The 144179-nt window shown below is 43.4% G+C and overlaps 4 protein-coding genes across 5 annotated transcripts; 2 read left to right on the top strand and 2 right to left on the bottom strand.

Annotated features, from left to right (window-relative positions):
* Positions 1 to 14991: 14991 nt before the first annotated feature.
* On the top strand, positions 14992 to 58898 carry LOC149303560 (kremen protein 2-like). The gene is made up of 8 exons (XM_089480074.1): positions 14992 to 15908; positions 35624 to 35890; positions 37456 to 37580; positions 41114 to 41267; positions 44452 to 44784; positions 49670 to 49798; positions 53474 to 53546; positions 56510 to 58898. The coding sequence occupies exons 1-8, from the start codon at positions 15842 to 15844 to the stop codon at positions 56802 to 56804; spliced, it is 1443 nt and encodes a 480-aa protein (XP_089336200.1). The 5' UTR covers positions 14992 to 15841; the 3' UTR covers positions 56805 to 58898.
* Positions 58899 to 68690: 9792 nt separating this feature from the next.
* Positions 68691 to 99625, top strand: LOC149303559 (progestin and adipoQ receptor family member 4-like). Its single transcript, XM_089480075.1, has 3 exons — positions 68691 to 68877; positions 92782 to 93000; positions 95275 to 99625. Exons 1-3 carry the CDS (start codon positions 68712 to 68714, stop codon positions 95706 to 95708), a joined length of 819 nt encoding a protein of 272 aa, XP_089336201.1. The 5' UTR covers positions 68691 to 68711; the 3' UTR covers positions 95709 to 99625.
* A 7-nt stretch (positions 99626 to 99632) lies between these two features.
* LOC149303558 (membrane-associated tyrosine- and threonine-specific cdc2-inhibitory kinase-like) lies at positions 99633 to 111191 on the bottom strand. 2 transcript variants are annotated; one of them, XM_089480073.1, is made up of 8 exons: positions 111099 to 111191; positions 104553 to 104936; positions 103348 to 103838; positions 103091 to 103197; positions 102761 to 102933; positions 102100 to 102362; positions 100610 to 100708; positions 99633 to 100363 (listed from the first exon to the last, which is right to left on the bottom strand). In XM_089480073.1, the coding sequence occupies exons 2-8, from the start codon at positions 104919 to 104921 to the stop codon at positions 100111 to 100113; spliced, it is 1755 nt and encodes a 584-aa protein (XP_089336199.1). In that variant the 5' UTR covers positions 104922 to 104936; positions 111099 to 111191; the 3' UTR covers positions 99633 to 100110. The 2 variants fall into 2 exon arrangements, with proteins under 2 accessions (XP_089336199.1, XP_089336198.1); XM_089480072.1 differs by having other exon boundaries at positions 99634 to 100363; positions 104553 to 104923; positions 111099 to 111190.
* A 2956-nt stretch (positions 111192 to 114147) lies between these two features.
* LOC149303557 (uncharacterized) lies at positions 114148 to 142562 on the bottom strand. Its single transcript, XM_089480787.1, has 17 exons — positions 142493 to 142562; positions 133728 to 133784; positions 131573 to 131626; positions 130294 to 130338; positions 128959 to 129024; positions 127565 to 127594; positions 126789 to 126833; positions 125784 to 125816; positions 124471 to 124527; positions 123282 to 123347; positions 121675 to 121731; positions 120005 to 120073; positions 119024 to 119107; positions 116544 to 116600; positions 116276 to 116359; positions 115526 to 115579; positions 114148 to 114526 (listed from the first exon to the last, which is right to left on the bottom strand). The coding sequence occupies exons 1-17, from the start codon at positions 142560 to 142562 to the stop codon at positions 114501 to 114503; spliced, it is 954 nt and encodes a 317-aa protein (XP_089336913.1). The 3' UTR covers positions 114148 to 114500.
* Positions 142563 to 144179: the final 1617 nt, after the last annotated feature.

Raw genomic sequence — 144179 nt, 5'->3', positions numbered from 1 at the left:
AATTCCTCCTCCCCATCTCTCCTGCTGTTCTACTGTGAACTGTCCCCCTTCTCTGTCATGACTAGTAGCCATGCTCATTTCTCCATGGATTTGCCTGATCCTTCTTAAAAGCCACAAGGCAGTGGACATGGCCACATCCTGTGTAGCAAATTCCATAAATTAATGATGCGTTGTGTGAAAAGAAATACTTTCCTTTGTGTCCAATCTCTTGCCAAACAGTTTCACTAAATTATCCCAAGTTCCTACTTTTGTGGCAGAGGGAGAAAACAAACCATATTTGTTTATCCTCGTTCTCCACAACAGACATAATTTTTAAAAAACCTCTTTCTCTCCCCCCTCTCCCTCCTCCCACCATTTCCTGGTTTTGTATTCCAGAATCAGCTGTATTAAAAGGTTCTTGGACTCCCTGTATCTTTTATAAGGAAGTCTTTCTTCAAAGCTGTGTACAGAACGTCCCACAAGAAACACAATTTGAATGGCTTTCATAAAAGATTAGACAAATCCATGATGGGGGCACATTTGCTGACAACAACTAACAGTTGTGCCAGCAGCTAAATGAAAACTGAACATCCAGGGGCAGTTTATCTTTCTCAATATAACATAATAGGTTTACATGGGAGAAGGCCACCAGATTCATATCACACTCCTGACGCCATACCCTCCAATATTTCACAGATGCAAACCAGGATACATGTGGCCCAGCGACATCAGCATGTCGTTAAGATGGCAAATATTATTAATAAGGAAGGACACAAAAACTAGGAGAGCCTGCAGCAGTTTGTTTTTGCCCAAGAAGGGCAAGATTCTGCCCCTTCTCTCTTTCCTCCTGCTAAGTTGGTTGAGTGCAAACTATTTTTGCACTTTGAACTCAGTTTTCAGCAACTGGAGTAAGCTGCAGATAAAGGGGGATGGTGGGTAGAGGAGAGAGAAAGTGGGCCATTTTCAAAGCAGCTGAAAAAGTGAGATGACAGTGAGTTAATCAGGACTACCTCAGCCAAACTGGGACAATTACAGAGAGGCAGGTTGGCATAGTGGTTTGAGTGTTAGACTACAACGTCAGAAACCAGGGTTTGAATCCCAGCTTGGGATTGAAACCCACCGGTTGATCTTGACCGAGTCACACTCTCTCAGCCTCGGGAGAAGGTATTGACAAACCTCCTCTGAACAAATCTTGCAGAGAAAACCTGATGATAGAGTCGCCATAATTCAGAAATGACCTGAAGGCACACAACAACATCAAAGAAGGAGTGCAACCTTCCAAAAGCATCTCTCAGTCCCACCACCATCACAGGCTGTCTGGTGAGGATACAGGAAAAAGGCTTCCCAGGATGGCTGCTCCCAGGATGTGGAGTTCCACTACATGGAAGGCTAGGTTGGGCCTCTCTCTGTTCTCCTTCCACTGGCAAACAAAGGCCATGTCTGCATTGGCCAGGATAGTTCATGGGCAGCCTGGAGTATCTACCCCGTTACCTTGGCCTCCATCCCTGTGCTGCAGTGGCTGTCTACACGGCATCCTCTGGCATGTCTGCCACAGCAGCTGATTATTTGCTTTTGAGATCAGCATGAGGTGCTCAGTGATCACACTGCTGATCACTTCATTCTGACCTCAGAACAGGTGGCCTGAGGCAACTGCAGATGTGTTGGGTGGCCCAGTGCAACACCTGTGAAGATATCCGCTGTGATAAAGGGGTGGAAGGCTCCAGATATACAGGAAGATCTGGAGCAACAGGTAAGGTTTTTATTTTTACTCTGTTGTGTGTCATTCCCCAGTTCTTTGTGTGGGATATTCTGGATGCAATCAAGACTGCCCACACCTGAACCAGAGTATGGACTGTATTATCCAGATAGCCAGCCCGTGTTATTCTTGTTGTGTATCTTCAAGTCATTTCCAATTTATGGCAACCCTATGGTTTTCTAGGGCTTAAAGTATTTCACTAACCCAAGGATGTATGGTTTTAATCTGTATTTTGAAATGTTTTTATTCAAGTTTTATTTATGTATTGCAATTTTTATCCTGTATTTTGTATTTGATATTGTAATTTTTACCTATGATCAACATGGAATAGCGGTTTATAAATAAAACTTATTATTATTATTATTAAGGTTACCCAGTAGGTTTCCATGGCTGAACAGGGAATCAAACTCTGGTCTCCAGAGTTGTAGTACCAAGCTCTCTCTGTCTCCTATCCACATTTAGCACCTGGACAGCACAAGTTACATAAACATAATTCTCCACTATGATGAGATGCATTGTTTCCTTGTTGAAATCCATATTTTTTTTCAAATTTCCAACCATACATCTCAGTTAACATATGCAAATGTTATGCAAAGTTGACTTCTCCTGCTGTGCTTTTAGGTTATGTATTAGCGGGCACCCTAGAGCCAAGACATTGGGTTTGCATCTTGTGGTAGCTATACAATGCAAAGGAACAGGTAGCCCATGTAGCCCTGGTTGGGAACTGATAGCCCATGGGTGAAATCAGGCCTACAGTTTATGGCAATGCCCAATCCTTCTCTTTGTCATACATGTGGCCAAAGGAGTGTTTTTGCATCAGCTAGCCTCCTTAAATGCTCATTTTTAAATGCTTCCACTTGGCAAATTTACTGCATGAAATACAAATTCCAGAATCCCCCAGAAAAATTGGAGAGGAAATCTTCATAGTGTTTCCACAATGTTTTCAGTAGGGATGGCTGATTGCTAAAGCCAAAAGGCACAAAGCGGGAACAAAGAGAAACCCTTTCTGTTTTTAACAAGTTCATCTCGTGTACACTTGTACTAAACAAAGCTTGGAAGAGTAACTTTTTTGGATTACAATTCTCAGAATGGATGTGCTAGGTGTTTGTTTTTTTTAGGAATCATAATCCAAAAAAAATGTAACTTTTCCAGTTACTGTCTTTTGCAGGCTTTGATCTTTAGAAAAACTGATCTGAGGCACTTCATTTCAGGCAGCTCAAGAGTTATTCTGGAATGAGCAAGAGAGCTGAAGACGGAAGAGGTTTGGCTCCGTGCCACTGTTCTGTCCTAAACTGGTAATTGCATTGCCGACCACTGTGGTACATGCCTTAGGGGGAATGGGAAATTTCTTCACTGTTGGGCCCCCAAGCAAATATGAACTGTTTTGTTGATGTTGTATATACATTAAAAGATGCAAAACTGGGCTTGCCTTGAATTGAGTCTTGCTCCAGGGTCCCTGGCTCATGAAAGGAAAAAGAATCCTAGCTACCCCAGGGCCTACTCAGTAGTGGTTTGGCAGAGAATGGGAAAACCCTTGCTAGGTCCTCAGCGCAAAGGAATCAGTCCCCTATCCCGCAAAACTAATCCTCCTTTCCATTCCCCAGGTCCTGATTGCTGGAATTACATGAAGGATGGAGGGCAGTTGCACATGAGATACTACCCTTCTGCACAAGTAATACTCAGATGAAGAATTCACTTCTGGATATAGAATCCCTTGAGAAACATTTAGGTTTGCCTTTTCACCCTGCACTGGATGTCACTTCACCTGCTGTGGTTGCACCTTAGATAATTTTCACATTACACAATTATAACACTTTGACACCACTATAATGGCCATGGTTGTGTCCTACTGATTTGCAGTTAAGTGGAGGACTCGTTGTTTTGTGTAACACCTCTTAGAGCACAAGAGCTTTTGGGCAGAGAATTCAAAATACTTCACAAAACTACAGATCCTGGGATTCCATAAAAGGGAGCTATGGCAGTGAATGTGGTATCAGTGTTATAACTGTGTAGGGTGGGAGAGAATTAAATTTCAAGTTCTCATTGCCCTTGAAAGCCTCTGGTATTCATGAGCTATGTAGGGCATCATATGCCCACCAACTGTCCTGATTTGACAGGGATAATCCTGATTAATTCTCTGTTGTCCCTTTTTTCAGCTGCTTTTAAAATGTCCCAGTTTCTCTCTCCTCACTCTTTTCCCAGTTTGGTCTCCGTTTACTTCAGTTGCTGCAATCTGAGATCAAAGTGCAAAAGAAGCAATGTGGAGAGGAAAGAAAGGGATGGATATCAGGCCCTGCCCAATTGGCTCCGGCAAAAGCAAACTGCTGCAGCCTCTCTTAGCTTGTGTGTTTTCCTCATTAATAATTTTTGCCATCTTGGCCACCTGGTGGCATTTTTTGACCACTGATACCCTGGTTTTAATCTCTGCAGTGTTGGAGGGTGTGGCATTGGAGTTTAGGCTCTGCCTATTTAGCCCTTCGTGCTTGGCTTCTGAGATCTCAGCAAAAAACGCTCACATATTTTGAAGCTTTATTGTGTGGCCCTAAATACTAGAAATTTGCAGGATTTTTTAATATATATATGCCAGAGACAAATTTTTATATATATTAGAGACAATAACATTACAGGCAGAGCTCATTTTGCACATCTGGGGTTTAATCTTTAGTTTTGGAGGACTTGTGTAGTGGGTGATAAGAAAGAGCTGTGCCAGTAAAACCAGTGAACCTCTGGCAATCAGAACAGGCAATACTGGGCTAAATGGATCAAAGTCACTCCCCATGGTCCTTTGGAATTCTCAGGATGCAGGGCATGACAGCTATTATGGTGCAATACTTTGGATATTGAACTAGAATTCTGAAGAGCAGGGTTCAAATTCCCTCTTGGCCACGGGAACCCAGTGAGTGACCTTGGGCATGTCATACTCTCTCAGTCTCAGAGGAAGGTAAAGGCAAACCCATTCTGAACAAATGTTACCAAGAAAAGCCTGTGATGGGTTCGTCTTAGGGTTGCCATAAGTCAGGAATGACGTGAAGGTACAGAACAACAACAGTGGGAATTATGGGCTGAACTACAACTTTCATAATCCATACTGACTGGGGAATCTTGGCAGCTCTAGTTCAAAAAAGCAATTGGCTAGGTTTTGTGTTCTGTGCCCACCAAAGTTGCCAATATATATTACATGCACAAGCCAATAGGAGTTCAACATGTGAATCTTCATCATCCACTATAGCTGTGTTTCAGCCCCACCTGTTGAATTTTTGCTTGGCATTGTGTTTCTTCAAGTTGTTTCCAGTTTATGGCGACCCTATCACTGGGTTTTCTTGGCAAGATTTGCCTTTGCCTTCCACTGAGTCTCAGATTGTCATAGAATCATAGAGTTGGAAGAGACCCTAAGGGCCATCCAGTCCAACCCCTGCCATGCAGGAACTCACAATCAAAGAACCCCCGAGAGATGGCCATCCAGCCTCTGTTTAAATGTATGACTTCCTAAGGTCACCCAATGGGTTTCCATGGCTGAGTGGGGATTCGAACCCTGGTTTCCAGAGTTGTAATCTAACACTCAAACCACTACACATGATGCCTGTCTGTCAATTTGGCTACTAAATCGAAAGAATCCTCCTCTTTCTTTAATCATTGTGTATGTGGAAGAAGGAATTTCAGTAGGTGTTGCCTCTTATCTGGTTGTATGACAAACAACACCTGCTAAAATTCCTACTTCTATGGACACTTAGGGGTCCTAAATACCCCAAAGGAACCAGATGCCATCTGATCTTGGAAGTTTAGCAGGATCAGATCTGGTTAGTACTTGGATGGGAGACTGCCAACAAATATCAAGTGCTAGAAGCTACTATTCATTTTGGAGGAAAGAACTGGTAAAAACACCTCTGAGTATTCCTTGCTTAAGAAAATCCTATGAAATTGATGGAGTCGCCATAAATCAACAGGTGACTTGAAGGGACATACACAGAGTTGCAAACCTATTAAAGGTGCAGTCCTATCCACTTTTCAATCTGGGAATCCAACTCTGATTATGTGCTTAAAAAAGGATATTATGGAGAGCAGCACACCTATTCCAAGATGGGAGGACGCGTATATATCCTTCAGATCTGTAGGCAGTCCTCCTGTGATGAGAAGATCTAAGCATCTTCACGCCGGGTGTGTGAAGGGTGTGTGTGAAAAAACACAGAAAACAAGCAGAACTTAAACAGGGGCAGGCAGATACCTTTTAAGTTATGAAATTGTATTTAATATCACTACAATAAAGATTTTCAAAGGGAATGCTGTGTTAGTTTGTTTTAGTATAAACAGAAGTGAGGTGGGGGTGGAGATTTGGCACCTTTAACACTAACTAATCTATGTCAGCATAAACTTTTATGGACTGCAGCCCACTTCTTCAGATGTATGCAAGTGTCTGGGGAAGCTTGTGCTGAAATAAATTAAAGAAACTACAAGATTCCCTTTTCCCCTCTTCCCCTTTTTCTAATAGAATCAACTGTGATGTTAGAAATATTTTTAGAGTTCCCGGAGCTAATCAGTTTGTCTTTTCTGTACAGTTAGCTACAACACTACTTAGGGCTTGTCTACAGGGTTTAAATACTCTTCATTCTGTTTGAATAGACTACAGTCCAGCCACACACGACTGGGAGGAATTCAGCCTTTTTACAGGGGAAGGGAGAACACCATAAATTCAGTTGAAAAGGCATTTGTGGTTTTTACCAAAGTGTCCACAAGGATGCACATTATTGACTGTATGACCATCACTTCGCATTGATTTGCATGGATTCTAATATCTGCACATTTTTGGCAGAGGGATGACAAATGTATGTGTTTGCACAGCAAAGTCAAGACAATTAAGTGTTGATGTGAATATGCATTAATCCACAACCATTTGCATAATACAGTGGCGCCTTGCTATCCGCTGGGTTTCAGTTCCAGGATTCCCCATGGATACCAAAATCCATGGATGCTCAAATCCCATTACATACAATGTCGTAGTGAGATGGTATCTCTTATATAAAATGGCAAACTCATAGTGAAGATTTGGTTAAAATATGATTTTTAAAGAAAATTTTTAAAGAATTTTAAATTTTTTAATTTAAAAATAATTTTTTAAAATTTAAAATTTTAATTTTGGGAGGCTCCTCTTTCTACTCCCACTGAACTTCACCCCACTCCTGCCATCTCTTAAAGCATTTTAAAGGGAAGTAGATTAATGCCACAACCCATTTCTGCCAAAAGGTAGATGTTTGAGGACCATTGGTGTCACACACCCCTTAGAGTGTCACCTGGCATGATCCTCACCCCCTGCAACCCCTAGTGACACCACTTGGCCTGTTGCCTTCTGTTAAGCTTCTATAAAACACATGGTTGGTCACTGTTAGAAACAGGATGCCAGACAAAATGGATACCTGGGCTGATCCAAGAAGACCTTACTTAGGTTTGTACAAAGCTTGAGTAAAAATGACTACAACTGCCGGAATCCCACAGCCAGCATGGCAGGTGGTCATGGTCTGAGGTCTAAATTTACGCATACAATTCCCGAAAGGGCCAAGTTTCCAGTATTCCCACACCCCATGGCTATAGTTCTGACTTCCATCAAGTTAAATGAAGTTTATGTCTATCAGAACATTTTAATGTATCCGTCATGATGTGTTTTGCTCATGCTGTTGATTCCATGGGGTGTTGCACTACAGTCAAAAGCACTCAAGAGCCTAATCCTCTTCATCGCCAAGGTATGGGAAGTGGATTTTAGAGATTGAAGGAAGTACGCTCTGTTCATGCACAGAAACACTTTCATACTTTCTCTGAACTCATCGTATCTGTTTACCTTTCAAAGCTTCCCAGAAGTAAAAAGGAAACCCTGGCCTAGGGGGACTTGACTTTTCAGTGTGCGCAGGCAGTACTTCTTGCAAGGAATGTGAGAATTGAGAGTGTGTGGCTATGAGGGTGAGGTTTTGATGCCCGCCTCAGCACTTCAGAGAGTTGGTTGTGTTTCAAACCCTGGATTCTTCTATGCTTCAGTGTTCACAGAAGCTTTTGTAGTCAGGGTGTGATTGATTGATGCATGCATGATCTCTCTCTCTGATCCCCCCCTCCAATGTGCACCACTATTTTAGCTCCCACCTGGGCCACTCCTCTCCCCTCCTCTCCATTCTGCAAGCCTGGGGGAGATTCCAAGCCCCCTTCAAAGGGGGCAGGTTTCTGCAGGCCCCAAATCCCAGCTGGTTTCTTCTTCATTAGTTTCTCCCCCTTTCATGGAAACCCCCTCAGCTAGCATCAGTGGCTGCCAAGAGACACTGCAACAAGCCACATCACAACTAATCCCTCCTGCTTGATCCCCAAGAAAATACTTCCCCCAAGTTTCTCTCCCGCCTCCTCCAGGAGAGCTTTGAACCTGAAAGCAAAGAAGAGTTGAAAGAAGAAGACAGTGAAGGTGTGGTCCTTTCGGACTAAGATCCATCTCCTGGCTATTCCACTGTTAGCCACACATTATGGACTTTGTCCCAGGGTTGGCCCTACTGTTTGGCAGTGGGAGGTGATGGCCTCAGGCAACAGATGAAGGGGATCCATGGTGGTAGCTTCCTTGCTGTCTCCTCATCTTCTCATCTATTCTCCTCTGTTGAAAGACTCTACTATGAATATCCTACAGTTGTAAAGATCTTGTCCCTCTCTTCAGGTATGGTGGAGGATGTTATCACATGTACTAGTGAGGAAGTAAGATTCAAATACCAATCCATTCAGCTTACATGAAGTAGAGGTGGGTTGCCATCTAGCATGCCTTCCAACTGTCCTGCTTTGGCAGAGTCAGTCCCGATTAATCCTCTGTCTACACACTTTTTCAGTTGCTTTTGAAATGTCCCAGTTTCTCTCTCCTCTGCCCACCTTTATCCTCAGCTTATGTCAGTTGCTGCAAAGTGCAAAAGTAGTTTACACTCAGTTAACTCAATATGAGGGGAGGGGGCAGAATCTTGCCCTTTCTAGTGTGTGTTGCGTGCCTTCAAGTCATTTCCGATTTGTGGAGACCTTAACGCGAATACACAGTGAGGTTTTCTTGACATGATTTGTTCAAATGAGGTTTGCCATTGCCTTTGCCTTCCCCTGATGCCTGAGAGCATGTGATTTGACCATGATCACCCAGTAGGTTTCATGACCTGTGGAGTATATGCAACTTGTCCTTTGCCTCAGGCTGATAAATGTCATGGACCTAACATCTGCATTAAGAATGATGTTCCTTTATCCTTGCCATTCCCATGCTCCTCCCACCTCACCTGGTGATCCCCACATTGGCACATTTTTCTGAAGAACTGTGGTGATCTTTTATCTCAAGAGTGGGCAACATGCGACTTATGGATGCTTGTGGCCCCTTGTGGGTTTATTTTCAAACCCTGTAGTTCCCACATCTCATTGCACCCATTGCATTTTGGTGGTTGTCAGCAGCAAAAAAAAATCTATTTTCATAGTTTCAGAGAGGAATCATGTGCCCATAATTCTCTGGGAAGCAGAATTTTGCCCAGAAACAAAGTAGACAGTTCCTGCATGACATGTTTTACAACTAATGAATAGGACTGCCAGATATTAGGCCCTAGAACTGAGTCTCCAGTTTTCGTGGGACATCACAGTAGGAGATGATGGAGCAAATTCTGCAGTTTTGTGGGGATCAGCTCCTGGCAAAGGGAGAGGGCTGTGTGCAAATCTCTAGCTCACCTTGTAGAGCAGCAGCTTGTTACAGTTTGCAAGGCTGTACCCTAATAGAAGAGAAGGAATTACAATACCATTTCACCTTGATCTAGGGACAACTCCTTTAGCTAGGATTGCTGTCTTTCAGACAGGAAAATATTCTCTCTCTTTCTGAGTGTGTTTGAATTACAAGCTGTGAGCAACTGTGGTTGGTACTTAATGCACAATGTTTAATGACATCACCAGTGGCTGTCCTTTGGTCTCAGGTTTTGGCCTGGAAATCTCAGCAGCTGGGATGATTTTGGACTGGCAAACCTACAAGATGATGTTTTCCCAACCAAAAACCAGAAGTGGGTTGTTGCTATGTTACTGAATTTTAGTGGTGCACCATATCTGCAAGGGCAAGTGATGTTAGCCACACTGGTGATCTAGAGAGATAAACTTGGTCCCTGGACCTGCCAAAGTTGCCCATCCCTAATGTATCTATAATAATATTGGCACATTTCAAGAGAAGACAGCTAATGCTGGATCCAAGACTTCCAGAATCCTTACTTAGCCAAGGAGAGTGTGGTTTGGCTCTCTCTCTGTGGTGGCCCATCCCACCTCTCCAAGACACCACATCCCTGCTCACTTGCGTACTCCCTTTGGGCCCCAGTCTACACATCTGCCCAGAAGAAGAATGAGAGGAAAAGAGGATGATGGATGGTGTGCCTTATGCTTAACCTTATCCTGTGTACTGACAGAGGGCTGGAATAGCAGGCCTCAGAGCTTGTCAAGGGGTTCTCCTTGTGAAGATATGGGTCTTGGTGGGTGCCCAATGGTGTCCACACTGATAACAGCTCAGAAATAATTCACACATTGGTTGGGTGTACTCCGAGTTCAAGAGGCAACCTCTCAATCATTGATGTTATGATGTTGAATTGACTGTCATAGGATTTTCTAGGCAAGATGTATTCAGAAGAAGTCTGGCATTGCTATCAAATATGTTGTGGTGGTGTTATCTGCTAGTAAGTCAACTTCGACTTATGACTATCCTATGAATGATTGACTTCAAAGAGCCTGGTCATCAACTGGTCATTTCTTAGCAAGTCAGACACTGACCAGGATACTTTTCAGTAGAGAGGTGTATTTTAAAGCTTGCTTTGTCAATGAGACACCAGGGTTCAGGAACTCTGTATGAACTTGGGATGCCTCCAAGCTACCATAGCTAGGCTTAACTAGGTGTCATTTTATCAGCCATGTTTGCATTAGTCCTTACAGTCTTGTCTCTATCATTCCTCTTGCTGCATTCTTCTATCTTAACTGCTACCACTCAGGTCTTTGAGGGAGAGAAGAACCGTCCGTATCAGATGGACTTGATCCCCTTCCCCACCACCATTAATTTTTCCTTTTGTGTCATTTTTTTAATATTATAAACCTGAGGTCAGGGAACTATCGAATTAACAATCTGTAAACTGCTCCGAGAGCCTTTGTGACTGAAGAGCAAGGGTATACATACTCTAAATAAATAAATTAAAAAATAAATTGTCCTGCTCAGATCTTGCAAATTCAGGGTAGTGGCATCCTTGACTGAAACAATCCATTTGTAGTACAGTCTTCTTTTGCTACTGCCTTCCACTTTACCAAGAATTATATTTTCCAGTGACTCACATTGTCTCATGATACAGTACAGTATATCTAAAGAAGGATGGACTCAGTTTAAGACCATTTGAAGATGATTCATTCATAGCTGCCCTTCCAAATCTTAGTCTTCTTTGGATTCCTTGGCTACAATTTTGATTATTGATTCCTCTAGGGCAGGGTTTCTTGCATTTTGGTCTTTCATAGAATCATAGAGTTGGAAGAGACCACAAGGGCCATCCAGTCCAACACCCTGCCATGCAGGAACTCTCAATCAAAGCATCCCTGACAGATGGCCATCCAGCCTCTGTTTCAGTTGTTTAGGACTTCAACTCAGAATTCCTGAGCACTGGGCTGGCCGCCATACTGGCTGGGATGTCTAGGTGATGAAATCCAGAACATCTGGCAGACCAAAGGTTGAGAACCACTGCTCTAGGGAATATTAATTCTTCTGGTCACTTCACCCTGCCAGATGGTAGGGCCAGCCTTGCGATAAGGGCCATATTGTGTGGCTGGCAACAGGAGGGCAAGGCGATGTCCAGTGAAATCTAGACCTAGGAGTCACAATAACACAATGAAGTATCCAACTTGATTGACAAGGCCTCAAGTTGCCACTTCTGATATAGATATGTGTTTTATATAGTTTTAGTGCAGATTTGCATCCTTTGGACCTGAGCCGCAGATCTTCAAGGTTGTGTGCCTTCAAGTTGTTTCCAACTTATGGCAACACTAAGGCAACCCAATCATTGGATTTTCTTGGTAAGTTTTCTTCAGAGGGAATTCTTTAGAGGGGGTTTGAGTGCTGGACTACGATTATGGAGACCAGGTTCGATTCCCAACTCAGCCATGAAACCCACTGGGTGTCTTTGGGCAAATCATTAGCTCTCAGACTCAGGGGAGGGCAATTCCCTTGAGGTTGAGAACATGTGACTTGCCCAAAGTCACCCAGTGGGTTTCATGGCTGAGCTGGGAATCAAACCCTGTTCTCCAGAATCGTAGTCCAACACTCAAACCATTATGCCACGCTTGCTCCATTCAGCTATTCTTAAATCCATCCTTCATGAATTTGGCTTGCCTTTGTAAAAAACAAACAAACCCAAACCCTTTCTCAGTTCAAGCCCATGGCCTGCATCCAGTGTTTGATCTACAAACATCTACACTCATTGCAACAGGTTTCCAAGTCTATTTAGATGCCACAGCCTCCCAAGTAAGGAATCCTGAGAATTACAGGACTACAAAGGTGTTTTTAATTTAGTTAACTTGCACAGAGTAATTTTCACCAAGATTATAGTTCCTGAGAACCTTTGAAGGAAACCTCAATAGTTAAACTGGTTTCTTGAACCAGTTTAAATTTTGTAATGTCAACATTTCTTAAACCACACTGGCTGGTTAGTTGATGTTCAACACTTATTACCAACCTCCCATCCCACCCCACCCCACCCCACCCCACCCTACCCCATCCCATCCTCTTTATAAAATCTGGGGAGCTTTATTTATTCATTCCAATTTTAATTCTGTTCTTCCTCCAAAGAATAATATAAAGGAATACAAAGTTCCCAACTTTTTAGCATAGCCTCACAACCAGCCTATGAGGAGTGATCAGACCAAAATCAACCATCAGCTTTATGACAGGTCTCCTCCGATGTAATGCAATCCTCTAACCACTATAGTAGCTTTCATCAGTGTCTTCCAGATGTGTCAGATGGACCAAATCTTCATTGTCCCCATCCGTCTTTGTGCTACACCACAAAGATGGATTTGCATCCCTCTTTGAGATGGATATTCTAAATCCATAAGGCAAACGCCAGAGAAGGACAGAGGAAGACAGACAGGAGTACACACATTTTCCCCCATTGGTTTTAGCACAATGGACAAATGAAAGCAATAAAAATTTAAATGTAGATTCAGGGCCCATACAGACAGGCCGAAATAAAGCTGCTTCGGGTCACTTTGGAGGTATGCTATTTAAATGATGCATGCGTCCTAAGAGACCAGAAGCCACACCAAAGCCACACTCCAGTCCTAAGGATTGAAGTGCAGCTTTGGTGCATCTTCTGGCCTCCTAAGATGCTTTGGAGGTATGCATTTAAACAGCAGTCAAAGGTTTGTGGCTAGTAAAGTACAATTTTAAGCACTGGTCTTACTTGGAGTTCTATAAATATGTTGCAAGCCAAGAGGGCATTCTAATGAAGATCAATTCATGAGAACAATACAGTTGAGTACAAAATAAAATACAGTATAGAAATAAAGATTCCCTATACCTTGGATCAAACTTTGATCAGAATGGAGACTGCTGTCAAGAAAGAAGAGGAAGACTAGGAACGGGAAGGGTAGCAATGAAAAAACAACTAGATAAGAACCAAAAGAGTAAAAATATACAACTGAGCACCAAAGTTAGAATAAGCCAAACCATTATATTCTCCATCGCCATGTAAGGATATGAGAGACGGACAGTGAAGAAAGGGAATAAAAAGAGAATCAACTAATTTGAGATGTGGTGCTGGAGAAGAGTGCTGAGGATACTGAGGATGGTCAAGAAGACAAACAAATGGGTCCTTGAACAGATATGCCTGAACTCTTCCTGGAAACCAACTTCACACTGAGGCTGTTGTACTTTGGCCACACCATGAGAAGGCATGACTTCTTAGAAAAGACCATAAAGCTAGAAAAGGTGGAAGGCAGCAGAAAGAGAGGAAGACCACATGCCAGATGGATAGAATCTGCAAGACCTGAGCAGAGCAGTGGAGGGCCTGGGCCTTAGAGGTGCCCCATCCATAGGGCTGATATGGGTCGCGGTTGACTTGAGGGCAGCTAACAACAACAACAACATGCAATATAGCTGTAAATAAAACATATGAAATTAATTTATATTCATATTAGTGATATCAGCTTTTGTTTTGTAACATCCTACATTTTTTCTTGAATGCCCAACATTTTATGATGCCTTGCCCTCCTTTGCAGTTATGCCGCCTGGTCACCCAAGAGGGCCAGGGTGGCGTAGTGCTTTGAGTATTGGACTATGGCTCCAGAGACCATGGTTCGAATCCCCACCAGGTCATAAAAACCCACTGGGTGACCTTGGGCAAGTCACACACTCTCGGCCTCAGAGAAGGATAATGGCGAACTTCCTTTGATGAAACTTGCCAAGGAAACCCAGTGATAACTCTGGAGACCAGGGTTTGATTCTCAGCACGGCCATGGAAACCCAGTGAGTTACCTTGGGCAAGTCACACTTTCTCAGCCTCAGAGGAGAGGAATGGCAAAAGCCCCGCTGAAGGAAGTTGCCAGTTCCTTGTGGCACCAGAGCTCCCTGACAAATGGCTGAAGGCCTCCTCACACAAGCACTCTTCCCTGCTTTCCCTAGCCTTAAGCCAGGGCAGTTCAAGCGGTCTGAAACTGGATGATTTCTGCCCTGTGTTTTGGAGGGGGCCTATTAAAGAAAGGACAGGCCTTGCCCATTGGGAAGCCATAATGGCCCAAGGAGAATCATGGATGGGTTCCTTTTTGGGTGTGGAATGCTTTAGAAGCCCAGCTTCTTCTATCTTCTGTATGGGCAACTGGTCTCCAATGATCCTCTATGGGAAAATATTCTCCAATGATTCCCTAGGGAGAAGTATTCCCCAATGATCTTCTATGGGCAAAGATTCTCCAATGCGGATCCTTTCTGGAGTGAGTCTTGGAGCGGAGCTGCACTGCTTCCTCCTCCTCCTCTTCTTCTTCTTGCGGCGTCTCAGATTTCAAGGCTGGGCGTCGAGGAAAGAGGGAACGCGAGAGACAGCTTAGAGGAAGGGAGAGAGAGCGCGCCTCCTTCTCCTCCCCTGATCCGGGCCCTCCTCTCCTCCTCCTCCTCCGGGAAGAAGGGAGGTCCCAGGGGCGGCCGTCGGTGGGTCTGGGCGGGGAGTGGGCTGGGGATGTCTGGGGAGCCGCCTTCCAGCCCTTCTGCCTCCGGAGGGAGAACCCAGAGCAGAAGAGCCCAGAAAGCACAGCAGCCCCAGCCGCCAGGACCGGCCCCGTCGAGGCAGCCTCGCTTGGCCCTGGGAGCCCTCCGCTTCTCCTCCTCCTGGGAGGGATCGGGGGCCTTACTTCCCCCCCTCCTGCCCCCTCCCCGGGTTTTGCTTTCTCCCCTCGACGGCAATCCCTGAAGTCGGGGCTGTCCGCTCCAGAGCCAGGGAAGAAGAGCCGCTCCTCCTCCAGCTCCAGCCAGGCTTCTTCTCCCTCCGACGGACCCCTCTGGCCATGGCTTTTCCCTCGGGGCAGGCTCCGGAGTGACTCCAAGAGAGGCGGAGATCCGTCCAGGAAGAGAGAGAGAGAGAGATCCCTAAGCATCCTTCTTCTCCTTTTTGTAAGCCGTCGGGGCTCCCCGAAGACCAAGCAAACCCCTTCTTCCATCTGGGGAGATGATCGCCTCCTCCGCCCCAAAGATCCCTCTGGATCCCAGCCTTTTGGGGGAAAGAGATTGCTTTCCGCGGCCTCAAGGGATCCAGTGAGCTCCAGTCCAGAGGGAAGGCTTTGAGATCTGTCTGTCAGAGAGAGAGCATTGACTGTGGCAGCTCCAATGACAGCCCCTTCTCTGGATCGGAGGAGGAACCGGGGGAGAGGGCCCCCCGACGGCATGGCTCAGGCTCAGGCTCAGGCTCAGAGGAGCCCCCTCCGCTGAGGCCGCCCTCCAGGGCTCCTTCCTGGGCTCCTGCCAAGACTAGACAGGAGTGCTTTTCTCCCTCACTTTCTCCAACTCGAGGGGGGCCCTGGCTGTTTGGGGGCCCCACCGGTGGCCTCGGGGTCCCTGGCAGGAGGGGACCCCTTCCAGAGATGCCCTGGGTGGTCTTTGGCCTCCTGCTGGTGCTCCTTCGAGGGTCCCGGGCTCTGCAAAGGGCAGGTGAGTCCAGCCAGACAGGGTTGGGGGGGGGCTACATCTCCAAAGGGGAGGGTAACTACTGTCGAGGTTTTTTGCCTCCTTTCCATGGTGTAGTGGTTTTGAGGACTCTAGAGACCAAGGTTCGAATCCTGGCTCAGCCCCAGAAACCCATTGGGTGACCTTGGGTTCAAGGCACACTCTCTCAGCCTCAGGAGATTGCAGTGGCAAACCCCTCATTGAAGAGACATGCCACCAAAACCCCAGTCAGAAAGGACCTGAAGAAGGCATGGGACAAGAAACTCGCAGGGAAGAGATCAGGACCCCTGGACCTTTTGGAGGCAGCATCTGCACTGCAGAAGTCATAGCAATAGCAAGTACATTTCTTTAATACTTATCAGTGCACTTCAGCACTGCCTAAGCGGTTTACAAAGTGCCACCCAATTGCCCCCCAACAAGCTGGGTATTCATTTTAGCGACCTAAGGAAGGATGCAAGCCTGAGTCAAGCCTGAGCCCCTGGCTGGGATTGAACTCGCAACCTTGTGGTTTGGGAGTAAGTGGCTGCACTACAGGCATTTCATGCAGATGGAGACCACTTTAAAGGCCGTGGCTCCCTCCTGTTGCAAATCCTGGGATGTGTTGTTTGCTGGAGGGGGGATGACTACGGTGAAATGGCCCACCAAACTACACATCCCAGAATTCCACAGCATTGAACCATGGCAGTCAAAACGGTGTCAAGCGACATTCTTTCTGCAGTGCAGATGCAACCTTGAGAACAGAGGAAAGGAGAGAGAATATTAAGGGAAGGGGTTGTAATAGTCCTGGTTTTTCCCCATCCAAGGAAGAGACTCTCTTAAGGGACAGGTGAGACCCTTGGGTACTCCCCGGAGTGGTTGCTTTGGCATTTTGGGGGGCAGAGAAGCAAGGTACCCAGGTGATCTTGTGCACTGTACCCCTTCCACCACTGAATGTATTATTGTTCAGCCATGTAGGTCATTGTCAAGAATAATGAATGCATGCTGGGGAGGGCTAGTTTAACTATTAATGCCTCTCACCTTGGCACTAGTTTGTGGGTTGGCTTCATCCTGGGTGGGTGGCTGGTGGCTTTCCAAAAAATGGTGAGGAAGAGGCAGGGGACTCTCCAACGGTTGAGGCACAGCAGGAATTTCCCTTGCCCATCACTTGGCACAAGATTATGCTCTCCTTCTCCTTCCCTTCTGCCCTCTTGGCCCGACAAGCCCTCTGCCCCGAAATAAAAAGCCCACATCCGACCCACCCCACAGTTATGACCCCAGAGTTATCTGGCCACTTGTCCCATCCAATGGTAGACAGACGGAGCCTGGCTGATTTTGCATGGGATGCTTGTGAGACAGCTGCTGGGCTCAGGCAACCCTTGGAGTAGTAACAGCAAGGGAAGGAAACAGAGATGCTCCCACCCCATCCACTTTCACCCTCACTTTCACCCCCAAGTTCTGGCCCAGACGGCTTCTGTCTCCCCAGACGCCTCTGGCTGCCACCCAGGATCCCTGTCAGATGGGAGTCCCAAGCGCCAAGAACTGGATCTACAGGGTTGGGCTGGGTTATAATTGGGGAGGGAGGGAGGCTGCAATCTGCAAAGTTGCTGATGCCAGTGAGTGGTAGCCCTGGTGGGGAGAGGAACACCCTGCCCTTCCAGCAAGAGAGGCTCCCACAGAATGGGTCCTTCCTGTCCCCACCCCACCAATTCAATTCATTTCCAAAGATAGGCATCAGCTTGGCAAATTATGCCAAGGTTTGGGCCACTGGGAAGGGAGGAGGAGAGTGGCTCACGAGATGTGATTCCCCCCCCCCCCATTGGCATTGTATAGGACTCCTGGGTTTTGGTGGGAAGAGGAATCATCATCATCATCATCATCATCATCATCATCATCATCATCATCATGGCAGGGAATAACAACAATTAAAAGATGAGATGTGATTTCCCCCTCCCATTGGGTTTTGGTGAGGGGATTGATTATTATTATTATTATTGCAAGGAACAACAACAATTAACAGACAAACATTAGCTTGGCAAATTACACCAAGGGTTAGGCCCCTGGGAAGGGAGGAGGAGAGCGTCTCATGAGAAGTGATTTCCCCCCACCATTGGCATCATATCGGATGGTTTTGGTGGGAGGAGTAATAATAATAATAATAATAATAATAATAATAATAATAATAATAATTCTTAAGGCGAGGAGCAACAATAATTAACAGACAAACATTATCTTGGCAAATTATGCCAAGGTTTAGGCCACTGGGAAGGGAGAAGGAGAGACTCTCATGAGATGATTCTCCCCCCAATTGGCATCGTTGCTGGGGTTTGCTGGGAGGGATGATGATGATGATGGTGATGATGATGATGATAATGATGTATTTATTTATTTATTTATTACCCATCCCTACCCATGGATTGAGGCACGGAAGAACAACAATTAACAGACAAACATTAGTTAAAAAGACATTGGTTAAAATACACATCAGTTAAAAGAACAAACAAGATGTATACATATTAAAACAATCTACAGGGTGCTTGGGGAATTTGTGTTGATTATTATTGAGCGAGTGTGATATAGGGCTTTGGATGTTGGACTATGACTTTGGCAACCAGGGCTCAAATTCCACACTGGCTGAGATAGGTTTTCCTTTGGGTCGCCATAAGATGGAAACGACTTGAAGTCATACAACAACAATTCTTAATATTCTTTTGTTGTTGTTATATCACTGTTGACTACAGTTAACAGCTATCAGATAATTCTGACAGTTGTAGTCTAAAAAAACCTAGCCTCTGATTCAATGTAGACTGATGACATAAGAGAACAGTAATCATAATAGAAACAGTAGTTTCTTTACCCAAGAGGGCTTCTGTGATCCAAAAAGGTAACTTCCCCAAATTCTGCATGTAACTTTAGGAAGAATGAAAAGACTGGTCCCTACCCCATAGAGGAATTCAGTGTAAAAATAGTCAGAAGAAGAGAATAGTGGAAGGATAAAAATGTGGCGGTCGGAGCAAATGGGACAAATAACACAATCCTTTCCATGTACATGCAATAATTCAATTCTTTTTTAATATGTCACTTTCCCATGTTTTTAATTGTATTGTTCTTTTAATATTGTGAGCCATTCTGGATCCCAGTTCTGTGAAAAGAGCGGGATGATGATAATAATAATAATAATAATAATAATAATAATATGATGTTACAACAGGGCAGCCACCACTCCAATGTGGTGCCTTCCAGATGTGTTGGACTATAACCCATGTCATCCCCAGGTAGTGGAACACATGTTTTCCATGCAGAAGGTCCCAGGTTCAATTCCTGGCATGGCCAGTGAAGAGGAATCAGTAACCAGGTGGTGAGAAGAAACTCTGTCTGAAACCCTGGAGAGGTGCTGTCAGTCAAAGCAAACAATGTTAGGCCAAATGGACCAGTGGTCTGACTCAGTTTAAGACAGCTGTGTGTGTTCATGCGCCAGCCAGTGTGGATATGCTCTGGGCTGAAGACCAAGTTACAAAATGCTCTCCAGGTATACGGAAAGAATCCATCCATATTCCACACCTCCCTTTCAGTGCCTCTCCCAGGAAAAGAGAAAGGGGCCTGGTTGCTTTCCCAGACCAGCGGGGACCTTAGATGGTCTGTGGATTGTTCAGATGACATGCCGACCACAGTTGCCAAATCGCCCATCCCTTAACTGTGCTTCTGTCCTTTTTCACAGAGTAATTTCTGGACTTGCTTTTGTGTCTATACTGTGGCTCCACTAGATTTCAGCAGATGGCAATGGTACACCCCCTCTGAAGAAACTTGCCAAGAAAACCTTGTGATAGGTTCGCCTTAGGGTTGCCATGGCACACAACAACAAATTTAGAGACTAGGCAGTGTGCTGTAGTGGTGGTCTGAGCTATGAGGTGAGCTATGTGGTGTAGTGGTTTGACACTGGAGTTTATCACATGAAGGAGACCGGGAATTTATCCTGTGAATATCCCAGAAAAATCATGTAATTATGCAAAACAATTTCACACGACATCACACAAAACCTGCCATTAAAGTGGTCACAAAGAAGCATTAACACATGTCTTTTTACTTCTGGGATTTCAGCGACAATGCATGTCTGATATCACTTTATTTGCACAATTGTGTGTGATAATCATTTGCTCAATTACTCACCATTTGTGCTTTATTTGTGGGATGCTTTAAATGCACTTTAATTTCTCGTTAATGCCGAAATTAGCCCCAATGTGATAAACTCCTATGACTCTAAAGACCAGGGTTTGAATTTCGACTCAGCCACAAACACCCACTGGGTGACCTTTGGCAAATCACACTCTCTCAGCCTCTGGGTATGGTAACAGCAAAGCCCCTTTGAATACTTGCCATAAAAACCCCATGATAGCTTTGCTCTGGTGCCACAACCAATTGCAGTTCCCAGAATTCCATAGCATTGAGCCACGGCAGTTCAAGTGGTGCAAAATCAGATTATTTCTGCAATGTGGATGCAGCCTAAGTTATGAAACACATTGGGTCACCCAGGGCCAGTTACACAATAGCTCTCTTTCTTTTAGTTTCATTTAATCTATCCAACAAGGCTTTCGGGTGATGTTAAAAGCGGTGGAGGTGGTGTTTAAAGGAAAACCATGGAGATTTGCTTGAGTTTCTTGGAAGGAAGATGGAATAAAATTAAATACAAGAAAGTGAATGAGTGAATGTGAATGGCCTTTGCCCAGGAGACAGTCAATACACTCAGATCTTGTCTGGTGGAAAAAGGAAGGCTGTTATTTGCCCTCTCTTTCCTGGAGCACCATATCCCCCGTTCTCTGAAAATAAATCCCTTTCTGCTGTTTGAGAATAGTGAGAGCCAGCATGGTCTAATGGTTTGAGCTTTGGATTCCAGCTTTGAGGACCAGGGTTCAAATCCCTACTCAGCCATGGAAACCCACTGGGTGCCCTTGGGCAAGTCACACTCTCTCAGCCTCAGAGGAAAGCAAAGGCAAACCAATAAATCTTGCCAAGAAAAACTTGTGACGGGGCAGAAATTCAATAGGTGAGGCTGGCACACCACTAGAGCAGATGGTAAAGATTCACATGTTGAACTTCTATTGTCTTGTGCATGTAATGTATATTGGCAGTGGAGGGGAAAATATTGGCAGCTACGGTGGGTACAGAACACAAAGCCTAGCCAGTTGCCTCTTAGTTATTTTACGAGGACTGATCACAGCTTTTTTCCATTTCCTTTTCAATTTCAGAAAATGCTGGCCAGCCCCTTTTAATGTAGTTTCTTTCTATTTTCCCACGTTTGGAACTTTAGAAACAGAAAAGGCCAGCTGCAATGCTTCAGATTGCCATAAGGAGGCACTGTAATTCAACAGGGAGTTGAACCTATTTCTTCCTTGATTTTGTTAATTCCATCCCTATAAGGGTCACTTAAAGCCTTTTCTCCGCTGCAGGGCTTTTCACCAGGAAAGCTTCATGTAACCCTCACTGGTCCCTGATAAATCAAGGATTTCCCTACCACAAGCTTGTATGTTAATACAAGGATGAAAGGCAACTCAGTCTCGTAATGTTAAATGTTGTAGTACAACAACATCTGGAGGGTCTCATACTCTCACATGCACCTCTGTTTCATTTATGATTCTAAGGTTTGTTGTTGTCTGCTTTCAAATCATTTCTCACTTATGGCAACCCTATCATGGGTTCTTCTTGGCAATACTTGTTCATGGAGGATGTTGCCTTCCCCTGAGGCTGAGAGAATGTGACTGGTCCAAGATCACCCAGTGGGTTTCCATGGCTAAGCAGGGATTCAAACCCAGTCTCCAGTGTCATAGTCCAATGCTCAAACCGCTACACCACATTGGCTCTATTAAGGCATTTGTTCATTACTTAACTCTTTAACTATCTTTAACTATCTTGTGATTTGTAAAGAGAACATGTGGTTTTTTGAAAGGTAGATGATTTAATACTTTGATGAGAATGATAAGCATTAGGGATTGTGAGCCCCGAAGAACTATGGTTCTGCTATCAGCCCCCCTCCTCAGTCATCTACCAAATGAGATACAATGTCTGGGAATGATGGGTGTTGTAGTCAAGATATCTAGAGAGCCCTGGGTTAAGGGAGGCTGTTAGATTTACTCATGCGGATGTGTGATCTTAGTACTTCTAATCCATGATGTGATTTCAAACATGGAACCAGAAGAGTTGCAGGTAGGGAGAGAGAAGGGTAGTTTTTAAGATTCCTTAAAATCAAGTGTTTGGCAAATGGAGTGTATTGATCACCCTTTTGTGTAATCTTTTGAATGATTCAGACTCTTGCAAAAAAAACCAAACCCTCAAACTGATCTATTGCAAAACATTTAAGTATGGGGAGGGGGAAAAAAGCAAAATCTAACAATCACAAGTCTTCAGATTGGCCAAACTGATTGTGGTCCTTTTGTGTGACAAACCAGATTCTCTGTACATAATGAAATCAACTGTGCTCATCTATTTTTCTGTTGTCAATTACAATTTGCCTCAGAAATCAGCTGCACCTCATGGGTCTTCTTACCTCTTGTATTTTACACAGGGCCTTAGTTTTTTCTTCTCCTCTCAGTTCACCCTGAGCTCACCATCACATGGTCCTGCCTTTGGGCCATTGCAATCAAAGAATCATAGAACTGGAGGAGACCACAAAGGTCATCCAGTCCAACCCTTGCCATGCAGGAAGACACAATTAAGTCACAGCCAGACACCCTTGCAGAGCAGTTACTGGAATCAGTATCTTGGAGAAATGACCTTTTGGGGCTATTGTTCCCAGAATCCTTTAGCCAGAATGACTGCTTGCACTAGGGATTCTGGGAGGAGTAATCCAAAAGTCGCTTTTGGGGGGCTTTGTTTTTTTCCTCCCCCACCTTCCTGAAAACCCTGGAGGCCTTTTCCTCCTACACTAGAAAGCAACCGGTGACCAGCAGTCCTCCTTTTCCAGAACATGCCCTACATTTCAACCTTCTGTCCAGGAGGAATTTCAAAGTGTCCTCCATTTTGAGCATGGCTAAAAAGCATGAATTTACATTTAGGCAGTCAGCCTTCTTTATCCACGGATTTTTTATCCACGGATCCAAGCATCCACAGCTTGAAAATGGTTTTAAAATATGCATATTCCAAAAACCAAACCTTGATTTTGTCATTTCATATAAAGAACACCATTTTACTATGCCATTGCATTTAATGGGACTTGAGCGTCCACAAATATTGCTATCCACCGAGGGTTTTGGAACCAAACCCTAGCAGATACCAAAGGTCCACTGTATTAGTCCTTTTAGGTTTTATTTGGCAATGTCCTACAGCTTTCTTGAATGTCCTACATTTTGTTATAGCAAATGACATCTGGTCACCCTCCTGGAGATGAATCATAGGTAAATTCTCTGCCTGCAACCCTGCAGAGCCACTGCCAGTCAGAATGCATGATGCTGCATATCGATCCATGTAGGTGGATAAATTGTCTGACCTAGTATAAGGCCGCTTCCTGTATTCTTGTGTTTCTAAAGCACCACCAGCTGCTTCCAGCTGCCAGCTAGGAATCAGAGCATTTTATTACTATATAACCACAGAGATGAGTGAAGGGCAGGATCTGGAGAATGGGAACGGCGTCCCTTTTTCTTCCCTCCCTCATAAACCAGAACTGGAGAACCTGTGTGATTGTTCAGACGGAGATGGATTAAGACATGCTGAGGCCCTAAACGGTGTCATATTTAAGAGAAGCCAAATAATTATTTTCCCCCTCTCCAACTTTGTTTTTAAATATTCAGTCTCCTCAAAAATTGAGGCTCTGAATGGTGGCATACTTTGTTTGAGCCAGATGTGGTTGGATTGCACTTCCTGTCATTCCCAACCCCTCTGGTCAGTGGTGATGATGGGCATAATAGTTTATTGGCTTTTAGAATGGGCACAGATTCCCTGCCCCTGTCTTAAAGCTTTACTACACATTGCAGATAACTCTGATCCCTTCCTTGCTACTGATCCTTACCATGAGTAGTCAGGTGCTTGAACAAGCCAATTCTCTCATCTTTCTCTTGCACCAGTGTATCCTCAGTCTTCTCCATCACTCCCATTTATGGTTGAAGATCCTATGCATTCTTGGAATGAGACTTGAATATCAGGTTCAAATCTAGTGCACTAGCTATTAGAAGTATGCTGGCTCTGTATTGTTGTTGTTTTTACTGACAATGAGTTTGACACAGGCTGGTCTGTGGTATTTTGCTGTGTCTAGGTACAGAAGAATGGCAGGACTGGCAGTTGAAGCTTGGAAACTATCCTCCAAGTCATGCAGTAGCATAATATTTGTGTGGCATACACAGCTCTGGAAATTTTAGTATTGGTTGTTGTTGTTGTTAACCGCCTTTGAGTTGATCCTATAGATGAGACATCACCAAGACTCCCTTTCCTCCACTGCTTTGCTTAGATTCTGTAAATTCATACTCATGACCTCCCTAATAGAGCCTATCCATCTAGTATGCAGTCTTCCTCTCTTTCTACACCCTTTCACCCTTCCTAACATTATTGTCTATTCCAGTGATTTGTGCCTTCTCATGATGTGGCCAAAGTGCACAGACTCAGATCATCTTGGCTTCCAGGGGGATTTCAGGCTTGATCTATTCAAGGACCCATTTCTTTGCTTTTTGGCTGTCCATGGTATCCTCAGCATTCATCTCCACCCATTAATATCCAGTCATTCAGTTCTTTAAAAGAATGGAAATATTTCAAAATCCAAAAATATCCAAAATCCCAAACACCTCTGATCCCAAGCATTTTGAATAAAGGAGTCATCATCTGCACTGTAGAAATAATGTAGTTTGACACCACTTTCACTACCATGACTCAATGGTATGGAATAGTCAGAGTTGTAGTTTTGCAGGATATTTAGCTTTCTATGTCAGAGAGCTCTTTTGCCACTACAGACTACACATCCCAGGATTCCATAACATTGTGCCATGACAATTAAAGTGGTGTCAAGCTGCATTACTTCTGCAGCACAGATTAGACTGGAAACTCAACCCATATAAGAGTCAAAATCTTTATACCCTGAATTTTCCCTTTACACCTCAATTGTTTCTTATCTGCATTCCTAAGAAGTAGCATCCTTTACTATCAGAAGGGCCTTCCATTCACTTTCTGGACCTTGGAAATGTTATACTTTGGACTACTGCTGCCAGAATTTTTCAGATTTGGTCGATGGCCAATGCTAGCTGTGAAACTTTACTTTTCTTTCCTCCTTTTTTCTGGGCTAGATTTTGCTTTTGGAGAACAGTAGGCAGGCAGGATCACAGAACTTAAATTCTCCAAGTGTTTCTTTGGTACTTTGCTTCCCAGTTTTCAAACTTTTAGGGAGTAGTGCCTTTTGACATCAACCAAGGAAGCCCTGAATGGACTGCCACAGACTTTGTGTTCATTGGCACTAGATTCTGGGATAGGCCCCATTACTAGGCAGAGGTGACTAATGGAACATGGAGGTTGTAGTCCCTCAAAAGGTCATTTTTCCAAGCTTTGTACACACAGCCCTTTCAAAGGTATGAAAACACTCTTGATATATATATTTCTAAAGAGAGGCATTACAGAAATGCTTGGAATTCTTATCTATTCCATTCCTGGTCCTGCTCTGCAGCCTGTTGGCCTTCCGACAGCTGCAGCTCCCAGCGGGAGGAAGCCCTCCACAATAGTACCGAAATAGCTAATCCCGGGTTTGTTGGAAGAAAGCTGTTCGGTGGCATTCATGTAGCCTTTCTTCTGCAATTCTGTGGCATACAGAGTCCTGAACCATTTGTCCCTCTGATGTCCCACTCCTCATTTTTATTAGTATTTTTCTCCCCTTCTCTCCCTCTCTCAAGGCCATCTCACATTCATGCCTTTATCCCTCCCGTTGCACCCTTAAGATAGGCCATTTCTAGGCCAAAGCGAGTCTGTAGTAGACTCAGCTGCCAACAAGCACCACCTGCTAGACATCCTGGCTCCAGCCTCCATAGGCTTCCACATCCCCCTACAAAGAACTCCCCCCAAACCCTCCTTCCCCCCTACCCTTGCCCACTCCATTTTGCTTTATATCAACCACCTGTTTATTATGTTCTCAGCTATTTCCATCCCCAACAACAGGTGGGGTCTGTCCCCCTGGGGGTTCGTGTCTGCTAGGTTGGAAAGGCATCTAGTTACATGGCGAGAGCTTGGGTTTGGAAAAGCAGGAGTGGCAAGGGATGGGGAGCGAGGAGAGACTCGCGGGGGTCTATATTCCCAGCTGTGGAAGGACATTAATATGTCTGGGATACAAAACAAGGGCAGGCGAGCGGCCAGGATGCCTGGGTTCTCTTGGAGGCATGGAGCCGATAGGCCTGTTCTTTCACCAGCTTCAGTGCTCAGCATTATTGAATCCAAAATCATGCCTGCCAGAGCTGTGCCTTTTCTACAGTTCTTTTTAAAAACAAAGGATCAAGATTTTCCAGCAAGGAGATTTACTGTATATACTCATGTATAGGTCTAGAAATTTAGGTTAAAAAATTAACCCTCCAAAAAACCTGAGTCGACTTATCCATGGGTCAATGTAAGTACTGTATTTTAACACCTATATATATTTATGGTGAAAGGGAAGAGTTTAATGTGCCCTGGAAGCACTGACCCCTTCTACTCTCTCAGCCATCCATCCTTTAGTATGTGCACAAATAGTTATGCCTGCTGGAATTTTGTAAGTTCTTTGGCATTGTTTTCCTTTACTTCATCCTTTACATCCTTCATTACATGCACCTATGTTTTACCCTTGACTTATCCACGGGTCATATCAAAATCCAGAATTTTTGCCCCAAAACTTGTCCTCAACTTATATAGGAGGTTGACTTATAGTTAGGGTTGCCATATCCCGCCCCCCGGCGGGACAATCCCGGTTTGGGCGGTGCCATCCCGGTCCCGGTCCGGTTTGGCGCCCAAACCGGGACGGCCCCGCCCACCGCGGCTACCTCCGCTGCCGCGGCGGCTCCAAGGCCTTTCTGAGGCCTGGGGCGAGGCCGGGGCGATCGCCGCCGGCCTCCTCCCCTCCTTCATGGTCCCAGCCGGGGCCAGGAAGGAGGAGAGGCCGGGGCGATCGCCGCCGGCCTCGTCCCCTCCTTCATGGTCCCAGCCGGGGCCAGGAAGGAGGAGAGGCCGGGGCGATCGCCGCCGGCCTCCTCCCCTCCTTCATGGTCCCAGCCGGGGCCAGGAAGGAGGAGAGGCCGGGGCGATCGCCGCCGGCCTCGTCCCCTCCTTCATGGTCCCAGCCGGGGCCAGGAAGGAGGAGAGGCCGCGGCGATCGCCGCAGGCCTCCTCCCCTCCTTCATGGTCCCTGAGGGTCCCAGGAACGAGGCGAGGCCCCGATCCTGGCCTCCGATCGTGGCGGGGCCCAGGTGGGGAGGGAAAGCCTCCTTAAGTGGAGGCTTTCCCTTGCCGCTTGGCCTCCGCTGCGATCGCGGTAAAATGTAGGACAGAATTTTCAAATGTAGGACACACTTTTTTGTGTCCTACATTTGAAAATTTTGTCCTACATTTTTCCCGGTTTCGAGGTCCGGCACTATGGCAACCCTACTTATAGTCAAGTATATACTGTGCGTTCTACAACTTGTATTTGTTGTTGCCGTTGTGCAGTGGTGTCACCAAGAGGGTGTGGGGGGTTCAGACCGCACCAGGTGGCATCCTAAGCGGGGGTGATACCACTGCTCCTCAGACATCTGCTTTTTGGCAGAAATGCCCAGTGGCATTCACCTGTGTCTCTTGAAAACGCTGAAGGGATGGTGTGAGTGGGGTGAGGCTAAGTGGGAGGAGAAAGGAGGGGCCCCAGGTTTCTTCTTCTTCTTCGTATTATTATTATTAAATTTAAAATATGTAAAAAAATTAAATTTTATTCTTTTAATATTTTCTTTAAAAACGTCACCTTTTACCAAATTTTCATTTCAGTCACATGAAACTATGTACATATAAATACATTTAGGCAGTGCATATGCTATTGTAATTGAAAGGTATAATTTTAATTTTGCTAGTTGTTTTATGTCAGAACTATTACCTCTACAGTCAGTGGTCTGCAGGAATTAAGATTAATGATTAACGTTAGTACAAAAAACATTGCTAAAGTTTCTGTATGATGTGGGATGGGAGGAGGTCAATGCAGGGTGTGTGTGACACCATGAGTTACCGCACTCGGTGACGCCAACCCTAATGACACCACTGTTGTTGTGTACCTTCAAGTCGTTTCTAACTCATGGCAACCCTAAGGCAAACCTATTGTGGCATTTTCTTGCCAGTACTTGTTCAGAGGGAGTTTGCTTTTGCCTTTGTCTGAGACTGAGAGAGTGTGACTTGTCCAAGATCACCCAGTGGGTTTCCATAGCCAAGCGGTAATTTGAACCCTGGTCTCCAGAGTTGTAATCCAATCTCAAACCATTACACCATGCTGGCTCTCGCAATTGTGTAGAAGGACATAAACCCTGCCCTTTTACATAGAGTTGCTTTTGCAGTGTACTGTATTTTTTCTTCCACACTTCACAAGGAGAGAGTGAGACTTGCAACATAATGCACAGATTTCCCACTTGTTGATTGCTAAATCACTGCTTAGAAAATTTACTTACTTATCATATCCTGCCGCTTAATTCTGTTGGCTTTTCTAGCTCTTTTTAAAATGCCCCTTGTTTTTCACTCTTCCTATCACTTTCCCCCTTTGTCCCCAACTTACTTCAATTGCTGCAAATTAAATTTAAAGTGCAAATGTGGTTTGCACTCACTTAACCCAGCAGCAGGGGAAGCACAGGAGGTGACAGAATCTTTTCCAGTAGGTTTAGGCAAATGCAAACTGCTGCAGCCTTGCCTAGCCTGTGTGTTCTTCCTCATTAATAGTTTTTGGCATCTTGACCACACTCTGATGTGGTTTGGCCTCGTGTGTCTCACTTTTCATCTCTGAAATGCTGGCGGGTACAATTTATACTGTTGCCTGTCGACTTATGGCGGCCCATAAATTTCATAGGGTTTCTTAGGCAAGGAATTTTATAGTTTTCTTAGGCAAGAAATACTCAGAGATGGCTTTGCTAGTTCCTGCAGCATCCAAAATCTGCCAGCTAATATAGCTATGGCTGAAATGCTGAGAAGTTGTCCAGAAAACTATATTGTTTCTGTTTTGTGCTAAAAACCCTGCTGCTATTATTATCCAGACTTCTTTGCATTCCCAAACCACACTACTACTACTACTACTACTACTACTGTACTACTACCTCCTCCTCCTCCTTCAAAAATCTCAGCCCTCAGATCCAACCCAATGCACTGCTGGCTGTTCAATATGTTTTGAAAGTCCCAGTCTTTTCTAGTGGTCATGCTTTCTCATACAGATTCCCCACCATCTTGGTCTATAGTGGAATGAGACAATAGAAGCTTGATATGGTGAAATACTGGGCTAACTTTAATTACTTCAGACTATGCAGCAGCAATCACAGTTTTGCAAATGTTACTTTTGGGGTCTTATTACAACTTCTAGAATCCCCTGATGAGTGGGCTGAAAACATAAATCTAACAGATTTGTTCCATTCTGCTAGTTTCCCGTTTATAGGGATTTTGTTTATATTTGCAAGGAACATTTAAAAAATTCAGAAGTTACAACTCCCAGAATCCCCCAGTGACTCGGTTGAGGATCCTGGGAGTTGTAAGCTGTAAACATTTGAATGTTCCTTACAAACATAAACAAAATATCTGGACATGGAAAACTAGCAGAATGGGAGTTAGTTGGCTAGGATGAGCATGATAGATTTTTACTTTTAAGGAAATCAATGTAATCCATTGGTTTTATTGTACATGCATTCAGAGTTATACTCTGAAATCTGTTTCAATTTTACAGTCCATTTCATTTCTTCTGTGTCCTACCAGCTTATTCTACTGTTGCCTATATAGACTAAGCCTTCAATCTGGAATTACAGGCTAACACTGTATATGTTCAGAGGCTCTCTTGTCTGTCTTGTTATTAGGCTATCCATGCCCTTGGGCTGGTCCAGTGTTAAAAATGAGTTCTTTTGGTGGTATGGGGAGACCTAGAACCCAACTCTTTCCCTCTTGGGGTGAAGAGAGCACATTCTTGACCTTGCTGGAGGTCAAAGAGAGAGATGGGTAGGTTCTTGTCCATCTTATCCCCCTCCTTCTTCCTCCTTTGTGCTTTGCCTGCACTTGACTGTCTTGGCATGGCCGATTAAATGCGCCTTTGAACTCTTTGATCCTCCTCCATTCCCTCCTCTCCCAAATATAAGATCTAAAAGGGTCTCCTGTGTTTCTCTTGCCTCCAGCCAAGGCTCACGCGACACCCTCCACACCGATTCCCCTTTGAATCTTCAAAGCCTTTGCATGCTTTAACTGATTACACATTTAGCATCTCTAATCTCTTTTTGGCCCCCACCCTGGAGGCAGCCTTGGGACGTGTCCCTCTTCTTTCAAGCTTGTCTTGTCACGCTTGCTCTGATGTTCCTCCAGCTCCACATTTCAGCGATTGGGGGTGGGGGGAGGCAGCTGGAGGTCTCTTTGTGAACTTCCAGAAAAGACAAGACCCTTCCTCTTTCTGCCGGTCTTCTCAGATCTTGTCCTTCCTCTAAAACTCTTGGCCAAAGCAATGCGCTCGGAATATGTGCCAGAGATGTACACATAAGCCTTCCCGTCGCAGAGACAAATGCTGTACTTGGTTAATCTGAGAAACGAAAGTGTTTCTGAGCAGGCACAGAATACTGTTTCCTTGCCATTCATTATTTAAAACATGTCCTCACCACTTGGGAAAAGTGACATTTTTGGGGCCGCAAGTTCTGGAAAACGTAACCTTACAAAGATCTGGAAATCAGGCCATGGCTCTTCCTGAAAAACCACAGATTTCTTTTTGTTGTTGTTAATTGCTTTTTCTGTATTGTTTAGGAATTAAAAAGCAGAAGCTAGTGGTGCAGCTAGGTCACTGTAGACCTTGGACATGATATTCTTATGGAGTCATCCCCCTCAGCCCCTATTCACTCAACTTTGTGCATTGCTTCAGTTATGACGCACACAACTTTCTGAGCATCTCAGCTGCTGTTCTTTGCTTCTACACAGTGGCATCCCTAGGGTTGGTGTCACCTGGTGTGGTAACACATAGTGTCATTCCCCCCCCCCCAATTAACATCCTCCCATTTCACATCATACTTAGTAATGTGTTGGGGTTTTTTTTTTTTTTTTTGCATTGTTACTCATAAATCGTAATTCCCATATACCACTGAATGTAATGCTAAGAGCTGTGGCATGAACAACTAGCAAAATTAAAATTATACCTTCAAATTACATTATCATACACACAACCTAAATGTATTTACATATACATAGTGACAATTTGGTTAATTAAGTACCATCAGGGGCTAGCCTGAAGAAAGAGGCTCCTCCCTCCCTAACTGTCATCTTTCGGCCTCTGAGGGGGAGAGGAGGCTGGCCCAGTTCCATCAGGGCTAGCCTGAAGAAGAAGAGCCCTCCCTCCGGTCCATCTGCCTTGGTCCAGGCCTCAGAGGAAGAGAAGAATGCTGGACCTGATCCCCTCCCTCCCTCACCATTCCCTTCTCCTTTTGTGTCGTGTCTTTTAGATTGTAAGCCTGTGGGCAGGGAACTGTCTGTTATCCCCTCTATTGTAAACCGCTCAGATTCCCAGTGATTGGGCGGTATATAAACAAAACCTATTATTATTATTATTATTATTATTATTATTATTATTATTAAAATGTGATGTTTTAAAGAAAATTTTAAAAGAATTTTTAAAATTAAAAATTTCATTTTTTTAAATTTATTTTTAATTAAAATTTTCATTTTAAAAAAATTTAAAATGTTGAAATTTGAAATTTTAATTTTTTTTAATTAGAGGGCTCTCTTTTCTCCTCCCACTGTGCTTCACCTCACTCCCACCATCTCTTAAAGAATTTTAAAGGGTAGCAGGTGAATGCCATAGCCTGTTTCTGCCAAAGGAGCAGTGGTGTCACCTGCCTTTGTGTGTCACCTTGTGTGATCTAACACCCCCCCCCCCCGTATCCCTCTAGTAATGCCACTGCTTCTACATTCCTACATTCTACATTCCTTTCATATTAGAACAGTGGTGGGCTATATGGCCTATGGGCTGCAGGTGGTGCAGGGAGCCCATTTAAGCCTTACCTGCCACTTCCCCATCTATGTTGTTATATGACAGGGCAGGTACACCAAGGTTTCTTCATGTGCCATTTTCTCAGATGGCAGGCTCCTGACCAGGGTGGCCAGCTGTCATAACCACAAAGTAGGACAAGGCACCGCAAAATGTAGGATGTTCAAGAAAAGTGTAGGACATTACAAAATACCATGGGCCCATGGTATCCACTGTGGTTTGGTTCTAGGACCCCCTGTGGATACCAAAATCCATGGATGCTCAAGTCCCATTATTTATTTTATTTTATTTTATTTTTATTTATTTAATTTCTATGCTTCCTTTCTCCCAGAAAGGGACCCAAGGCAGCTCACAAATGAAAACGCTTTAAAAACTTATTACAGTGAAACAATGCAAATATCACATAAAAACAATATAAAATGACAAACATTAAAACCACAATGAAGCCACAAAGCATTAAACACAGTGGCATAGTAGAATGTCATCCTCTGAGCCTGAGGGAGTGTGACTCGTCCATCGACACCCAGTGGGTTTCCAGGGCTTAGATGGGATTTGAACCCTGATCTCCAAATTCATAGTCCAGTGCTGAAACTACACCATTCTGACCCTTTATTCTGCTGACCCATTCTCCAGTTTTATGGCCTTCCAGGCTGGGGGATTCTGGGTGCGAAGCTTTCACAACTTTTCAGTTTTGGCCCCAGACAGCAGCTCTATGGGCCTGCGCACTTGCACCCATCCACAAAGAATTGCCCATCCTAGTGTTAGCGACACACACACACACACACATCTTTTTGTCCATTCTGATTTGTTTGTTTTTAAAGATGGAAATATTTTGAACATGGCCAGTTTAAGCTTGCTTACATCGCTGGGTTTTGCTGCTAAAGAGGTTAATAGCAGAATTGGCACCACTTTGTTGTAGAGCAAAGGTGTGAGGTTTTCAAAGTACCAATAATAACATGAGAGAATCTGCAACCATGTACTTACTTGGCTGGTCACTTCCTGCCTATAAAACCTTTGAAATAAGGAAAGGAAGGATTCTGTGGCCAAGTGCATCTCCATTAGTAGGCCCCGGCATGCCCAAGCCAGTCCAGATACCGATGCTGGGGCTCTTTTCCCTCTGCTCTCTTTACTGTCTGCTCCCAGGATGTTCCTCTGGGAACCTCCTGGCTTGTGAAACCCTGGATGTTGGCCCAGCTGCATCACTTAGCTGATGTAATGTCATTGTAAACAATGTGACCTTAGACATTAATTTACTTAGAAGTAACCACTATTGAACACAACAGAACTTTCTTCTGCTTAAAGATCCCAGAAACATTGTAAGACTGAGTTTCTAGCAGAGAACCCATTGATTCGCATCTCTGCATCAGCCACCAATTTGCCAGAAGTAACTTGTGAAGTTATGTCTAAGAAGTAATTATGTACAGTTATAGACCCAGGTTTCTCACTCCTCCCCTAGAGAGTTGGTTACTGTTACAGATACATTTTAAAAAACAGTTCTTTATTGGATCTCATAAGCAACTATGTGTGGTTCAAAGATATAGCCGTGTTAGTCTATAGAATCAGTATGTAGAGAGATCTTGTAGCACCCTTGAGACTAACTGAAAGAAAGAAGTTGGCAGCATGAGCTTTTGTGGACTTCAGTCTACTTCCTCAGATGTTATTTTTAAAAAATGAATGTACGGATTCTGCATCCATGGACACACCCATCCATGGCTTGAAAATATATATATTTTAAAAATCCAAAAAGCAAACCTTAATTTTGCCATTTTATATAAGGAACACTATTTTATTATACCATTGTAGATCATGAGACCTGAGCATCTATGAATTTTGGTATCCACAGGGGGTCCTGGAACCAAAGCTCAGTAAGGGTCCACTTTACTGACCTACTTTACAGTATTATTGAGAGATCCTTTATTGTTGTTTTTATAATGTTGACCCCATTTTTAGGCCAGTTTGGTGGCTATGGCTGCTTGCAGCATGGCATAGTGACAAGCTAGTGGTGGAAGCAGAATCTCTAGACTGGAATGTGAAAATCTGTCAATCTCATCCGTTTCTCAATATCCCACTGGCATTCTTGCTGTGCCTCGCTTCTGTATCAGGTTACGAGATTTGTCCTTTGCTTCTTGCATAGACATTCTTACTTAGGTTTGTGTTTCTTTATTCTGAATGTAGGCATTTTATACACTTTTTTTTAAGTATCTGTTTTTGTATGCAGTTTGTCCATTGACAGAAGTGAGTTTGTGCTCATTTATTTCAATTTTTATCATGTGGTTTTTTGAAACATATACATGGTTTTGTGTGCATTCTCCTCTTCTGAAACACATATACAAGCCTGGAAAATTAATAACCTTCCTAGATAAGATAAACACTATTCTATGGCTGGTCTTTGGAGATTCAACACATTTCCATTTTATTCTGGAGATCCAGATTTACATCCCCATTTAGTGATGAAACTCACTCAGTGTCCTGGGGCCAGTCACCAACCCATAGCTGGTGGAGAAAAGAATGGGGGTTCTCTATTTGCCTATTGATCTCTTTATCCACTATGTCAGTGATGGTGAACCTTTTAGAGGCCGAGTGCCCAAAGCGCAACCCAAAACCCACTTATGTATTGCAAAGTGCTATGTCCCTCTGGCTTTCTAGTAGCAAACTCTGGGCTGGAGTGACGGCACATGTGCCCACAGAGAGGGCTCTAAGTGCCACCTCTGGCACGCGTGCCACAGGTTCGCCATCACTGCATTATGTAGTTTAGTTTACTTACTATACTGTTGATGCTTTGTTGTTGTTCTTGTCATTGTATGCTTTCAAATTGTTTCTGACTAATGGTGACCTTTAGGTGAAATATTTACAGGGCTCTTTGGGCAGGATTTGTTCAGATTGGGTTTGCCATTGCCTTTCTCTGAGGTTGAGAGAGTGTGACTTGCCCAAGGTCACCCAGTGGGTTTTCATGGCTCAGGAGGAATTTGAACTAGTCTCCCAGAGTCCTTGTCTGGCACTCAAACTGATATTCCACTGGCTCTCTTGGCGCTTTAGCTTCTGTTAAACTTCTGTGAGGACAAAGGTGTATCTTTGCATGGATGCATAATGTGCAACCCTGAGTTATTTAGAGAAAGGATTGTGCATAATGTATCTGCTGGGGTTTGGTTCCAGGACTTCCCATTGATACCAAAATTCATGGATGCTCCAGTCCCATCAAATACAGTAGCACAGTGAAATGGTGTCCCTTATATAAAATAGCAAAATCAAGGTTCACTTTGGAATTTACATCTTTTTAAAAAATGAATAAATAACATTCAGATTCCCAATTTGGCCATGAAACCTGCTGGGTGACTTTGGCAGGTCACATGCTCTCAACCTCAGGAAAAAACAATGGCAAACCTCCTCTGAACAAATTTTGCCAAGAAAACCACAGGATAGGCTTGCCTTAGGGGTCACCATAAGTTGGAAACGACTTGAAGGCACACAACAACAACAACAGCAAACTATTAGTACTGTTTCAAATGGGAAGGCTCAAGTGTGTACATCAGGAAATGCTGACCATCCCCATCTCCCCTTTTCTCTCTTTTGTTGCCCCCAGAGTTATCTGAATGTTTTATGGTGAATGGGGCTGATTATCGGGGTTCACAGAACAGGACTTCACTTGGGAGCACTGGGCGTGCCTGCCTCTACTGGAATCAGACTCGCGAGCATGCCTACAACACAGCCAAGTACCCCAATGGCGAGTGGGGCCTCGGCAGTCACAACTATTGCCGGAATCCAGACGGTGATGTGCAGCCCTGGTGCTACATCTCAGAGAATGAGGAAGGCATCTACTGGAAGTACTGCGACATCCCGACTTGCCACAGTGAGTGTGGGACCCAGGGCAGGCTTTGTGTGCGTAGCCTGGAAAGTTGTCTCTTTCTACTATTATTTCCAGAATTCCCCAGCCAGTGTGTGTGTGTGTGGGGGGGATTCTGGAAGTTTTGGACCCCCCAAATTATGACATTTTCCAGCTCTGATTTGATTTTCTCAATGGTGCTGTTGGACAGCTCAATTTAGGACAGCAGCCAACAAACACACTACTGCTGAAAAGCTGGCTCGGGAGGACAGACATGGCTGGGAGGCTGCCGCCACTCCTGCACTTATTGCCTGAGGCAGCCATCTCACATGCCTTATGGTAGAACATGTGATTAAAGTGCAGCCTTTCCTATGAAGATTTGGCTAGTCGTTCCTTTATAGCCAAGCAATCTCTGCTTCTCACACTGAGACGCTTCCAACATGCTGTGGCAGATGAACAGGAATTGGGGGAAAGATTGGGAAAGCTAACACATGTGCATCAGAGAGGTGTGTGGGTGTTTCGCCAAGAATTGCTTCACTTAGTCCTAGATGTTTCTGACAGGCTCTGTGCAGCCATAAAATAACCCATCTGTGTGAATTACAAAGACGACGAAGAACTGCACATTCTTGTCCCATTCATCCAATCCATTTCTACTTTCCTCCTCTTCACCTGTTGTCTCCCCTGTGACAAATTTTAAATTTAATTCCCTGGAGTAAGAATCTGTCCTCAATTATATTGTAAATATATTGCATAAATTAAACAAAACAGCCACAATGCAGTAGCACCATTTGCTGCTGGTACATTTCCAGCACAATTCAGAGTGTTGGTTATGACCTATAAAATTCCTTATGGCTCAGGTCCTGGCTAGTTGAAGGGATATATCTCCCTGTATGAGTCTAAGATCTTCAGGAGACACCCTTCTCTCTGACCCAGTAACTTCTCAGACATTTTTGGTGGGAGCAAGGGAGACATTCCCCCATTCCCCCATTCGCCCAACACCTCTCAATTTTTGGGAGGTGCCAAATGGCCAAAATAAATTCCAGGGGCACAATAACGTATTTTGGCCCATTCCTTCACAACCTGATCTGGGCCTGAATGATCATAAAGCTGGCCTGAGAGGATAGACATAGGATGAAATGCCCTAGTGGGTTAGAGTGTTCCATTGGTTGTTTTCAGCCAGAATTGTTTTTGCATGGGAGAGTCCCATGTAGGGATGCATGCAGCCCATAGTTCATCTTTTTCCTGCATCTGAAAGTGATAGGTAGAAATCAAATTCTATACATAAGATATTAAACTGGTCTCGCTTCTTAGTGTTGAGGCCAGTGAATGTATCAAAGAATGGCGATGAATGTCAAGCACGTGTTGTTACATAGCATTTTTATTTCTTTAGTTATACTAATAATACGGGGTTTTTGACTTCTATGGATTCAGTGTCTTGAATCATTATTGCCAGTTTGCACTGAGGCTCTAGTGGTTATGCTGCCCCCCCCCCCCCCATCTTAAAAGGACACAAATAATAATATTTCTATTGGCCTGACTTTGATATAGAATAGATGATAGTATAACTGGAATCTTTTGTTGTATTTTTCCAGTGCCTGGCTATGTTGGTTGCTTCCTGGACTCTGGGACACCTCCAGCATTGAGCGGAAGCAGCGGCACTTCCACCAAACTCACAGTGCAAGTTTGCCTCAGTTTCTGCCGCAAGCGAGGTTACAAGGTAAATCTCTCTCTGTTGTGGGCATCATAATGGGCTTATTTATTTTATTATTAGCAATGTTTTATGTTCTCCCCCCCCCCCCCCAGATCAGTGTTGATACTACAGACTGAACATTTCCCTTCCCACAAGAACAATGGAAGTTGTTGTTCTGTGAGAAAAACTTTATCATTCCAAATTACTGTTCACAAGATTTGTTGACAGTAACCTTCTTACTTTGTTTGCTTACTTGTATAAGAGCTTTGTTTTCTGACTTTGAAGAAGTGTCCTCAAGACAGCAAGACAGTTCAGTATAAAACCTTTTGGTAAAGGACTCTAAGTACAGTATTGATACATGGCCATTTGGTTGTCGAGCATCTATATTGTTTAACAGGTCTTTGCTTCTGTGTCTTTAACCATTGGTATCTGCTGTTAAAGGCACAAAAACAGACTTTTTTTAGTCATTTGACAAGTCTTGGGGTGACAGTTGTTTGCTCTCTCTTCTGTTTCAAGTCTCCTCCTATCTGTCCTCCTATCATTTCTGATACACAACATGTGCACCCAAACTCCAAATCAAATTGGAGAAGGGAGGTTATCTGAGGCGAGGTGGGTTTCTATGCAAAGCCAGTTGGTTGCTCAGGGAGTCACAAATCCCACATATTTTCACTACACTGCAAAGGTTGGGCCAGGACATTTTGCTGTCTGAAAAGGAGAAGGTCCCATCCTCACCACCTTCTATTTAATGTCTGAGTCAGCAACCTACTCTGCCTAATGGTAGGGCTGGCTCTGCACACTCAGGGTAAAACCTTTGTTGGCTCATGTAATTTCAATAGCATAGGTGATGGGCTCAACAGTGGCTGGAGTAAAATGAAGTGTGTCAGTGCTAGAGAGAAGGCAGACAAAGTTGTCTTTTGTCTTCCAACCAGACACAAAACTGGAACCTCCAAAGTAAGCTATCAAGAGCCATTATATTCCTCATTCTGGATGGCAACAAGATAAAGATGCTAATTTTTTACCTGCCTCTCCCTATGGATTGCTGTAGGGACCAACAACAGAAAACATAACTATAAGTTAAAGGATTGTATAAAACCAATACATATTAAAATAAATCAATACTTTGAAATTCATCATGTAAAAATAATCCAGATAGGCCTGATGGAAGAGACTTGTCTTTATAGCTGTTTTAAATTCAGAGAGATATCCTGCTGATGTATCTCTTCTGACAGGTCATTCCACAATCTAGGGACGGCTGAACAAAATTTCGTTTGGGTAATAGTCAGACTAGTTTTGGCTGACTGAAGCAGATGACCTCCCAAAAGGACCTGAGTGTATGGGGCAGGCTATATGGGAGAAAGTGATCATGTAGGTAACTTGGACCCAGACTATGTAGGCTTCCTCTGCCCTACGCTTGTGTAGTTTTTTTGGGGGGGGGTAAGTGCACTACACCAGCATAGCAGACTGTTCTGCTATGTCGCTGTGCTCATGTAGCTATGTATTGGCCATGCTGGCTGGGGAACTGCAGTCCAAAATAACTTTTCCAACTTCTGTGTTTCTTGCTAATCCGAGAACCAGAAATTACCCCAGCTCTCTCTTCTTGATCAACTCTTCCCCCTTCCATGCCTTCCTCCAACTGATAAGCCTGAAGAGCATCAAACACACACTTTCCCACTTTTCTATTTCCAGCCCATCAGCCTGATCCTTAGGTCTGAGTGGGACAGAGCTCTGTCATCTGAACAGCAAATTTGTTTTTCTCGTTCTGGGAGATCAGGTTTTTATGAGCGCAGCAAATCCATAGCTGTTACCCATTTGTTGCACTCAGTTCGGACGTCTGCCTTTATGGTTGTGCTCCTGTTCTGGGGATTCTGCATTTTATGTCATGACACACACTTTTTAAAGGGTTTAAATATTTTTAGCATATGGGATAATGATGCTCAGTTTGTCCAATCCCCTTCCTCCGCCATTATGTGGTTTCCATTTAGTCTTTTTCTCAGTCTTTCTTAGACGCAGAAGTCAGGGGCTCTTTCCCTGCTCTTCAGCTAAATTCAGTTAAGATAAAATCTCCAAATTCTCCAGTAGCACTACTGGAATGTCCTATTCACTCCCAGGGCCTGCAAAAGTTACTTTGGGGGATTATTACTTGCAAAAGTTCCCACCTAACACAAACGCTGGTGGGGAAATTCTGGGACTGATCGTCCAAAAAAGTATTGCTTACACACTTTGCCCATGACAGTAAAGAATTTAAGAAGAATGTAAATCAGTTTATTGAAATCTGGTATCCATTCTCCTTTTACAAACAAACCTCTCCCAAGCCATAAAACCAGCACATGACCGAAAATTCTTCTGGAAAGATATGACGAAATAATGAGAGACAGTGACAGTGAGAAGTTAATGAATTTAATGCTAAGCTCTGATAAGATTTATGGTGGGATGGGAGAAGACCCCCATTTGTGTAGTTTTAATGACTATCATATGTTATTGTTGATGATTTTGTAATATAATGTGTGTGTGTGAGGTATTTTCCAATAATTATAAGTAAATCCAGCCTTGGCTTCTGCTAACCAATTAGTACAAGGACACATAAGGTCACCCACAGCTTCTCGGGATGAATGTCCTGTGCTAGGCACCTTTTTTCCTCCAATTTTCTAAAGACAGTACTTATTTTATTAAAATTATTAAGTTAATAAAATGCCTTTCATTGCAACATATTTGATTATATACATGGATGACTGTTTTGCAATAATTTGTGCTCCATCTCCTAAATTCATTTAGCTAGCCAACCTCAAATGTTCAGTTATGGGCTAGTAAGCAGTTATTGGCCATTACCGGTGCCATGAATGGGAATGCAGCTCCCACACACTCAAGCCACTGCATGATTTTTCTTTTGAAATGTTACTTTTGATTTACAATTAATTTTTAAGTGCTTTGCCTAAGGTGAGTCCTTCCACACTCCACCAGTCCAGACCTGTAATATTCATTAGCCATTAAAAGAAGCATTGATGGAGCAACCTTAAAATTCTCCCCTAAGGCTTAATTGAAATATTGGCCCTAATCCAGAGAAAGTTTCCAAAGACATAGCTATGTTAGCCCAGAGAAAGTTTGGCACAGCTTAATTCCCATTGATTTCAAAACTATTTGTTGTTGTTTTCAAATAGCTGAATTCAGATTTAAAAGAGATATCCATACTGCTTATGGTGTGAATGTATAGTTTGACCTCAGGCAAATAGGTCTGTTTGGTTTTGTATTCTCTCAAAACCTGTTTGACCTGAAATAAAAAGACATATGAGTAAGCCACTACTCAAGTACATAGTTGAGATCAGGGTTCAATTCCCGCTTGGCCATGAAACACACTGGGTGACCTTGGGCAAACCTCCTTTGAACAAATCTTGCCAAGAAAATCCCATGCTAAGGTGGCAAAGGACTTGGAAGCACACAATGCACACCCAAAAAGACATCTATATCTGTACCACAGGAAGTGAAGATTCTTTTAAACCATTATCATATTTTATTCACCTTCCATACAAACACATTACCCTGACATCTTTCTTTCTCTCCTAAAGTTTGCTGGTGTGGAAGCTGGGTATGCCTGTTTCTGTGGCCATGAAGGGGATGTCCGGCGTAGCCAGCCAGTGAGTGCTGTGGAATGTGACCAAGTTTGCTTTGGAAAGTCCAGTGAGCTGTGCGGAGGGGATGGCCGGGTAGGCATATACAATGGTAAGGATGTGAAGACACAGAAATATCTTCATGCAACTTGTCCTTTTAAATAAAAAATAATGCAAAGATTTATGATATAGGTCTATCCATGGAGTTTGAGATAATTCCTTTTCTCTTCACATAATACTAAAACTTGGATATTACCCAATCAAATAAGCGGACGGTAGGTTTAAGATTACCTTCAGGATAGTAATTCAGAGACAAAATTCAGGATATCTCTCTTTCCAGGGTTCACTACAGTGTGATGCAATAGTATGAGCATTGGACTAGGACACTGGGAGACCAGGGTCCAGGACACACTGCAAAAATAATCTGGTTTGAGACCACTTTAACTGCCCTGGCTGAGTGCTAGGGAATCCTAGAAATTGTAGTTTATTGTGGTGCCAGAGCTCTCTGACAGAGAAGGCTAAATGTCTCACTAAATTACAGTTCCTAGGATTCCATAGCATTGAGCCAGGGTAGTTAAAGTGGTCTAAAACCAGATTATTTATACAGTGTGTTTTGAACCCAGGTTTTGAATCCTGGCTCTGCCATGGAAACCCACTGGGTGACCTTGGGCAAGTCACATTCTCTCAGCCTCAGAGGATAGCAATGATAAACCCTCTCTGAAGAAACTTGCCAAGAAAACCCCATGATAGGTTCGCCTTAGGGTCCCCATAAATAACAAATAACTTGAAGAAACACCACAAGAAGGCTTTTCAGAGTTCTTTTCAGGAGTGTGAAATCCCAGACACTCTAGGGAACAGTGATGAGCTACATTAGAATACAGAAGTTTAGCCCAAGAACAGGTAAATGAAAGTGCATTTCCCCATATTATTCCCAATTAAGACTAAAATCCTACATACTGTACATACGTATTGGGGAGAAAATTCCATTGAACTTAATGTGGCTTAGATCTGAGTAGATATGCTTTGTTGTGCATTTGCCTAAGTTCAAATTTGTCACATGAGAGGACACTGAACATTGAACAGTGCCAAAAGGGATGGTCTGATTTAGGAATAGGAAGAACGCATTGCAAATGGGCGTGTGCACATTTTGGGGTTTGGAAAAGGAAAACTTTCCCAAGCTGCCTTCAAAGTGGATATCATTTTGCTCCTGTCCTTCCAGTTCCATGTTCTCAACATCTGGATTACATATATTTGTTTATTTTTAACCAACTGGTTTTTCAGATTTATTTTTTCAAATTCTTTTTGTTCCCCAGACATTGTTGGGCTATCCCCCCCCCCCACCCCCCGTTGTTATTTTCAGAGATGTCAAAGCATGGTGTGTCAGACTCACAGATTAGTTTTAATTTCTTTTATATATTGTCTTATAAGAACAAAACAACAATCAGCAACAAAACTTGGCAGTTATTCATATAGTGATTTTCACAGACCACATACAATAATTTTAATCCAATTGTTAGTCCCAAGTGGAGTAGAACCATAGAATCAATGAGAACTTTATAATTTAATACTTATGTAAGTTCCATTTATTCAATGGGTCTACTTATTAGAGACTAACAATTAGATTTAGGGTATTGTTGCAGTCATATTTACAGTGCAGTGAGTTATGTGGGAGGCTGAGTAGACAGAGCCAAGCTCTGATCAAGGACTCATTTGGAGTTTCAACAAGCATCTCCAATGAAATTGGTACTTTGAGTCCACAACAATATGTCTTGCCTTTCTCACAGCATTCTTACAGCACACCAGTATAGCCTGGCACACAGTTTTATAATGACTCCATTAGGTATCATCAACCTGATTGTATAGCCCAATTTCTCAAACCATGGCTCCCTGGAGGCAGGTCACCAGCCAGGCCAGCCCATGCCATTTTGCTGCCCAAGGAAAAGGATAAAATGACACCCACTCCATTCCACATTCAGAAGCTGATTGGACTGGCAGTTGAAACCTGTTTTATCATTGATAGCACAGCGTTTTGTTAAATAGAGCTTGGAAGTGACTCATTACAATGAATTAGCTGTTTGCATTTAATTGCTTTTTGAAATGAGGGACAACTAAAGCTATATTATAACTAGTAATGAGGGATCACTTCACTCCTTTTAAGTTATAGTCATAACTGTGTTAGTTGATTTATTAAGGTGTGTGGTCCCACAATATGTGTGTTTTGTAGCCCCAGGAAGCATTCTGATTTAAGAGGAAAGTAAATTCAGATTTATCATCATGACCCACTTTTTTTTTTTTTTTTTTTGCACTTTGCACAGGTAGGATATTCCTAGGATCCCACAAGGAGCTACTTTGTAGGTCCAACCTAGACATGTAGACTATGGAGTCTGGCAAACTTGATGACTGAATTCAGCCCTGCTTGGGTCTTCCCAACAGTATTTGGTTGAACATAATTCTTGGTTTGTTGTTAATGGTTTTGATCCACCATAGCTCATCTTATGTTCTTATGACTTTAAAACCCATGACTGTAACTTTTAATAACATGTTTTACTTGGATAACCCTACAATACTGTATACTGTATAATGCTTTCTTTGAACAAATTTATAGTAATGTTATACAACATTGGGTGAGTGGGAGAGATATCACTGCCCTCCCTAGATCTATTGTGAGCTACCTCCTACTTCTGCCACATTGCTGAAATAGAACAAGGTGCAGGGGGAGTGTGTGCTGGTCTTTAAACCAATTTACACTTCCAGGAGGTTCCTTTTCATGAGCGAGTTCAATTCAGCTTGAAAACAAGGTGAACGAATGCACTGCACTCCTTTTTTGCTTTGTTTTAAAAGGAAATGTACAGGGTGTTCCACTGTTGTGGTGGCAAGTTGACAGTGGCAAGGGAACCATGGAGACTACAAAAAATTAAATTAAATTAAAAAATAAGTGGGGGCATATGTATGCTCACCTTTTCACCCAATTAAATATTTGTTTATATGAGCAATTGATTTTTAAAAAGTGCTTCTAAAGGGGTGGGGGGATGTGTGTTTTAATGAAAGAAACATTTCCACCATTTATAGATGAGGTATATATTCATCCCAGCAAGACTTTCCATGAGTGAGGCATCCCCTCTTTCACCCCAGAGGAGAACTTCTTCTCAGACAGCACTCGCCTAATTAAACAGAGCACTTTTTTATTGCTCAAACTGTTTTAAACTCTCAAACCTGATCTATTAAACATCACAGCTCTCATAGTGATTGCATTATTATTTTGCTGCTTTCTCCTCTCCTGCCCCCCAATCCCACAGTCTCCCTAGGTGCCTGCCAGGGAAACTTCAGTGAATCGTCTGGAGTGATCTACTCTCCACAGTTTCCAGATGACTATGAGGCTGACAGCAACTGCAGTTGGGCCCTGCATCCCGTGGGCTATGATTCCGTGGAGCTCACTTTCCGGATCTTTGATGTACATGACCCCAATGACCACCTGGAGCTGCGGGATGGACACAGCAATGTGTTGTTGGCCCAGTTTGATGGGCGCTGGAGGCCAGGGACTCCGCTGCTCTTTCCCACTGACTATCTGCTCCTCTCCTTCCAGTCAGACCAGCTTTTGCAAGCTCAGGGCTTTGCCATCTTGTACAGAGGTAGGCACCCAGACCTGACCCTGACACCCCAATACATCTGTCTTCAGGTAGAGAAGCTGAACTAAAGCTTTTCCACGTGTGTTGAGTAAGACTGTGGTCATTCTCTCCATGGGAGAGGGCATTCTCTGGCCTCTGAAAGGGATATGAGAGAAGGCAGAGAGTGACAGCAATAAGGTAGACGATGGTATCCTAAATAACACGGTATCCAAAATAACAGCTGCTGTCAAGTTGATGTCCCTAAAGGGCAGTGAAGGGAATCCTGTGGCCCCCCAGATGGTGTCAGACTGCATCTCTCAGCATTCTTCACCATTGGTTGTCATAGGGCTGCTGAGAGTTGCAGTCTAACAACATCTGGAGAGCCAAACTATTCCCTCCCCTGCTAAACAGTGACAGGAGGACTGTGAGAGATGTGTGAGAGATGAGAGCAGAGCATAGAAAAACTTCCTTTGGGGGGGGATTACAGCTCTCTGTCTGGGGGATTCTGGGAGATTAATTCCACTGAAATGGAACTTTCCCAGGCTGTGGCTCAGAGTAGGGCCGTCTTTGAACTCCTGGACTCAGCCCAGTGCTTGCCAACTCTTCCCTGGGGCTCAGAGCATCGGAGTCTCTAATTATAAGCCTCTGGTTCCACACCTGCAAGGGGAGGCAGATGAAGGAAGACTGACTGTCCCTTTGAACTGGGGCCCTGGGAATGGGGAAGGTTTCGCTTGTCAGCTGTTGTGAAGCCTGCTGTGTTACTCACACTGACTCGCCCTCACCCCCCACTCCCAAGCCTGTAGGTGCAGCACCTTTGAAATCACAACCCCATGCCCTCCGCGCAACCCAACCAGGTAATTATGGGTAGGTTTCTTTTGACGCGTCCCTTAGAATCCCTCAGGCCCAGAGCCAAAAATGTTTGCGATGCAGCTGAGGTGGGTAAGGGTGCATGGAGCAAACTGTGGAGGGAAGGAAGATACAATGCAGGGTAAAGAGCAAGAAGTTAAACGCCAATGTCTTGGTACTTTGTTGTATAACAGAAGCAAATGTTAACATTGCTTGTTGGGTCTTTGGTTCTCTGGTGCTTCTGGATTTGGGGGCCAGAAACTTGGCAGATTTTCTTCTTATTAAACCATGTAGCTAGTAATGCCTAAGCTGCCACCATAATCTTCCTTTTCTTCTTCCTCCTCCTCATTTGCTCACTTCTTTGCCAAATGAGGGTCTTAGGTTGGTTTATAGCAATGAAAACAAGTACATATAAACCACATGTAGATAAAATCATTCAAAAATAATTGTTAAAAAGCAATTGAGCTATTGTTGTTAACTACCCTTGAGTCAACCTCGACTCATGGCAACCCTGTGGATGAGAGATCTCCAAGCCCTTGGTATCCTCCACTACTCTGCTTAGGTCTTGTAGATTCAGGACCATGGCCTCCCTGATTGAGTCTATCCATCTTGCATTCAGTCTTCCTTTTTCTACTACCCTCTACCTTTCCTAGCATTATTGTTTTTGAGTCATGCCTTCTCATGATGTGTCCAAAGTACAACAGCTTCTATATAATCACCTTGGCGTCTTTCATGCCTGCCAAAACTAGCAACCTGAGGCTGCCAAAGAGTAGGGCCCTCCCACCTGTTTCCCACTTGGTAACTGATACATTTGATGGGGTGATGCATATGTGACTGCCCTATTATGAATCACCAGACAAGACCAAAGAAGGTGTAGAATTACATGAATATTTCTGCATCTTTATTTGTAAGTATATTTAGAAATAATGACTGTAATTGAAATAGAAACACATTCTTTCTCACCGTTGTGGGAAAGGTGTAGACCAGCTCACCTGTATCCCTGCTTAGGGTTTTCCTTAGTTACTACCTGATAGGCAATTTCAGGTTCTCTTCTCTTCATCTTCATTTTGCGTTGTTTTTAAACTGGGCTTAGAACAAACAGCTCTGCAAATAGAAGGTACTTTCAGAAAGAGCACAATCCTCTCACAGCTCTTCGAATAAAGGACTTCTGTAAAAGAGGCTCGGTTACTCTAACTATGACTGACAGCAGTTTTTTAGGGACCAGGCTGAAAAGAGTCTTTCCTAGATCTGCTTGAGTTTTGTCAGCTTGGAAAGATTAGATTTGGGGGCTACAGTCATTGGAATCTCCCATGACTAGGGCCTGAAGAATTCTGGGAATTATAATCCAAAAAGTAGAATCATAGAATCATAGAATAATAGAGTTGGAAGAGACCGCAAGGGCCATCCAGTCCAACCCCCTGCCATGCAGGAAATCCAAATCAAAGCATCCCCGACAGATGACCATCCAGCCTCTGTTTAAAGACCTCCAAGGAGGGAGATTCCACTACACTCTGAGGGAGTGTGTTCCATTGTTGGACAGCCCTTACTGTCAGGAAGTTCTTCCTAATGTTGAGGTGGAAGTAACTTTTCTACAGACTCTTTTTTATAGACTCCTCATCAAAAGTGCTCTCTTGTATAATCCCGATCCTCCTTTGCATGGGTGAACAACTCATGGATTTACTTTGTGGGAACTGACATTTTAATTTCTCACAATATTCTGGAGTTATGCTACTTCTGGAGCAAAAGCAGCTGGTGGCTTCTGTGTCAATGGAGCAATGTACCTGCTCTGCATTTTATGTTCAGCCTCAGGGGAAGGCAATGGCAAACCTCCTCTGAACAAATCTTGCCAAGAAGACCCCATGGTAGGTTCACCTTAGGGTCACCATAAATTGGAAACAACTTGAAGGCACACAACACACACACACACAAGCTGTTTAATTCTATTCCCCAAAATAGGTTCAGCACCTTGGCTAGCTCCTTTAAAATTCAGATAAATCCCAGAACAAATGTATTCCTCCTACTGAGCCACCAACCAGCATTGGCTGCAGGGGAAGGGATTTGGGGGAAACTGCCTGCCAGATTGAGTTGCAGCCCCCGTGTGCTGATCAGGGTGCTAGATTTATTTAATTTCAAATGAGATGCAAGGTCAGCCCTGAGTGGCAGACCCTGATAGACTCCTAGTAGCTATATGATGCTGCAGACCTGGCCCTGCAGTGTGAAATTCTTTTAACTGGTAGCACTGATAGCTGAATTGGGAAACTTATGGATGCAAAACTGATTGTAGATACTTCCTTGTTTTAATCACCCTTCCTTCAGCAAACCTTGCATGGTCCTCCCTCTGCCCCTTTGATCCTCAGAACATAATCCTGTGAGAGAGATGGCCGAGATGTTGTAAGGTGATACACTGAATGTTGCAACCTAGCCAAAATATGAACCCAGGTCATATTAGACACATTTTTCATTGCATTACCTTGTCCCTGCTCCTAAATGACAGGGTTTTTTTTAAATCTAACTAGACTAGATGTTAAATTAGACCAGTGAAGTGTTTTCAGTTAATATCAACAGTAGTGGTTGGGAAGAGCACTTGGAGAAAAACACATTTAATGGGTTGTTGAAAATTAAGTCAGCATTCATCAGCGCGTAACCCCAGAATCATCATTGAGATATATTGCACTGAAGTACATGAGAAGAAAGTTAAACAATATGGAAGAAGACTGCAGAAATAGGCTTTATGGCTGGATGTGGCCTAAATACCCCAAAGGCACCAGATCCCATATGCTCTTGAAAGCTAAGCAGGGCCAGCCATGGTTAGTACTTAGATGGGAGACCACCAATGAATACCAGATACTGTAGACTCTGTTTCAAAGAAAGGAACTGATAAAATCATCTCTGAGGTATTTATTGCCTAAGAAAACCCTATGAAATTCATGGGGTCACCATAAGTTGACAGGAGACTTGAAGACACATATACATACACTCATATGTGACTGGATTGGCTTTCTGAGATCATTTTGATACCCAGGACCAGAGATATCATGGATTGTGGTGCTAGACTACAATGCCATTGTGATGCAGTGGCTTGAGTGTTGGACTAGGTTACGAGGAAACCAGTGTCTGACTCCCTGATCAGCAATGGAATCATACACACACTCTCAGCCTTAAAGAAAGGCAGTGACAGGATCACCATAGATTGTAGTTGACCTATAGGCATGTAACAACAACAACAAAGCACTGGACTCTTGGTCAAACTTTCCTTCTCTTCTCTGATTAGTGGTTTTGGAGGCACAAGAAGTGTAGGAAATCAACGTCTCTTCTTCAAGGTTTCATGTTTAAATGCTTCACCACACAAGACAGTTATGAAATTTGTGTAAGAAGCCTAAGGAAGGAATCCAGTCTGCATTCCACATATGCCTTTGGGAGTATGCTCTGTAATCAGATCTGGAGTCCTTGTGTAATGAAAAGTAACCCATGAGAAGTGTGTCTGTATCCTCACTGATAAACAATAGCCATCACTGTGTCAAGAGTGCATTGCAGCGTGTCTGCTATGCCAAACTGATGCAGTAAATATCAAATGGCTGGTGTTACCATTTGAAATGCCTTCTCTACAACTGTTCTGATTTGGCAGGTACAGTCCTAATTTATTCTCTGTTGCCCCATTTTTCAGATGCATTTAAAATGTTCTGGTTTCTTTTCTCTCCCTCCTACTTTCTCTCTTTGTCCTAAGTTTATTTCAATGGCTACAAACTCTGTTCAAACTGCAAAAGTAGTTTAAACTTCATTAACTCAGCACTGAGAGATGAGAGGAGGACCAGAGTCTTGCTCTTCCCAGTAGTCCCAGGCAAAAGCAAACTTCTGCAGCCTCTGCTAGCCTGTGTATTCTTCCTCATCAATAATGTTTGCCATCTTGACCACACTCTGATGTTTGGCCGCCTGTGTCCTGGTTTTCAGCTGAGAAAATCTGGAAGTTACGATGTCATCTAAAAGTGACAGAGAGAAAATAAAGCATTGGCAACAAGATGGATTCAAAATCCATTGTAAAGTCAATCTGTGATTTTCATTACAGGGGTGAAGGGTTCCTCAGTGAATTTGCGAACCCTTCCAGGTGATGGGTCCCGTCTTGCTCCGACCTCTTCAGATTGGCTGAATTCCACCTGGACCTACAGTGCCAGTGACCCTGCCATTGGAGTAGGAGGTAAAGAGCAAGACTTTTGGTATTCTTGTTTCCTTGACGCTAATCCAGTGGCTGGCTCAGGGTAAAACCCAGTCTCTGACAGATCCCTTTTCCTCCAGGGTGACGAACCTGTGGAGCTGGTGACATATTAGATGCTACAGAATGCTGACACCATTCTTTTTTTTTAAGTGAGATCTTATTTTGGGAGAGGAGGATTTAGAGGCAAGAAAGGCAGAACCTGTGTGTGGATGTGCTTAATCTCAGTTTCCACCTGTCATTTTTTTTCTTATTCTAAACAACTCTGAACAGCGGTTTTCTGCCACACATTCAGAAGGTTCAACTTGCATGTTTTCAACAGTTAGTATGTGACTGGCACCTTGTGGTCAAGGGGAAATTGATAATTAAAGGAGTCATTTAGAACGGAGTAAGGCAGCAATGAGAGCCAGGATGGTGTAGTAGTTTGAACATTGGTCTATGACTCTGGAGATCAGGGTTCGATTTCCCCACTTGGACATAGAAACACATACTCTCAGCCTCAGAAAACCTGGTGATAGGGTCACCTTAGGGCCACCATAAGTTGGACTGGAAGGCACACAGCAACAACAACAGCAAGGCACCATATCTCATCTGGTCTTGGAAGCTAAACTGGGTCAGTTCTGGTTGGCACTTGGATAGGAGACTGCCATACAGGTGCTGTATGCTAGAGAAAGGAACTGGCAAGATCATCTAAGAGTATTTCTTGCCTAAGAAAAGTCTATGAAATTCATGGGGTCACCAGTAAGATAACAGGTGATTTGAAGGCACATACACACACATTGCGGAGGGGAAACGGCACAGCCATCTTCATTCTAGTTCATTATTCTAAAATGCCTTCCTTCCCAAAACCACTTCACTTAAAAAAAAAGCATTTGGACTCCTAAGCATATATTTGCATGTAAGCAAAGTAGGAACACTTGAGGAATGCAGTTTTTGCAAATTCCAGTATAAACTGACCAGAGCTGTAACTCCCAGACTAATGTGTGAACTAGTTACCCACCTGCTTTTACAGTGCCCAATTGTTTCAATGCAATTTTGTAAAAAAGTATCAGACTATTCCTAAAATGTGCATTAGGAGAGGAAATAGATTTAGGAATGCATATTTTTATAGACAATGTTTTTTACATACATTTTAGCACTGGGGAGATAAAATTAGCAGATTAAGTGGAAACGATTTATATGTGAATGCATACAAATCTGATATGGAAAACAGAAAAAACTTATTTGCAGATTACTATTAAGTAGCCAGTGCAGTGTAGTGTTGGACCAGGACTCTGGAGATCAGGGTTCAAATCCTTGCTTGGCATGGAAACCCACTGGGTGACTTTGGGCAAGTCACACTCTCTCAGCCTCATAGGAAGGCAAAGGCAAACCCCCTCTTAACAAACCTTGCCAAGAAAACCACACGATAGGTTCACCTTAGTGTCACCATAAGTTAGAAATTACTTGAGGGCACACACCAACAACAGCAACAATGACAACAAAGTAGTTTCCATTCTCTTCTTTTAAAAGTGGCAGCAGTGCAGTTCTGTCACCAACCAGCAGAGGTCGCCACTTTCTGCCTTTCCAATATAGTGTTTTATTGTAGTCAGAGTTTGGCAAAAGAATGTAAGGATCCTAAACACAGCCTTATATTCTAGACAAGATTTTGTAACCCAGGGATGAAAGTCAGACTTTTCATACAGAAAAACAGAATTTGGTGGCAAAAATTACAATACTCAATTGTATCACAACTTACACGATCCCTATAGAATTCCTGCCCATGAAATTTTGGCAGTTTCAGTTCAAAGTTTCCCCATGCTTTGCCTGTAACTATATCATATCATATCATATATACAAGAATGCATCTGAGGAAGTAGACTTAAGTCTATGTAAGCTCATGCTGCCAATTTCTTTCTTTCAGTTAGTCACAAAGGTGCTACAAGATCTCTCCACATATATCTTATACAAGTGAAGCAAGTTTGTGGCTCTCTATTTATTTTGCATTTTCTCCACTTTAGCCCAGTATAATCTGAGAGACCTGGCAGGGCACTGAAACCTCACCTACTTTTGGTTTCTGCCAGAATGGCTGCTCATCCCTTATGCTACTTGGCTCCTGCAACTTTGCTGGGCTATATAGATTAAAACCAATTTGGGCAGCAACAGTCACTAGGTGCATTTTAAAAAGTAGGGTTTTTCAGATTGTGGAGTGTATTTTCACTATACAGTCAGCTGCATGCATGCCACCTATATCATGCTGCCTACTTTGCTAAGATTTCTCACCTGTCAACATTCAAAGTGTTCAAAGATAGAGAAAGAGAAAAGGGGAAGAGAGAGGTAAGGACTCTCAAACAAAACACCTAGTTGTAAAGAGTTTACAGAATGACCAAATTTTTGTTTTAAATTACTCCTTTGGACCAATGCTGTATGTCTCCATTTTTTTTAATGCGACAACAGGGGCAATTCAGATTCCATGTGTAAATTATCCTTTCCTGCCTCTTCCTGCTGCCCTGAAGCTTTTTCTTGGGCCTGTTAGGAAAAACTAAGAAGTGATTGAAATATTTCCCAAAGGGGTGAAATAGCAGCTTCAAGGGGTTGATTTAGATCTGAACATCCTGGAATGGGGGAGTGTTAGCTCTCTTTCAGTGGTGCAATCTTAATCCAAATTACTCAAACAGACTGACCCTGCCCAAAGAATTGCTAAAAAAATCATCAAAGGAGATGGGAGAGGTGGGCTTAGATTTATAACCTCTCATCTATTTTGGCCCAAAGACTGGAAGAGATTGTCTCTTTGCCTTTTTGGACTCTCCCTGAGACAGTAAATACAGTAAAACTTTGCATGAAACACACAGGATGTCTCTCTCACTCTTTACTGAGTAGGTATGGGGCAGTGCTTTCCAAAGAAAACATACAATAATGTAAGCTGAATGTGACAACATCTTTATAGTTCTTGCAATGTTTGAAAAAAAGAAGGCAGGTTTCTTGCAAGTGGAATAAATCTTGATCATATCTTGATTAAAATTTGGTGGGGACACTCATAGGAAGCAGCAGCAGCAGATAAAATTGCTTCATAATTCCAGCCTCTGTGGCTGTTGCCAGCAACTCTAGCCATGCCTGAATTAAACCAGAGCTTCCTTTTCTGGAACACAGCTCCTCAGATTCCCTAGCCAGCATGGGAAGTTACAGTTCCAAGAAAGAAAGAAAGAAAGAAAGAAAGAAAGAAAGAAAGAAAGAGAAACCAAGAAAAAACATCCCACACACTTTTCCAACCTTTGATTTAAAATGCTGTCCTATTGGGAACAGAACAATGGCTTCCATTTCCTACTTATAACTCTTATTTATAATATAAATCAATATATTTGTTGGAACTGGTGCAGGATTTTTTGAAAGGAACCCAGTGCTGGGAATGAGTATGTTCTTTTGGCTGCACAGCAAATGTAGTAAGAAGAGGTGAGCAGCTTTTTGCAATCCAGCACTCTATCAGTGTGTTGGATTGCAACTCCAATAATCCCCAGCAGCCAGATCAAGAAAGGTGGGGGGTGAAGTCCACCAAATGGGGGCAGGTTGCTGAGTCAGTCAAGGCTGTTGTAGAGTAGATAGTATTGATGGCTGTTTTCTGCAAGATTTTTTGGTTGAAGGTTCTAGTAAACCAATGCTACCTTCTCTTCCTTTGTAACACAGCTTGGGTGATGTACACGGCAACGGGGACCTTCATCCTAGCCATTATCCTCATCTCATACCATCTGCGCAAGAGGTAGGTTTGTGGGTGAAACACTAAAAGATAGGCACCATTTTGGGTCCCATTCCCATTTCTTGCAGAGTTGCAAGGCTCCAATAGACTTGGAAGAAGGAGAACAAGGAGGCCTGGTAGATTATGTTGCTCATTTCCAGCAGGATAATGACTTCTTAGGAGAAAGAAATGAGAAACGTTTGGCATAGCCAGCAGCACAATAAAGTAGACAGGAGGGACACAGAACTGCAAGAACACACTTGAAAGAAAGACCATTTGGCAATCCTAGGAAGATTTTCCTGGGTTTCTTGGGACTGTATCACACAAGGCTAAAAAGCAGAATTTTAACAGTATAAACGCATCTGTGACTGGTACTTATTACATGGTGTCGTGTCCATCCTGTTGATGCTTTGCAATCCATTTGTTACTGTACTCAACTTTTTCATTGATGGGTAAAACACATCAATAGGCTCTCAGTCTTGCTGCTGTTCTGTTACTGCCTTTGTGCAATAGGTTCCTTCCGCTGCAGTTCCACTTTTCAAGCAATTACATGTATGAGTGGGGATAATTCTGCTCCTCTCTCCCTCTCTCCTTTGCCATTCACAGCAATCACGGCTGTCAGCAGCTTTCCAAAACCAGCTGCTGTGTGTACATTCGCCCAGTAGCAGCTTCAGGAGGCGATTGGCAGCCATGATCGCTCATTCGCTTCTTTCCTCCTGGAGAATGTTGTTTGACAGTATGGAAAACAGATCACATAACCATGAATTGCCAAAACACTATCACAATGAAAAAATGTGATAAGAAATTATGCCAAACTGGTATGCTTCCATTCTTAAACTATCATAATTGTGGCAGGACAGAAGGCTGGTGAACAGAAAATTAAGCAGAGCTTGGAAAACTAATTGTTTGGGACAGTAACTCCCTCAAATCACCAGCCTATATAGCCATGCAATTTGGGAGATTCTGGAACTTGTAGTTTTTAAAAAAGCAATGTTTCCCAACCTGTTCATAAACTGAGTGTGGAGACCTAGTGCAAGGCAGCTGGTTCAGGCAACAGATGCTCTGGAGATCTGGGGAGGAATGGAGGACAGATCTGTGCATACTCCATCATGTTCCCTGGAACCTCTAATCTAGTCTGCTGTCCTCCAGTGAAGTGGAAGATGTGGTCATATCATCAGAAGTGTTGAAATCAGAGTCTGTTTCCATGTTGGTTAACTTCAGCATATGAAACATATATGCTGGTAGGGATATTGTGGGATTTGTAGTTTTTAAAAAGCAACTTTGCCAAGATCTGGGATTAAGCATATTCAAAAAGTGACTCAGAGGCAACTGAGTTCATAGTACAGTAGTAGCAGGAGGAGGAGGAGGAAAAGTAGAAAGATATCTATACAGAGGATGATTTGTGAATGGACAAAGAAGGAAAGAGGATAAATATTAGGATGGTAATTGCTCTGGATTTAACCATTCAGTCTTACAATTGCAGATAGATACAGTTTTTCATGTAAAATGCTACAGCCCTTTTAGTGCTGTAGTTGTGATGACAATGATGGGTTGGCTCCAGATCTAAGTACTTCCAGATGAGGTTTTTACTGTACAATTATCCTCCTTCATTTGAGGGATTTTATGGGGAGGTCCAGATGTTGTCCATAATCATTCTATCTTTCTCTACTGCTTCTTCCATCTTTTTTCTTGTTTTGCCACAACAAATCTATTCAGGAGGAAACGATGAAATAAGTGCACAACGGCTTAGATCCACCCTTAGTCAGACTTACAGCAACTAGTCCCAGCCTAGAACAACCTGAGTGTTCCAGTTCAGTCAGGATGAAAAAGGAGAGCAATGAGGTGAAAGAAGCTTAAAAACTGAAGGGCTGATTTCATCTGGCAGTGAAGTGATAGCCTCAGACAGCAGATTCTGTGTGGCAGCCTCCTGGCTGATTCCCCTGAACTTCCTAGCAATTTCCTTTATTTTGAGGGCATAACCAACCCTCCACATTTGTGGCTTTGACTTTTGCAGATTTTATTGTTAACAGATTTGATGAATATGTTCTCTCTGGGAATTTTTAGGTCTTCCAGTGTGACTCTGTGGCAAACTTTCACCAGAAGTTGGACAGGAGGACCTAGAGATTCCTAAAGACAACACTTCTCTAGATCCTCCAGCACAATTCTGTGATCAACTTCTGGCTCATGTTGATCATAGAATTGTGCTGGATACCCGAGAGAATCCTAGAGAGGTGTTTCTCTGTTAAAAAAATAAAATAGTGTTATTTTATTTGTGGCTTTTCCACTTTTGCAGGGATCCTGCATCCTTAACTCCAGCAAATGTGGAGGGCCCACTATATGCCACACAACATGTCTTGAAGCCTCTAAAACATTTTGCTGTATAAAGTCTGGTGAATATTATCCCACTGAAAGTTTCGTCTGCTAGTCCAGCTAGTTTTTGTACTTCGGATGGAAAGAGGATTACCAGGTGAACAACAAGACAGGGCTTCTCTGACTTTAATGATTGGGTAAAATAGGGAATTTCAGCAGGTGGAACATGCGTGACAAATCCTGCTGAATTTCCCTCATCTGCCCAATTACAAAGAACAAGAGCCGTGACTTGTTTTTCACCTGGCAACCCTCAGGTAGGAGGGAGATGCCATCTTGTCTTTCTCCTCAAGCACCAAATGTCTTGGGCCAGCTTTGCTGTCAGGACAGTTTCCTCATCATAAAGGGGAATTTTGAATGTACAAAAAGGCTTCAGCCAACACAGCCCATGCCTTTAAAAGCTCCTAGCCAAGAAATTGCCAATGGGCAATAATCCAAAGAACAGAAACTTTTCTCCCACAGTCAACATCTTGGTGGGACTTGGTGTGTTTTCATCTAATTTAATTGTGAAGGATAGGCCTGAAAGGACTCTTGCAAGCGATCGTCATATGTTCAGGATGTTATTGCTGGGCATACATTAATCACTCACTTGATTATGTTTCTTTTGCCTTCTTTTCCAGGACTTGCCTTTTTGTGCAGAAGAAGACGGGCAGTTCTCTAGTCCCTTTCTCCTCCAAAGGTCCACGGAGCCGCTGCCAGTGCCTTGGGGGTGAGGCATGGGCTGTGGCCTACCGACATACCCGTGTGGTGATCTGCACCACGCGTGGTGCCCCGCACCATCGCCCTTTGCACAACAGTGGTGGGGGTGCTGGGGATGACGAAGCCTCTTCAGACTGCTCCTGCCTGTGCCACAGTTATGAGAACCTTTCTTCCACCAACCAATCCTCACTCAAATCTCTCATCTCCACCATATGAGGCAAGGCATGACTGTTCTCAACTCCCACCATCACCTCCACAGTTGCCAGCTCCCGCTTTTATTTGCCAAGCCCATAAGGTGGAACATCATCAGATCACAAGGGACCCAGGGACTGGGACCTTAATAACTGGATCCACTCTTGGTGAAATGCAAGGGAGCTGATCCATAACGGAAGGCAGTGCCCATTGTGGCATTCATAACAACATTCCAGAGGAATGGAAGCTCACTTTTCCACAGCCATGCATAGCAATAATCCCTACAGACCGAACTGGCTTCTATTGGTGGGTTTCTGTGGGGCAGGAGAAGACAGAGGTGATGGGGACCATATTGCCACATCCTTTGGACGGGACAGTTCAATTGAAAGAAAAAAGGTGCTGGAATTTTGTAAAGATTCCCTGTGGGACAAAGAAGGTTGGTAGTCATTCTGGAATCAATTTAGTACTGTGTGACATACGAGGCACATACTCTGTAATGCATGGTGTTAATACCTCACAAAATAAGATTTTGTGAGATACAAAGGCCTGAGAATGGTGAAACCACATCTCCAAAGTGATAGTTGGCACCAGAAAAAGAGTGATTAATCTACAGATACTAAAAGGGGGGGCAGGAAATGGTGCTTTTATGCTGAACCCGTCACAAGTATCTTTTTAGGGATGTTTGGGTACAAAGATTGCCTGAAAGCCATGGGACACTTGGAAGGGTTAATCACTTGGCTCTCATGGGGGCTCTGTAAGCACATCACAGAAGAAGAAGGAGAGGTAATGAAAACCAGCCTCTTCTCTTCTGAGTCCCACAGGCTAAACATTCATTTTGGAACATTAAACCTTCATTAAATTATTTTCATATCAGTGAAGATGCTTCTCTGTTATTGTCTCTACTACTCAGTAGTGCTAGGCTGGGATGCAGATACCAAAATGTCAAAGCTTTCTTACTTTTCTGGATCAGATAGAAATGGAACATCCTTTCATTCCCAAGGCAGAGACATATACGGGATTGTTTGGCCTCAATTGAGGTTTCCCATTGTGGATGAATTCCGGGTGTTCCCTTCCAAAACAGGTGTAGAAAGGGACAAGCCAAAATGATGAGGGAGTGGGATTAACTCCCCAGTTTTAAGGCTTGATGAAATGACAGGCAGGAGTGAAACAACAGAAGTGGATAAAATTCTGCATGGAGTAGGAAAAGCAATGCTGTCATAATACTAAGACCTGGGATTGTGCAATGAAACTGAATGGTGGAAGTTTCAGGGAAGTACTTTTTCACACAGTGCTTATTTAGGTCTAACTACTCACAATATGTTAGCCAATTATTTAGACTTTGTAAAAGTTAAGTACCAGGTTCAAGAGGGGGGCACTGCAGTCATTATTAGTGGAACTGCTGCATGCAGAGAATCGGGTTTAAAGCCTTCTTCCCTGGCAGTGATTTTATTGAATTCCTAGCCACCCCTTCACAAAGCAATTACTATTAGGAAGAAAACTCCCATTGGCACCTCTGGGAGGCCTCTTCCTAATGTGAGCCCCTATGGCAGTGGAGAGAAGCACTTAAACTGCCCCATACCTGTCTCACTTTAATTTTTACTCCCATTAATTTTTACAAACCATGTTGTAGTTGGTAATAATGTCATTAATGCTGTGTGTAATTAAAGTCCTTAAACAGTCGAATTTTCTACAAGATGTAGGCTGCTGCCACACTGAGGATTTCATGCAGTTTGACACTGCTTTAACTGTCATCACTCCATCTGATGGAATTTTGGAATTTGTAGTTTGTTGTAACACCAGAACTCTCTGGAAGAGATGGTTAAATATCTCACAAACCTTAGAATTCCTTAGCAATTAGCCATGGAGTTAAAGCAGTGTCAAACTGCACTGATTCTGCAGTGTAGATGCAGCCTTAGTGTAGACAGTTGTGAAAGTGGTTTAGATACTGTATATAAAAATTGACCCTCAAAATCAGCCGAAATCCACAGGTCAATGTAACTACTGTACTGTACTTTCACACTTATATAAAAAAGGAACCATCCCCTGGTAAAGGCAAGAGTGAAGTCTGTCCTGGAAGCATTGACTGCCCTCTATTCTCTCATCCATCCAGCCTTTAGTGTGAGCATAAACAGTTATGCCTATTGGAATTTTGTATGCTCTTTGTCATTATTTCACTTTGCTTCACCCTTTAGATTCTTTGTTGCATGCCCCTAAGTTTTACCCTTGACTTTTCCATGGGTCATAGTAAAATCCATAATTTTGTACTGTATCTTCAGTCAAAGGAGTAACACAAATCATACACACACACACACACACACACACACGGGGGGGATGCAAATACAGTATATACACACAAACACACATGCTATTACAGGTTGAGTCTCTCTTATCTGAAATACTTGGGATCAGAGGTGTCTTCGATTTAGGATGCATTTGCATACACATGACATTTTGGAGATGGGACCAAAGTCTAAACATGGCATTCATTTATGCTTCATATACACCTTATATACATAGCCTGAAGGTAATTTTTCACACAATAGTTTAAGGCAAAAATGAAGTTGAACCATCAGAAAGCAAAATTGTCACTATTTCAGCCACCCATGAAAAAGTTTTGGATTTTGGAGTATTTTGGATTTCAGAATTCTGGATAAGGCAGACTCAACCTGTATCTGGGAATTTCTTATAACTCCTTTCCAAGATACTGGTTTTTATTTCCTGAAAGCACCAAGCTATATATAAGTTTTATGAAGGAGGGGATGAGGAAGCTTCATAAATGATTCCTTTTTGCCATATTGTGGTTTTAAGACTGGAAAACTGAGACAATTTGGAAACCTCAGTTACTTCAGAGCCCAACCCAGCATAATATTCCTGGAGCTGCTTCATTAATCATTTTCTGACTGTATTGAGGCTCAGTAGCTGTAAGTGCCAAAGAATCAAAACCAAATTTCCTGAAGATTAATTCACAAATCTCCCCCCCCCCCCCCCCCCGTTCTGTTCAGCGTTTTCTCCCATCTCCTCGGTTGCACATCCTATAACCAATTCCTTTAGCACATAGTCCAGTTTTTAAAAATAGAAAGAGATAGTTTATATGATAAAATCAACTGGCTGCAAGCCAACCTCTGCCCAAATATACAAAGCCAAGGTACACGAGAGCAAGCTCAATAGCATACGCACGCATTTATCCTGAATTGATTCAAGATGACTTAACTCCACCATATGCCAAATCTTGGTCCCATAAATTATCTGAGCTATATTTGTGGCAAAAAATCATACAGCAGGCATAACCAAGTTTCCATCTTCAGCCCTGGCCAATTTTAATGTTCCATGCATAGAACTTTAGACTTTTAATTTAACAATCAACCAGTGGCTATTCTATTTTGAGGGGGGAAAACATCCTATATTCCTCTTGATCAGGACCACAACACCTCATTTCCATCCCTGAAAAATCTGCCATATGAATAAACATAGCCATTACACCCAAGGCTGCTGCCACACTGCAGAATTAATGCAGTTTGACATCACTTTAACTGGTATGACTCCATCCTATGGAATTCTGGGATGTGTAGTTTGTTGTGGCACCAGAGAAGGCTAAATATCCCACAAAACTACAAACATTAGAATTCCATAGCATTGCGCCATGGCAATTAAAACAGTGCCAAAGTGCATTAATTCTGCAGTGTAGATGCAGCCCAAGTGAGAAGGTACATACACAGACTCACAACCAGTCACTTCACTTGGATACAGCAGGCCCAGCATTGGTTTCCGCAATATCAGATAACAGAATTATTGGGAAAGTTCTCATACGTCATCCTGGACTAGTATTCAGATTATAAACTTGGTAAAAATGGGTCCGAAGTCTTGGGCACAAGATAGATGCAAAGTAGTGTGGAGGGTGTGCCCTAATGCCACAAGAATTGGGCAGTGAGGTGTAGGGGAGGAAGCTAAATAAATCTATAGAACCACTGTAGAGTTTTGGCAAGTTGCAGCAAGAAATCAATGAAGCCTTACAAATTATAGCAAGCTGCTGGTTTCCTTGCTGAACTGGAGATTTACAGTCAACCCTTTTCCTCTTACCTTGAGCTGAGCCTAACAAAACTGGAGATTGCACACCCTTGTTTCCAAACTGGAGATAAACTATAAAGAATGGAAATGTAGGGCCAGGCCCTGGGATCTGGCAACCCTGTTGTTGTTGTTGTTGTTGTCGTTGTGTGCCTTTGACTCTATGGCAAACCTATCATAGGGGTTTTTTTTAGCAAGTTTCTTCAGAATGGGTTTGCCATTGCCATCCTCTAAGGCTGAGAGAGGGTGACTTGCCCATAGTTACCCAGTGGGTTTCCACGTCTGAGCCAGGATTTGAATCCTGGTCTCCCGGTGTCCCAGTCCAGTGCTCAAACCACTACACAACCTGAATATCTACCAAGTTGAGGGCATAGAGAATCTACTGATGTAAAACCTGAGTTAGGGACACATAGTGAGGTGGTCATGTTTGTGGACAACAGAAAACGAGTGTGGTGAGAACAAATAGTTTGTAAAGAGTTCCAAACGTATCTCCCTAGACTGGGAAAAGTGGCAGAAAATGGTAAGTGGAAACTGAATGGAAATGAGTGTAAAGTGATGGCTACTGGAGCACAGAATCCCAACTCCATATATACACTGATGAGATGTGAGCTGGCAGCAACTGGCCAAAGGGTCTGGAAGTCATGATGCCATTAAGCCTACAAGACAGCCATTGCCAGAATTTCACTGATCTATGAACATTCTAGATCTGGTTATATTTGTGGGTACATAGAAGGAAGCTCACTTTTGTTGCAGTTGTATGAATGACACTGCAGGGTGATCAGTGCAGGGTTAGTATACCAATGTTTGGCTTACATACTCAGAGAGGTGAGGACCTGTTTTGCTTGTCTCCATTTGAAAATGAACCAGCTCAACGAATGGGGCATGGATCTACTGGAACATATAGTTCCTAAATGCCTTATAATGGCATGGCAACTGGGATGGGGATGATGGGTATCTGCCCCCAAAAGGGCCGACTCTCAGACTCTCAATTGTATATCTTTACATTTTAGGATATTTTCTAGTTCTTTCATAGCCGTTCTCCACATTTTTAGTCTTCTTATGATTTCTTGACTTCAGTCCCCACTCTGATCAATGTTTGATCCCATGTATGAGAATTATTTTACTATTTCTATTTCCTCATTGTCTAGGTTGAACTTGTGTAAATTCTCTAGTCATTATTTTTCTTTTGTTCAACAATAAGCCTGGCTTTGCACTTTCCTCCTTGATTTTCCTTAGTAGTTGTTCCAAGTCTGTGATGTCTTCAGCTAGTAGTATGGTGTTGTCTGCGTATCTTAGATTGTTGATATTCCTTCCTCCTATTTTCCTTCCTCCTTCTTCTGTGTCCAGTCCTGCTTTTCATATAATATGTTCTGCATACAAGTTAAACAGATTGGGTGAGAGGATGCAGCCTTGTCTGACCCCTTTGCCAGCTGGAAACCATTCTGTTTCTGCAAGTTCTATCCTGACAGTAGCCTCTTGTCCTAAGTATCCTTTTTATCTTAAGCCTTTCCTCTTAAATAAGCCTATTTTTTTTTCTTGACAGAAAATAGAAGTGGGTACGGGAGAAATAGAGTCTGCTTTATCAAAACCAGAACAGAGTCCCTGAAGACTTTTAACTTTGACCTCATCTGCTGTTATTTCATACTCTCCAGCTTTGCCAGTTTGGGAGGGACAGTCCTGGTTAATCCTTGGTTGTCCCACTTTTTAAGCTGTTTTTTAAATGTCCCAGTTATTCTCTCCTCCTCAGACTTTCCCCTTCCATCCTCAGCTTACTTCAATTGCTGCAAACTGAAGTGTGAAAAAGTAGTTTGCACTCAAGGTAACTCAGCAGGACGGAGAAGCAAGGAAGGAGCCAAAAATTGCCCTTCCCAGGAGCCTCAAGCAAAAGCAGTCTGCTGCACCTCTCTTAACTTATGTATTCTTCTCCATTATAAACTTTTCCTATCTTGACCACACTCTGATGTTGCTTGGCCACACCTGTCCCAGTTTTAATACGTGAAATGTTGGAGGCTATATTATTTGGGGTGTAGGATACCAAAGAAACAGCTTTTGGTTGTGGTTAGTGCAAGCCTTCGCTAAAACCTTGCTTTTTCAATGGGATTTTCAAAAGCATGATTGCAAAGAAAAATAGGGTGAGGTGGAGACAAAGACAAAAGGGAGAAGGAGGATGTAGGATACTAAGGTGGGTTAGCAATATGCATCAATATGACCATATTTCATTGATGTTGAGATCTATAAAGTACTCATTCAGCAATAGAAAACAGTGAGATCTTCTGACTGTGGAACAACAGATGGTGAATATTTATCTTTCCAACCTTGGTGTAGACATCCCACCAAAGCCTTGTGTTCTGTGACAAAAGGGCTCCCTGAACCCAATTCATTAAAAAAAAAAAAGGACTACTAAGACTTCTCAAATAGACTGAGTTACAGGTAAGGTCAATTTTCTGAAGAACTGGTTTGAAAAGCAATCAGATAACTTTATCATCCGGCACACTTGTAACTGATATTGTGAGCTAAGAAACCCCAACTCTGAACTCCTTTGGTCTCTTTCACACTACACAGTTATTCCACTTTGATGCCACTTTAACTGATTGGCTCTATAGTCGGGAATCCTAGGATTTATAATGTCATAAGTAATTTAGAATTCTTGCCTACAATACTAAAGCGCTCCAGTGCTTCAGGAAACCACAAATCCCAAGGTTCCATAAGATGAAACCACTGCAGTTAAAGTATCAAACAACATTATTTGTGCTGTGTGAAAGGGTCCACATCGATTCCAGTTTAAGTGCCTGTAGAAACCTGGGATTTGTAGTTTGGAGAGGGATGTTTCAAATTCTCAGCCCGTGAACTCTAGTGCCTTGCCAAACTATAAATCCTAGGATTCCATAGGATGCAGCCGTGACAGTTACAGTGGAATCACAGTGCTATAATTATGTAATACACAAAGGCCCTAATTGTACCAGGAAGCTTGCTATATGGAGTGTCTTTCTTCAGTCTGATGCCTTTTTAACTGATGTTATTTGTTAATTGTTGTTCCTTGCTTTGATCCATGGGAAGATGCAAGTAAGATATTTATTATTGTTATTTTTGTTGTTGTTAAATACCTTATCAGTCAAAGAAATGGGAACACTTTATTTTATCCAGTCCTGAGCATTAAAAACAAAAACTTTCCAGCAAAGGCCCCGCTGCCCACAGTGAAAAATAAAATTAACACAAAGTTTAGCTGTATCCAGAGATAACTGAAAGGTCCCCAAAGCGACTTGCAACCAGGAAAATCCACATGCCAGGCAGAGGCAGTCAGACCGATGAACGATAAGTGTTCTTTCCCAACCTGGTTGTCAATAGGCTTCTTCTGTGTCACATACATGGCTTTTTTCAGAGTCTGGGCTAATGGGCTTATCTCTCTCAGGCCAAGAAAGTTACTCCTTTAGTAACACCTGCTGGGACCAAAGATCCAAAGAGCCTTGCAAGATAGCTGTGAAGGAATAGCAAGAACACTGGCTATCTCACCTGTCTGTTGCAGTCAAGCAGATAAGACTCTGGCAGAGTAAAACACCTACAGTTTTAAAGAAAGAAAGAAAGAAAGATATCTCTCTCTCTCTCTCTCTCTCTCTCTCTCTCTCTCTCTCTCTCTCTCTCTGCAGTCCTGATACTAAAATGCTAGGTGAGATCCATTAAATAAAAATATTAAACATTAAAAAAACACTCCATCCAGAGCCCAGAAGCGTGCCAGATTTCACACCACTTTTTCTGCATCTATGAGCATCTGTGTATTATGAGCAACCTGCTTAACACCAAGTTCAACTCCTGGCTTGGCCATGGAAACCCATTGGGTGAGCTTGGGCAAGTCACACTCTCTCAGCCTCAGAGAATGGCAAGGGCAAACCCCTCTGAAGAAATGTGCCAGGAAAGCTCCCATTATGGGTTCACCTTATGTAGGATCACCATAAGTCGGAAATGACTTGAAGGCACAACAACAACAACAATTGTTAGCTAGTACAATTTGGGCATTGTACTATGAGTCTGGAGGTCAGGATTCGATTTCCCACTCAGCCAAGGAAACCTACTGGGTGACCTTGGGCATGTCACATACTCTCAGCCCCAGAAAATCCCATGATAGGATCGCCTTAGGGTCGTCATTAGTTGGAAATGACTTGAAGGATAGCTAAGGGGTAGGGAATAAGGGCATTGTCCCTCAAGAATTCGGCCCCCTCCATGAAATTTTCCTTCAGTCCTCAAATTTCTTGCATTGCAGAGAATGAGATACTGAAAACCATTCACACCTAGAACATTTACACTTGCTTTGTTTGCATTCCCGTGGTAGTGCTTTCCCTTTGCCTGATCCTTTTCTTTGGATGCCAAAACTGTTTACTAAATGCTCAAGTGCAGCTTTAAGTTCCTGCAACGCTAGAAATTTGGCCGTGAGCCCATCCTACCTTACTATGCCTCCAGCTGTAATTTAACTGGCAGCAGGAATGGGTAGCTAGAAGCCACTGAGTAAAAATTCTGAGAATTCCCTGGAGCGTTGCTGCATTGGGTATACACTGTGAGATGGTTTCTGGTGGTGGGCTGCAGAGACAGATTCCTTGCAAGGGCATCCAGGGCAGGTTGCATTGCCAATGGGCCCTGCCAGAGTGCTGGGATCTGCCCAAGGGTACCAGCTGTCCTGTCAACCATTCAATGCCACATACACCTAGCTGCACAGATAAGGCCTTCCAATGAAGCAGGTATCACTTCCATGTCTGTCAGAACTTTTTAAAGAAATCACAGAACCTTACAGTTGGAGGAGACCACAAGGGCCATCCAGTCCAATTTTCTGCCAAGCAGGAATACACACTCAAAGCACCCGTGACGGATGGCCATCCAGACTCTGAAAACCTCCAAAAAGGAGACTCAATGGAGTTTATCAAATGGGAGGAATTTCTGTTAAATTCAAATGAAAAGAAAGTGGGGCCAAAACGCATTCACTTAAAGTCGCTAGTTTTGCACAATTATGTGAATACGCATTGCATTCGAACTGGCTCCCCATTGCCCAAAAATAGCATGCCATTGACCGAATTTGCATATGGCAGTCTATCACGCAATAACATGAAACCACATGATTGCGTTCGGACTGACTTCCCATTGCCTGAATTTGTGTGTAGTGGGTTATCAAGCAGTAATGTTAAACCCCACGATTGTGTTCAGATTGCCATCGGATTATACTTCCAATTTCCCTTGTCTGATAAACTCCAACCACACTCCAAGAGAATGTGTTCCACTGTTGAACAGCTCTTACTGTTAGGATGTTATTCCTAATGTTGAGGTCATATCTCTTTTCCTGTAGTTTGCATACATTGCAGCAGGTCCTATTCTCTGGAGCTGCAGAAGAAGAAAAATTGATCCATCCTCAATATGACTCCCCTTCAAAACAGGGCTATCAGATGATGATGATGATGATGATAGGATTTATTATGATATTTATTATATCACCTCTTAACCTTCTCTTCTCCAGGCTAAACTTACCCAGCTCCCTAAGTCTCTCTTCATAAGGCATGGTTTCCAGTCCTTTCACCATTTGGGTCGCCCTCCTCTGAACGCGCTCCAGCATCTCAACATCCTGCTGGGTATACAGCATACATTCAAGTACATTTTGAATGTCGGTGTTGTATTGTATAAATCCCTACATAAGCAGTTATGTGGTATTTGTCCTGCACAGCTGTTCAGTTCAGTGGACATTGTGTAACTTGATGTACAACCAAAGGAGTACTATCCCTAGTTTCTTCAAGGGCGAATGGAAACACATCTGCTGTAAATGAATATTTACAGGTACAATGACACTTCATTTGCAGCTCTGTTTGTACAACCCAAGTTTGTGGCTCTACCAAAGAGAGAGATAAGATTTCTTTGGCATGACTTGTTTTTGAGATACCCATGTTGACTTTTAGGGATCATGGCATTCCTTTCTAAGTGCTTATCAACTGTCTCTGCTGCCCCAGAAGGTTGGACCAGGTGTAATGGTTGTAAATTATAGGAGAGTAGATTACGATGGAACATTAGAAGGAACATATTCCTGATAAGAGTGGTTCAGCAACAGAACCAGTGACTAAGACCTGAAATACACAGTCCAAATAAAGTGGTTTCCGGCTGATGTGGGGGTATGGTGTTCAGATGACGCATGCCCCCATAGCAGCCAGAAGCTGCTCCAGCGCCATGATCCAGTCTTTTGGACCAGATCAAAAAGGAGCAGACATAATCTGGCTCCTTGCAGTGCTGGTTTTGAACCATGGCTGTACAGAGAGAAAGATGGAAGGAAGGAAGGAAGGAAGGAAGGAAGGAAACTTTATTTTTCACACTGGAAAGGTGATCCTTGGCCAACTTCCATCTGCACCCCAGCAGCTTCCCAAAGGTAGATCCCAAATGCAGAAACTATCATGCTGGATTAATAAGGCACTAAGAGTAATGAACATGTATGTTGTCATAATGATCAACCATTCACTAGGTTTTCTTATGTTCTGCATAGGCAAGGAGGTGTCTATTGTATTGCTTATGAATGTGAAAATAGCCTGGGCCATGAGTCATGGATCAAGATATGAGTGAAAGGGTGCAATTCCAAAGTGTACAAACATTAGTACAACAATCCCAACCCACTCAGGGTTGCTTACTGTATTAATAATGTGGAGGAACTCCTCTGTGACTTCATTTGCCTTCTCCAAAATACTAGTGTGGATTGGAGCCCTTTCATACCACGCAGTTATGGCACTACGGTTCCACTTTAGTTGTTGCAGCTGCATGTTGTAGAATCCCGGGATTTGTAGTATGGCGAGGAACTAGACTTCTCTGGCAGAGAATTTTTTAATACCTCTCCCTAAATTGCAAATCACAGGATTCTGTGGGATGGGACCATCACAGTTAAAGTGGAATAATAACGCTATGTAGTGTGCCCCTAATTCCTGCAAATGCGGAAGGCCCACAGAGATGTCGAAATGCAGCAGGACCAGCCCCGGATGGAGAGTGGATGGGCTGCACTGTGATCCCTAGTGCCCCTTCCTTTCCTGAATCCACCTTGCATCTCTGAGATTTGACACTCCATGTATGATAGGAGCCTTTGCTGCAGGCATCGCTATCATAAAAATGCCTGCGGACCTCCTTATGCAAGCAGCATTATCCCCATCCAGGATTATAGGAAGGGATCAATGCCTCCTGCTGCTGCTGCTGCTGCAATTTCAAAGGAGGCTTTTTCTAAGCAGTGGGGCTTTTCCACATTAAGCCTATACCCCCTCCCGCCGTTAGGGGGCGCGCTCTGCTCCCATTTCCCATCGGGCCTACGCCGCCGCGGTTATCCAGCTGGAAGAAGCGTGGCCTCCCTCCAGTTATGCAAATCTCCGACGCCCTCTGTTCACACCGGGTGGGCGGGGATTCGCTTTATGCTAATAATAGAACGCTGCGTTTTTTCCACCGCGGCCGTGGATAGGCTCCGGCGCGGAAGAAGGGGGCGTGGTTTAGCTTCACACACAATGTAACCCAACCGTGCCCTTAGCGGATAGAATCTCGGCGAGGGCCGCGCGAAAAGCCGACCAATGGCTGTGCGGCGCCGGGATTTATGCAAATGAGCGGGCGGGACCGAGCGGCATTTGGCGGGGAGGGAAAGAGGGCTGCCTTTTGGCATGTATTATGTTAATGAGGGCGGTGGGCGGGGCGACGGCGTGAGGGAAAGCCCGAGGCTGCAGCATCAGCAGCAACGGCAGCGAGAAGAGGAGGAGGAGGAGGAGGAGGAGGAGGAGGATGAAGCGGAGGACGATGGCGGCGGCGGAGGCGGAGGCGGCGGCGGAGGCGAGGCGGGCGTCGCGGCTGCCGGGCGGGAGCTGACCCCGGGGGGGGAGCCCGGCCATGGCCTTCCTGGGGGGGCCCCGGCTCCTGGACTGGGCCAGCTCCCCCCCTCACCTCCAGTTCAACCGCTTCGTCCTGACCGGGTACCGGCCCATCAGCTCCGGGACCGGATGCCTCCGCAGCCTCTTCTACCTGCACAACGAGCTGGGCAACATCTACACCCACGGTCAGCCAAGGCCCCTCGCCCCTCGCCCCTCACCCGCCCCGGGCAGCCGCTTCAACCTCCGCTTCTTACCGCCCTTCAGTCTCTGCTTCCCCAATCATCCCTGGAACCCCCACTTTCTCCCCATCCACCCTCCAACCCCTTCCTCTCCCCCCTTGAGCCTCCCTTTATTCCCTCATCCGCCTCTGGACCTCCACTTCTTCTCCCGGAACCACCGCTTTCTGCCCCTTGAACCCGTCCTTCCTCCCCCTTGAAGCTCCCCTTCTTCCCTCATCCGCCCCTGAACCCCCACTCCTTCCCCCTTTGAGCCTTCACTTCCCCCCTTGAACCCCCACTCCTTCCCTCCCTTGAATCTCCACTTTCTGCCCCCCGGAACCACTCCCTTCTGCCCCTTCCACCCCTGAACCTCCTCCTATCTCATCATCTACCCCTTAACCCTCACTTCTCCCCCATTCCACACTTTGATCCCCCACTTCTTCCCCCTGAACCTCCACTTTCTGCCCCATCCACCCCTTGAACCCCTTCTTCCTCCCCCTTGTGCCTCCTCTTAATTCCTCATCTGCCCCTGAACCTCCACTTTCTCTCATTGAACCCTACTTCTTCCCTCCCTTGAGCCTCCCCTTCTTCCCCATCCACCCTTGAACCTCCAGGTTCTCTTCCATCCACCCTCTTGAACCCCCACTTCTTCCCCTCTTGACATCTCTGCGTTGCTGCTAGTAGTAATCCTAAATGGTGGTGTGCGCCTTCAAGTCGTTTCCAACTTATGTTGACCCTATCATGGGGTTTTCTTGCCCAGCTTACTTCAGAGGGGGTTCGCCATTGCCATCCTTTGAGGCCGAGAGAGTGTGACTTGCCCAAGGCCACCCAGTAGGGTTTCCGTAGCCAAGCTGGGATTCGAACCCTGGTCTCCACAGTCACCAATGCTCAAACCACTGTGCCACACTGGCTCTCACACAATAGTGTGTATGTGTGTATGTTGTGTGCCTTCAAGTCATTTCAGACTTACAGCGACCCTAAGGCGGCCTTATAGTGGGGTTTTCATGGCAAGTTTCTTCAGAGAGGGTTCGCCATGGCCATCCTCTTGAGGCTGAGAGAGTGTGACTTGCCCAAAGCCACCCAATGGAGTTTGTATGGCTGAGCTGGGATTCAAATCCTGGTCTCCAGAGTCACAGTCCAAGGCTCAAACCACTACACTAGTGATTCTAGTGGAAGACTATGGTCTTCCAGATGTTTTGGACTTCAACTCCCAGAATTCCTGATGGTTGACCAAGCTGGCAAGGACTTCTGGGAGTTGAAGTCCGAAACACCTGGAGGACCAAAGTTTGGGAATCTCTGCACTACACTCTGTTGGCTCTCTACATAATCAATTGTAGTAATGATACATTTTATCCCTGGCTTCACATCTCCAGGATCTCACATCACCTTTTTTTAAGGCATGAATTTCCCACCCTCCAAAAGGCTTGGGGTTCCCTCTTATTTCATTTGGCACTTCTGTCCCCCAACAACGCTTCTATTTCATTGTCCCTGACCTCAGCGTCTAGCCCTCCATTGGATTTGGTTTCTGGGCTATGGAAGGGTCTGGTGACTTTCCTTGCACCCTTTCCCCCATTCGACATGCAGCGGATCTCTTGCAACTGCGTTCCAAAACACACTGCAGAAATAATCCACTTTGAGACCGCTTTAACTGCCCTGGCTCAGTGCTAGGGAACCCTGGGAGTTGTAGTTTGTAGTGGCACCAGAGCTCTCTGACAGAGAAGGGTAATTGTCTCACAAAACTGCAGTTGCCAGAATTCCCAAGCATTGAGCCAGGGCAGTTAAAGCGGTCTCAAATTGGATTATTTCTGCAGCGCATTTTGGATCTCAGTCTTCCAGGAATGAGATTTAGTCATCTGCTCTTCTTTGCCAGAGTTTGGGGCAAAGTTGTTCAGCTGGTGGTGGAATTGGGCTTCTTACTGGGAATTTTCCCCCTCTTGGCTTTTTATTGAGCGTGTTTTGGTGGCTGAGCAGCTGAGAGTTTGCAGAGAGGGGCCAAGGCTTAGAAGCAGAGCTGATGCTTGGGATGCTGAAGGGTCCAGATCCAGGCCTTGAGTTCAAGAGTGGATCCCAGGCTGCAGAAGTAATGCAGTTTGACATCACTTTAATCACTATAGTACTATCCTATGGGTTGGGATTTGCAGTTTTATAAGGTCTTGAGCCTTCTCTGCCAAAGAGTGCTTGTTGATGATGTTGTGTGCCTTCAAGTCGTTTCTGGCTTATGGCGACCCTAAGGCAAACCTATCATGGGGTTTACTTGGCATGTTTCTTCAAGGGGGGGTTGCCATTGCCATCCTCTGAGGCTGAGAGAGAGTGACTTATCCAAAGTTACTCAGTGGGTTTCCATGGCCAAGCTGGAATTCGAACCTTGGCCTCCTAGTCTACTAGTCCAATGCTCAAAACCATCACCACACTGCCTCTCAAAGAGTGCTAGTGCCCCACAAAGCTACAGATCCCAGGGTTCTCTAGGATGCACCTGTGGCAGTTAAAGTGGTGTCAAACTGCACTATATCTATTATTTATTGAAGTTATAGCACACCTCTTGTGAGTTCTGCTCCTTCTCACTTGGTCGTCACAACAGCTGTGCAAGGTAGGTCTGGCTGAGAGAGCATAACTGGCCAAAGGCCACTTGGTGAGTTTCATGGGTCAGTGGGGATTTGAACCTGGATCTCCTGAGTTCCACCAGAGTGTGATACCACTGTATCACACTCTGGTGTTGGGGTGCTTAGAGTCCATCAACACCTTGTTGGTTGAAAGACATAGTACACCGGATGCAAAAGCTTTGGAGAACCGAGGATGTGATTTCACAAAGGCATCTCTTCACTCATCTTTTGTGTCTTTGTTCCAAGTGAACTGGAACCAAGCGTGTGTGTGTTTTGAATGTCGCCTCCATTCATTGCTAAGCTTGAGTACCAGTCTTGGCAAAATGTGCAGTGTGCCTTTATCCTTGGTTCTAGTCAGAATCTGCTCAGCTGGCTTTGCTTGGAGTACATTCTGAAAACATTTGATGGCAAGCCCTATTTTGGCTTGGGCAGGAGGAATTCAATATTTGTCTTCCATCACAACAGCAACTTCTCCTTTTGCTGTGGGAAAGGGACAAGTGAGGCAATGCAAGATTTCCTGTTCTCTTGTTGTGTTGTTGAGTCCAGCCTTGTGTATACAACCACAGAACTAACCCACCCTGCCTACTTCCCCACAGATAACTGTGTGAACAATGTGGAAATGGGGTTAGTGATGCCACAAACTGCCGCTATTGCAACCATCTTCCTGGTGATACCTGGAGGGGAGACAGACTGGGGAAAATGACTACAGATTTGTCTTGAGATCCCCGGATGGAAGATTTGTAAATAAGAAGAAAGCTAGTGTGCTTTTTTGTGTTAAAGCGTTGGACTGGACATAGGAGATCTGGGTTTGAGTTTTTACTGAGCCCCGATATTCACTTTCTGATGGTGGACCAGTCTGCTCTGGACTACATCACAGGGTTGTTGTGAGGACAAACTGAGGCAGAAGTGAGCCATGTACGTTGCCTTGAGTTTATTGGAGGAGAGGTGTGATATTCGTGTAGTAATAAATATTGTACATTTATAAATAAATGAATGATCAGGACAAGGCTAATAAAATATTCTTAGTCTGCAGTAGATATTTTGTGTATGTGTCCGGCCCACTTTGCCAATCCATTGTCGGTGGTTTGTTCCTGTTGTTGTGTGCCTTCAAGGCATTTCCGACTTATGGCGTCCCTAAGGTGAACCTATCATAGGGTTTTCTTGGCATGTTTCTTCAGAGGGGGTTTGCCATTGCCATCCTCTGAGGCCGAGAGAGTGTGACTTGCCCAAGTTTACCCTGAGGGTTTCCATGACTGAACTTGGATTTGAACCATGGTCTCCTGGTATACTAGTCCAACACTCATACCATTCCACTGTGCAGGCACATATTGTCAGTGGTACAACTGGGTAATTTTAAACTGGCCCCATTTGTTTTACAGGTAGCTCCCCCTTTCTTTACAGTGGTTCCCAAACTTTGGTCCTCCAGATGTCCCAGAATTCCCGACTGTTGGCCAAGCTGGCTAGGGCTTCTGGGAGCTGAAGTCCAAAATACCCAGAGGACCAAAGTTTGGGAACCGCTGTGAGAAGGTAATGGCATCTCTATTACTTATTTCAAATTGTGTTAAGTGAGCCTTGTGATCCTTGGTGACGCTCCTGCTCATTCTGCTGAATGGGACCTGATCTTCTCCTTTGCAGTCTTGCCACTACCCACCACCTTGATACACTTGGTACACTTTCTGTTCTTATTGTGTACCTGAGGCTGTACAAACAAGGAAGTTGCTGAGCACCTGGAAGGTCATGATATAAATTACGTCTTGTGGGCTGCACACTGAGCAGCTCTGTTTGAGGCTGATGAAGGAGAAGGAATACCGGTTATTTGTTCATTTATTTATTGAATTTGTATGTTGGTCTCAAGGCAGCTTAAAAACTATATATTAAAAAAGCATAAATACAAAGGTTATTTAAAATACAGTGAAACTATTTATGCATGTAGATATTTCTTCTCTCAGTATTCAGAGTGCATCGTAGTCATTGCCTTATGAAAACTTGCATCAGCCTTGTAAGGCACACTTACCCTTCCCTGTATTGCAAGTTGTGGGATCTCTGAGGATTTCAGGTGTGCTCTCCAGCGAATTGGGACTTGAACCCACGGCATCCTATCTCAGAGTCTTGGTTATTACCATGAATTATCTTTTATGTTTGCAAGGATGTCTTGAAATTAAAAAAAACAAAAAACACCACTTCTTTTATGGTTCAGTTCAGACAGATCTGTTTTCTTCATCCCCAAATATTTGGGCAGCCCTTCCTAAATGTACGTGCCGTTTTCTGTTCCCAAAAACAATTCTAGTCCTTTCAGTTGTAGAGTTGTAATGAAAACTATACAAGCAGGACCCTTTTGCCCACTAGGAAGTAATACAATTAAATCAGTTTTAGATCCATTAAACAATCTCTTATTGTGTTCTGATTGTTTTGACACAATACCTCATCCCTCTGCCCTTTGTACTACAAATTTCTGGCTACAGCCCTAACTCGCATTCAGAACCCAAAACATGTGAAGAAATTATTCCTGTGTCCCAGAGCCTGATCAGAGGCAGCCTTTGTTTATTTATTCATTTGTTCATGTTGGGGACCTGAGTGAGATATCCTCTGATATGCCCATGTATGTTCCCCTTCTTACATCATAGGAAAGAAAAAAGTACTTTTTGATCATGCGCAGAGTGCTTTTCTCTCACCATTGAGCCACTACCACAGTTCCTGTGCAGCAGGATTGGGAAGCAGAATATGGTTTCCTGGTGCCTCTTAAAATTGAAACATTTGGGTTCCTCCCTACATACCCCAATCCCTTCGAGAAATAATGAAGGAACATCTCCGCACTGTGGACAAGTTGATTTGCCTGATATAATATGGAGAGTTAATAGAGAAAAAGTGACAGCCAGTGATTTGTGGAAGAAGTTGCAAAGGGAAGTTGTGAGGTTGTACTTCTGAAATGTTCTCCCGAGCCAACCAATAAACTGGTTTTCCTTATAAGGCTAATACTTATTTCCATTTTCCCCATGCCTTTACTAGTTCCTTCCTTGCATGTCCGGAACTCAGCAAGTTGCTGGTTGTGACTTGTCCTGAATGAGGGACAGAGCAGACCTTAGAAAAGGTAGCTCTTTGTATTACAACTCCCAGAATCCCCCAGGAGTTCTTTGGAGTTCCAGTCCAAAGAGCTACCTTTTCTAAGCTCTGGGAAGGGACAAATGCTAGTTTATGCTAACCATCTTTGCCCATTGGGTAAAAAGAGATGTCAGAATCTATTGCAAACCTATCTGTTGAAACTGATTACCTAAGACGTGCAATCTGGGTGTTTGTGAGTCTTAACACACCTCTTGCATCAACTCTCTCCTTTTGGGCATGATCTACTTAAGAAGCACTTAACTTCCGGGGAGATATTAGTATGTTCAAGGTGCTTCAGAGATATCCAGAGCCTTGACTCCAATAGCCCAGTGTTGTCTCCTCTTACAGGTTTTCTAGGACAGGAGTGGGAATCGCTCTCCAAATGGATCACACTGTTGCTGTTGTAGGATCTTGTACAGGTGAACTTGCCCACTGGAGCTGCCAGAAATCCACTCCCTTCCAGTTTGTGTAGCCCTCCAGAGATTATTAGACTTCAACATCCAGCAGCCTCAGCCCATAGCCAACATGACAGATGATGAAAGATTCTGGGAGTTTCAATTCAGTAGCATCTGGAGGGATCCACAGTTCCCACAGTGCCCTTGGGGGTGCTTAGTCAGTATGATACCACTGAATTATGGGCCGTTTGGTGTCTAGTTTGTATCTTGGCTTAAAACAATGAAGATACAGGTGTCAAAGAAAACTTATAATTTGCATTCTTTACTACTAATATGGGTTGCATTGCCAGGTTTTCAAAACAGCAATAAAGGACAGTTGAGATTCATGACAATCAGGCTTGACAACCAGGAGGTAGTTATTAGTGAGTTTGTGATGAAATACCAAACGAAGCCATGTGTTTCTCTTTAAAATTTCTACATCATCCACAACCATAAATTATATGATGCACACATTTCTAGCTTTATGAATGGCCCACACCCCAAAATATCGGGTGGGGAGCATCTTGATTTAGTCTGTTTAAAAAAAAAAATCTTCCCTCAAATAGACTTGCATTTTAATAAGGGACAACTGTTAGTCCCAGGAGGTACCTACTTTCATACCTTCAAATCCCTTGTAATAAGAGATACAGGGCAACCCTAAATATGGGGTAACAAACAGGCAAAGATCATAATGTGGATCGCGAACTTGCCACTGGGACTTTCAATGAGGATCTGTTTTAAAAAGCATACTTCATTGTGATGTAATAAGCACATGAGGACTCTGTTTTTCTGTGTGGGTGTTTGTGTGAGAGAAAGAAAAATTCAGTGGGGATCTGTTTTAAAAAGCACACTTCATTGTGCTAAGTACAATTCCTCTTGTCTGCTTCTGGGGTGTATATTTCTACCCATAAGGTCTAGACATGAGATTCAACATGGCATAGTGGTTTGAGCATTCGATTATGACTTTGAAAGCCAGGGTGTGAATCCCAGCTCGGCCATGGAAACCCACTGTGTGACCTTGGGCCAGTCACACTCTCTCAGCCTCAGAGGCGAACAATGGCAAACTCCCTCTGAAGAAACTTGCCAAAAAAAAACCTGTGATAGGTTTGCCTTTGGTTCACCATAAGTCTGAAACGACTTGAAGGCAAACACCACACTTGCTTGTTTTTAAAAAGGAAAGTTGAGACTTTCAGGAAACCATTGTAGGTTCTATCATTCTGTGCCTCCCTCCATCCAACTTGCAGTCCCGCAGAGAGGTATACAAATATCTCTCCCCAGCAGTCTTCTACTCCAATATCTGGCTTTCAGTATCTGCTCCTACACAAGTCAACAAGAGCTGTAAGGGAGAGAATTGTTCTTTTCCCTGCTGGTGTCAAATGAGGGCAAAGAGCATTGGGAAAAAACAGTGGAGCAATTATCGCTGTGTAAAGTGTTGAAAGGCAGTTGTAGAGGCCGAGTAACTGTTGGCCAACCCAGCTCAGCAGCTTTGAATTATACTTACACACCTCAGAGGTGCAAAGAAAGAAATCCAAGGAGAGAACCAACAGGCCTGAAGGTGTGTGGGTGTTTAATGGATCAATATCCCCCAGGCTCCTGGGTGTGTTTCTTTTCCCACTGCTGAGAATGGAGCAAGGCTCTGGGTTAGAGCTGCAGATTTCTAACTCCTAAACCAGGGGGGAATTTATTTGTGTGTTTATTTGTGTCTGCAGCGCAATCCCTGCAGTGGTACCAAGGATTCAGGGATCCATGAGGATCTGTGAACCATTATCCCACAAGGATACAACATCCTGGACCACGTTTGTCAACCGTTTTCCTTCTGCAGGAAACTGAACCAGGTTTGAAGCAGTTTGAAAACTGCTGGGTTAGAAGGTTACAACGAGATCCAGGATGGTGTAGCAGTTTGAGCATTGGATGACTCTGGAGATCAGGGTTCGAATCCCAGCTCAGCCATGTGAACCCACTGGGTGACCTTAGGCAAGTGACATGCTCTGATCTGCAGAGGAAGGCCATGGCAAACCCCTCCAAAGAAACTTGCCAAGAACTCCCCATGATAGGTTTGCTTTAAGGTCACCATAGGTTGGAAAGGATTTGAAGGCACACAACCACAACAAGAACTGCTAGCAAGCATGGTGTAATTATCTGAGCATTGTACTATGACTCTGGAGAGCAGGATTCAATTTACCACTTGGCCATGTAAACCCACTTGGGCAAGTCACATGCTCTCAGCCTCAGAGGAGGGCAGTGGCAGACCACTTCTGAAAACATCTTGCCAAAAATATCCCATGATCAGCTTGCCTTAGGGTTACCACAAGTCAGAAACAACTTGAAGGCACACAACAACTACAGATGGTTACAACCTCTGTGGTGTGTGTGTGTGTGTGTGTGTGTATGAAGAGGACTGCGTCCTTCAAAACTAGAGGTGTTCTCCTTAGAAGAAACTTTGAGCCAGGAAATTGTTGTATTTGTGTTCTGCTGAGCCAGGTGAAATATGTGTGTGTGTGTTTACACTAGTTTCCCAAAGGAATTGCCTTGCAGACGCTGATTAGTTTGGGTGCAGGACAAGGTGGGGATCTCCAGGGAGAGCAGCACGTACCAGACACCTGGGACCTGCCTAGCAGCATAGGCACTTGAGACTGGGTCCAAAGGGAGTAATTTTTTGTGGGGTGGGTGGAAATTAGGATGTTAAAACAGCCAATGAGGCGTAATGATTTGAGTATTGGATTACAGCTCTGGAGACCAGGGTACGAATCCCTTCTTAGCCATGGAAACCCACTGGTTGACCTTGATCAGGTCACACTCTCTGGTGCCACAACAAACTACAAATCCCAGGAGGCAAATGCAAACCTCTGAACAAGCCTTGCCAAGAAAACCTCATGATTGGTGCACCTAAAGGTCATGATAAGCTAGATGTGACTTGAAGGCACACAACCGCAACAAGAAATATTAAAAACTGCTGTGGTTGAACTAGCCGAAAGTCAGTCAAGTAGGACAGGGATAGGCTTTTTTTTTTTTTTGGGGGGGGGGGGCAAAGGTGGGTAGTTATGCTGATTGATGGATTTTGCAAGTTATAATGTACAGTACTCCAAAAATTAACTTTTCCAGGATTCTAGTCTAACATTTTGTGGCCATCTGCAGGCCTCTGGGAAGCTCAAAATGCTGGGCATGAGAGTGATCCAACCATTCCTTATTTTGCCCCTGTTCATCTAGTCCTCATAGATATATTGCATATGGAGGCTCCATTCAGCTATTGTGGCCGTTGGATGTGTGGTATCTTATTTACATATTTATGGATACATTCCAGGCCTTCATCTTGTGGTGGAGATATTCCTTATGTTTGTTCTGTACTCCAGAAAGATGCATTTAATTGCTAAAACTAGATATTTACTTACATACCTACTTTACTTACATTAGTTACAATTCTGTCCCACTTTTGGCGGTTGGGTTAATTATTATTTTACTTGCTTATTTTTATTGGTTACATTTGCACCCAGCCTTTCTGCATATGACGCTACTCCTCCCTACTTTATACTCATAACAACCCGGCGAAGTAGGTCAGGTGGAGTCTGGAGAAAGAGTGGCTGGCCTGAGGTTACCTTGCAATTAAATATCATGGCCCAATGGATACTGGAACCTGGTTCTACCAGGTGCTAGTTCAACACTCTGCCCATTATACTAAAATGCCACTTCCAACTCTGAAACTCTTTCAAGGGACAATGGTCTGACTTGAGCATAGAGCAGATCTGGTCTGTTCGTGAGAGCCTTTTGCTCTAAGTTCATTTTCCCTCCTCACAAAGCCCAGGAGTCCCGCTGTGAATTACCTTTCCATTCCTGGTGGGTTAAGCGCTGTTGATCCTGACTAATCCAGGCACAAAGCAAGAGGGTGTCAGAGTCATTTTGTTCTTCTGGCCTTCCATTAAGAACTGGAGGCAGGGACCTTTCATGGAGCCAGGATGCAGAGGATTAGAAAGGCCTGCCCAGGAAAATGATTGTTTTTATAGTTTTTTGTGGGTTTTTCGGGATATGTGGCCATGTTTTAGAAGAGTTTCTTCCTGACGTTTCGCCAGCATCTGTGAAGATGCCAGCCACAGATGCTGGCCAAACGTCCAGAAGAAACTCTTCTAGAACATGGCCACATAGCCTGAAAAACCCACAAAAACTATGGATGTCGGCCATGAAAGCCTTTGACTTCACATTGATTATTTTTATTTTTTTAATTCCTCCTCCCAAGTATTCTGAAAGACACAAGAGGCCAAAATGCCCCCTGATGTGAAAGATCATCCCACACAAACCAGGAGCTTTGTCTCCTTCCTCTTGACCACCCATGTTTGTTCTTGAGGCCTCAGTTTGCTTCCAAAATCTGTAAAATAGGGTTATTGTAACTCTGTGGTGCCGTACATCCAAGCCTTTGGAGCAGAGATTCCGGTCCTTATTCAGCAGAATGAGCAGGAGAAACCTCCAAATGGCAGAAGTAATGGATTTCAATTCCACTCCAGGAATTAGTTTTAAATATTGGTCTGAATTTGAATTTAAATATTGATCTAAGTTTAAATATTTAGTTTTAAATATTGGTCTGAATTAGCCTTAACCCTCAGCAACTGAAAAATAATTCCACCCAGGAGTGAAGCCAAATATCAGCCAATGCCCAATGTCAATTTTGTCCTTCCCACTGAAATTTTCCTTTGCTCACCTTAGAGTTACTGTACATATTCTAAGTTGACCTCATGTATAAGTCGAGGGCAAATTTAGGGGTGAAAATTATGGATTTATCTATGACCCATGGATAAATTGAGGGTAAAACTTAGAGGCGTATAGCAAAGTATCTAAAAGATGAAGCAAAGCAAAACAATGTCAAAGAACGTACAAAATTCCAACAGACATAACTCTTTGTGCTTACTCTTAAGGCTAGATGGATGAGAGCGTAGAGAGGGTCAGTTGTTCCAGGACAGATTATACTCTTGCTTTTCACCAGGGGATGGTTCCTTCTTTTAAATAAGAGTTAAGATACAGTACTTACATTGACCCATGAATATGTCGACTCAGGCTTTTTGAGTCAATTTTTTGACCTAAATTTCTAAACTTATACATGAGTATATACAGTAAGTCGGAAATGATGGCACACAACAACGAACCCCAAATTTCTAGCATTGCAGTAACTTCGAACTCAAAAAGTGGGTGAGGAGTGTAGGCAAAGTTACCAAGGGAATGTCAGTAGAGCAAATAGAGGTTCTATCTCTCTATACCATCCTAAGTGAGAACCACAACAACAACATCTTGACAAAATGCCAGCCTGTGGACAAACACCGTCATATTTTTCTTTCTCCTGAATGATTTTTAACACTGATGAAGAAACCAGTGGAGCTTCGAAACTTTGATGCATGTATTTTGTGCATTTTGGTTGATCAAATAAGGATATCCCTGTTTTGTGGATTTTGGATGCATTCTATCGGTTAATGATATTCAGTTTCTCACTCTGTAATGCTAGAAATGGGAGGGCAATGCTCTCGTCCCCCTCCCCAAAATCTACCTTAATCCTCCCTCACACTTTGCTCCTGTCAATAGTTGTGTGAAAGATGTGACTATGCTTCATCTCTGTTTTCTGATTTTGGTTTCATACATTTTCGTATGTGAACGTTTTGATGGCCTATATGTTTGTATGACATCGAGCCATAAACTACCTTCAATTGTGTGTGTATGAGAGAAAGAGGGAAGAACTCTCTCTCCCTTTATTTATTTAAGTAAATAAATATGGGGAGACAACTTTATTTGCCTGTGTTATCTGACCTCTTCTGCAACGTATTGGAAATGGCCTGCGTGCATAAACAGGATGTTATGTGGAGCTCTTAAGTCATTTTTCCTAACAGTCTTACTCAGCACCTCAATGCCGTCTTTCTGGCTTCACTGGCAACTGCACACCTGTGTTTTGGGTTTATCTTTGCACCTCTAAGGGCTACGTGCCTATTATTGATATCTGTACTGTGCTGAATTTTGTCCTGGATGCTAAATATTTCTACTTTGATCATGTGTTTGCCTGTTTGTTTCTCTTAAGTTTTTTTAAATACATACAGTACTTTCTCCAAGGAAGCTCAGGGTGCCACCTGCTATCCCTACTAGTCACCATTTTTCCATTTTATCATTGCACAACAACCCTTTGAGGTAGGTTGGGATAGTGATTGAGATAGTGGCTGGCCTACGTTCACATAGTAACCTTCATGGAGTTTTGAGTCTGAATGCAACTACTTTTAGTACAACAACCTAACCACTGCACCATGCTGGGTTTTTTTTTTAAGACACAGAGAAAACAAAGCACTGGAAACGACAAGTGGGGAATACTGATGTGGATCATTGGGTTCTGAGGCAGGCTTTTCTGACCCGCCTATAAAGATGTGGCATAGAAAGGAAAGCAGCCTTCCCTAATCCAGTGCCCTCCAAATGGGTTGGATTTAGCTTAGATAGCAACTCCCAGAATCCACCAGCCAGCGCACCTACTAGCCATGTTGGCAGGAAATTAAGGGCACTTTTGGTTCAAAACCCAAACTTTTCCAAGTTCTGGACTACAACCTCCATCATCCTCAGATGGCACTGTCATTGGGGTGGATACAACAGGAGTGAGATGTGATTGGGGGAATTTGGCAGGTTTTGCATTGCATGGAATGTGTGGCAGTGGTACCCGCACTCAGTTGGACTGGAGGCAGCTGCCCGGGTAATGTGAGCTGTTCTGGATTTCTTGACCTTGTGGGACATATGTGTAGCTGAGAGGTAGAACAAGGACACTGGGCTGGAATTCTGACCCTTTTCCCCATGTAGCTAAGAGTAAGACTGGACTGTCTCATCATCTGTTTGGGTTCGAGGAAGCAACTGAAATAGTGTGAGTGAAGCAGCACCTTCAAAATCCCAGCCTGATCCAGCTCTGAGCACCTTACACAGAGGTCTTAGAACATTGTGTTCTATGTGGCAAACTGTGGCTGGTCTTCCTTGTTAATTGTTAAATTAACACATCCAAACAGAGAAGTACAGTACAAAATAAAAACCATAAAGATATAGTCGTCCTTCTGTATCCATTGGATTCTTTTTATCCATGGATTCAACCATCCATGGTTTGAAAATATTTTTAAAAATATAAATTCCAATAAGAAAACCTTGATTTTGCCATTTTATATAAGGGGCACCATTTTACTACCCTATTGTCTATAATGGGACTTGAGTATCGATAGATTTTAGTATCCATGGTCCTGGAATCAAACCCCACTGTATATAGTACCAGATAAAATCAAAATCTATGGTTATGCTGGTTCCTCACACAGTACATTCGGTTTCAAACAGAGAACATTTCTCTCTCAACCTTTTCCACCCTCTCAGCTCCACAAAAGCCCTATTCATATCACCACCATTCTTCTCTTCTTTACTGGCCCTCTCTGTTTCTAACTGGTCCTATGTAACCCCTTTTACATACAAGCTTCTTTGCTTTTTAAAATAATTGTTTTAAAATTATAACCATAGACACACATATCCCTGCATTCCATGAGTTGTGACTGGCTGCTTGCTCAATTTCTTGTATCAGGAAGCATTTTGCTCCAGTGAGATGAACTATGGTGTTGTTCCCCTTACACAGATATGAAAACTGAGTCAGAGAGGCTGGGATTCAGCCAGGATCTTAGGCGATGGAAACCACACGGATTGTAAAATTTTGCTTTAAATTTTTGTTTTTCACCGATTGTGTGTGTGTGTGTGTGTGTGTGTGTGTGTGTGTGTGTGTAAAACCAGAACAAAATCTCCAAAATAGGTTTAAAGTCATAAGAGATCTTCCTGGTGAAATTAAATAATCACAGCCTAAAAATGAATAAAGTAGGTCAACAGTAGCTAAGAGAAGATCAATATTAATTGCAGCTCAAGGCTCAAGAGAATAAGACAGACTTAACTTGCTGCCTAGTAAAATCATGGTGCCAGTGAATGTGCTGGAGAAAGGAGTTTTCATTGGTGGGATAGCAGGTTTCCACCATAGCGGAGGTCTTATCACTGGTGAAAACCTGCTTAACCTCTGAAGTTGGGGGAGTCCAAAGGATCAGCTCTGTAGTGCCTTTCTGGACGGAGCTGAAGTTTGATCAAGTCCAGCATTCTGTCTCTGATCTTGAAAAGCTCAGGAAAAGAAGCTTCATGCTGGAAAGAGATGGGCATTGCCTCCCATTTGACATTGTTATCTCACAATCAGTTATAAACATCTCTTGACTAGAGAAAGTCCATTACAGTATTATGTCTGAAAAGACTCAGATTTTCTCCCTTGATCTTTTATTTTTTAAATACCATTTCAGCCTTTACTGCATCTCGTGTGGTCATTACCCAGAAAGAAATATACAGTCAGTCCTCCGTAGCCACAGATTTTTTTACCCACAGATTCAAGCATCCATGGTTTGAAAATATTAAAAATATATATAAATGCAAAAAAAGCAAACTTTGATTTTGCCATTTTATATAAGGAAAACCATTTTACTATGCCACTGTATTTAATGGGACTTGAGCATCCACAGATTTTGGTGTCCATGAGGGTCCTGGAACCAAACCCTAGCAGATACCAATGGCCCACTATCCTGAACTGGGTCATCTTTGGCCAGGTGACCACCAAAACTCTTTCTTTGGCTCTGTAGTGTCACACAGGGGAGCATTAAGAGGGGAGAATGGTCTGTCCTGATCTTGCCTTTCAATGCTCTGTATTAAGTACGTTGCCCCCCCCCCCCGCCCCATGGGCCATCCTCCCACTTTCTATTCATCCTCCTAGAACTGTTTTTTATTTAGCTCCTTCCAGACGGCTAATGATGTGATCCTATTATAGGCTCAGCTCTTTCTTTTCCTCCCTCTCTACCCCCTCCCTCTCTCCCTGGTTCATCTTGTTGGGGGGGGGCAACGTCATGGGAGGCTCCCCTGCCCCTAGGAAGCAGGGCAGATCTTGTCCTAGATATCCTGAAATAGCAGCTCCGGATGTAAGTGGCATACATTTTAGCAGCTGATGGTGAAGGTGGCAAAGGGAAGTTGGACTGAATTTGTGCAGTTGGTGGACCTTGGATGTTTAAACAAGGAAGCATGAATTTGCATTTGTGCATACATCGGAGCTTGGAAAAAGTTGCTCTCTTGGATTACAGCTCCCACAATCCCTCAGCCAGCATGCTGGCTGGGTGGTTCTGGGAGCTGCAGTGTTGGACTATTAATCTGGAGACCAGGGTTCGATTCCCAGCTCAGCCATGCAACCACTGAGTGACCTTGGACCTCAGCCTCAGAGGAAGGCAATAGCAAACCTCCTAACAAGGTTTGCCAAGAAAACCCTGTGCTAGGGTTGCCTTAGGGTCACCATAAGTCAGAAATGACTTGAAGGCACACAGCAACAGTCCAGTAAAGTAGTTTCTCCAAGCTGTGACTCCTTGCTTCCACAACTGCTTCCTGCCTTTGACTACTGATGATCTAGATTTCAAAAGTGGTGGTCAATTTGATGAGTTTCAGTATGAATTTAAAGAAGCGGGACCTCTATTTAAATGAGAGTGTTTAGCACTTTGGCACTTTACAATTCAGACTAAAACTCCAAAGTAGATTTACTGCCCTACTGACTTGGGAATTGCCCCTGCAACACATGTGTTGTGTGCTTGGGGCAGGGACCTGTGACTTTGTTAAGTACTGTATTAGGTCCACTGACTGGGTTATAATTAATTGATAACCATACAAGGAAAAATTTGTTTTTCCATTTCTTGTAAAATTTGCTGATGTGCATTGATTTGCTGATGCTGGTGTTCTGAGAACTATGGTTAGGTGTAATACAAGATGTGAGATGACCGTCTCTCAAGAGTGGTCTCTCGTGGGTCTGATGGGAGAAAAGCAGTCATCCCAGGCTGCTAGCTCTATCTGTTGTTGTTGTGTCCCTTCAAGTTGTTTCCAACTTATGGCAACTCTAAGGCGAACCTATCATGGAGTTTTCTGGGTCTGAAACTGTGTGACTTGCCCAAAGTCACCCAGCAGGTTCCCATGGCTGGGTGGGCAGTCGGACCCAAGCCTCCACAAGGGTCATAGTCAGATGCTCAAACCACTACACTACACTGGCTCTATCTGTATGTGGTATTTTCCCTGCCTGCCTGAGATTTCTGGCTCAGAGCACAAACTCATGACTGTTTAATGTTACACTGTCCTGACACTTCCGGGTCGGATATCTGATCCACTACATGTCCCAGGAGAGGAGGGCAAGGCTGGGATTATGCTTGTGTGACAGGTCCATAAGCAGAAAACTGAGAACAGGAAAGGCAGGCGAGGAGAATAACGTCTCTCTTTCTCTTTTTCTTTCTGAATGAGGACAACAAGAATGGCATTGAAGGCCTCTGGTCAGCTGCTGTTTCTTTAGGCCTGGAGACAGAAGATCAGTGGGATATGTGATGTCCTATCCTTCAGCTCACTAAGCTTGCCTCCCTGCAGGGAAATAACCTCGCTGTCTCCTGTTCTTTTAAATGTGTGGCAGAAGTATGTCCTGGGAAACTGACACAACTACTGACCCTCAGAAAAAAAGGTCCTGGGGCTGGATGGGCAGGCTGCCAGACCCTGCTAGCAGGTTCCTACAGTGCCAGCGGTGATGGTGGGGAGTTGGACATGCCCTGAGCCAGAAATCTCAGGGAAGCAGGGAAAATATTACATGTAGATAGAGCCAGCGCGGTGTAGTGATATGAGCACCTGACTATGACCCTTGGAGACTTGGGTTTGGTTCCCTGCTCAGCCATGGAATTCCAGGTCACACACACTCAGCCCCAGAAAACCCCACGAAAATCCCATTATGGCCTTAGGGCTGCCATAAGTCTGCCTCACATCTCATATTATCCCTAACCGTAGTTCTCAGAGCTTCATCATCAGCAAATCGATGAAGGTCCGCAAATTTTCTGAGAAATGGGCCAATCCTCTCTTCTACTGTTATCACTTAATTATAAACCAGTCTGTGGATATAGTACTTTACAAAGACACAGGCCCCTGCCCCAAACACATTACACATCTGTTGCAGTGACAGTTCCCAGGTCACTAGGGCAGGATGGCAGGTGTCTGTATATTTTTCAGCATTTGAAAAAATTACTGCTTTGGATTAGCGCTCCCAGAATCCCTCAGCCATCATGGCCACTGGGAGACAAAGTTCTCAAAGGTAACTTTTTCAAGCTCTGGGTTTTTTTAAAATCTAAATGTTGTACCAAGGATATTTGCAGCTCTGCCAACTGCATTAAATGAATCTGCAGGTGTCACACATTATTTTATTCCTGCCACTCACCGGGCAGTGAAAATTTCTACACAGTAGCTGCTATGAGCTTGATTTTTTTCCCTTTTTCTTTTTTGTGTCATGGGAAGTAGCAACATTAGGACAAAACACACTTACATGCATACATACATTGTATTTTACAGAGATACAATAAAAGTGTTTGTGATAGAATATTTAGTTTATTAGCTGAGTTCTGAAACACATTTCCTTACCACACTTAAAATACAAAGAGCAAAGAGAATGTTGTTAAGGTAAAACACAGGGTACAAATCCTGGCCAGTGCCCTGCTAATTGTTAATGAGGGCAGTGAGGCAACTGAAATCCTCTCCCAAATTCTGACGTCACGCATGCCCTGCAGACTCTCAGGTCTATGTACAGTATATCTATCCCTGGGTGTATTTACATTGCAGATATAAGGCAGCTTGATACCACTTTGGCATGACTCAGCGCTATGGAATTCTGGGATTTGTAGTTCTGTGAGCTACCTAGCCTTCTCTATCAGAGAGCTCTGGTGCCCCACCAAACTACAGATCCCAGAATTCCATCATGTTGAGCCATGGAAGTTAAAGTGGTGTCAGACTGCTTTATTTCTGCCATGGGCAGCAGCCTGTTTTTGTCTCCTGCCCTCTTTTCCTCTTCTAGCATTCCTTACCATAGGCTATTCTGGTTAGGATTGATGGGACTTGCAACTCAAGAGCCTTTAGAGGGCTGTATGATCCCATCCGTCCTGTAAATCCTCAGGAAACACTATGTGGAATTTTCTGCTCAGAACAACTTTGTGAATTAGCGTTATCAATAACCATGGAAGAATTATCAGGCAGTCTGGCATGACATCAACAAACATTTTTAATACAATGTAAGCAATTAAAGGGTTAATATATAATGTGTTTGGATAGAGCTAAACTTAAACAAAACATTTCTGCTGCTTGGTTGACAGTGCTGATATTTCCCTCCGCATTGGTTTGTATGGTGGTGATAGCAGTCCATCAATATCTAGAGGGCTGAAGTTGATCCGCCTGCCATGCATCGCCTTCATAATCTTAGGGACTAGAAACTTGCTTAGAAAAGGAAGGCTGTGGTTCTTTATATTCCGATTTCTGTACTGAAAACCCTGATCTACAGCCTAGTTTAAGGATCCACATGACTTCAGCAATTATCCTCCTAAGCCTGTTAGTATTTCCATTTATCCCTTTACAGTGTACAGAACTAAGTACTTTATAATCTTGTATTCTGCTTCTGCCTCCTTCCCGAGTTTGTCATCCTCTTGGTCTTAGATGCTCTCTTTCCTTCTCAAGGCCTGGAAACGAGTTTCCCCATTGGCTAACAGAATGGTAATGGGAGTAGAGCAGACACAGCTTACCTTTTAGCTGGTATCCAACATATTTTCTTATGAGGTTTTTAAAAAACACCCTCTCTGTGGAGCCTAGGGCACCAAGTTGCTGCGTGGCTTCTTTAAAGGGATTGGCTGCATTTTGAAGGCATTTGCAGCTGTACATCTGGTGCTTGGGGTCCACAATCCTTACTGTCAGCAGAATGCACAGTTGCACTTTATTTGCTGACACGGCTTCCCCGTTGTCCTTGGCACTATCATCCCATCAGGTGAGGTTCCTGGGAATCGGCAGAGGTTGGGGTGGAAAAAACATTCTCATGTCTAGAGAGATCTTGTAGTACCTTTGAGACTGAAAGAAAGAACTTGGCAGCATGAGCTTTCATAGACTTGAGCCTGCTTCCTCAGATTGCCAAATGCATCTGAGGGAGTAGACTTAAGTCTACGAAAGCTCATGCTGCCAACTAATTTCTTTCAGTTAAGGTGCTAACAAGCTCTCTCTACAAACTGATTCTACAGACTGACATGGCTATATCTTTGAATTCTACCCTTAGGTCTGTTTCAAAGCAGCAGTCTTTAGACATCATGGTTTGGTTAAGACACCGGTTGTCTGCTTTCACCCTATAAGGTTGCAGGATTAGGGAACCTTTGGCCCTCTGAATGCTTTGGACTACAGCTTCCATAATCCTTTTCCAGACATGGAGTAGATCTGATGGGGCTGGAGGGCAGAAGTTCACCTCCTTTCTTGTAGGTGCTGTTCCTTAGCCCTGCAAGCCCAGGTTCTTGCGTTTCAGGCCCCACAGACTCCTCAGACTGGGGCATGAGGTCAAAAGCCATTCTTGACTATTATTTAAGGGAGGCCATGGAAGTCCTGGAGATCTACCACTGGTGAGTATATACTAGCCATCTCCAACCCAGTGCCCCACAAAGGTGTTGGACTTCAAATCCCATAAATGCGATTAGGAGATGCTAGATGGCCTGAACCTGATGGACAAATTGTCTTACTTAATGAAAGGAGATTCCTAGTTTCCACAGCAGAGCTTGGAAAAGTTACTTTACTGCACTACAGTTTCCTAAATCCCCCAGACAGCCATGCAGCACAAATAGGGTCCCATCAGCACGAATAGGGAATGCTGGTGCAGACTGTCTTAAGCTAGATGGACCAATCATAGCTTAATAGAAGGCGGCCATTGGCCATGCTGGATGGAGGATTTGGGAAGTTGTAGCCATGAAAAGTAATGTTTCTAAACTTAAGTAAATAACGTAAAAATCCTTTATTTCCTGGAGTACCCACATGGCCAGAAGGAGCAGGCCAGCCTACATGAATTTTCCTCCAGAACCATCTGAACTGAGAACAGCCACATCTTGACAAATTGCAGGCTTGGGACTAACATCATTTTAAACCCCCCCCCCCCCCGTATGATTTTTAACATCTTTGCCAGATGAAGAAGCCAGTGAAGCTTCAAAAGCTTGCAACAGATATTTTTTACATTTGGCTGGTCCAATAAAAGCATCATTATTTGGTGGATTTTGGATGTTATTGTACATTTCCAAGCTCTGTTTTTAATGATGGATTAAGGCTGCATGTTCTGTATTTTCGTCCCAGGAATGGAATTGTTTTCCAGGAAGACTCTACAGTTGAAGATAACCATTGTAGCGTGGTGGTTGGAGTGTTGTACTAGGACTCTGGGAGACCAGGATTCAGATCTCCCCCACTCAGCCATGCAAGCCCACTGGGTGACCTTGGGCAAGTCACACTCTCTCTCCTTGGAGGAAAGCAATGGCAAACATCCTCTGAATAAATCTTGCCAAGAAAACCCTAGGATAAGGTCGCCATAAGTCAGTTAACTTGAAGTCACATAACAATAACAACAATTTTTGTTAAAGGAGCCCTGTTGGTGCATTGGTTAAATACCTGTACTGCAGCCACTCACTCACAGACTGCAAGGCTGTGACTTCAATACCAGCCAAGGGCTCAAGCTCAACTCAGGCTTGCATCCTTCTGAGGTCACTAAAATGAATACCCAGCTTGTTGGGGGCAATTAGCTTACACATTGTAAACCGCTTCAGGAGTGCTTAAGTGCACTGATAAGCAGTATAGAAATGTACTTGGTGTTCCTATAAAGGTGTAAATCAGGGGTAGGCAACCTTTTTGAGCCGGGGGCCAGGTTGCTGTCCCTCAGACAACTGGGGGGGCCGAAGCCAAATAATAAATAATTAAATTTTTTAAAAAAATAATTAAATAAATAAACTGGGACAAATGTAGGACAGAATTTTCAAATGGAGGACACTTTTAAAAAAATGGAGGACACACAAAAAATTTGCTGATTTTTAAAAAAATGTTAATATAAATGCATGTTTCGGAGGCTTCTATAGACAATTGCCCCCCTTGCCTGCCGCTGCCCCCCCTCGCCCACCTGCTCCTGATAGGCCAAAGGCCCCACGCCCTCACGCAAGAGGCCAAAGGCTCCAGCGGCAATTGGCGGCAGGACCGGGCTGGGGCCGGTCCCAAGGCCTTGCCGGGCCGCATCCGGCCCACGGGCCGCAGGTTGCCTACCCCTGGTGTAAATCATCTTCAAGGGGAAAAAATACCAATCCTAGAATACAGCTAGGGGATCCTGGTTGTTACAGTCCTGCCAAAAGTAACTCTTCACAGTTCTGCCATAACACATTAATGGGCAGCTTACTGTTTGCTTCCCCACCTATTTTCTTCACTTAGTAAAACTCATGTTTTTAATGTGCCAGGCAGAACTTGTCCTGCCCAGAATAAATGTTATAATTGAGCTGGTTAATGATGCTGGTTGGGGCTTCACCAACTGCATTTTTATGTGTTGTGAAGCTATTAAAGATGCAGGAGCCCTGCCTTGGGGATGGGTGAGAATGCCAGCACCCTTTCTTGGTGGTAAGAGTGGCTCTGGAGTCCTTCTTGAGCTTTGAGTAAGGTGAAAGTCCTCCTGGGTTGGGCTGCTGACTCAGTTCCCCCCAGAGTCTCTTCTGTTTCTCTCTCTGCCTCTCTCAAAGAGAATTTTTGGCCTCTTAACAAACTCCAAGGGGGGTGTTTATCACATTTATAATTGAGATTTGGCTTCAGGCTGCTTCAATTAGCACAGTAATTGGGCTCAGGGAGACCTGATCTGTGTAAGGCTGTAACCTTGGAAGTGAATGGAAGAGGCTGAAAAAAGGGGCCTGCCAGGCTGAACAGGGATAGAAGGGTGGCAGAGGGTTCATCTGCACAGTAGAAATAATACAGTTTGACATCACCTTAACTGCCATGGCTCCTGCAGATCCTACAAAATCCTGGGGTTTATAGTTTCGTGAGACACCAGTGCTCTTTGGCAGAAAAGGGTAAAGACCTTGTAAAACCACAAATCCCAAGATTTCATGGAATGGAACTACAGCGCTTAAAGTGGTATCAAATGGCATTATTTCTGCAGTGTAGATGCACCCAGAGTGGCTAGTTCTAGGAGAGGAAGAAATCTGGCGCATGTATTCCTGCAACAGGAGCATTTACTATGCTGGCTACACAATAACGGCATTTATTTGTTTCAATAGTGGGCAACCTCTTCAACAAAGTGTGCATCTACAGTGTACAAATAACGCAGTTTGACACCACTTTATCTGTCATAGCTCCATTGTACAGAATCCTGGCATTTGTAGTTTTGAGAGACACTAGCACTCTTTTTATGGCGAAGGCTTAAAAAACCTTGTAAAACAACAAAACCTAGGATTCTATAGGATGGAGCTATGCTTAAAGTGGTGTCAAATGGCATTCTTTCTACAGTGTAGATGCACCTGCAGTGGCTAGTTTTGAGAAAAGAAATCTGGTTCATGTATTCCTGCCACTTTTGCCATGACTGCTTGCCATTCTAACTTGCTTAGTTATATAAATACATTGGGCTACAACTATCATCATCTGACCTTCAAGATGATATTAGACTAGAGCTGCCATCACCACACAGCATTGGCAATACTGGCTGGGATTGATGGGATTGGCCTGGTACAGTAGTCCTCAGAAATACGTTCCCCCAATTTGCTTCTCTGTCACAGGGGACCACAGAAGTTTCCAAAGTACAGTGGGCCCACTGCATTCACTGGGATTAGAGGTGCATTAAAGCGAGGGAGGAGGAGATTTAAAAAACCACTTTTTTGAGACAACATCTCTCTAGGACTCTCTAGGACAGGTCCTCCAGTTGGCAGATGCCCAGAGAACTGTTTTCCTTAGGAATCTCTGTCTGCTATTGTCTTCTACATTGTTATTTTGTGGAGGCGTGTGTGAGAGTGTCTCTGGGGATGGTGACTTCATCCTGATTAATAAATAAATCTAATTTGAACCTTGCACTCTGGAGTTCTATGTTTCAGAGCTGGTATTCATAGGCTAGAGCCCTGCTTTGATTTGTCAGAACCCCTTTGCTGTTCTCAGTTGAGCTACTAATATTTCCCCAATGAATGTTGGTAGTGCGTGCCCTCCCGGGACCCTGGCATTTTGGATAACAGCACCCAAGCTGGAATACTCAAAATGGAGACATGGACTAGGATGGCTCCAATCTGTTCATTGAGTAACTGCTTCATTGGCAGAAGAGAACGTATAGTTCCAGTGGTGTGAGGGGACAGAAAAGCTTTAGATGGGAAGTCAATGGGCAGCAGCAGGAAGAGATGATACTGATGGACAATCTCTTAAGTGCAAGTGAAGGTACTTTATCTAATTCTTCCTAGTACTAAAAAGACATTAAAGCAATCCTGGAGCACCTTTGGAAATTGAGAAAAAGAAATTAGTAGAATAAGCTTTTGTGGATTCTAGACCACTTCATCAGATGCAAGGTTGCATTTGATGAAGTGACCAGAGTCCACAAAACCTTTGAGAGGTGCTACAGGATTCTTTTACATCTTTTAATGCTCAAAAAAGACTACCAAGACTATGATTTTGAATCTTGTTAGAATTGAGTAGAAGGCTGCACTGAAAAGCCACTTGTGAATGTCTTTTACCTTGAAAATTCTGTAATGAGTAAAATGTGTGGAAGATAAACTTTTAGGTTGACACAAAACATAGGAAGAATTGGGTAGACTGCAAGCAAAGGGAGGTTCAGTGCCATCCCTATTTAGAGACAGAATATTAGGCCAAATCTAGTCTTTTTCTTTCTTTTTTTCCAGGCATACCTCTACTTGGGTTTCTTATTGTGCTGCCGTTGACCATTCCATGGACCCGACTCACAGTGTCATGGCTGGGAATTGTGCACTACCTGGCGTGTATCTTTCCACAGTTGGGCAGCGTGCTCTACCACCTCTTCATGAACCATGAGGGAGGTCCTACCGTCTACCATATCTTGCTTACCCTTGATATGTGTGGGATATGCATGGTCAACACCTTGGGTGAGTTTAAGGCTCAGAGTAGCATATGAGTTCTATATGTGGAACAATGCTATGCTGATCCATTTACTACCACCACCCCTGTATCTTCCATAGAACTGCTGAATCCACTCTATGTCTGGTGAAAGTGGCATCTAGCTATGTTCCTATAGTAAGACACAAAACAATTACACTCATCCCTCCATATTTGCATATTTGATTATTCACGGATTTGATTAATATGTTCTATCTAGGAATATCTAGGTCCTCCAGTGCAACTTTATGGTCAACTTTAACTGAAAGTTGCACTGAAAGACCTAGAGATTCCTAGAGAGAATACTCTACTAGGCATATGTAGCTCCTTCAGCGCAGTTCTGTGGTCAGTGTCTGTTGGACGTTGACCACAGAGTTGCACTGAAGGACCTAGAGATTCCTAGAGAGGTGTCCTCTCAGGTAAAAACATAAGTGTTTTTGTTATTTGTGGTTTTTACATATTCACAGGGGTCTTGTGCCCCTAACCGTAGCGAATATGGAGGGACAGTTGTACATCATTTGCCGAGATCTGCTGCGCTTCTTCACTGGTTTCAGCATCTAATGTCATCATTTAACATCCAGCTACAGAGACATAGCCCGACACTTGTATGATCCCTCTCCAGCTCACCATCATTCATGGAATGGGCATGTAGGGCTTCAGAAGCTCTGTGGTAGGTCCAGTGGGGAGCTTTGGTCATTGCTGGAGGAGGACAAGAATATCAACCTTTACCATAACCAAAAATAGACATATGCAGGCAAAACAGACATAACATTAATTTACCCCTGCATATGACACCAACAGGTTGCCATTCTGCCAGGGAATACCAAGTGCTACAGGCTCTATTCAGAGGAAGGCAATGGCAAGCCTCCTCTGAATAAATGTTGCCAAGAATATTCTATGATGTGGCTGCCATACATTGAAGTCAGCTGGAAAGCACTCAAAACAACAAAGACAACACAGATGTAATAGCAGAACCCAAGTTCCGACCTATCATGAACCTGGGTGGTAGGGAATGGAGGACATACAAAGGGAAGCGCCCTTTCATATGGTGCATTAAATGATGTAGTGCTAGATGTAATGACTGCCACTTGGGATACCTTGAAAAGGCTACATGATAGTCCTATATTTTCTCTAGTATCAAAGCAGTATACTTGTTAATCCCTCTTGGGTGAGAAAGTGGGGGGGGGGAGTGAGAAGCTATTATTGTGTTAATGACTTCTTATGGGCTACCTATAGCCATCTGGTTAGCCACTGTGGGAACATAAGGTAGGCCTTCTCTTCTCATGTTCTTAAAAGTTCTACAATTGAAGCCATATAGGAAGCTACCTTATGTGCCAAGTCACCCCACTGGTACACCAAGTTCAATACGTTCCTCTAATTGGCAGCAATTCTGTAGTCTTGAGCACAAGTCTTCTCCATCACCTTCCTCCTTTTAACGGGGAGATGCCACTAACTGAACTCAGGGGCTTCTGCCTGTAATATGCTTTGCTGTAAGCACAATTGGCATGAAATAGAGATTTAAGTGGGTGGAATCTAAAGTTGGAAAGTTTTGGAGTTTTTAGGGTATATGGGCCAAGTTTGGTAAGATAGCAGGTAGTGAAAGGCCAGTTGATTTGGTGGCAGAGGTAGGCCCCTGATTAAAAGAATGAGGGCCAGACATAGAATTAAGGGAACCTGGGGAATCTTGAGAAAAAAGTAATTTGTTCTGAGACAGCATGGAGGACAGCAAAAAATATCAGCTGTGATTCTGTCTCTCCTACTTAGCTGTGTGACTACCACAATTACGTAGCTAAGTAGTCTCTCCCGGCTTGACCCCACTCCATCCACACTTGCCAGGCAGTAGCCATCACAAGCAGGAGGGTCTGTTCCCATCTGTTGGGAAGCAGCTGACTGAGATTTACACTCCTGTAACCAAGCTCCATTGTGACAGGCAAAAGCAGGGTCTCTCTCACAAATCCCCCTCCCAATTGCTTGTATGAGGGGGTTGGGGTTGGGAATGTTGGTCAGTTGCTTCCTGATCAACAGGGGAACACATCCTTGTGACTGCTGCCTGGTACATTTTCATGGATCTTACATATTCCCTAAACTAGTGGATATGCAGGTATCATGACTATGAACCAGTTATGAATGTATAACTCTGTTACTGATTCCATCCAACTTGTGAGTGCTACAAATTGGCCACAAGAGCTCCAATTACTAGTTTTGTCCTTGAACATCCTAAATGATTGACTCTATCTCTCTCTGTCTTTTTCTCCCCTCTGCAGGTGCTCTGCCAATCATCTACTGCACACTGGCCTGCTTCCCAATTCCCCGCACTCTTTCCCTGTTGTTCTACACCGGCCTGTCAAGCTACGGCATCTTCTGTGCAGTGACTGCCCGTTCCAGTGTCAATCGCCTGCGAGCCTTTGTCTGGCAGGCCTTCTTCCGCTTCTTCTTTTTCTACTTGCGCTGGGTGGGACTGGGGACAGGACATCCTTCCTCACTGCGTTCATACCTCATAATGGACGGGTTGGCCTTCCTTGGGGGTGTCATCAATATCTCGCGAGTGCCTGAGCGCTGGAAGCCGGGCCGTTTTGACTACTGGTTCAACAGCCATCAGATTATGCACGTGCTGGTGATAGTCAGTATCCTCTATTTACACTGGGGAGTCGTGGCTGATCTACAGTGGATCGGCAACCACACCTGCCATTTGGAATGACCACTCTGTGTCTCGGCCTGCACCCCAGCCTTCAGCAGGAGAACCCCACTGATTGAGAAGTGGGAGGCTTTAGGCTGTTATTTCATTGTTCAAAGTCTTCTACAAGGGCTGAATTGGACAAGGAAGTACGTGGAAACAACCTACTTAGAAAAGGGTGGGATTGCCCTCTCTTGGGACCATGGCTTTCCATTGGTTGCATACTCATGGATCAACATTTCTAGGATCTGGGTACTTGTGTGTCAGCAGTGGATTTCCATTGATCTGAGGTGCTTTGAAATCAGCCAGTTTCTCCCCTTGTTCTTCCAAAGTACCACCACAAGAGTGGGTGGGTAAGAATTACATGGTTAGTAAATAGCCTGGCTTACTGACCTAGTCTCATAACTTGTGGGGATCCTACAGGCGTTTCCTCTAGGTTGTGCGCCTTTGTCATCAGAGCTAGATTTCTCCTGGGCTTTGGTGGTGGTGGTGGCTGAGGGAGAATACCGTTGCTTTGACATAATTTTCACCTTTTTTGAAGGTGAAGTACGCACTGGGAGAGAAGTAATTGAGTAGAAGACGCTAGTTTTGAGTACAGCTTCTCTGCTTTCTAGAGGCACGGTATTTAAATAGACCTTTTTATCCAGGTAACTTTCAGACACCATGCAATACTTTCTGGGTTTTTTTTTACAAAAGGGCTGGTTAGACACCTGGGTGCCAAGGTCAGCTGCCCTTAAAAGAAGGGGAGGGCCTTTTGGAAAGAAAGTGGTTGGGTGCAGCTAGCCAGCAGACTGGAAAAGAGATGCTCTCTATATGTATTAATTTGCTCTGAAATGACTTGAAGCACTTGAACCAGCACCTCCCTTCCCCCTTCCCTGCCAAAGGGGCAAACAGGGGCCTTGAAATTTGGTTGGGGTGGAAGCTCAGGAGGGTCCATGTTTCCACTTCTGGTAGTTTTCACCAAATTTGGGATTTTGGCTGTCTTACAGCTTGTCTCCATTTCCCATTTCTTTTCTGGTGACTGGTATTTAGGGATAAACCCAGGATACCTATTCTTGGATTGGACTTTTTTCTCCTTCTTCACTAATTAGACTTCTGCCAAAACGTATGCTTTTCAACATGAAATTGAGAGAGCTCTTTCAGGTTTATTTCCTGATGGCTCTCATGAACACATGAGTTGATGCTGCTTGCCTCCTCCCCTTTCTTGGCCTGGAGACAATTCTACTCATTTTTCCAAATCTCTGTTATTTTTTTTTCACTGGCCTTTTGAATTGGTAGCCCATGGTGGCTATCTCTGGATTTTGCATTGTTTGGCTAGAACTGGAATCATGAGGTTGGTGCCTACTTTAAAAATAAATTTTAAAAATGCTAACATCTTAACTCAGATTCATGGTCAATAGCTAGATATTTCTGGATGGCTGAGCTGGATTGTATTCTGGCAAGGCACTTGGCCATTCCTTTACACTACTCTTTTGTCCCCCAGGTTAGGAACTGGGAGGTCAGGCATTCCCTTCAGGTGCCTGAAATTTGGCTCAGAGCCCTTTAGGTGCTTGCTTGATGCCAGTGAAATTTTCATGGCAGAAATTCTTAAATTACAATCTTTTGGGGAGGGTAGCCTCAAAAGAATCCACCCAAACCAGCCCACCAACCCAATTCATATTTAGTAGTCCTTTTAAAGATATTGTCATTTTAAGTTCAGCAAATGTATTTACCTAGGTTACAAGAATGTGGCTTTTAAAAAGCTCTTGTAGATGATGATGTTCCTCCCTTCTCACAGTGGAGATTTCTCTTTTTTCTATGCAGCACCTATCTTAATCCATACTGTATCAGTGGCTGAGCAAATGAGCATGTGTGAAAATAGTTAAGGACTTAATTCTGGTGAACCATACTGATAACTAGTTCTCAGTGTGTAGCAAAGCCAAGCCTATCTGGATTTCCTTGAGTCAGAGCCAAACTAGATATGGCATGTAGTTGTATCTTTCTGTGAATATGAGTGGGTGGGTGAAGTGAAAGTTACCCTCTTGCAATTTCACTCTGGAAAGTGAGTGGGTGGGAGGCAGTGCTGTTAGTAAACCGGCCAGATTGGAATGAGCATCCCCACTCCTTTTCTTTAAATTCTCAGGTGCCTGGGGCTGCATATGTTCTTAGGAAAAGACCTGCAAATGCATGCCATATTAATTGGGATCTGTCATCTCTAGAGAGGGTGATTCAGCTGATGGATAAGAACTTGGACCAGTCAGGTACAATTTTAACAGTGAGCAGCTGAAGTGCGTATGGGAAAGAGATTTTATTGGGTCTTGGGATGGTAACTATTGTAAAGGTTTCTGCCTTGGTGGAGAATATCCAAGTTGAGGCCTTCTGTTTACTTGCCACAAGTTGTCTTCTGCTGAGGCAGAAGGAAGATGCATTGACAGGTCTGCATTAGGAGGAGGGAAAGACTGATTCAGGCCTCCCACATTGGGGTGTGAAACGTCTTTTCTGCACTGCTACTTTGGGCTGCTGTGGTTTCACCTGCTTCCACAGCCCAGTCTTGTCTCTTGTTATCTCAGGGTAGACGGACATGGTTAATGTTCGCAGCTTCTTTGGGCTGAAGCGACATATCTCTTTAAAATAAAAGAGCAAGGCACCCAGCTAAAAATGCACTTCATGGAGGAGGGAGGAAAGAAAATGTAGGTGCTTATGGTTCCAGAACCTCTTGGACAGATGGCATGTCTGGGCTTCTAATAAAGAGATGTATAAGGAATATTTGTGTTTCGCCTGGCATATCATAGGAAGTGGTATCTCTTTTTGGAATTCTTCAGAAACGTCTTCTAAATGGTGTTACAATCTCTTCTATGTTGTTGTTTCTTCTTACTGTGTACAAGATAACTCCCCAGGTTTCAGTCTGATGCCTTCTGCTGTTTAACATGCTAGATCCTAAGAGTTTTGTCCATGGCACTACATTTGGGTCAGTTTTTAGAGGTGGGAACCTGCAGCTGCCCAGATATTGGATTACCACTCCCATGATCTCTTGACCACTGGCCATTCTCTCCGAACAAGTTGTGAGTCCGACAGACTCCTGTCTCCTAAGAGGTGAAAATGATCGCCTGTGGCTCAGGTCAAGTGTATTTTATTGTGCTTAAAGCACTTAACTCTTGTTTTAAAAATACTCAGAAGAATCAGGAGATTACAGTTCACAACTTAGTGATTAATCTTATTAAAAGCAGTGGAATTAATTGTACTTCAGTAATTTCATTACTATCAATGGATATAATGTATGACTAACTAGAAAGTTAGTAGTTTGAACAGTTCCTTTCCATGTATCCCTACTTACTCATTTTCTGTATTGGGATTGAACCAGTTTTAGCAAGCTGGTAAGTGGAATTCTAATTCCACTTGTTATTTTCATTAATTAAGACCTAGAAAAGAATCCAGTTACAATTATAGCATAAAGTTATAGAACCAGTCAGGTCAAGTAGAGTAAGAATGTGTATGATAAAATCTAATTTGACAGGACAAGCTTTGCCCAGCATCAAAACATACTGTCTCTTCTTTTCCTCTAGTTAGGCTGCACAAGTTCCTGTGTTTTTACTGGAAACATTGAAGACAACTGGAATACATTAGATACAAATACCTGTTATGAACAGAATTTTAACTAGCTGTGCCTAGTTCAAAGCCACTAGTTGGCACTATCTAAATACTTTTGAGATGTCAGCAACACAGCTTTTATGTTCAAGGTTTCTCATTCAGTTATTTTAAAAGCAAAGCAAAAACTTCACTGACTTGTATAGATTGTTTCAATGGAAAGGTGTTTGTAAGAACTGGCTTCCCTTTTTACAGATTTGATTTGGTTCTCAATAGCCATCCCTCATATTGGTCTTTTATTATGAGGCTCCAACTTGGGACAATGATCAAATCATATCTAAGGAAGAGAAACACACTACATTCAGTGGAAGTTTGTAAATGCTTTTATTGTCAAATCCTACAGCTGCCACCTTTGTAAAACTCCAGAATGGAAGAGAAAGTTACCATATCCCAGTCCCACAAATGGCAGCATATCCCTGATATGCAAACAAGAGAGGACAAAACTTAAAAAGAAATGTGTACATTATATATTGAACCCACATCCCCACATAAAAGAGGGACATTGGTTTCCCTCAAATGATCTCTGATGGGAACTATTTGCTTTCTACTGCCTTCCAGCAGATGCTGCTTAGGACCCTTGAATGCAAGAGTCTCAAAAATAGCATCACTATGGGGTTCAAGCAGAGAAGAGATGAACGGAGCAGTATTTTAAAAAGTCCTGCTTCCCCATAACTAGCCTTAGTTCTATGTCACAGCTCACCTCCTCAGTATGCTGGCTACATATGTTAACACACTTAGAGGAGTTTCGCTATGTACCCACAAAGGCCTAAACAAATTAGTAACTAAAGACCCTAAGTCCCCCTCAGCTCTGGCACTTCTGCTCAGATGCCATGGAATCCTCAAACAAGCTCAGCAGGTTTTTTGGTTCAAAGGTGGAACATTGATTTGAGCACTGGGGATCAACTGCTTCCCATTCATCCTCCTCTTCATCATCCTCAAAAGTTAGTGTGCGTCGCAGACCATTCACAGGCAGTAGGTCTGATGACATAGGGCTGCTGTTTGTAGACTTTGGGCTGATGAAGCTGAGGTTGGGACTATCTGGGAGTACCAAAGACCTGCAAGAAATCATTAAAAATGGGGTGAGCTTCACAGTAAGGAAATGTTGACATTTCTTTAGTGTTGAGAAAATTGCATCTTCTACAATATTTAAGATACATTTATGAGAAATCAGCTGAGTGTACATAGCTGCTCACCAGCTGAGTCACAAAAAAGCCTAGACATGATTTTGTACATTCACGTTTGTCTGCAGAGGCTTGTATGAAAACCACCAGGAGCACAATTACAATTTCTGAACAGCTCACCTGTTCTTTCTGCCACCAGTCTGCTGGGGTGAGGGATGTCGTGGTGTTGAGGTGCTTCCTACACATGGGCATCTGTTCAGGAGTGGGGAATCAGGCTGTCTGGAACAGTAACAATTTGGATGTTATCAGTGTTTGCAAATCATTATCTTTTATTTCCTGGAGCTAGCAGAAGCCAGAAAAAAATTCAGTAACATGTTAAGAATGCAGACTAGCTTCCCAAACTGATTGTGTGCACACATGCTTGAACTGACAATGTTCTACATGCACCCCAGGTAGAAAAGGAAATGGTCTAGTCACCTGTCCTCCTAACTTTCAGAATCTATCTTTCACAAAAAATATAATCTGAAATTAGGAATAGCTGCAAAGAACAGCAACTTCTATGTTTGGAATGGATAGTTATTTTATAGAAGTAAAATACATATTATTTGAGATAAAGCCACAAATTATTTGAGATAAAGATTTTGAGTCACATGAGCAACACACATCACCACTTCGCAAATGAAGCCAAATAATTTTATGAAAACTGTAAATTGGTCTCAACTTTGAGAGAACCAAAGGTCAAGAAAAAAACTGACCCACGCCTCTGTTTATGGAATTCAAGAATTGCCAGAAATACAGGTAATATGTTGGATCAGGATCAGAACCTAATGCTTTCTCAAAGACGACTAGTGACTTGCTTAATATTATAGGTCTAATTCATTACAGTTAATGTCAGGAAAAAATTCTCTCCTAGGTCACTTATGCTGCCCTTCCTTCCTAAAACAAGTTCAAAGGGGCTAACATCATAACAAACAAAATCTCAAGAGAATTGAAAAATAAGCTGAAATAAAATTGCTACACTAAAACTAGACAGATGTTCAACACTTGGTAAAACACTGATCCAATTAAACAAACAATACAGAATAAACAATATAGGTTGGAGATGCAGTTAATAAACTGAATCATTTGATGGACTTTGTATTAAAGTATGATTGATGGACTGGGTTTCTGTGGTCCTATTTCACTGCAGTAATTTAAGGGGTAGCATCTTGCTCCATAAGGCTGAGTTACTTTTATTGTGCTTCCTATGCTTTTAAAACTCACAACCACTCTGCAAGATATAAAAAAAGCTAAGAAAAAATTACAATACCAAAGATCACTCAGTGCACTTCTGTTAGGGACCCGACCCAAGGGGATTGTCCAATATACCATCCACTATAACACACTAACACCTTAGAGTTTTTGATGTTTTATTTGATGTTAAAATTGGCTTGAAGGGCCTATCAGCTCAGACTGGCTAGTGAGCCTGAATTTCCAAGAAGGGATGCAATTATCTTTCCTGGTAGACTGTTTGCTTACTTCAGGCTTTGCACCAGACTCTTAACATTTGGTAAAATTATGCAGCTATCTTTGAACTGGCCTCTTGGATCACACCTACTCTCAGTCTGGAGGTAGCTAGTGCTAGAAAAGAGTAAGCATGCTTTCTCTCACTTCAAGTGTAACCCACTTACCTGTCTGAGGAGTGCAGCTCTACAGGACAAGTGTGGTTGTGATGCCCAACTGTGCCTGAGAGCAAAAAGCCATCTTCACCAAGGCTCTCTTCGATATTCCCATCTTCCTCTTCACCCCAGTCACTAGAAAGACTGCTGTCTTGCAAGGGTAGAACAAGGGGTGAATGTGGAGGTGTAACTGGAACATTCTGATGCCAGAACAGCAGCCAGTGAGCTGGGCTGCATACAGTCTCCCAGACCCACTGCATGAACCTAAGGAGGGTCTGGAATGAGTAGAAGGGAAGAGTCATATACTGAGTATTCAGGAACAGAGAGCCCAGAAAAGGGCACCTACACCACACAATGACACTGAACAACGACATTTTCTCATACAAAACAAAAAGGCAATGCCATAGAGACTGGCATAACACCAAAGCAAAACAATGACAGTAACAAAAACAGATTTAATCATTCAGTAAGAGTACATGGAACTGTCTCAGTCTGATTCACACATAAGAAAACAAACAACCTTTTTGAGAAGGAAACTGTGGCTGAAATAGGAAAGGGCTGCAAGTTATCAACACAGTGCAAAGAAAGAGTAACCTGAGAGTGCTGTGAAAAGTGCAGTTGAGGGCAACTGTAGATTAGTACTGTGATTATCACAGGTGAAATCCATGCTCACTTTGCACATGGAAACTCCCCGCTGGATCCCAGATTGTGCCAGAAGCATCAACGTCCGCCATCTTGCTGTCTTTTGCATGAGGCTGGAAGCAAGCAGTGTCTCAACTGAGGGTCGGAGAAGAGGGCTGGGTTCCAACATGGCAGCCAGAAGTGTCCGCAGTTCAGAAGAAAGATCTGAAAAGGGCAGGAATATGCTTCTTTCAGCATATTGGATTTTCCAGGTCACCAGCTCTTTCCCTCAACCCTTCTGTTTTCAACAGCCACTTCTCCATCTGGGGATTGACTGTATCTTGCTCTGGTCAATACTACTGTATGTGTTGCTTCCACTCACCTGCAGTGAACTCAGAGGGCAGATAACCCTGTCGCAGCTGCTGCCATCCTTCACCTCCATTGGGGAGCTCCATGTTGCAGGCAATCTCTAAAATGGTTATGCCAAGACTGAGAAGGAAGAGAAAACAGAGATAAAGGAACAGGGCCAACACAGCATTACTGGGCTACAGTACCAGTTTCCACTGCAATGGATTATGTGGCAGGGGAGCAAGTGCCACAAGAGATCTTAGCTCCCCTCCTTCCCATCTCACCCCACACCTGAAGATGTCAGCAGCCTTGGTGTATTCTCCACGGAGCAACTCAGGGGCCATATAACGGGGATCCCCTTCTTGAGCATCACTGAGATCTCCACAGTCCAGCTCCAGCATGAGCCCAAAGTCACCCAGTTTACAGACATTGCTAGATGAGAGGAAGATGTTAGCTGGCTTGACATCCATGTGCAAAAGATTGCGGCCATGTAGGTGGTGCAATCCCTGCAGCAAATCCCAGAGGAAGGCCCGCACCTGCCATTCAGGTAGTGGTCCATACTTCTCACAGTACTGCAGCAGACTGCCTGGGCACAACTCTGTCTGGATGTAGAGCTGACCGCGCTCCTCCCAGGCTTGTATAAAGCTCACACAATTGGGATGGTGCCCTACACGTTCATGTTTGCGCACCTCTGCCAATTTCCGCTGCCTGTCACCCTCACCTCGAAACAGCTCCACAGAACGCTTCACAGCATACAGCTGTCCATCCTCCCTATAACGTACCTGTAAGAGATGAAATAGACTATTCAGGCCCATATTTTAAAGAAGTTTCCAAGGGTATTCCTGCCTAGGTACACCTTCAGAAACTCCCAACACCTTAGTAGGGAATGGGAATATCCCAATGTTATGTCCCAAGAACATACAGATTTTAGGAGAAGAAACTATGCTCAATTGGCATTGTTTAAGTTTTAATCAAACTACACAGAAATGTACCATTTGTTCCTCAAACAGAATGGCCTATAAGTACAAACAGTGGAGATCGGATATTTAAGGCATTGCATTTTAATTTTAGGAGCATTTAAATAGTATCACAATAAATAATAATAACAAATTATGTCAAATAGAAAGTAGGGAACAAATTCTCTATAAAAATTAATCCAAATATAAGAGCACTGCTGGTCTAAACAGGTCTATCTATTCCAACTTATGTTTCTCATACCAATCTCCTGTTGGTCACAAACATACAACAATGCCAATTGCACATTTTCACATTCCCCACTTACAAACTGGTATTTGGGCTATCCAGTTTCTAAACATGGAGATGCCATTTAGTTGTCACACTTAATAGTAACTGATAAGACACATCCTCTGATCTTCTTTTAAAGGCATCTAAGCCCATAACTCATCTTATGGTACAAAAATCATTAGGTTAAGTCTACCCTGTGTGAAGTAGGTTGTTACATAATGAGACTGTTTGTCCCCCTGTCATTGTCTTACCTTGTACACTTCACCAAAAGAGCCACGTCCCAGACAACTCAGCTGCTGGAAACACTGCCTGAAAAATAGTTCTCTTTTGGTGGGGTCATATAGGCGACTACGAAGGGGTGGCTCTTGCCTCTTTTCTCCATGGAAGGAAACACTGCGCGGTTGGAGCTTGGTCCACGGCTGCAGCCGGCGGTCAGAGAAAATTCGACTCACAGTTAGCGTACTTTTGTGGCGTGGCCGTGGAGGGACAGTATAGCTGAGAGGCTGGCGGGCCCGTTTGACTGAGAAGCTACATTCTGCTTCACGGAAGAATGCTGGCACTGGCAGAGGAGTGTGGATCAACTTGGACTCAGCCTCTGCACAGTCAAGAGCTACAGGCATATCTGGAAGCAGAAACTAGTCAATAGGATTAAAGTAAATGTCTCCACTGTCAAAACTAAGAAGCAATGGTGGGTTACAGACCGCCCGTTTGAGGCCCCGATCCGCCGCTTTCCAGGCCGCGGGGAAGCGGCAAAAGGCCACCTCCCCGTGGCCTGGAAATGGGTGTCCTTGGGGCTTCGAGCCCCAAGGATACCCAGCAACGGCGGGGACCAAGAGAAAGAGGTCGCCATGTAGAGGCTGCGCCAGCGACGCAAATCCTGGCAGGAGTTCCGAAACGGAGCTCCTTCCTGCGCCGCCAAAAGAGCGCCCCAGGCGTTCTTGCGCGGTGCGACATCACTTTTGCGCCACCTCGTTTGGATGTGGCGCGGTTGTGACGTAGTCATGGCGGCGCCCATGTGCATAGGGTGCCGCCATTTTCTACGCACTCTGTGCGTATTAGGGTTAGGGGTGTCAAGAAGTGACGCCTCTTTCTAACCCTAATATGCACAGAGCGCATATTTTTTGCCCGTATGTAACGGGCCAATGAGTCTCTCATGCTGGGCTTTTAAAGTCTGCTAGCCACAGGAGCAGGAAAAATATACATATATAAAATTGAAAATATTTTCTCTGTACATACCTAAACAACATGAGGAACATGACAAAATGACATGAATGAGGAACATAAATTCAATTTAAAGTCAGTCCTATTCCTATATGCAAGAGTCAAATTCAGCAGCACAGGAATCCTGAAAAAACGTATACCTAGCACCACTTATAAGTAGATGGCTCTGCTTTTTAGTTTCTTTTATAGCTTGTTTTGCAGCATGGACCTATTTATGTTTGTACCTATTTCCAGGCTCTGTCTAGTGGTTAAATGCCTGTACTGCAGCCATTCACTCAAAACCACAAGGTTGCGAGTTCAAGACCAGCAAAAGGGCCCAAGCTTAACTCAGGCTTGCATCCTTCCGAGGAGGGAGCTAAAATGAGTACCCAGACTGTTGGGGGCAAATTAGCTTACTTGCTAATTAGCTTACTTGCTGTTCACCGCTATGATCTTTGGAATAGCGGTATATAAATAAAACAAATTATTATTAATTATTATTATTATCAGTCAGAGGTTTCAACAGAATTCATGCCTCCAATCAGCCGCTAGAATTCCATCCTCAAAGATCAATGCCCCATGGATTGTTGTCTCCAGGCACAGGCCATTTGGAGAGCATGTGAGCATCTGCCATATTGTCCCACAGCTATCCCTAACAGTGATGGGGTTTTCTAATGACTTCAGTGATTGCTGACAAACCACATGACATTCAGAGGAAACTGACAAGGATGGAATGTGAATCTCCAGTGGCACTCAGACCAAAGCAAAGAAAGCTTGTCAGCAGAATCACAGAAAGAAGAAACTAAGCAGAGTGCCATTAGGAAGATACAGAGTTTCAGAGTATCAATTTACACCACAATTTCCTTGCTTGTAAGCCACATGAATCTATGTGTTTTTTTTTTTTGGGGGGGGGGGGGAGAAGGTTGCAATCTTAGAAACACTTACCAGGGAGTAAGCCCTAAAGACCGAAAGTGGGACTTGCTTCATAATAAAGATGCATGCATATATTCTAATACAGTATTACAAATAATTATAGCTGTATTTTTATCTCATCCCTTAGCCTAGAAATATTTGGAGTGGCACATGGGGACCCAGCCTTGCCCTGAAAACCACCTATAATATGATGTTGGGTGGGATGTTCTGACCTTGGGTGCAATGAGATAAGCAAAACACGAGAAACCCTTGCTGAACCAAACAAAAAAACAAATCATGAAGTGCCATTTTATGCTTATTTCCTAAATACCCTAAAGGTACCACATCCTGCCTGATCTTGGATGCTAAGCAGGATCAACCCTGGTTACTACTTGGACGGGAGACCTCCACTCACTAGGTGCTGAAGGCTATATTTCAGAGAAAGGAACTGTGAAAACTACCTCTGAGTATTTTTTGTCTAAGAAAACCCTATGAAATTCACAAGGTCACCATAAATTGCCTGGCAACGTGAAGGTGCACACACATTTATTATTATACACACACCCCAAAATAATCTGTTACTCACTGTGTCACTGCATTTCAGACTGGAAATTGTCTTTAGCTATCAGGGTGACTAGACATGTCTGCTATGTCCAAAATATAAGACTAAGACCAGGAAAACAAAATTCGAATCTACATATCAACCTCAATCGTGATGTTAAGCCAACTGCTCTGAGCTACTTTGACTGAGGCACTGCCAGGTAGAAAAGTAAGTTCAGGGTGGTGGTGGTGTGATTATGCCCAGCCCCAAAAGTCCTTCATTGGCCATTATAATTTGTATGAGGGGAATAACTCTGTACCCTCAACTTCTCAACATTAAGGACAGGATAAAGTTCTAATAAATAGGCCACTGATCTAGAAATTGCCATATCTTCTTTGAAAGTAAGTCTAACTGAATGTCCAATCGCATTCTTAGACCAAAGGTGGACACAAAATAGACTTGGAATTATTGCTAAGTGATTTGTAATAAAGATTTCTGTCTCCCAACTGTCTGACAATAGCATCAACCAAAATGATTCTTCTCCTATACTGTTGTTGATATTGTGCGACTTCAAGTTGTTTCCGACTTTCAGTGATTCTAAGGGAAACCTATCATGGGGATTTCACGGCAAGGCTTGTTCAAAGGAGGTTCGACTTTGCCTTCCTCTGAGGCTAAGAGAGTGTAACATGCCCAGGGTCACCCAGTGGGCTCACATTGCTGCAATCGAGAGAGAGACTGATAGAGAAAAGAGAGAAATTGTGTGTACAGACTGTAACTCAGCTCAATTCTAGTACTCAAAATCAATTCCCAGGCTCAGAATTATTTAGTTTTAAACATGTGTAATCTGCCTGGGAGATTCTGTGGGTTCAGAAAAACACCCAAAGTAAATCCTACAGGTTGAAGTCTGCTCAGAGTGAGAGTCTGCCATCAGTAAAATGAGGAAACATCGTGTAAGCTTCACTGTCTTCAGTCCCTCTGAAGATCATTTGCTCCCCCAAAAGGCTCCAACTTTTCCCCCTTACTGTCCTGTATGTCTGGAAGTCTGTGCGTATGTGTTTCAAGTCTTCAGGTCATTTCCCATGTACGGTGACCCTAAGGGGAACCTATCACTGGGCTTTCTTTGTTTGTTCAGAGGGGGTTTGCCAATGCCTTTTTCGGATGCTGAGACATCGTGACCCAGTGGGTTTCCATGGCCAAGCGGGAAATGAACCCTGATCTCCCAATGTCCTAGTCCAACAATCAGAATACTGCATCATGCTGGCACCCAAACATTGCTTTTAGATGTGGGATTCAAACTCATGATTGCAACCTGAATGCAGCACTTTAGACTGCTCAGCCATCCTTGACTCTTAAGATATAGCCTACAGCATGTGGTATTCTTTGGTGGTTTCCCATGCAAGTACTAACCAGTTCTGGCCCTGCTTAGTTTCTAAACTCAGACAGGATCTGCCACCCTTGAAAGCCTCTGCGAGGTCTAAACTATCTTCAAACCCCTCCTCAAAAACTTTTCCAAGACCCCTTTGACGCAACATCCTTCTAGTTCCCCTACCTCAACATAGTAACTAATCCTAAAAATTTCAGGAGGGGCCCCTTAATTAATCTGGTTGCAGCAAAAACAAAGATTAATGATTTTTATTTGGCGCAAGCTTTTGTAGATTCTTGTCCATTTCATCACATGCATTAATGCAAGAAGACCTTTTGTTTAAGCTTAAATAACTCTTGGATGGGTGGAGTGTGATATTCCAGATGCTGATGGGCTGCAACCCCCATTATTCCTCACCACAGGAATCTGACTATTGCTGAAAAGAGATGCAACCTAGCAACATCTGGAGGATTCGAGACTTCATTATTGCCTGGTCTTGAATATTAGCTTATATTTCCACTGTTATCTACGCTTCCATTTCCATCCCCTCCCTCCATTGTCTCCCTTAGGTCTGTCTTTTCCTGACTGTAACTCCCTTGAGGCTAAGACATATCCTCTAATGTAATGATCAGCATGCGCGCACACACACACACACACACACACACACACACACACACATATATATATATATATATGCAGCAGCCAGAAAAATAATTTCATCAGAGTACAAACAGAATTAGAACAAGTCCAGAAATGGAAAGAAAAGAGAGTATGCAGAAATGTTGTTATTGTTGTTGTTAGGTGCCTGATTCATGGCAACCCTGTGAATGAGACGTCTCCAAGACCTGCTATCCTCTACTTTTCTGCTCCGGTCCTGTGGGCTCAGGCCCATGTTCTCCTTGACTGAGTCGATCCATGTGGCATCTGGTCTTCCTCTCTTTCTACTGCCCTCCACTTGCCCCAGCATCACTGTCTCTTCTAATGAGCCGTGTTTTCTCATTATGTGCCCAAAGTACAATGGGATCAATTTAGACACCTTGGCTTCCAGGGAGAATTCAGGCTCGATTTGTCCTAGGACTCATTTGTGAGTCTTTTCAGCTGTCCACTGTATCCTCAGCGCTCTTCTCCAGAACCACCTTTCCAATGGGTTGATCTTCTTTCTGTCGGCTTTCTTTGCTTTCCAGCTCTCACATCTGTACATGGGAATACAAGGGCTTGGGCTATTCTAGCTTTAGTGCTCAGCTGTGTATCTTTACTCTTTAGGATCTTTTCTAGTTCTTATGTTCGGCAACAAGCCTACCTTTGCGCTTTCTTCTTCGACTTTCTTTAGTGACTGTTCCGAATCTGTGAAGCTTTCCACTAGAAGTATAGTGTAGCCTTGTTGCTGTACCTTCACTCCTCCTCCTTCCTTGTCCAAAACTGCTCTAGGGATGATATTTTCTGTACAGAAGTAGGCAGAATAGACATCCCAAAACATGGCACTTTCAAGATAGACTGGGCTGCAGCAAAAAAACCAACAACCTGGGAAAGGGTTGCCGTAAGTTGGAAACGACTTGAAGGCACACAACAACAACAACTGGCCAACATGGCAAACCCTGGATATGTTTTCTTGACAACTCTTTTGAGTCCCTATATTGGGAGAAAATAAAACAAGCACATTTCCTGTCTCCATCAGCTCCATCTCCTGCCTCAAAATCCAAACCCTGCCTGAATTGGCCATCCTTCCTCACAAGGCGCCAATTATACACCCCTTTTCCCTCACCATACAAGTTGGCATGAGGAAGGTTGACACCCCAAGTTCTACTTCACCTCTGTCCCCAATTTAAGAAGAAGAAAAAACCCAATACTCGGCCATGGAAACCCAGTGGGTGACCCTAGGCAAGTCACACTCTCTCAGCCTCAGAGGAAGGCAATGTCAAACCCACCTTCTGAAGAAACTTGGGCCACGAAAACCCCATTATAGGGTTGCCATGAGTTGGAAATGGCTTAGAATCACAGAATCCTAGAGTTGGAAGAGACCGCAAGGGCCACCCAGTCCAACCCCATTCTGCCATGCAGGAACTCTCAATCAAAGCCTTGGCAAAGGCGCACAAGAACATCATCATCATCATCATCATCATTGCCACATTAGAACGCTAATAGAGAATACGTATTTGGAACATGTATTTGCACATGGAGCCCTTCTGGAGCATAGTGGTTTGAGCGTTGGATACTATGACACTGGAGACAAGGGTTCGAATCCCAGCTTGGCCACGAAACCCACTGGGAGGCCTGTGGCAAAGTCACACTCTCTCAGCCTCAGAGGAAGGCAATGGCAAACCCCTCTGGAGAAACTTGACAATAGGGGTCACCTTAAGCTGGAAACAACTTGAAGGCACACAACAACAACAACAACAACAACAACAACATGATAAAATAAACATTTATCTCATGCTATCTATCTGATTTGCTCCCCAATGGCTCTTGTGCCTCTAGTGCTCTGCAAAATGATTTTGGTACTTAAGGTTAAAATAAGCAGTAACTCTGTGGCTAATATATACCAAGAGCTCGCGTGGCTTTGGATGTTGGGCTCTGGGTTCGAATCCCGACTCAACTATGGAGACCCACTGAGTGACCTTGGGCAAAGTCACACTCTCTCAGCCTCAATGGCAAACCCTCTCTGAAGAAACTTGGGCCAAGGAAACCCCATTTTAGGGCCGCCATGAGCTGGAAACGACTGGAAGGTAGACAAACACAACCAACACACAGCAAGGCATTTTTATTCTGAGGGGGTCTTCTTACCTCTTCCCAGGCTTTTCCTCCTCTCAGTTCTAAGGGAAAGAGCCCCCGGGCGAAGACCCGGATGTCGCCAGGGCGCGCGCAAACCCAAGCCCCGCCCCTCCCTCCTCGAAGCGAAGCCTCGACCAACGCCCGGCGCTCGCGCCAAAATTCCAAACGGCCTCGCCCACTTCCGCCTTTCTACGTCACAAAGCCAAAGGGGGCGGGGCCAAACCCAGCAACAGCGGGGACGCTCGAAGCCACAGGACACGCCCCCTTTAGGACTCTTCTTCTTCTTCTCCTCGCTTCCCTTCGCCTCCTACTGGGCGCCATTTTGTTTTTTCTCGTTTAGCCAATCAGGATTCAGGAGCCGCCTGTTGTAATGGTTTGAGTGTTGGACTCTGGAGAGGCCAGGGTTCCAATCTCTGTAAGCCATAATAAGACTTACTGGGTGACCTGGGCAAGTTCAGTCACGCTCTCTCAGCCTTGGCCAGTGGCAAACCTTTGAGCAAGTCTTGCCAAGAAGACACCATGATAGGGTCAGCTTAACTCTGAAACATCACACCTGGCTTAAGGAGACTCTGTGGAAGGGATCTAGGAGTCCAAGTAGACCTCAAGTTGGACATGAGTCAACAGTGTGATGCAGCAGCTAACAAGGCCAATGCGATTTTAGGCTGCATCAATAGAAGTATAGTGTCTAGGTCAAGGGAAGTCATAGTGCCACTCTATTCTGCTCTGGTCAGGCCTCACCTGGAATATTGTGTCCAGTTCTGGGTGCCACAATTCAAAAAGGATGTGGAGAAACTGGAGCCATGTGTCCAAAGGAGGGCGACTGAAATGGTGAAGGGTTTGGAAACCATGAAGTCCTGTGAGGAACGACTCAGGGAGCTGGGGATGTTTAGCCTGGAGAAGAGAAGGTTAAGAGGGGATATGATCGCCCTGTTTAAATACTTGAAGGGATGCCATACTGAGGAGGGAGCAAACTTGTTTTCTGCTGATCCAGAGACTAGGACTTGGAATAATGGATGCAAGCTCCAGGGAAAGAGATTCCACCTCGACAGCAAGCTCCAGGGAAAGAGATTCCACCTCGACATTAGGAGGACCTTCCTGGCAGAAAGGGCTGTTTGACAGTGGAACAAACTCCCTCGGAGTGTAGTGGAGTCTCCTTCCTTGGAGGTCTTCAAACGGAGGCTGGATGGCCATCTGTTGAGGATGCTTTGACTGAGAGTTCCTGCATGGCAGGGGTTGACTGGATGGCCCTTGCAGTCTCTTCCAGCTCTATGATCCTCTGTAGGCATTATTTTGTTTTCTTTATGTTCAGCAGCAAGCCCACCTTTTCACTTTCTTCTTTAATTTTCCTTAGCCATTATTCCATATCTCAGATATTTTCACTAGTAGTATGTTGCCATCTGTATATCTTAGATGGTTGATGTTCTTTTCTCCTATCTTCACTCCTCCTTTGGAGTCTAAATGCCCTCATCATATATTTTCTGCATACAAGTTGAACAAATAGGATGATAAAACGCAGCTTTGCCTGACCCTTTTGCCAACTGGGAACCATTTCTCCATATTCTGTTCTAACAGTTGCCTCTTTTCCCAAGTCCAGTTTTCTCATCAGAACTGTCAGATGTAGTGGCACCATTAAGACTAACTGGTTTTATTTCTGCATGTACCTTCGGGGATATAAACTCACTTTTTTGGATGCGATACAGAGCGCTAATAAATGCTGATGTGTGAAAGCAATAAATCTGCTTACCAGAAGTCAATTTTCTGGGGTTCAAGGCCTCTGAGACGCTAACTCCCCAAGCATCAGTGCCTTTATTGGGCCAGATTTAAAGCATAAAATACATTATGCAAGCTTTCAAGGCTTCATTGGCTTCTTCATAAAGCAAACTTGTTAAAACTCATACAGGAGAAAAATAGTGATGTTAAGAGTCACAGTACAGAATATGTACTGTATCACATTATGCAGCCTTTTGTTGTTGCTGTGTGTATGTCTTAAGGACTGTTCGGCAAAGGGCACTAGCCCCTCTGATAGCCTTTAGGGCTGAAGAGCGGGGTATAAATACCATAATAATAATAATAATAATAATAATGTGTTCTTAGCCTCAGAGGAAAATGTCTTGGGCCAGCACTGTGAGAAACACTGGATAGATTGTGCTTGGATTGTAGTATATGGGTTCCCGTTTATCTCACCTGTACTGTATTCAGTTGCCTGCCCTGCTTTTCAATGCTTAGATTGTTTTAAGGCTGAAGAGTGGGGTATAAATACTATAAATCAATAAATGGCCCTGCCGGTGTTGTTGGGCTGCAATTCTCATCATCCCTAACCAGTGCATCCTGAAACATGATGGGAGTGGCAGTTCAAAATTATTAGGCCACATCTCCTCTACTTGTACATGATCCCCAAAACCATCGTTGCTTTCTCTTTCTAACCTCATATGCCTTTTGTTGCTTCCAGACAAGGGCCAGTATTCTACATCAGCTAGATAGGTTGGATGCTCCTGGTCCAACCTTTCAAAACCTGAAGGAAATGTCATTCACCCATGTTCTGATTGCCAGCAAAGTAGATTTCCTTCTTCCCATGCAGATGTTGCCAGATAAAGTTGAGGGGGAGGTTTACATTCGTAATAATAGTGTCACAGTTGTGACTAAGGGTGCAACTACACTGTAGAAGTAATGCAGTTTGACACCACTTTAAGTGCTGTAACTCCATCCTTTGGAATCCTGAAATTGTAGTTTTAAAAGTCTTTAACCATCTCTGCCAAAAAGTGTAGGTGTCTCCCAAAAGTACAAATCCCAGGATTTTGTAGGCTGAAGTCATCACAGTTTAAATGGTGTCGAACTACATTATTTCTGTGATGTACCCTAAGAAGTGATCATGAACATGGAACAATTTCCTAGATTTACTCATCTGTAACTGTTCTGTATCCATGATCGCTACTTCATGAAAAAATAAGCAGCATGGCTTGTGTTGGACAACATTATGCTTCTGTCTCCAACAATAAGGACGCAAGACAAAAATGTTCTTGTTGTTTTTAATTGAAAAGACACAAGGGTATGGGACGCCATATACACAGATGGGAATAATCTCTAAACTACTTTCAAAGAACTGGAATTTTAAAGACATGGGAAGTGGGAAGGATTTCCATCTCTGCATTGCACATTTCTATAGCACTCGATCACTACCATCCTAGGAGCTTGAGAAAAAGTGCTGACGGAGGTTTTAAAACCTAAATGCAAACTCCCTCTCCCACTTTTAAAATGCAACATTTCTAATAATAAAATAATACAGTATGAAAAAGAAAGACATGATCATTTATACTGGAAAACTTTGGTGTTGCTGGTCATCAGAAATAGCACCAAAAAGATTGTTGGGATGTCGAAATCCTGCTGCGGGACGTTCCTTGGAGCAATCTCGCCTCTTCAGCATTTTCCAGAAGTGCAGCGAACTAGGGAAAGATGAGGATAATGGAACAACTACTGTTACATTTATTCCAGGTCTGCAGTGGACAGAAGCAGAGCACAGAAAGGTATGATGTAGAATAGGATATGATTATTTTATTCACCAGATCATCATATAAGAAACAATCTTAACATTCCAAAATGGTACAGCCTTCAAGCATTTTGTGAGTGAGGATGTACGTAGATTATTCTCCAGAAATACTCTCAACTTGGAGCCAAAGGCATATCTATATTGCAGGTATATAACAATATGTAACTCAATTCTTTCTTCAGCTCCAGAGAAGTATAGATTTATAAATATGATCATCTTTGAAATATGTGGTAAGTTCCAGTTTTTGTCAGAGTACGCCCATGGATGGGTTTTCTCCTCACTGGACTAAGCCTAGACCCAATCCATTACATGGGCCCTATACAGGCAGGCCAAAATAAAGCTGCTTCAGGTCACTTTGGAGGTATGGTGTTTTGATTATGCATGTGTTGTAAGAGTCTGGAAGCTGCCCCAAAGCTGCACTCCAGTCCTTAGGACTGGAGCGTGGCTTTGGTGCAGCTTCTGGACTCTTAGGATGCATATATCATTGACTCAAAGCAGCTTTATTTTGGCCTGTCTGTATCAGGCCTTAGTCATTTATATTCTATTATAGATGGAGCGGGCAAGTGTGGTTCTCCTGATATTATAAAAGTACAACTTCTAATCAAGACAGCCAATGGTAAGGGATGATGGGAGCTGGTGTCCAACAGCATCTGTGGGCCAGCAATTTGCTCACCTCACCTATAGATGCCAGAACTCTTAGGAAAGATTTTCCTTTTAAAACTGTTAATGTTTGTGGGATAGATAATGGTCACCTTTTGTTCTATGAAAAACTGAACTATACAGATGTGTCTGAAGAGGGACCGGAGGAACATACAGTTTCTGGATGAAATAGGCAACAAGGATGAACAACTGCCAGAATTATGGAAAATACTGTATACTTTCTCTTATCTCTTACCTCTGTACCCATTTCCCAGAAAGCCATTCATTCCATACTTTGATTCTTTCCCTCCTAAAGTAAAAGAGAAAGAAATCTAATAAAGGCAACCAAAATGGAGAAAGGCCTGGAAGCCAAGCTCTATGAGGAATGGCTTAGGGAGCTGCGTATGTTTAGCCTTGAAGAAGAGAAGGTTAAGCCATGATAGCCATGTTTATTTATTTGAAAGGCTGTCATATTTTAGAAGGAGCAAGCTTGTTTTCTGCTGCTCCAGAGTCTAGAACACAGAGCAATGGATTCAAACTTCAGAAAAAGAGATTGCACCTAAACATTAGGAAGAATATCCTGATGGTAAGAGTTGTTTGACAGTGGAATCTGCTGCCTTGGAGTGTGGTGGAATCTCCTTTAGAGCTTTTGAGAGGCTGGATAGCCATCTGTCTGGAGTACTTTGAGTGTAGGAGACTGGGCTGGATGGCCTTTGTGGTCTCTTCCAACTTTATGATTCTACTGTACAGTGAATTTCTGCTTAATTTTAGTATTATACATTTGAGCCCCTAATGATGCTACAGTATTGTTATTGGTGTGGATGAATTCAGACGCATAGTGTCTGTCATGGCAGCAGAGGTGCAAGGGTGTTGTTGAGTTACACAAATAAAGCCACACATGGGAACAATGAGGACATCTTAGGATGTCCCCACATTTAGTGCCATAGTGGTGGGACAGGAGGAGGTCTTCAACTTGATGTCATAACACAAATATAGGACCACCTACCATAGCCTCCCGGTGCTTGTCCAGGGCCTAGTGGACCACCATACCCTCCTGGTGCTTTCCCAGCTGCGAGGGGACCATATGCACCTGCTAGACAGAGTGAGAAACAAAAGCTAAGCACAGCGAAGGCATAAGTGAAGGCACAGTGAAGCATCTGGTTGCAGAAAGTGCTTCCAGTTACACCAGCCCAGTAGGAGGCACTCTAAAGATCAGGGTGGGAGCCCAACTGGAAAAGAGGGGTAAAGGATCTTAATAGATCCCTCAGTTTTACCTGCCCCAAGCCCATTAGCTTCTCCGCCGTTCATATATCCCAGGCCGTTTCCATTACCTGCACAGGGTAAGAAGGAAACAGAGGGTGAGAAGAAATAAGAGTCTAACACAAAAAAACCTACTCTGCAATCACTGTCCTCCTCTGACACTCTGGTTCTGGGGGCATTCCCTCCAGACATTCTGGAAATAGGGATTAGAATTCAGTCACCACAACATCTTAGATTTTGAAGTCGAAGGCTTTCATGGCCAGCATCCATAGTTTTTTGTGGGTTTTTTTGGGCTATGTGGCCATGTTCTAGAAGAGTTTATTCCTGACATTTCGCCAGCTTCTGTGGCTGGAATCTTCAGAGGTGCCAGCCACAGATGCTGGCAAAACGTCAGGAATAAACTCTTCTAGAACATGGCCACATAGCCCAAAAATCCTACAAAAAACTACCCTAGATTATGGTTGCAGAATTGTCCCAAGCACTGATACATCTGAGACCTAGAGATAGCCCTTGGTGATGTGATTAAACATTATGCATTAAGTACCAACCACAGTTGTTTACAGCTTGTAATTTGAACACACACAGAGAATATATTTCCTTGTTTGGAGATTAAGGGATAAAACGTAGCCAAAGGGGCTGTTCCCAGATCAAGGTGAAATAAGGGAACCATTCCTCCTCACTTACTTAGGGAGATGGGATAAGGAACATGTAATCTTGCCTACTGGTACTTGTTTCTAACCAGAAGGTGGATGCAGAACAGAGCAGAGGGTGAACCCTAGTACCACAGCAATTGGGAAGGAAGGAGGAAGCCAACCAAGTAAATAAATAGACCCTCCCTGGAGAGTTTTTTCAAGTTAGAGCAAAAACTCAATTAAACCTTGCAAAGAGTAGCAAGCTGCTGTTCTACTAGCTAACCTGGAGATTTGCACCCAGCCCTTTCCCCTTACCTGGAGCTGAGCCCACAAAACTGGAGAATCTCCATCCCTGTCTCCTGCCTGAAGGTGACTTACAAAAACTGGAGACTGTGGGCCAGACCTTAAACTCTGGCAACCCTATCTTAGATGTGATGTTTGTCATTAGCTCCCACAATGCTGTCTCTACAGAGTAGATGAAATCCACCACAAAGCCGGAAATGGGCAAAATGCAGCCTGAAGGCCACCAGGAGCTCTGAAGCCACTTTAGCAGCTTCCTCAGCTTCTGCTTGCCATCTATAAGGTTAGGTGATTTTTTTTACCATCTAGTTCTATGGTCTGCACAGGCTGTGGCTCATATGGATAATGGGGCCCACCTGGATAGCTGAGTCCCACTTAGATAAAAGAGACAAAGAAGTAGGTGACCATCTTCTAAAAAGAAGGCACTACAGACTTCACTCCTATTTGGTTGGCTCGCCCTTGACAAATAATCCTTTGCCAATACTTCCAGACAAGTTGATACTGGCTTCAGTTACTCAGGATCCAGGAATTCCTTCTGAATCACTAGCCCAGTGATACCATGTTTAGCTCTGGGAACAGGGAAGACTACACCTTCTCACAAGCAGATCTTTGCAAGGGGCAATATTGTGGCTGAGTCAATTTCACTCTTGAGAGGATTGCTATTTGCTTGTCAGGAAAAGTAAGGCTAAGTACAGGCAGTCCATCAGATATGAACTGGAATTTGCAGGAAAGATAAGGAAGTAGCAAGAGAAGGAAGATGGGTAAAGGTCATTAGAGCAAATCTTTAACCATATGGTCCTGGTGGCAAGCTGAACATGATATGGCAGATGATCTCATCTTTCCACAGCCATGGGCATGCCCCATAGCCCAGAGGGCTGCACCAGTTTATTTCCAGCTTCTCTGGAGCTGAGAAGGATCAGTGTTCCATTCTGACTGCCATACTGAGTGACCAAAAGTGGTGTTGTGTCACATTCCCACACACTTTATGTTCTGTTTTTCCCCCTCCTCTTTTCAAGCAGGGAACCTTTGAAACAATGTTTTGTTACATTTAGAATGTACTTATTTTTTAACTAAAAAAAGGGCTTTCTAGTCATTTTTTTAAAAAATTGGAAGGGAGTTACCATGGTCTTGGCAGGGCTGGCAAAGGCCATGCCCTCTGTGGGCTATGATTGCTATCTTTGTCTTCATGGGTTGCTCCAAGCCACCCCACAACCTCAGTCTATGCTCCCAATACTACCTTCTCCTGCCTTTCCTTCTTGTCTTGCTTTTTTCACCAGGATTGCCACCTCTTGCTGCCACCACTTTGTGACAGTAGTGGCACGTGTGGCAAAATCAGCAATGCTAGCACTAATGTGGCTTCAGTAGGTTCAGAGGAGGTGTGTGTCCAATGTGACCCTTTGATCCTCAGAAGGTGTCCACCTCTGATGTGCAGACTAGATTGGTGCTGCTGCTGCTGATGATTAACTTCAAATTGTCGGTGCTTGGTTCAAAATTTGGTTCTTTCTGCTTTTGTACAGAGGTCAGGCAGTCCTACCTGCAAGCCACCCTGCTCTTCAACTTACCGTATCTCCCAGCATTGTAGTCTCCTCCCAGACCAGCAGCCTCTGGTTGTTGTGGTTGTCCACTGTATGGGAGCTGCCCTGCCCCTGTGGTGTAGATGGGGGTCAGGAGAAGGGCAATAGAAGGCCATCAAGATGGCACAGAAAGAACATAGTTGGCAATTAAGCAAATCTTTCCATCCTGCCACCCCAGCGCTGATGAAAGTTAAGCGCTTTCCTAGTATAGATTGAGTCTCCCTTATCTGAAGTGCCTGGGAGCAGAGGTCGGATTGGATTTTGGAGCATTTGCATATACTTAATGAAATATCTGGGGATGGGACCCAAGTCTAAACATGAAATTCATTTATGTTTCATATTCATCTTACATACCATGAAGGTACTTTTAAACATAATATTTTAAATAATTTTGTGTATGAAACAAAATTTGTGTACATTAAACCAGCAGAAAGCAAAGGTGCCACTATCTCAGCCCACTACTCATCCAGGTTTTGGATTTTGGAATACAGTCAGCCCTCTACATTTAGAGAGCTTTGACTTTTGCGGATTTGATTAATATATTCTCTCTAGGAATCTCTAGGTCCTCTAGCATGACCGTGCCAGAGGTTGACTGTAGAGTTGTGCTGGAGAACCTAGAAGTTCCTAGAGAAAACACTTCTCTAGGCATTTGTAGGTCCTCCAGCTTGATCAGCATCTAGCAGATGTGGGCCACAGAGTTGCACTGGAGGACCTAGAGGTTCCTAGAGAGATGTTCTCTCAGGTAAAATGAATAGTTTTTCTTTATTTGAAGTTTTTCCACATTCACAGGGATCCTTCACCCCTAACCCCAGTGAATGTGGAGGGACCACTGTATTTCAGATTTTGGAATTCTGTATAATGGAGACTCAGCCTGTAATCCCATTTTCTATTCATGGCATACACTAGTTTTCCAGTTTGTCAATGCCTGAGCAAGGCTGCTTTTCCTTCCACACCAGCAAGAACACTCACCTCCATATTTGGTGGCAGTGGGATCCCCAGCAGGCCCTCCTAATTGACTGCTGTAGGGAATCTGGGCACCTGCAAAGGGGACAAACCCCAGCATTTCAGTACACAGTCCTGCATTCCACAGTCCTTCCTCCCTAATTGACTCAAGTATTATAACAGGGGTAGAAAAAGTGCAGCCCCGGGAATAAAAAATATCTATCTATCTATCTATCTATCTATCTATCTATCTATCTATCTATGGCTCCAAAATGCCCCCAAATCACCTCTAAGACATATGGAGAGCATTCTTACCATGCTTTGGGCACCACTAGGAAGGGAGTGTGTTCCACTGTCGAGCAGCTTTCTAGAGGTGTGGGAGCATTTTGTGCCCCTAAATGCTTTCTAGAAGTGTGGGAGCATTTATGCCATGTTTTGGTCACACACACCCCGGCAACTTTAGACCCAGGAGAGTCCAATTTTTAAAAAGAGGAATGGAAAAAGAAGTGACTTCTAAACACTCCCTGTTGTTAAAAAAAGGCCTCTCTGTCCTAAAATGAAGCTTGTCCCATTGCCAGTGTGAAAATAAGATTGAGCTACCCGTCCAGTTAGTGTCCAAGGGGATGGGGTGCCACATTTTCTTTCACCATAGAATCATAGAGTTGGAAGAGACCTCAAGGGCTATCCAGTCCAATCCTCTGCCATGCAGGAATACACAATCAAAGCACCTCTGACAGATGGCCATCGAAACTCTGTTTAAAAATCTCCAAAGAAGGAGACTCCACCACAGGCCAAGGGAATGTGTTCCACTGTCGAGCGGCGTTAACTGTCAGGCAGCAAAATACCTTGGACTGGTCCTGCATTTCATTTTCTGTAGCTGAATGTCAGGTCATAAATGTTTGGAGTGGTGTTCAGTGAACCATTGTTGACATTTAAGTTCTGTTGCTGTTTCTCTCTTCCCTGTCAATTGCTGGTCAGACACACCTTAGAACAGTTATGTTTTGGAGGAATACAATTCATAGGAGTTTATCAGACAAGGGGAATTGGAAGTATAATCCAATGGCAATCTGAACGCAATCATGGGGTCTAACATTATTGCATGATAACCCACTACACTCCAATTTGGGCAATGGTAAGTCAGTCTGAGCGCAATCATGTGGTTTCATGTTATTGCATGATAGACTGCCACACACAAATTCGGGCAATGGCATGCTATTTTCGGGCAATGGGGAGCCAGTTCAAATGCAATGCGTATTCACTTAACTGCGCAAAACTAGCGACTTTAAGTGAATACGTTCTGGCCCCACTTTCTTTTCATTCGAATTGAAGAGAAATTTCTCCCATTTGATAAACTCCATAGCATCCCCCACTGGTCATGCTTTTGGCTGGGGGCATTGTGGGAATCGCAGGGTTGTTGTTGGGGTTTTGTTTTTTTAATTAAAAAAAGTTTCCAAACTTCATCTTTCCACTCACATTTCTATAACCCATTGAGCCTTAAATTTCTTTCCTCAATACACTATAGTGTAGCAGCTGGTATTGCCTCTCAACATAAATTACCATGATAACTCCTAGGAGGCCATTTCTCAGCCTAACCTGCCTCACAGGTTTGCTGTGCTAAAAGGTCCCTCCAAGGCCCAGGGAGGAAGGAAGAGAAATAAATAATACAAATTAATACACTCCATTACCATTTCCATTACCATATCCACCTGGCTGAGGTCCAGCGCCAGCAAAACCGTTGCCTCTGGTGCCATATCCTGGAAAAGAGGCATAAACCAGATTTTGTTTACACCAACCCAGCTGGAAAACTAAAGACAGCAAAGCTGAATTCTCTACCTCTTTGCTCTAGAGGAAATCTAGGGGAAGTTATTTTGTGGATTACAATGCCCAGAATTCCCCAACCAATGTTATTTTTAAACTGCAACTCCCAGAATTTCCAATGAGTATGGGACAAGTAACATGACCAAACTCTACCCTAGAAGAGTCCCTATACAGTTGTTCTGAACCTCTGGTCCTCCAGATGTTTTTGACTTCATCTCCCAGATTCCTTCATCATTGGCAATCCTGGCAAAGGCTTCTGGGCGCTGAAGTCCAAAACAGCTGGAGGATCAAAGGTTGAGCACCTCTGCAAGAAGAATGGATTCAATTAAAAGTGGTTTTTAAATAGAGTCACTCCTTCTATACATTGGTCAATAGCTCCACCTTCTGGACATTTTGGTATCATTGTAGAAAATAGTTGATATTTGCATCTGCTATCTGCTTTTGAACTGGTGAGATGATGGACTATCAACAGTGGAGCGCAATTTGCAAGTAAACCAATGTTCTGGATCAGTTCTGTGAAATGCACATAATCAGTTTTGTAGTTAACTGGCCAAAACATCTGTGAGAAAAAGTGAGAATAGACAAGAAAATGCACAAAACTGCATGTTTTCCACAGCAATATAGCTGTAAGAGGTCCATTTTCATATATGAAAAGGACTGACTCTGGCACCTTCTACATGGAAAACAACCACTGAGCAATGGCTCCATTTTGTTCTGACAGTGAATGCAGATCTTAGAAATGTTACTTTTTTCGACTACATCTCCTAGAGACCTTGCGGAAACATGGCTACTTGGCAGACATTTCCAAGTTATAATGGATGGACATGCTTATATCTAAGCAGTCCATGTGCTAAGCAGCCCATGGGTCAGTAACTTTCAACCCTTTCACATTATACCACTATGATTTCACTTTAACTGCCATGCCAACATCCTGTGGAATACTCGGATTTGCAGTTTAGGGAGGGGGGTTAGAGTTCTCAGCCAGAGAGCTCTAGTGCTTAACTGAACTACAAATCCCAAGATTCCACAGGATGCAACCATGGCATTTAAAGTGGAATCATAGTGCTATAACTGTGTTGTGTGGAAGGGGTTACATATGCTCTAACATTTCACAGATCTATGCTGGAGCATGTGTGGCCATGCAATGCAGTAAGGTCAAGACAGTAAAAGTTAAAAGGAGGAAGAGCACACAAGCTAGAAGAATTGTTTCTTTTTGCCTGAGCCTGCTGGGAAGGACAAGATTCTGCCACACTTCTCCTGTCTTCTTTCTGTGCTACTGACTTTTTTCACTTAGTATGCAGTTTGCAGCAATTGAAGCAAGCTGAAGTGAAAAGTGCGAGGAGGAAAGAGAAACTGGGACATTTAGAAGCTCAAAAGGTTGAGCAACAGAGGATTACTCAGAACCGTCCAGGGTGTGGGATGATGATTTGGCCCAAGACTCCTTCTCTTTCCCTTTCCCTCTCTTTCATTCCCTCTCTTCCCTCACCATTGCCATATCCATTCTGGAGTCCATTGCTTGGGTAACCACCAGCCCCCATGCCACCAGGATACGCTGTGGAAGAAAGTACAGACAAAACAAACACATCAAGATGAAATTAATGGCTCTTTCTCCTTTTCCTCCCTGTTGGCTTATCAAAGGCATAACTCAACCCTAGTATGCAGCCTTTAAGGCTTTTCTTGAAGCTCTCCATGTCTCTAGATTCTCTGGACAACCCTTTTTCTACTGCACCAAAGGCTGAATTGTCTTTCCTTGCTGTCTCCAGAAGGGTCAATTCTCTTTTTAATTGTGACCTCATTTCCACTACCTTTTAAATCGGATCGTGCATCGGTTTGAACCGGTTTAAACGACCCTGCTTCCCACTTAATCCGAATCACTGAAGCGATTCCAAGAAGGGGGGGGGGATGCTCCAGACCCATTTAACCCGTGTCTTTTTTAATGCTGATTTTTTCCGCTTTTTTAATAAATCAATTCTGCACACGTGTGAACCACAAGCGGATCGAAATCGATTCAAATTTTCCCTTTGGCCTGGTGGAACCAATTCATTTTGAACTGATTCACTGGTGAATGGGAACCACAAGTGGGTTATTTAGCGCCAGAAAATGACAGAAAATGTGATTGAGGCAAGTGTAGTGTAAACCATGATCCGATGTCGCATCAATCCATCGATTCAGATCGCACACCCATTATCTGTAAGTAGGAATGAGGCCTATGTTGCAGAGCCCATTGCACTCTTTAACATAGCCACCCCCCATAAAAAACCCCAGTTGTTCAAAACCAAAAATTGATTTCTTCCCATTTCTGGAAGTTATTTCTCTTTGGCATTTTTAGCAGACAGTTCAGATCTTGGGAGGGTCCCAGTGGCAGAAAACTGGCCTCCAAACCTATAGCTACCCACCCTGATTGAAGCCTTGGCTTCAGATGAACTTTTGTATACAGAGTCCTTCAAAACACAAATACTTGGTTCTGAAAGCAGAGTGTTTTTTCCTGAACAAATAAAGAACTGCAGGCGACAGAGGTTCTAGGGCAAAGGATGTCATTTCCAAACAAAGTTGAACCACATGACTTTTCTGTGGACCAACAATTTCACCTCCAGAGAGCTCCTAGTGGTTCTTTCCCTAATTCCCACTTATTTTTGACACTGGGAGCCCTGTATAGTAACCCTGATGGAACTCACCTTGCTGTAGTCCTACTGCTGGGTAACCACCTGCACTGGGTCCAGCCCCATACCCTGCTGAGAGACAGAGAAAAGAAATAATTCTCTTTGGACATGTCATTGTGGATATCTTGAGGCTGAATGAAGGCTAGGACTAGTTCTACCATATTTGGCACACTTGAGAATTTGGCTTAGAAATCAAGCAACACACTTTTTGTAATTCAAACAGCATTCCAGTTGTTGTTTTCCTTGCCTAATTTTGAAATGCTCACCACATTGCAATCCTCATTCAGGAACTGAATGCAATCAGAATGCCTTCTCTCAATTCTCTTCTCACACATCCTTGTATCCTCTCATTGCCACTTTCCCTCTTCATTTACCTGGTGGTAATGGAGCCTAAATATCCTAAAGGCACTAGATCCTGTCTGATCTTGGAAGCTAGACAGGGTCAGCCTTGGTTTGTACTTGGATGAGAGACTGCTAACGAATACCGGGTGCTGTAGGCTATATTTCAGAGAAGGGCAATGGTAAGCCACCTCTGAGTATTCTTGCCTAATAAAACCCTATGAAAAGTTCATGAGGTTGCCATAAGTTGACAGGCGACTTGAAGGCGTGTGTGCATGCACACGCAATGGAAAGGTCTGGCTAAAGGATTCTCTAAGACATTCATTCTGCCTTGCCCAGCACACTGAATACTTCAACAACTCTCTTCCAGACGTTGGGGATCCTGGCAAATGTAATTTCTTAGGGCTCCTAAGCTCTTATGAAATACTCTGAAAACAACCTTCTAATGACCAGGGTACAACTAAACATGCTCACAACAGGCACAATGCAGCATGAATAATGCTTTATCCATATAAAGAAGGCTGAGCCAGCCTCAACAACACTTTTCAGACCCTGTGACAACCAGAGACTGCTGTTATTTAATATGTTTAATTTGTTGTTATGCTTTTACTGCCAGGGATTGAAAGAGGGGTTTGTATGGTTTCCTGCTTCATGTGCTAAATGAACTTGGCTGGCTTTGGGTACTTTGTGCCTTGATGTGGGCAAATTGGGAGGCATCATTTGCTGCTGTGCCTCAGGCAGCAAAATTCTACAGACTGGCCCTGGGCAGAGAGGAGAAGCAGGGCATTACTGATATGTGAGCAACAACATAAGGGAAGGTCAAAAGTGGCAGCTGGTGTTATGGACTAGGAACTTGCTTTTTAAAAAAAAAAAACAAATCAGAGATTCTCAAATTATTGGATTATGTATTCATATGGAACTGAGGCACAATGATGTTCAGGGATCAGGAAAGAACACTATCGATAATTTGATGCCAATGTGTCATTTACCTGCTTTGGAAGGCTTGCCTCTTGTACCAAGACCTGTGGATTAAAGAGATAAATTAATCAATCAAACCAGAAAGCTATATAAAAAGATTAAAACCATGTTTGTCTAATTTATGCAACAAAATAGGGAAGGGGAGGGAAGGGGAGGGGAGGGAAGGGGAGGGAGGGAGGGAGGGAGGAAGGAAGGAAGGAAGGAAGGAAGGAAGGAAGGAAGGAAGGAAGGGGGGGAAATCCTGCATTAAACCTTGGGATCTGAATTGTGCAAAATGAATATATTTGCATGTATGTATTTACTTTGCATAATTCTGTTTCTAGTTCTAATGGCAAGTGGAAAAGAGCTATGTGGATCATTCACGCCTTGCTTTGTCACCCCTGATCATTCTAAGCGGCCACTATCTAGTTTTTGAAGGTTCCTAAGATAATGCCCACAGTCATTAAGGACTAGAAACTTATATTTGGTTTTAAACAAAAGCAGGGCTGTTCAGGATGATAAATGTTCCACCTGTCTGGCATGACAACATACACACGGCTCTGATTAACAGCTTCACCGTTTACCCGAATAACTTTTCACAGATAAAAATAGGGGTGTAGTTGTAATAATTCTTTTATCAGACCAAACACTGCTGCCTTAGCCCTCCCCCTAAATTTGATTGCTGAAGCTCTCCACTGTTTTCATAGGCAATATCCATCCATGCAAAACATACACCAGTACCGAATGCTGAGGAACTCTGTCATTATGAGACTTCACCCCACCCACCGAGGATCCTAAACCGAAAGGAGGAAAATAAGTGAACAGTCTGACAATTTAAACAAGAAATGTAGCTGGGTTGCATGACAGAATGCATAGGAAGACTTGGCAGTTCTTCAAGTTTGGAGGGGCATTCAGTGAAACATATTTATCTTTTTCCATGTCGAAAAAGAAAACAATAAAATGTTGAAGGCTGGCAATGCTTAAACTGGTAATAAGGGAGGGAAGAAGAAAGGAAAGGGGTCTGTGGGGGTATTTACCTCCCAAGGGATGGCCAAAACGGGGATAACCAACATCTCTGTAACCTGGAAAACAGTGTTGCATCATGAGTTATGATGAAGTGATACGCCAGTGTGAGCATTGTTAGTGTGTTTGTTTCTAAAAAGAAGGATTTGCAATTCAAAGATTCCTTCAATTTTAAATTTGTATGGCACTGAAAAAATGGTAAGACGTTTTAAAAATGTATCAATAAAGTTACTTTTTTGGATAATAGTTCTCAGATCCCCAAACAGTATGGGATGGGCAACCTCTTAGGATGGGATGGGGCTGCATTGGACATCGCCCCAAAAACTACTTATGAAATGGCAGCTAGTGATGAAATTGGTAGCCACCACCAAATTTTGTGCTGCTGTCATAGTTCCTCCAGGAATTCGACAGGAACTGTACTGGTTCTTTATGGTACAGGAGGATGCGGGACAACCTACCAATGCTATAGAGATTTGCCAGTCTACAGGGCAAAGTATGCCTTTCCTTTCTGGATTTGACTAGAATGGAAAGCAAAGACATTGCAGTTTTGAAGGCACAGATGGTGGCAGCAGGTTCACATGCAGCATTTTGGGCGCATGAGCAAGCCAGTCCTGCTCTGTAATATGTTCCCCATTTACTTGTGTTTTTTCTCCCTACACTGAAAGGATCCAAAGACTTCACCTCATAAGGAGAATGTTCCACTCAACCTTCATCATTCTGGTTGATGAGAGTGGGGAAGGATAACAGCAGATGTATCTTAGCAAACTGAGCAAGAGAGAGGCTCTCCTACCTGCTCCGTATCCGTTTGAGACTCCATAACCTATAGGGAGGGAGACAGACACCATTTAAAAAAGAGAAGAGCATGGATGAATGGGTGGGGTGGGGGGGTGGATGGGGAAGATCAATAATCACAGAACCTGCAATGTGCTGCAATACTCAGCACCGGAGGATCAAGAATGCCTCACAGTGGGCAGCACATAGTCATAGAGTTAGATAGTATGACTGACCCAAAGTGTCCTCCTTCCTTGCCTACTTAGCCTTCTCCCTCTGGGATGTAAACAGATACTCTTAGGGGTGTTTTCATCTCTTCTACTTCCCAGAATCCTCTCAGTCCCCCCCCCCCTCAAATGTAGCTAGATTAGATTAGTAGCCTGAGTAACTTTTCCTATCCTGAGAATGGAGTTCTTATTATAAAGCCTTTAATTTGATTCTCTAACTGTGTCTTTGCTCCTTAATCAGAATCTAACCACTAAATGCACTCTATCAGGAACAAGTGAGGAAGACTGGCTTCTCTGAATATACTTGGTTGTAGAGTTGTAGCCCTCATGCCAGGGATGGGCAAGCTTGAAGGATTTATCTTTTTGGCAAGATTTGTTCAGAGGAGGTTTGACATTCCCTTCCCCTGAGGCTGAGAGCATGTGATTTGCCCAAGGTCACCCAGTGGGTTTCTTGGCCGAGAGGGGGTCAAACCCTGGTCTCCAGAGTCATAGTCCAACGCTCAAACCATTATACCACACTGGCTCTATATAATTCTAGCTACATGCATAGCTCAGGAATTTGTGATCACCAAAATCCACTCTTGGTTTTCCTTTCACAGGCACAGACACACAAATCATTCTTGGGCTGCATCTGTAGTGCACAAATAACATAGTTTGACACCACTTTAACTGCCATGGCTCAATGCTCTGGAATCCTGGGATTTGTAGCTTGTTATGTCACTAGAGCTTCTGACAGATAGGGCTTAATAGCTCACAAAACTACACACAACCCAGGCATGGCAGGTAAGGCAGTGTCAAACTGCACTCTTTCTGCAGTGCTGATGCAGCCTGTGCCCCCCCCCCCCCAGCATTCTTTACATACAAAGCTTGGAAAAGTTACTTTTTGGACTATAACACCCAGAATTTCCCAGTCACCCTGGCCAGTGGTTTACGGGACACTGGGAGCTGTCATCCACAAAGTACTTGTTCCGAGTTCTGCATTTTCAGTCAGCAAATCTACAGCAAGTCGCTCAGCACCATCTACCAGAAGATCCCAATCTACCTCCTTTCCACATCCTTCTGCCTCACATTATGAGGTCTGTTTTGGGAGGCCGGCCAGCCTGCAAAACACATGGGTGCTGGCACCACTGATCGACAGATCCCATCCTGCTAGGCTGAGACCTATATGTCCACATGCATTGCTCACCTGGCTTCCCCAGTTTGCCCCCATATCCATTCTGAACTCGTCCAGCCCCATATCCATTCTGAACTCCTGCAAAGACAGACACAACAAAAGCTATAAAAGCTGCAAACAGGATGGCTACACTGAGAAGCCATTATAATGACCAGTGAAGGTTGTCATCCTGTCTTATCACCACCATGGCGATTTATTAAAATGTCAAGGAAGACCAAGCTATGCATCCCATCTCTGTGATGCCATATCTTCTGGCATCATATTTTCTGGCTAGGAGAGATGTGGAATAAGTTACTGAAATATAGTGGTCAGGGTGTTGGTCAGGAAGAGCTGAGTTCAAATTCCTACTCAGCGATGAAACTTGGCATGAGATGGTCATAATCTCTTAGTGCAGGGCAAGGTAGCGTCCAATGTGAGATACTAATCTATCTGACCCATGGATGATTGAAATCTGGCCCACAGAGAGTGTGGAGAGGAGCATGCAACAAGAAGCAGCAACCAACCTGCTCTATATCCTGCTGGAAATCCATACCCCTTGGGAAGGGCTTGTAAGTACTTCTCCTTCTCAAATTTCCCCAAATTCTCCACAAACAAGTGGACAATTGGTAGTGCTGTAGTTTAGGGCAGTGCCAGCCTTTGGTTCTCCCAGTGTTGACATTTCAATTCCCAGAAACCCAGGCCAATTTGGCCAATGATCTGGGATTCTGGGAGTCTAAAATGTTTGGAGGACCAAAGGTTGAGAACCACTACACTAGAGCTCTCTAGCTGAGAATCTCAAGAACCTCACCAACTTACCGATCCCAATATGTAATCAAATGGAGCCATGCAAATGGAGCAATTTGAAACTGTCAGAGTATTTAGTTTAGTTACACTCCCAGAATAAGGTAGTAGTAGTAGTAGAATGGACTATTCTACTACAATTGGTGGAATGGTATTTTGAAAGGCTGCCTTTGTAAAAACCCGCACACATATTGGCATCCCTACCCACGAAACAAGGAAGCCCAAACACGTAAGCTAGAGTTGCACTTTTTTGTCATGAAGAAGGAACATTCAATATTGTGAGAACTGGCACACTTGCATTCTGAAATAGTAGTACCCATTCCACCACCTCAGATCGTCTCTGCTATCTCATTGCCACCTCCTTGTTTCTCTAAATATAGGTGCAGCTTCCATTTTTGCAAGTTGTATGGAGGCAAATGAGACATGTTTCTTTTGATCAGCCTTTGGCATGGCAGTAATTCTGACTGGATGGCCCTTGTAGTCTCTCTCAACAATATGATATTATGAATTAAAAATTTAAATGTCTTACTTCTATTCAATGTATTCCAGCAGCACAGCTAAACTTACCCAGTCCTGTGGGTAGACCTTGGGTGCCATAGGTGGGGTACCTCCCTATTAGGATGGAAAACAGACAGGGAGAGGATTAAAATGTACTCTCAACTACCATAGTTAAAACAGAACTTATCCCCTCATCACCATATCTATAAGTTTTACATTTCTATGACTGTTCATACAGTCTGATTATAAAAGTCCTTTCTGGGCACCATTTCATTCCATGCATCTGAGGAAATTGACCAAGTCTATGAAAGCTTATGCTACAACTCCTTCTGCACAATTAGTCTCAAAGGTGCTACAAGAGCCATTTACGTGCATTGTGTATTGCAGTTACAGATTTGTAGCCTTGGGTTACAGATCTGTAACTGCTCCATATTCAGTAACACAAGGTAATCATGATTTTACCACTATTGCCATGTGATCATAAATGCCTCCTCTCAAGCCTATCTTAACAGACAGCAGCCGCATCAAGCAAAGGAGGTCTCTTCAGCTGCCAATGAGGCACAGCAGATAAATTAGCAACAAGAGATCAACTGGTGCAATATCCTGAGCTCTTCTCTTGAACTTTTATTTAAGAAAAGCTAAAAGAAAGTTCCAGCTGCAGAAAACATTACTGCACAGAAAGTGTAATTTCCTAAGCAATTCCCCCCCACCAAAAAAAAACACACATGTGGATTTTTCACAGAATAAATCCCAAACTGTGAATAAACCTTGAAAAATGTGTAGGTTCTGAAGATGCTCTTACAACAGGGAGAAGAATGGTTAAATTAGGTGTTCTTGCCCATGAGAACAAAATTTACAAAGATCTACATTACTCAATAATAATAATAATAATAATAATAATAATAATAATAATAATTATTATTATTATTATTATTATTATTATTATTTTATTTCTATCTCACCTCTTCAGCAAGACTGAGGTGGTATTCTACTATTGGGCTCAGATGTAAAAAGAGGTGCCAAATAAATAAACAAACAAACAAACAAATCAGTGTATCAGTTCTCCTTCTTGAGTATTATATTAACATCAGTAACAAGCTTCATTTATATACCGCTTCATACTGCCTAAGCAGTGTCTAAGTGGTTTACAACTGTAAGCTAATTTGCCCCCAAAAATCTGGGTACTCATTTTAGCAACTTCGGAAGGATACAAGCCTGAGTCGAGCTTGAGCCCTTTTGCTGGTCTTGAATTCGCCCCCTTAGTAGTAAATGCCAAGACAAGTGTTTCATTTTCTCCAGCTTCTTGGGATACAAGAACCCATCCCTTCCATACTGCAGCCTGACTTACCAGCCTTGGCTCCAGCTGGCCCCAGTCCAGCTGGTGGCTGCATTCCTCCTGCACCTATGATGGGTGGGATATAAAAACCATAGAGGTTGCATTGATAAGGGAGTTCAGCAGAGCTATAAGGCAGGATAAGGGAAAGATGGGAGGTCCCCAAGGCTGAAAAAAGATTGCCCAGAATTGCTCAGCAAACATGGGAAGTTGATGTGGTGACTGGGAGATTCTAGGATTTGTAGTTCAAAAGGGTAACCCACTGAGCTTAGCAGTAATGGTTACAAGTAAAATAGATCTAAGCTGCATAACATAGATCTAATGCAGTTTGACAGCATTTTCACTGCCATGGCTCCATCCTATGGAATTCTGCGATTTGTAGTCTTTTGTGGCAGTGTAGATCTCTGACAGAGAAGGCTCAATGTCTCACAAAACTAGAAATATGAGAATTCCATAGCATGGAGCCATGACAGTTAAAGTGGTGTCAAGCTGGTTTATTTCTGCAGTGCAGATTAGACCATAGTTACCTATAACACCTTGTTTGGTAACGAGGTTGAAACAAAGTTACTTCTCAAACGTAGCACAACAAATGTGCACCAGTTACTTCTCTGGTGCAATGAACAGCATATTCTGGTTACTTTTAGCATCCCTTTAAGGCAGTGGTGGTTGATTGCTTTCATTTTAATAGGGTGGTGAATCCATGCTGGAGTTTAGTTTGGACTTTAAATGAGTTATCCAAGATGATGAGCCCTATCTCCAAGAAAAAGACTCAATTTCTTCCAAGTTCAGCCAAAAACATGGATCAGATTGATCATCCCACTGACATGGCAGCTACCACTACAGGCAGTGATCAATGACTGTTAACAGGTACATCACCCAGTTTAGTCCCAGCATATGCAAAAGTCAAGCTACTCACTGAGGTGGATTTTAAGGATGAAAGAATTTCCACCAATAAAATAAATTATTCAGTGCATTTCTATCTATTTCATTGTATTTCTTGTGACAGGGCGCATGGAACTCTCTTGTTGCAGCAGCATCACTGGCTACCAGTTCACTTCCAGACACAATTAAAATACTGTTTATGCCTATACATGCTATATATTTAAGCAATAAATTTCTCCACGCAAGGCTGGGTCTGTACTGCTGAAATAATCCATCTCTACACCATGTTAAATGCAACGAATCAGTGCTATAGGATTCTGGAATTTGTAGTTTTGTGAAATATTTAGCCTCCTATGAAGATCATTAGTATGGAATGAGTCCAGCTGACCCCTTGATTGATGGATGCTATTGTTTTTAGATTTGATGTTTTTTAGGTTTCATGTTTTTATTTTTTGTGGTTTTAATGTTGTTGTAATTTTAACTTTGTGATTTTAACCTTGTTGTGATCCCGTTTCGATCCATGGGGAGAGGTGGGAAGATAGAAATAAAAATTATTATTATTATTATTATTATTATTATTATTATTCTCTGTCAGAGAACTTTGGTGTCACAACAAACTACAAAATCCCGGGATTCCAAAGCATGGAGCCATGGCAGTTAAAGTGGTGCCAACTTGGACAACCAACTGATTATAAAAACATTTTTAATGTGATATGTTTACATTTATAGTTATATTTTAAATGCTAATTATTATTATTATTATATACACCAAAAAGGAGACAAATAAAAAATAAAGAAAAAACCCAATAAGATTTACATCTCGATGTGAGAGCCATATTATCAAATTAACCATATTAGATACATAAAATAAATAATTTATGAACAACTTCCTCCCCATCTGTTGCTGATTTATAACACATATTTCCTTCCCCCATCTATCTTTTCACTGTTGCACTACAACGTTATCTATTCTATGTTTTTCTTTTTGTACTATGTTTACCATTCTCCCATTATTTTAAAGTACAATACCATATTATATTTTTAAATCTATTCAAATTTTCTTATACGTTTATCATTTCATAAATGTTTTAAATGCTTTTAAATTGTTTTAGTACTGTTTAAATTGGGATAGTTTAATTTTTTTCTTATAATGATTGTGGCTTTAACTGTGCTTTGTTTTAAGTTACACTGTGAACTTGTGAGGGTTATGCTGGCAGAAAGGAAGGACATAAAATCAATCAATTAATCAATCATCATGGAGGCTGGGGGCTTGACACAGGATTCTTACCTCTAAGCAAGGATGGAAAGTAAAGGCTTCCTCTGCCATTTGGTTGTGGCTTCATTCCTGAAACAGACCCACAAGAAAAGGAGAGTGAGACTGTGTAGACATACATGTGCTAAAAATCACACCCCTAACATGAAAGATTCTTACTAGTCATTCAATTTAAGGTCCTTCCCTATTTCATTCAAAGGGCAGCCAAATGTCTTCAAACAGGGAGAATAGCACTGACTGTGTCTGAGGACAGCTTCTGTGTCAAGGGAAAGGGCAGCTTGTGGTTGCAACTCCCATCAGCCCTTTGTAAAACCAGTGATGAAGGATTATGGGAGTTGCACTCCAGTAGCATCACAAGCATGTGAACTAGCTGCCCCTGTCTGCTGTGTGTGAAGGAGGGTCCAGTCCAGGTATCAAGTCCAGTTTCAATAAAAAGCATCTTAAGAGAGAGAAGTCACTTGTTTGAACTTGCTGGCAGATTCTGAGAGTTGTAGTCTAAACAGGTAATTTTTCCAAGCTCTGATTTAAAGTAATGATTTCTAAATTTACACCTATATGTACATATTGTTATATGCAATTTTTTCCTTTTCTCCCTTAATTTTACAGTTCCAGATTCTATCAATTTATAAATCAAGATGCCAGTATCGGAATTTTCTTGGTTCCTTCATTTATACACCTCTCAAGACAGAGGTTCCTGGGGGGTTGCTATCTTTAACTGTTGCAGGCAGGAAGATAGACAAACAAGCAAATGCACATACACACACATACATGCATACATACACACACACACACACACACATGCATACACACACACACATGCATGCATACATACACACACATGCACACACACACAGAGAATTGACTAACAAATATTCACGGGGAATATTACAGAACTGTGTGTTCTCAGTTATTGTTGGACTAAAACTCCCATCATCCCTAACCACCAGTCATGCTGGCTGGGGATGGTGGCACTCATAATCCAATAGCATCTGTTGGACCAAAAGTTGAGAAAAGACTAAGAGGGAATCCACACTGCACAATTATAGCAGTTTGATATCACTTTAACAGCCATATCTCTGTCCAATGGAATCCTACGATCCATAGTTTACGATCCATAGTTTGGCGAAGGACTTAGATTCATTGCCCTGAGAATATAGTGCTGTAGTATGGGTACAGCCTTAGTAATGGTAGCATAACATTTCATGGCAGGTCCTAAATACCCTAAAGACATCAGATCCTGCCTGATCCTGGAAGCTAAGGAGGATTAGCCCTGGTTTGTACTTGGATGGGTTACTGCCAACAAAAACCAGGTGCTGTAGGCTATACTTCAGTGGAAGGAACTGGCAAAACCACCTCTGAGTATTCCTTTCCTAAAACAACTCGATGAAATTAATGGGGTCCTCATAAGTTGACAGGTTATTTGAAGATGCACAGATGCGCACACACAAACCTTTCATGGAACTCACTTTACCAGCTGCATGAAAGGTTTTCCACAGCTGGCAGCTGTCTCAAGTGGGATGTGGTCCATACAGGCATCTGCCCACAATAAATCTGTTAGCCTGCAGGATGCCTCCACAAAACTCCTGTTGCCAAGAGAGCTCTTCCCTTCTGGCATCTGATGGAAAAACAACCAGTCATGCCAGGCCTAATGAGGCCAGGTTTTGGTCTTTCCACAAAACCCCTTTCAAAGCCTGGATCCTCAATGCCAAAAGGATTGTTTAATCTCAGCAGGGAGACATTCTGGCCCCTAATCCACCTGTGACCCACCCTGTCTCCTGGCTCAGGGAATTGGACTTTGCGGCTTTGCAAGAGGGTGTCAAGCCATCCTCTCTGGGTGAGGGCACTGAGGAGATCTTTGTATGTACAGCCCTGGCAAGGTCATGGATGGAATGTGGCATCTTTGTGCCAGACAGAGATGCAGCATGGAAGAGAGAGCATGTAATTCACCTGTTTTCCCTAGATGGGATTTCTGGGACAGCTCAGAGAAGGTAGGTAGCTATGAAAAACTAGCTGGGGATTGTGGACCTTGTCTTCCAAACTCCCCTCGACACAGAGCTTCTTGACTTTCAATGGCAGTACACCAAAACATGACATAGTTGCTGTCAGTTTTAAATAATCTGAAGCTGACCACAAGTACCGTAGTTATTTCTATGTTCTTGTGTACTCACATTACTGTCATCACCATCATCACTCATCATCTCCTTCATTCATCATGCTTTAAATATTGTAAACCATGTTTTCCAAGTTTAACAAGGAGAAGGCAAGACAGTTACTGACTTCAGGCTTACAGTTTAATTGAGATAATGCTAAAGGAAAAAGGAACAGGGCGGGAAGAGGAATGAAGCAGCTTTCGGTACCAAAGCTTAAAGTTGCAAAACTAACTCTATAATCCTATATGGCTGCAATCATAAAAAAATAAGAAGAGTTATGTTTCCTTCAGATTCCTCTGCTTAATCATAAAAGACTTCAGTGTTTTTCTGAAAATAGCTTTCCCAAGCATGAGATGGAAGCGGAGCTTGGGGGGAAATCCTTCTGTACTACAAATCCCAGAACCTAGCATTGACCCTTCATCTTTATCCCCGTCTTCTCAGTACTTACCAGGAGATATACTGCCTCTAAACATGAAGGCTCCATTTAGGCTCAGTTTCCTCTTTACCCAAGCCTATTCAAAATATCAGATCTAGTAGCTGGCAATCCCAATCTTAACTCTGACAATTCTGTAAATCAGGAGTAGACAATCTGCATGTCCTTCTCTCCAGTATTTTGGAACTCCAACTCCTATCAGCCTGAACCAGCATGAGCAATGGCCAGGGATGATGGGGAGTTGGAAGCCATTAACATCTAGAGGACTGCAGGTTCCCCACTCCTGCTGGAGCTCCTATGCAAGAAGTAAAGGAATGCTTCCTTTTCTCTATTTTTAAAAACAACCCTGACTTTAGTACTGTTGTGTGATGATAATCTCTCTCTGTTTCTTTCCATCGTGAATGGGGGAACCTTTGCTTTGCGAGATGTTTTGGATTATTTTCCCCCTGACCCCTTATTACTGGCCACATTGCCTTGAGTTTCTGGAAGCTGAAATCCCCAAACATCTAGAGGCTCCCCACCTTTACTCTATCTTGCTCAAAATCCTGATCTATAGAGTTCCCCTCACATTCTAGAAAGGCCGAGCAAAAGCAAACTGGAAAGAGGCAGAATGGCACTATGATAAGAGCACCAAAAGCCACATCATTACACTTTCTCCAGAGATCTGGAGATATGCACACAACAAAATGATGTTCGTGGGTGAGTTGAGACCAGCGACTATGTTTCTCAGCCTAAACAAGGAGTCTCCTGCAGCCCCTCCTGAATTTTTCTGTTCTGTAGTTGGGAAAGATAGGGCTGAAATGGCACTGATAGGAAGTAACATGGAAGTGGGAAGTGAAAGGTCTCAGTGACAAATAGCCATGGCCTTGGGAGAATTTCCATCTTCCTTCTTCTTTTGGGGCCTGGGTAGCTACAGAGACAAGAGGAGACGGCTCATGAACTTTTAACAGTAGTGTGGTGTAAAGGGAAATTTATAGCAGATGCAGCCTGGTGAAATTTCTGCTTGCACACAACGGTTCAAGGTATAGGAGCCAGGTCCAAGTTTTTGAACGATGATGATGATGATGATGATGATGATGATGATGATGATGATGATGATGATGCCCTACTCCATTAGAGATCCTTCTCTGGGCTTACCCTCACACATAAGGTAGGTAACTATCAGAAAAACCCCTTTTTACGCCATAGCACCCCATTTACAAGATGCTCAACTAATGCCTTTTCTGTTATTTCATATCCTTCAACTGTCTTAATTTATTGCAGTTCCAATTAATCCTCTGCTGTCCTGCTTTTCCAGCTGCTTTTAAAATGTTCCTCTTTACCCTCTTCAGTTTCTCTCTCTTTCTCCCACTTCTCCTCCCCTCCTCCTCAGTTTATTCCAGTTGCTGCAAACCAACTCAGCAGGAGGGAGGAATTTTACACTTCCCAGTAGGCTCAGGCAAAAGCAAAGTGCTGCAGCATCTCCTAGCTTGTCTGTTCTTCCTCATTAATAACTTTTGCCATGTTGACGACACTCTGTTGCTTGGCCGCTCATGTTTTCATCTGTGGAATGAGGGGTTTTCTTTTGGTGACTTAAGTCATTTGCACTGAATCACAGAATGATCTGAATTTTAAGCTTTAGAAAGGAGCTTGGACATCATCTACTCCAGCATTCCATTCAATATAGTGTTGGTCTTAGGCTGCATCTGAACTGCAGAAATAATGCAGTTTGACACCATTTTAACTGGCTCAGTGCTATGGAATTCTGAGATTTGCAGCTTTGTGAGATATTTCACCTTCTCTGTCAGAGAGCTCTGGTGCCACAACAAACTACAAATCCCAGGATTCTCTAGCACTGAGCCAGGGATGTTAAAGTGTCATCAAACTGTTTATTTCTGCAGTGCAGATGCAGCTTTAGTACCTTCCACATCAATAGTGAATGCATTCTGGGTTCTGGTCTCAATTTGTAAGGAGTTATCCAAGGTGCTGAACCCTACAACCCTCACCTTGGGATAGCTACCTTTAGGTTCAGGATAAAACTAAGAATAGATTCACTACATCATTTACTGCGAGCCACTAGCTACCACTGGTAAATCAATGCACTCCTGTTTAAATATCTCTGAGTTTCTCTTTCCTCTATGCTAATGCACTGAAGCCATGCAGTACCTTCCTATATCTGTCTACTCAAAACTAATTCCCACCAAATTTGGTGAGATTTCAATGTGACATAGTGGTTTGAGTGTTGGACTACAGCTCTGGAGACCAGGGTTTGATTCCCCACTCAGCCATGAAACCCACTCGGTGACCCTGGGCAAGTCATACTCTCTCAGCCACAGGGGAAGGCAATGGCAAACCTCTTCTGAGTAAGCCTTGCCAAGAAAACCCCATGATAGGGACACCATAAATTGGAAATGACATGAAGGCACACAAGTGTGCGGACAAGGCTGGTATCTTAGCATAGTTACACTGGTGTCAAAGGTGTTTTCAGGTGGGTCTCAGAATAATTTGTTGCATCTGCTTATTTAAAATATTACTTTCGTTGTAGTGTTTTGTTTTGTTGCTTTTTTAAAAAAATACTTCTATGTGCACAACTTACCTTTATCGTTGTCATTTTGAGGAAAGTTGCCCCCCAAATCTTTTTAATAATCAAATATAAGCAACTGAATGACACAATGAATATTTGCAGCAAGGCAGGAATGGTGTGGTTCTCTGGAGATGGTTGAACTGCAGTCCCCAACATTCCTCACCATGGATGTTGGCTAGGGCTGCTGGGAGTTGCAATCCAATGACATCCAGAAGGCTCCAGAATTCCCGCCCCTGGTGTAAAGTGTGTGTAAAAGGCAGGATGGAAGGCTCCACTCTTCCTAGTGGGGGTAAAAAAGGAGGGCTGTTGTTGGAGGGAGATGTTGAGCTAATTTTCAATAAAGTGATCAGATGTATCCCAAGATGTTCTGATATGCATGAAGCTGAAGAGCCCCTTTGCCTTCCTCTCCTTTTAGTTGTGTTCTGTGCAGATGTAGTTGATACAGAAAAGAGCACCTAATAGAGAATTAAAAGGGTTTGGATAGAAATGTAAAGGGATTCTCTTTAGAGAGACCCACTGAAGACAACAGGAATTCAGGTAGTTGTAATTTCCTTATCTCATGGAACCAGGCATGACAACCATGTATCTATTTCTTCTGAACATGTCCTGACCTAATTAAGGCTGCAATCATATACGTAGGTATCTGGGAGTAAGTCCTGTTAACTTACCTCTGGGTGAGCAATCTCAGTGTAAATCTGCACATTAGCTAGCATTTTGTTTAATAGTTCCAAGCACGTAAGCTGTACTTTGTGATCTTGTAACTGCTGAGGATTCATGTTTATTATCATCAACAACCAATTGTGATGCCAAAAGCCTGACTTTTCAAATGCTACATCTATACAGCAGAATTAACACAGCTTGACACTGGTTTAACTGCCACGGCTCCATCCTGTGGAATCCTGGGATTTGCAGTTTGTTGTGCCACCAGAGCTCTCTGACAGAGCAGGCCAGAATTCCATAGCATTGAGCCATGCCACTTAAAGCTGTGCCCAACTGCATTAATTCTGCAGCGTAGATACGGCTTTTGAGGGATCTCTCCAGCTGCCTTTTCTCAGTCTGCCCTGCAAGTAGGAGACCACTGCAGATATCTTTCCCAGAGCCCAACTGCAGCACCTTGCAAACGGGGCACTGCCAGGCTGAAAAGGTATGACATTGTCAGATGTAATTACGCTGATGGAACTCCTTCTTTGTAGTTACATCTCAATATACAGGATCTTGACCAACACTTTCCCCTACTTCCACTTAACAGCACCCATCCTTTGCATGTTTACTCAGGAGCAAGTTATACTAAGCTTAGTGGTGCTTACTACTAGTACATATGCATGGGATTACAGCCTAAAGGCACAATCCTAGAGCCTGAATATGTGACCCGAGGGGCTAGATAACCTTTCCTAAAATTGATTTTTGTGGGTTTTTCAGGCTATGTTCAGAGAATGAAGATGCCAGCCACAGATGCTGGTGAAACGTCAGGAATAAACTTTTCTAGAACATGGCTACATAGCCTGAAAAACCCACAAAAATATATGGATGCCAGCCATGAACGCCTTCAACTTCAAATTTCCTAAAATGGTTGCCCACCAGATGGGGCAGATGGATGGACTACAATTCCCATCATTCCCACAAAAGATGGGTGGATCTGACAGAAATCATAGTCCAATGCAACTCCCTTGCTGCAACAGCTCCACTGGCCGCTGGCCCATTTCTGGGCACAATTCAAAGTGCTGGTTTTGACCTATAAACCCTTAATGGCCCAGGTCTGTGTAAATTTAATTTTTGGACCTTGTGCATTTTTTACTATGAATTTTAAAAGCTGTTGCACGATGGGAAAAGGCAAGATATAAGTATAATAATTTTAACTATGTATTTTTTTAATCTGTTGTAAACTACCTTGAGTCCCAAACTGGGGAAAAGACAGGGATAACAATAACAGCATGTGGATATTGCTAGTTTTGTGAAGGATATGATGCAGTTGCTCCAGCACTGTGCACTCGTCTCTAGAATAAATGACTTCAAATTAGCCAATAAAACTATTGTCTTTCTTTTCTTCTCTTTTTCCTACCTTTGGGTTATTCTGTTACTTAACATCCAGCCTGATTAAGAGTTCTGATGAACTGTAAAGCTTGCTGTCTTTATAGTCTTTCAGCTAATCTTCATCAATTTATTACTGTAGTATTGCTTTTGGCTGTCTCTTCCCATGGATTGGAAACCATGCCCTATGAGGAGTGGTTTAGAGAGTTGGATATATTTAGCCTGGAGAAGGTTAAGAGGTGACACGAGAGCCTTGTCTAAATATTTGAAAGGATGTCATATTGAGCTTGGAGCAAACTTTAATTGCTGCTCCAGAGACTAGGGCCGCATTTGCACTGCAAAACTGATGTGGCTTGACACCGCTTTAACTGCCATGGCTCAGTGTTATGGAATTCTGGGATTTGTAGTTTTGTGAGATATTTGCAAATTGTGAATTGTGATATTTACAAATCAGAGAATTGTGGTGCCACAACAAACTGCAAATCCCAGAATCCCATAGGATGGTGCCATGACAGTTAGTGGTGTCAAAATGCATTAATTCTTCAGTGTGGCAAAATGATCTTGTGTTCAAGGGCACATGATTTTACAACCCTCACCTCTTCATAACAGAAAATGTCTAATACGACCATTTCTTCAAAATATGGTATGCCAGATGCACTGGGGGCTCCCAAAACAGATCCCATTGACTGGGGCCCTGGACTTCTGCTCACACAGTCTTGCCACAAAGTAAGCAATTCTGCCCTTATAATATACTCCATAAATTATCCAATAGCCTTGCTCCTTTTTTTACATCTTTCTTTTGGGCTGCTTATGGTGGATGGTGGAATTTGTCACTGAACATATACTAGTCAATTGCAGGTGAAAGATACAAATGAAAGGTAAACTCATGTTGATCTAAGTACTTTGTTTTGCATTCTCTGTAGACTCTGTATTTCCTAACAATTTTCTAGTTTATTTCATGTTGAACCTTACTTACAGCTTTAAATAAATAAATAAATAAATAAATAAATAAATAAATAAATAAATAAATATTTTTAATATTCTATAAACTACAGAAGCTCATCAATGGTTGCTGATACACTCCAGAAATAAAGTTATCTGACACCATTTTAATTTCCATGGCTCAATGCTATGGAATTATGCGATCTGTCATTTGGTGGAGGACCAAAGCTCTTTGACAGGGAAGGGTAAACATCTTGCAAAGTGACAAATCGCAGAACTCCACAGCATTGAGCCATGGCAGTTAAAGTGGTATCAAACTGCATTAAAATCTGCAGTGTGACAGCAGCCAATATCACATTGTCACAGCTGAGAAAAGAAATTGGTAACAGCAAAATAATAATAATAATAATAATAATAATAATAATAATAGCAAAGATAAATTGGCAATGGACTGGCATAAAAAGGAAAAAGAAAAAGATGACTTTAGATATATACATTTCGATTGTCTTTTCTTACTCATTTTTAAAACCTTGATCACATATCCCTTTCTTATAAAGTTACTCCTCTGTCTAATAGAGGCACAAGACTAGAATCCTCTTTCCCCGTCTGCTTGCAGTTGCAAACCTTGCCTATCTCCTTTTTCATTGCCAGAACCCAGACTTACCTCCCTGCAGGCTACCTGCAGCCAAGCACAGAAGCAGAAGCAAGGTGCAAAGATTGAAGCTGCTGGCCATTGTGAAGTTCTTAGAGTCACCTTCCTCTGAGACTCTGGATGTCATACAATGCTGTGCTTGGGGAAGGGGCAGCCCATTTTATGCGCTGCTCATGCTCCACCTCCCCCCCCCCATTCCCCCTCATTGGGTGCCTAGGCCACAGCTCCTTTTATTGTACCCAACAGACTCCAACTAACACATGGTCATACAACAAATATTCATTCATGTCCTCACACCCATATTTGCTGCTAATGCTGTCAGACACATCCCATTCTTCTGTGCGCAAAACCAGCCATACATGCAGTGGGATCATAGAAACAATGTCTTTTGAAGACACAGCATTCAACTTAAACATTAATTCTTAAAAGCATGCATGGATACTTTGACCTGGTTTTTATGCTGCTTTTAATTTTGGTTTTATTGCTGTTTCATACCCATTGCTATGATGGGTTGTTTTTAATTTTGTAAACTGTCCTGGAAATGATTTGTAAGCCTCTCTTGGGAGCCTTTTTGGCTGATGGGTGGGCTAGTAGTGCTCTAAATAATTAAATAATAAAAATATGTCTTTTGAAAAGCGTGGTTATAGAAATCTATAAAATTTATAAGGTAGTATAAATCAAGTAATAAATGCTTTGCAATCTGTAGCTTCAGACCTCAATTCTGCCAAGAAGCTCAGTATATGACTGTGGGGAATTCATTTATTATATGTATCACTCTAATCTTCCCCATGGCATCAAATGGGAGAGGAAAATCCTCCCTCCCAGAGAACACAGAAATATACCAGTGTGCTTGGCCCTATAACAGTGTGACATACCCTCCAATCATCCCTATTTGGCAGGGATAGACTCAATTAATCCTCTGTCATTCCGCTTTTTGAGCTGCTTTAAAAATACCTGTTTCTCTCTCCTCTCAGCATGCTTCAATGGCTGCAAACTAATTCAAAAGTAGTTTGCACTCAATTAACTAAGTGTAGGGCAGAGGAGGGCATGATGCAGAATTTTGCCCTTTCCAGTATCTCAGGCCAAAGCAAATTCCTTCAGCCTCCCCTAGCTTGTGTGTACTTCCCCATTAACAACCTTTTCCATCTTGACCGCACACTGATGTTTTTTTGGCCACGCATGTCCCATTTCTTTATATGTGCAATGTCAGAGGTATGCTGTGAAGGGGAGATTTTTTTTTCCTGCCTCATGTTCTAGAATAACTTAACTGCCTTTGGGTGCTATGTGCCTTAATTTGGGTGAATGGGTGAAGAAAGGACAGTTGTTTCTCTGATGAAGGTAGCAAAATGTGGCAGGTGATTTCCATGCTAGTGAGGTAGTAGATTGGCTTCAGGTTTTAGTCTAAACTTGAAAGGAACTATCAAAGGTACTGAACCCTCTCATGAGAATAGGTTTAACATCTTGGATAGCTTAGGGGGAAAAACCAGGGTGGATTAACAGGACCACTGATGTAGGAGCCATACTGGTAGGCCTGATGCATCCTGGAACATTGCACCAGCATCCGCCATCCTTAGGTTGCTGTTGTCCCAAGCTCTGGCACACCAAGCTATCCAGGTTTCCTATGGGTTCACCTCCTCCCATATAATCCACCTGGTACACTCAGATCCTCTGGGGGACATTTACTTCACCTGGCCAGAAG

This window comes from Sceloporus occidentalis, unplaced genomic scaffold, assembly GCF_023333645.1.
Source record: "Sceloporus occidentalis isolate IW3139 unplaced genomic scaffold, rSceOcc1.0.p SCAF_14, whole genome shotgun sequence".
NCBI lineage: Eukaryota > Metazoa > Chordata > Lepidosauria > Squamata > Phrynosomatidae > Sceloporus > Sceloporus occidentalis.
Note: the sequence above shows the minus strand (reverse complement) of the source record. Positions and strands in the feature narration are given on the sequence as shown.

What these genes read in the sequence shown, in the direction of transcription:
- LOC149303560 (XM_089480074.1), top strand. Translation starts at nt 15,842, where the DNA reads ATGCCCTGGGTGGTCTTTGGCCTCCTGCTGGTGCTCCTTCGAGGGTCC. An exon ending in CTTTGCCATCTTGTACAGAG is followed by an intron (nt 44,785 to 49,669) that starts GTAGGCACCCAG and finishes TTTTCATTACAG; the next exon opens with GGGTGAAGGGTTCCTCAGTG. An exon ending in TCATACCATCTGCGCAAGAG is followed by an intron (nt 53,547 to 56,509) that starts GTAGGTTTGTGG and finishes CTTCTTTTCCAG; the next exon opens with GACTTGCCTTTTTGTGCAGA.
- LOC149303559 (XM_089480075.1), top strand. Translation starts at nt 68,712, where the DNA reads ATGGCCTTCCTGGGGGGGCCCCGGCTCCTGGACTGGGCCAGCTCCCCC. An exon ending in GGGCAACATCTACACCCACG is followed by an intron (nt 68,878 to 92,781) that starts GTCAGCCAAGGC and finishes CTTTTTTTCCAG; the next exon opens with GCATACCTCTACTTGGGTTT. An exon ending in ATGCATGGTCAACACCTTGG is followed by an intron (nt 93,001 to 95,274) that starts GTGAGTTTAAGG and finishes TCCCCTCTGCAG; the next exon opens with GTGCTCTGCCAATCATCTAC.
- LOC149303558 (XM_089480073.1), bottom strand. Translation starts at nt 104,921, where the DNA reads ATGCCTGTAGCTCTTGACTGTGCAGAGGCTGAGTCCAAGTTGATCCAC. An exon ending in GAGCTGCACTCCTCAGACAG is followed by an intron (nt 100,709 to 102,099) that starts GTAAGTGGGTTA and finishes TTACTGTTCCAG; the next exon opens with ACAGCCTGATTCCCCACTCC. An exon ending in ACTGGTGGCAGAAAGAACAG is followed by an intron (nt 100,364 to 100,609) that starts GTGAGCTGTTCA and finishes GATTTCTTGCAG; the next exon opens with GTCTTTGGTACTCCCAGATA.
- LOC149303557 (XM_089480787.1), bottom strand. Translation starts at nt 142,562, where the DNA reads ATGGCCAGCAGCTTCAATCTTTGCACCTTGCTTCTGCTTCTGTGCTTG. An exon ending in CTTTCCATCCTTGCTTAGAG is followed by an intron (nt 131,627 to 133,727) that starts GTAAGAATCCTG and finishes CACCCATCATAG; the next exon opens with GTGCAGGAGGAATGCAGCCA. An exon ending in CCAGAATGGATATGGCAATG is followed by an intron (nt 121,732 to 123,281) that starts GTGAGGGAAGAG and finishes CCTCTTTTCCAG; the next exon opens with GATATGGCACCAGAGGCAAC.